Genomic DNA, 144,179 nt, shown 5'->3' with positions numbered 1-144,179 from the left:
TTCAAGGGCATCTTTTCGCTGGGAGCTAAGATGTTGTTCTCTCTCCCCACAGATGCACCAGTTGCAGATTTAGAGAGGGAGCTGACCAAAGAGATCTTGAAATCTCAGTGGAAAAGTGTGACATATCCACCTGGAAGTGTTCTATGCATGCAAGAACATTCTGCTTCTCAGATTGCTCAGATTATGAATGAGCAAACCAAAAGCATTTTTTAGGATGAGCTGCTGACCTCACACACTTGTGATGCTACTGTATAAACAGAGTTTCTCTCTGGAGTCAGCATCTCCAGGGGGATGGCTCCACAGTTCCACTGAGCAGCCTGGAGCATGCAGCAGAGAAGACACACAGCTTGTCAGCTCTCTCTCCAGTTGACCTAGGCTCCAGTGCCTTCCTCAACCCTACTGAATACAGCATCAATCTGATGCTGCTACTGAATACTGCATTTACTGAACCATCCAAAACTGCACTTGCCCGATAAAGCAGTGTACAAATTCTGCTTCAGAAAAGTGATTCAGTGAGGAATGAGGACTTCCCCACTGATGAATTTGTGAAGAGTGTTAGAGACTTTGCTAGACCCCAGGACTGAAAGTATCAGAGAAGATACTTTGTAGTCAGTAAATCACATGTAAGCATCTGGTCCCTGACAGCACTTAAATTATCCTCAGTAATGGATTTAGATCAATGGGGTAAATCCTTTCCACCCTCCTCTTAGGTCAGGATTTGCTTTGTTCCTATAGGGTGCTGATATTTCCCACAGATGGGAAAGGATGCCTTGCAGTGGCTGATGAGCAACAAGAAAGAATGCTCAGACACTACTTTTGCAAACAGCTGAAAATGTTTAACCTACACACACGATCCCAGCTGTTTTCTGGTGCCTCTCTCTCTGATTTCCTTAACTGACTTATATAAGTGCAGCTGCATAGATGCAGTTGTTACAGCTAAGAACTCAGAGAGTAATCAGTCTCCAGGGGTTCCCCTGACTCCCTCCTGGTATTGAGAATGTATCCAACTGCACTGGAGTTGGTCTTTCTAGACTGCCTTAATTGCAATGGTTTCCAGGGCCTGATTCAGCAGCAGGAGATAACTCCTGTCGTCGAGGGCTTCTTCCTCTGCTCTGATTCTGCAGCTGCAGTATCTCTTCAGTGTAGGTCCTGCAGTTGGTGGGAGGATTTCCACCCTCTTACTGATAGCATGAATTAAGGAGTTGCACGTGAGTGGTTCAGACAGATCGCTGCAGGTCACCTCAGGTAACAAGGGATGGAACAGGACTGTGGGATGTAGCATCTCAAGTCAACACAAGCACAGAGAAGAGCCAATATACAGCAGGCAAGGCCTCGGGCAATGTGAGACAGGCTTGGTGCACTGCCAAGGAGCTCACACACTTCTCAGTATATGAAGGGTTATCATTCTGTGCCCTATGTTTTGAAAGGTTCTTTTCAAAGTATCTTCCAACGTGTATTAAACTGTGTGAGACTGAAAAACCAACAGAGAGAGACAGCAAGCTGATTCTTGGGTTCATCCCTGTGGTTGGTACCAAGCTGGCTCAGCAGCTCTATGATCCTCCTTAAAGCCCAGATCAGTAGTGATAAATAGTGCAAAAAGGGCAAATTCCTCTGCCAAATTAATGGCTCTTACCATTGGACACATGACTCTTAAAAAAATTTTCCTTTTTGAGCATTTGGACTAAGGAGAATTTTTTAGCCTTGAATTTCTGTTGCCACAGCCTTCTAGGAAGCCCTAGTTAGTTTATTTTGTACAGTAGGACAGTGCTGACTTGTTGCTGGTTTTGTCAGTGAAAGCATCTTCTGTTTGCAAAGGTAGAAGATGGGGTTTGGAGCCAAGTCTGGTGGCTCATCAGAACCTGGAATAGTTCAACCCTGAGTTACTAGGTTAGGAAAAAGACTCTGTAATCTCTAAATCATTCATGTGATACTCCCGCAGTGATAGAGAACTTTCCTGACACCCAGGGAAGGATGGCTGAGTCAAAGCCAGGGAGACGGTTGTGCCTCTACTTGGCAAGAAATTGTGTATTGAGTGGACAATACGAGCTGCTGACCAGCAGTATGAGTTCTTGATCCTATAGACTCACATAGAGATGTTGCTCACAGAAGAGCCCTGCTGCCTTCTCCAGCACCCATACTTCCATGCTTCTGTGAGATGAGAGCACATCAATGGTTTATAGAAAATTTTTGTCACCCCCAAATATAATTTCTGCATATTGTAACTACACTGGTGGGACAGCAGTGCTGTCCAGGGTACATGGCAAATCCCCATGGTGTTGATAGCATCACCCAACTCAGATCTGTGTATGCTTGAATATCCTCAGTGACCTGAAGCTATGTGTCAGAGTAGTTCATTGGGTTTTTTTAAATGATGTCCTGAAACATAAGTCCATTTCTTGTACCTCTTACTCTGCAGAGAACCAAGGGTGTGATGCACTTTGGACCACTGAGTTGCTTTAGCAATCCAAATAAAAACAAAGGTTGGGACCTCATTCGTATGAAGCGGATCCAGCTCTAGTTACCATGACACCATGACAATCAACTTGTTTACTGCTTCAAGGTACAGTCTAAACATTCTTGGCATGTCATTTGCATAGCAATATCCAGAATGCTTTGTGTCACTCTACTGTATTCGGGCTCTGCAAATGCATTGAAAGGTTTCTTTACACGTATGCTTAACTAAAGTGAAAGAAAGGAAGAAAAAGGAGAAGAGAGCTTCACTTTTGGTAGAATGTTTCACACAAAGTGTAATCTAAACTGTGTGCAAAATTAAACATAAGAGCTGGATACATGACCCCCATATGTTCTGGAGAAACAGGCAGGGGGGTAATTATCAAACACAGGGTGGAAAACCACTGAGAAAATCTAGGGCTCGTTTTGGCAGAGTATTTAAGCATGTGCTTTATCTTAAACAGGTGATTGACTGAAATGCAGAAAAGAAAAATGAAAAGACACAGAGAAGTGAGAAAAAAATAGATTAGTAGAAGAAGAGAGAATAATGACAGGGAGTCAGCTTGGCTATGTGAGCTGGCAGCACTGCAGAAGGGCCAGGAGGGGTGTGTAGGGTGAAGATAGTGTTGGCTAGGAGGAGCTGGTGGGTTGGAAGGGCGTTTGGATTGCTGTGCAGGGACACTGTGTGGAGGGAAGCCCGTGTGGTGGTGAACATGGCACCCAGGTATACACTGGTGTAAACTGATGCAGTAAGTCTGCACTGAATGAAGTTCTGCTTGCTCAACACTGCTGGCAACCTGAGTGTTGGCTTCAACAGTTGTGCAAGAAGGGTGGTAGCCTTGGGAGAAGATAGAAGCTGGAGGAAGAATTGTGAATGATGGTGGAGAATGGCTGAAAGCATGCAAAGCTGGAGCTGGGGTCAGCCAGGGAGATGAAGATTTCACCAGTCAGTGCAGGTGGGGACAAGAGGGGGTAGTGGCGGGGAGGCTGAAAGCCCTGGCGGTGATGCAGGAGCAGAACAGGCTTTTGGGGTGCTGGAGGAGCTGGTATCTGGGTTGTGACACGATTAAGTCAGCTCTGCATGGGCCAAGGGTAGGACACAGACAGGTCACAGACACCATCAGGACCATTTCACTGCAGTCACAGGCATCTAGGTAGGAGGTGTGAGATCCAGTAGGTTTGACAGTGACAAATCTCCAACTGTTTTGTCTTCCCTCTGTGCCCGTAGCACATCTAGGCTGGGGACTGCTTGTGCTCAGAAAGAGCATCTTGATGCCTAGGAACCAAGGACAGGAGTTTCCCACATCATCAACTTTCATTTACCTACCCACTTATACAGTGTGGTGTCCTCACAGCTCAGGCACTTAAGAAAATTTTTATTTGACATGGTGGCATGGAACATAGGTATCTCTTACGGATTCAGTGAACCTCTCAGACTCTGGTTGGAAAGTCTCTAGAGCAAAGAATTTATGGAGAAGCATGTTAACCTGTCTGCTGTAATAAATGATTCTGCAATCCCATGTACTGCTCATAGCTGAGACCACAGGATTAGGCTCAGGAGACAATTGCATCAGATGTGAACAGCCTGGTCAGCAGGATAGCATTTACAGATCAGGCATCTATGTAGTTACCTCCAATAGAACATTAGTAAAGAGACAACTCTGGTCTAAAAGAGGCCTATTTAGTGTGAAGTTCAGAGTGCAGGCTGAATAAGATGGCTCCCAGGTATGTATTTGTGTTACTCTTCAGGTAACACCCTCTGCCCAATTCAGTCCATGTACCTCCTTTGCACCACCTGGCTTGTGGAGACCTTTTCTCCTCAGAGTTACTGATTCCAGTGGAATTCCTCTGAGTTTATATCACACTAAGTGTAAAATGACTATGACTTTAAAGAAAACCTGAACAACATACAAACACACGGTTTACCATTCTATGCCTAATGTTTTACCATACTATGCTTAATCCTTCTGCTCCACCTTGCACGCTACAAAATGCCCGAACACCTGCGTATGTTACAGGTCTATATGGATCATCTGCTGTTCTTCAGTATTTACCTGAGGTTCGACTGGAAAGGGATTTCTTAAAAAACACAACCAACCAACCAACCAACCAACCAAAAAAAAAAATCCGCACAAAACCCCCAAACAAACAACAACAAAAAAACCCAACTGTAATCCAAGACACTGCAGACTTTTGTAGTCTGCCCAGGCCAGGACTAGTCAAGTACAGGCAGTTAGCTTTCCACACGGGATATTTAAATATTTTTAAATCAAATTAAATCCAGATGTGTTTGCAGTCACAGCTACCATGTATTCTTTCCAGCTATCTGTCTGTATCTGTATGGTCTGCTTGTGCTTCAGGTGTAAGTTCGCCTGTCAAGAACCATTTCATGTGCCTGGATGTGTGCCTAGTGATATTTTAGATATACCAGGGTATCTGACATCCTCATCAGACTGGCAGAAAGGACCTGCAGCAGACCTTCTGGAGCAGTGACTGGAGGCCAATCTAAACCAGATACTCCCACCCAAGATCTAACATACTAGTACACACCTATGTTTAAGCACAGGAGTCACTATCCATCTTGCTGCAACGGGCATAAAATGATGTATTCATAGTCTGTGATTGATGCTAATACTTTTAATAATTGAAAAGCTGAGACTGAGAAAGAGAATAGACACATATCTGGCAGGAACAACTGAATCCAAGGCACATATTGAGTCCATCCTGAGCTTCTACTGATATGTTTTTCCAGTTTGATCTCTATAGACTGGTATTATGTATATGATTAAAATATACTCTTTTCCATGTGTCCTTTGTTGGGAACAAGCCTAATATCCAGAAGGAAAGGGAAAATTAGAGAAGGTTCCAGCAGAACGAGAAAGGAAATACAGCAAACTTAAGAATGAAGATTTTTTTTTTCTGCTTATGATAACTGCTAGTTCTTTTTTCAATCAGTTAGTTTGTTTGTTTCTTTTAATTTATATATACCAGAGTATATATGGGTTATATAATATAGAATATACTTAGTACTTCCAGAGTACTTAACTGTCCAGAACTGGACAGCCACTCCTGTATGGTTACAGACATATTAAACATCAGGCCCAGCCATTTGCTGTCATCATCAGTGTCAGTATCCTAGGAGATGTCCTGATCTTGCATAATTACATCCTGATAAATGAGTACTTTGTGTTCATACCAAAAACACTTTCGAAATTAATGTAACTGAGAGATAGCTGCTGTTGATGTACCTGTTTTCAAATCATTAGGAATGTCATACAAAACCATTTTATTTAGGATCTTTTGTTAACACCTACCTATATTTTAGAGTGATCACATTCACAGACAAAATTATATCATCATTAGAGAATCAAATTTCATAGCCACCCTCAGGAACCCAAGAATTAAATATGAAGCCTTGCTATCCCAGTAAATTAATGGGTAAAATTCACTCCAAGTAAACAAGAGTGAAAGAAACACCCACCTACCCCCAATGTAATGCTATTCCAAAGCAGAAAGCCTGTTTACTTCAAACACTATTCCAGAGTCATGGGGCCAGCTCTGAGCTGGCACTGTATAAATACAGATAAACTGAACTACAGAATTCCTGGGTTAATAATATTATTTTGTGGTTAAGAGCAATAGCATTTAAAATACGAATACATGTTTTGAACCACAAACCTATTTGATACAGCCTTTTTGTGGAATGCAATTAAGTCTAGAGATAGAAATAAAAATCACATAAATATAAAACCAAATAATGTAAACTAATATTAAATAGTTGTAAGTACATAGACCATTAGGGTTGAAAAGATTCTTCATTTCAAACTTCTGTTTTTTGCCAAGAATCCATCATTTTTCATGTTCACATTTTGTGCTTGTGAAAGGAGAGTGGCTACGTATGTGATGGGATGGGGCATGGAACACCTGCATTCAGCATTGCCAATGGGTGGAAAAGAGAGCCCTGAACATCATCATCATCCTTTGTCCTCCTTCCTCTGCCAGAATAGCCACTTTTGCTCTGGGACACAGTCTTTAAAGCCTCGATAGCATCCAAAGAGTTTCCTCTCTGCATGCTAGGGCAGAAATAATTCAATTTTAAGATGGAAATATGGTAAAAAAAGTATATGCTGGAAAATATTCAAACTCACTTTGCACATTTTTAAATCTGTTTCCCATTGTAATAAGGTGAGACTGGTCATTTTAGATGCTGAAATGCTTAAGTAACTTTCAGAAACCTGCCACCAAAATGGCTAGAGGTAGAAAGCTGAAAATCGGCATGTTATGACATTCGCTTTAGCAGAGGTGCCCGCGCTCTTCCCACAGCAAAATGACTTTAATTTGCCCAACCTCAGAGTCCTTGAAAATGACACTCTGAGCATTTGCTGTAATGATTTCTCACTAAATTAGAAAAATGCCCAACTAAGGAGGGATTATCTCTGCATGTGGATGTGGCATAATGACTGTCAAGTGCACTGAGAGCCCCACTGGGCTTTGCAAGGTACACAGGGTCTGCAGCAGAGGCCAGTGTGCATCGGAGAATATTAATACTGTCTTGTTGGGGGCATCCATTGTGATACTCTACTGCTGTTCAGACAAAATTATACCATACGAGGGAATTCTCTTTGCTACTTTACATATATGAGGTACATTTTAGAGCTGAGGATTAGTTCCAAATTGTCTGGCTGACAAACTCAGTCCATAAAGGATGCAGTCACATGTGTGCCCACACTCTCTGTAATGTATGCATCCACTGGGACAGCATCACGGCAAGATCCTTCCTCACAGCCCATGGCCGCTATGCCTGCAATGAGGATGTGATACATCTGCACACCTACAAAGTTTCCCAGTTGCACCCTGGGAGTCCAGCAGCTCTGGTTCAAAGCATGTTTTATTCCCCAGGTGCCTGGGTGCTGCTGCCCAGGTTTCAGAGTGAGTGAGGAGCAAGCTGGCTGGGCAATGCCACTGCCTCATCATCTCTCTCACAATGGTGAGGAACTGTCCCTGTCTGCCTCTGCTCAGCCTCAAAACAAGAGTGTGAGGAGGCACACTTTTTTTTATATCAGAGCTTGTACCAGGAAGGACCAGAGAGATGGTGGGAATGTGCTGACAGACAAGGACTTCGAGAGCCTCAACACAACTGCCACAATAACACTTCAATAGCAACACTCAAATGCCCAGTGCTCTTGTTCCTGTTTCTCCCATCTCACTGCCAGCCAACGGGCTCAAACTCATGCTGCTGAACAGGCATGAGGAGCACACACACGTGCCTCTACAGGTGTTCATTGACTTTAGTGCCAGGGCTCTGTTAAAGAGGATGCCAGACCCCTCGGTAAACCCACATTAGGTTGTTTCTGCCTCTATTTTGCAACCGCTTTTCAAAACAAGTCTGGCAAATGTGAACAGAATGGGAAGTGAGTGCGGGAGAGTGTGCAGGGCCCTGCTGTGCCAATTAGGATCCCCTGAGGGGTCTTTTCTTTTGAAACTGGTCCACTGGGGGAGGAAGGGCACCCAGGGAACATTACGGTGCCAGGCACCGAGTGACATTGACTGACTCTTATATCAAGGCCAGATTTTGGTCTCAAACCTGCCAAGTTCATCCCCAACAGCCACTAGAAAAAGAGCCAGGAAGATGATGCCTGTGGGATGTCCAAACTTTGAGATTGCCCTGCCATTCCATCTCGGCTGGGTAATGTGGGAAGCCAGCAGAGGAGGGAATGGGGAGAAAGAAGTCAGATGCCTAAGGGTCCCAGGAGTCAGTGGGTGAAGGAAGACCACCAAGGAGAGAAAGCAGCCTAAACATTTTGTCCATGTGTCCCCATCTTGATAATGCAGTTGCCTAGTGTCACCAAGTTCTTGCAACTTCCAGACAAGGGAATACAAATAGGCCAGACACAGTGGGGTATGGCTACTGCTTTGTGCCTGTCCTGCATTGTCATGTCTACTGGTTCCACTCCACCTCACAATTTTCTGGGTGTCCACAGAGGTCCACAGTGTGCCATGGGCTGCAAGGTCATGGTCTCCACTCCTCCATGGGATGGAGCTACAGGAGCCTGTAGATCTCCCGGACCCACAGCTATACAAAGAGCTTCAGGGAACTGTGAAGGCCAAAAAGTAACACATTCGTTTTACTGACAGGAATTGGGGCTGTCTCAGCAGTGTCGAATTCACCTGCTCTGGCTTCACCCTTGGTGCCCAGGGATCCCAAGCCCACAGCTTCCCACACCAACTTCAGCCCATGCACAGAGCTGTGTTGACCTTCTCCACGGGGATTTCACATGAGGGATGACATCTCCCTTCCTGACTCTTCCCGGTGGCTTCCGTTGTTTCGGACATACTCCTGAAGGAGTCCCGTCCCGGCAGGGACCGACGGTAGCCCAGGGACCCAAGCACATTCCCCGGACACGAAACCCGCCGGGCCTTTCGGCTCCCCGCAGAAAGGGCCTTTCGCTGCACAGACGGAGCCGCGGCGGGAGCGCCGGGTCCTGAGGGTCCCGCACTCGCGGGAGATGCAGGTCCAGCCCTACGGCCGCATGTGTCACCCCCGGGGCTGCGGGACCTGCCGGCTGCTTCCGATGGGGCTCTCCGGGAGCCACCGGGAAGAGCCACTGCGCGTAAAAACGGCAAAGTGCTGCCAGGAGGCTGCGGCGGCCGAGTGAGTGGGGCTGCCGGAGCCCGGTGGTCGTGAGGGAGCCCCAGTACGGCCGGCCCTGGCCTCAGCCCCGACGGCTTAGCGAGAGGCCGGGGCAGTCGTTCGCCGCTGATGGCGGCGGGCAGAGGAGAGAGGTGCCGAGCCCTCTGTCAGCCAGTTGTTTGTTTTCACGTGCGGCCGTCCGTATCTATATGTGTACACACTGTGCATCTCTCTCCGGCAGACTTGCTACTGGGGTGAGAAGGAAAGGTGTTCAGCCCAGCCTTTCCCCAGCCCTACCTGTAGCTTCGCGGGGAGGACGGAAAGAGCCCTCGGGACAGGGGGCAAGGGTCCCCCGAACCCCGTACCTTCAACTCGACCCGGGGAAAGGAAGGATCCCCGGCCTCTGCTCTAGCCGGGGCGGGAGGGTCCCGGTGCCGGGCTACGGCGGAGAGGGTTGGAGAGCGACGGTGCTCCCAGCGCACGCCTGCGGACACCGAGTGGCTGCTTTCTACGCGAAGGGAAGGACATAAACCACCAAAGAGCTTTTATTGTTATCATAATCATTATTATCATCGCCATCATCTGCACATAAATAAATAAATAAATATCTCCCGGGGGGAGGGAGTGGGACGGAACGGTACAACTACAGCTGTGTGCCCGGCAGCGACTAAATCGGAACAAAACGGAGAGCAATTTTTGAAAGAAAAAGAAAAATGAAAAAGAAAAATATAATAATCCAAACAGCCTTCGACCCGCCCCCTCCGCCCGCTTTCAGGCACCGCCGAGTTACCGGAGGAAGCCCGGGACAGTATCCCTCCAGGCGGACGCACCTCCCGACACCGCGCAGCATCCGCGCCTGTCTCGATGCGCGGAGAGGTCTGCGAGGACCTTCTCGGGCTTGGGGCTGTGCCTGCGGGGACACAAGTGAGAGAGCACTACGGGGGGACGCCTGGGGTCCTAGGGAGCAATTTATTTACAACACCGTGCCGGGACAGCCCGTCCTCATGGGCCGGGGGTCTAGGAAGGCGAAAAAGTCCTTCGTAAATTACACAAATTATACAAAACAGTATAAAATCCTTCGGGTGCATGTCAGCACCGGGGCAGGCAGGCCTCCTTCCCCTGCTCTAGCCACAGTTCCTGGGGAGCCGGGGGCTAGGGTGTGACTGCGAGACCTCTGTCGTCCTTCCCCGAGGAAGACGGAGACATGCGCAAGTCCTCGTCGTCTTCCGAGCATTTGGTGGTAGAAAGGGACGAGCATTTGCAGCTGTGGCCGCTGCCCCCGCCCCGGTGTGAACTACTTTTGCCTTCTTTCTTGTGCTTGACCCGTCGGTTCTGGAACCAGATCTTCACCTGCTTCTCGGAGAGGTTCAGGTAGGTGGCGATCTCGATTCGCCGCAGCCGGGAGAGGTACATGTTCGAGGCGAACTCCCTCTCCAGCTCTAGGAGCTGCGTGCTGGTGAAGGCGGTGCGCATCCGCTTGCTGCTGGGCAGCTGGCTGGACGTGCTGTCTGGGAACGGAGCAGAGCGCACGGTCAGGACCTGCCGGACCCGCCGCCACCCACCCCGCAATGCCGGTCCCCCGCCGGTCCCCGCTGAGCCCTCCTCGCCACCCTCTCTGGAGGGCCGCAACCCTTCTCCTCCCCGAGGGGCCTGCAACCAGGCAAGCGGCTGCCAGGCTGGAGTCCGAGCTCACTGGATGCCGCGGCCCCCTCTCCGTGTTCGCCCGGCCTGGATCGGAGGCTTGGCGGGCAGCAGCAGGGCTCCGTCTGCGCGTCGTCCGACGCACCAGCAGAGAGAGGTGCCGGACTCCCCGTCCAACCTCCTCGTGCTGGGCAGGGACTCTCCTCCCCCGGTGCCTTCTGCGGGTTTCCCCGGGATCCCCATCACCTCCCCGCTTCACTGCTGTCATGCAGGCATGCACCACCCCGCTTCCCACCCCTGCCCCCTTACCCACGGAGATGCAGTGGAACTGCCGGGGGTCTGGCAGCGGGTAGGCGCCCTGGTAGAGCGCCGGTGCGTGCCCGACGCTGACGGCGGAGACAGAGTGCTGCTGGCGGGCCAGGGGCGAGTGGCAGTACTGGGAGCCGAAGGGGGGGAAGGAGGCCTTGATGAGGGGGATGGCGGGCGGCGGTGGGTGCAGCTGGGAGGCGGTGACACAGAGCGGACAGACGCAGAGCAGCCCGGCCTTGCGAGCGTGGCAGGCGCCGGCCGGCAGCCCGGGCAGCGGGTGCGAGGGGTGCACGGCGTAGGGGAAGAGCGGCGGCGGTGGGCTGCCCTCCCCTTTCTTCTCGCCCGCCTCCCGCAGCACCAGCGAGTCCACTAGGAAGGAGCGCGGCATGGCCTCACGCAGCGCCCGCGCAGCCCCCGCGCGGCGCCGCTGGCCAGCCCGAGTGGTGCTGAACGGGGCCCGCCGCCCGCTTTAAATAGCGCCCGCGCCATGTGATGGCGGCGCCGGGCGCTCAATGGGCTTTCTGTGGCTCTTCTCTTGGCATTCACGCCGCACGCTCCCTCATTATTTCCCTTGTTAACTAAATGAACTGCATAATGTACTCTATTCTTGTCGACCCCACCCACGCCGTAGCAGGCGGCCTCTCCCCTCCTCTCCCTTTGGCGGGGTTATTTTCTCATTCTCTCGCGATTTAATATTCTTTTCTTTCTCTTTATCGCTCTCCTTCGCTTTCAACCCAGCTTTCAGCCCGCTCCCCCTTGTTTATTTTGCCGGCTGCAGCCGTGGTCTCCGCCGGCGCCAGCTTCCCCTGCCAGCCCCCCGGCGCCTTTCCCACCTGTGGCACCAGGTCGGCCCCCCAGCCCCGGCGGCCTCTCTCTCCCCTCGCCTCCAGGATGCTTCGTCCCCACTACCGCGCCTGCCGCCGTCCCCAGCCCCGCGTCTTTGTTCCCAGCGCGGTGCCGGGATCTACCACTTTTCGCTGTCGCCGCCGTCGGGCGAAACCCCTGGCCACAGAGATGTGCCCGCCGTTGCTCCATCGGCAGGGACATCCCCAGGCCTCTGTGTGGGCGTGGGCGCCCGGGCACAGATAACGGGTATGGAGCGCCACAAGCATCGCGGCTACCCTGGTGCGGGTATAGAAAACCCGACACACAGACACGGCTCCGTGCCGGCGGCACCCGCGGCGGGCGCTTCAGCGGAGGGACGAGAGGCGCTCGGCGCATTCCGCATCCTTTACACCTGGTCCTTCTGCTCGGTCTCAGCACCTGCCACCGATAACACCTGCCATCGCACCATCGCGCTCCACGTGCGACGGCCCCGGTCCCGGCCGCTACCAAGCCGCTAAGGCTCGGCCCCGCATCGCCACGCACAAGTGAGGCGGGAAGCCCCTGGGGCCATGGGGACCGACAGGGAAACGGCTCATTCCTCCCGAACGATGGGATTTAACTTAAACACTGCTGCGGTGCCTGAATGTTTTAGCACAGGGATCTGCAAAGCTCACGGAGGTCTCCGAAGCCGGTGCGCGTCCGTCAGAGCTAAAGCGCACCGGCGCTGCCCCGCGCACCGGCTCCCAGCGTCGCGCTCCGTGGAGCTTGTTGATTTAGTAGGTGAATAAGGAATGCTAACAAATAAGAAAAAAAAAATCGGAATATCTTCCCCGATTTTCCCTTTTAATATGCGGGGAATAAAAAGACAAACGCATCCGCCGACTCCTGTCAAAACGTGGGAAGATTACTCCCTACCTCGTAATCTCCCCGCCTCGAAACTAAATGGACTTTTATAAAAGGGTGTGAAAAAAGAGGGAAGGGAAGTAAAAGCCTTGAAAGCAGTGTACTCCCGTGTCTCCAGCTGCTCAGAGGTTGCTGTGCCTGTGGTCACATTTCTCTCTGAAATCCACGGGAGTTTTGCCGAGATGCGTTGATGCCCTAGCCTAGAACTGTACTGATGTGCACAAATGACAGGCAAAAACTACAGAGCGAACAAAAACGAATGTTACTAAACATTCAGTCCCGCAAAGATATAGAAAGGATTCCCAAGTACCCTTCCCCTGAAAGTGTTAATGGGGTTTGGAATTTTTTTTGTTTGTTTATTTTTAAGGAAAAGGCATTTTAAAACATTTTCCGCTGGAGCTGGCGCCCGGTGAGGGGCATCTTTCCCCGCTGAGAAGTGTCTCGCCACCGGGGGGTGGTGGATTCAGCCTTATGCCGAGGGATTCCCGCTGCCCAGGGGCTGAACCCCGGGGCTCCGAGCCGCAGGGAGGCAAAGGGTTAACAGCTTCTGAATGCACACCAAGCCCAAAGCTACTGGGAAAGAATATCCAAAAAAATAACCAGTTTTTTTTCCAGCCGCTGGACCTTATTGAATGTCATTGAAGAAAGTTTTGAATGCCAGATAAAGAGAGGCGAATTAAAGTGTGTGACAGCAGAGGATAAGCAAACACAAAGAGAACTCTGTCACACTTTGGGCAAAATCCGTGGGCTTTTTACCAAGCCTCTTCGCTATGATTGAATTAAGTAATAGGAAAACATTTTCTTTCAGTTTAGAGCCATTAGACAAAAACTTCAAAGCGAATAACACTTTTTAATGTGCAGCCCAACAATGGAATCTGTTTTGTGCTGAAATGTTTAAATGGTTTGTTGTGCAACTGCGGGCTGAAATAACCTAGACTGCAGCAAAATAGCATCCTTCAGGCCGTTTTATGAGCGTTTGAAACTAGCACAGATCTTTAATCCCAAAAGATTCAAACTAGACCCCCTCCCTGTCTTTTTGCGTCTCCCCACCATATATATATATTTTTTTTTAATAGTGGAAATTCTCTCCATATATTTGCTATCTTGAAGCGATCGCCGCTAAACGAAAACGGCACTGAGAGCGGTGTAAAGAGCTCCGCCAGCGGGGTACGCACAGCAGGCGGCTCGAGGGGCACGGGTGGCCCGGGGGGGTTGTGGGGGGAGCCCTTCCCTGTGCTGCGGGGCGGCCCCCGCCCGGACCTGCCTGTGCTGCGTGGGGCGGGCAGGGTGGCTGCTCCGGCCGTGACGGGGGTCCTGTCGGGACAGGGTCCCCGGTGGCACCGGGAAGTGCCGTCGCTTGAGCTCCAGAGGGAAAGAAACGCCGGGTGGTAGTTGCTGCCCCCGCGCCCTGCGCTCGCTGTCACACCCTCCGGAGAAGGGGATGTGGAGAGAGAGGCATTAGAGTGCTCATCATCTGGGGGAACCTCAGGGAGAGGGGTGTCAGGGGTCATTGCGGGGGATGAACGAGAGAGAAGGCAAAAGGGTTAGCACTGAGTGAGCCGTGTCTTCCTCACCGGGGGTTGGGTGGTCTATGGCACCGCCGCCTGCGAGGGGAGAAGGTGTCATACCGCCACTGCCTAGGGGTGGCTGTGTGGACATCGGTTGAAAAGAGCTCTCTCATCATTTTGAGGGACCAGCCCTCACTGCCTTTTGTAATGAGGGCAGTTGCCGTTACTGTCTGGGGGTGGGAGGCGACACACACCATCAATCCCTAAGATTGCATGGAGAGGTGCATTAGTCTGAGAGAGGAGAGGAGGTGAGGATGCAATCTGGCTGGGGTAGGATGGAATCACAATTTCCGAGAAGACCACCTCCTTGTTAACTGAGGAGGACTAATGATTTGTGAGCGACTGTAATATTCCTCAGTCTAATCCAAGAAGTGGTTTTCTAATGGTAAATACCAAAATGCAAATCAAAGACAATTCTGTACCACAAGCCACACATCATACGATGAATTGTCCCAAGAATATGCCTTTTTACATTGGACAAACACAGACTGGAGCAAGCCTGTGAGGTATCTGTGCACTCCTTTAGCTAGCTTGACCAAATAATGATTCTGAGTTTACTTGATTAACTAGAACTATTTAAAAAAAAAAAAAATCACTGCTTTGATCAGCAAAATTGATTTCTTTGTCTGCTGTACTTGCTTCATTGATCTCTTGCTTCATAGTACAGGACTAACTGTATTAACATATAACTGAAATGCTATTTTTGGCCAGTTACTCAAACCATGTTCTGTACAGAATGAATGTTTCCCGTGGGTTTATCTTGCACTGTGACACAACAGAGCAGTGGCCTCTCTGCAGCAGTGGCTGTGATGGAAACCTAAGGAAGTCTATGGGAAAACAAGAAACATAGTGTGATCCTTCCATGGTTTAGTCCTGGCAGCCAGTGATCAGCAATACGAGGGATTCCAGAAACATAGACAGTGTTTGTGTTTAATTTCAGTTTTTCCAAAATAAGGGCTAAACCATAGGGTTGGGGTTTTTCCCCCATAAAGTTGCCTTATGTTTTCCTTCATCCCTTGTCTTATCTATCAATTCCTTCCAAATGTATAACTTTATAAATTTGATAGCCTACCAGCAATGGTTTTTAAGGGGGCTTAAAAAAAAGATGGAGAGACTATTTACAGGGACAGATAGTGATGGGACAAAGGAGAATGGGTTTAAAATTAAAGAGGAGAGACTTAAATTATACATTAGGAAGAAATTCAGAGGGTAGTAAGGTAGTAAGGTAGTAGAACAGGTTGCACAGAGAAGTTGTGGATACCTCATCCTGGAAGTATTCAAGGCCAGGTTGGATGGGGCTCTGAGCAACCTGGTCTAGTGGGTAGCAGCCTTGCCCAAGGTGGGGGGAGCGGGGCTTGGAAGTAGATGATCTTTAAGGTCCCTTCAAACCTAAACTACGTTTCTATGATCCAGCCTTGCCACATTTCCATCATGGTTCATTAGGTTTCATCTAGTTTCCATCACAAGCTATCAAGGCAATAACTAATCTTGCCAGTAAAGCCTGTGTCACAGGAGGACCAAATCAAAGCTGCTCATTTCCAGGACCTTTACTTTTTTTTCCTTTCAATCAGTTTCCACAGTAGATATCTAGGGTAGAGATTTGCCATTTAAATCTTCTTCAGTCCCACTGCTTGCTAACAGGGTTAGTCTATAAGGGAATCCTGTATTCATCTTCTAAGAAGACATTATCCTGTTCTGTTTATCTTCCTTGATTTGAACCTTTCACTGAGGAGGAGATCTCAAAGAAGTAGTTGTACAGAAATGGTGGAAAACTAACAGGAAAAGTAGGAATATGTAAAATCAAACAATTTAAAATAACCTTTTTGCTTTTATAGAGAGACAACATTTCAGTTGGTAGTAACCTTGTAAGACAAAAGTACACAGAGGATGGAGAAGAGCTTGAGAGTAATGAAGACGAGGAATTGCAAAAAAGGAACTGGATATTAGTTCTGCAGATGTGGTTAAATTATGAAATTAGAGATAAAATCCTTCAACCTCAAAATCCCCCCTATTTCCAAGCTTTTTTAACTACCTCCTTCCCCTTTATCCAAATTTCTCATCTTTAGGTATCTGAGTCCTCTATAAACTGAAAGTTATTGAGGTTGTCAGTCTGCTCTTTAAGAACATCCAAGGGGAAATTCTGTCATCATGTATGATAAGAAACCATATCATATCTGTTATTTATATGAAGCATTTGAACAGTTTTATGTAGCTGATGTACTTTTTTTTCAAGTTTTACTCACATTCATGCGGCAAGTACTCAACAAATCGTATTGATCTGTAGCATGTGTACTTGAACTTATAGGTACACTGGTTTCAGTGTTGGCTTCTTGTCCCTTTCCTGGCAAATTTGGAGGACTTTTCAGTGGTTGTCGTTATTGCTGAATGAAGTAGCTGATTAGTGCATTCTGTGATGTAAGAGAAACAAATAAATGTCTTCCTGTCAGGAAGCTGACAGGAAAAAGCATTTTCCCCCATCATTTAAAAAAGAATACCAGAGAGCAGAAGATGCTGGAGCCAATAAACTCACTCAAAACCAAACTCCCAGGTGGAGTTCCCCAACACACAGAATACATTTCCTAGACGTTTTTGCAACGCTGCTATACAGCCACATGCAGAAACACACCATGAGTGTTGCCAAAAGAGGAATTTGGCAAATCGGGCAGAGTGTTTTGCTTTGGATCAAAGGCTGGTAGGTTGCACATGGTGAGTGGCAAGGGTTCTGAGAAAAGAAGGAGGCTGGCAAATCACAAACACAAAAGCTGAGGACATGGAAGAAATTTGCCCTCAGAGACATATCCAAACAAAGTGCTATCTCTTCACTGTTCCAGTAGAAGCAGCCTAAATGTTGCAAGTTCCCTCTACTGAGAGAAGGTACCAGAGACCCCAAGCAAAAGCAGAATACATACAAACAAGTGTGATTTAATACATGGAACACTGCAAATCTAAAAATTGTTTCATCTATGTGTGTAAGATCATAGAATCCCAGACTGATCTGAGTTGGAAGGGCCTTTAGATACCGTCTTGTTCCAACTCCCTGCCACGGGCAGGGACACCTTCCACTAGACCAGGTTGCTCCAAGCCCCCTGGACACTTGAACACTTCCAGGCCTCAACTGACATTGCAAGTGTGTAGGCTGAGAGATTACTGCCATGCACAACCATATTGGGGCAATTTTATAGAAATATTTTCCTGGAACCTGAAGGCATGGAAATCTTCTAGTTCATGTTGAACATTTTCTAGAGACACGAAACAACCCTTGGTTAACAAAAACAACATCAGGGATATTCAACTCAGTATGTGGCAAACATATGTGATGGCACTGCAGTTTTTGTGTATTTCAAATCTAAATAAAGCCTGTGAACCTCTTTCTTCTGCTTCTTTGTTTTTGTAAGTATGATGACCCAACACATACTAAGTTTGGATTTGTAGTTGTTATAGTCTGTCCTGGATTAGCAGCAGACCTGGGAATTTTCCTACTCAAAATGCGAACATCACAAATAGGACTTCATGCCCTTTTGCTGTTGGATCTTCATCTTCCACGTCTGGAGAGTAGTGTCGAAGGCTCTCCTGTCCTGTGGCTCTCTGTACCTGGTGTGTAGAATCAGAGCTGAGCTACTGCTGGGGATGCACATGAGCAAAGAGGCTCAAGGTATCTCTTGGAAGAGATCACTTCTTGGTTTTAGCCTAGTGCCACAGTCCTGCCCATCATGGGCTCATGTGGCTCCCTACATTGTGCTTCAACCATACTGTCCATCACATGATCCCAAGCAGAGCTGTCTTATGTTTTGGGAACATAGCCCAAAGCTATGTGCTTCAATATGGAAAAGATTATCCCAAAATATAGGCCTTATGCCAGACAAGTTCAATAGGAAGGCAATATACTCCAAAACACGAGTTGGGTACCATGGACTTCTGGAATCCCACAGAACTTGCCAGACCCTTGAACTTCAATTCCTGCAGTTTGTGTGAAATACTTGCCTATGAAAGGATGAATTTATGGCTATATAAGTGCTTATTGGCAACCATTCAAAATACTCTTTAACCTCTGTAAGAAACTAAATAATCTTAGCCAAACTTTATTCCTCCTGTACTTCTACTGTGGATATATAAACTCTTCTCAGTACGTCACCTTCCACTGTGCTTATTACAGGCATATAGAGAATGCACTGTTTTAAGTGGAGGAGTCTACATAAGAGCTGGTCATTGTTGGCTGCCTTTGTACTCAGTGGGAAGAAACATGCAGCTGCACAGAGGGATTCATTTGACTCATTTCAGAAATCCTTAAAGTTACCAAAAAAATCCCACCAGAAATGCCTACCTGGTGCTTTGAAGTATCCCAAAATGCCTAACCCAAATGCATGTGCCCAGCTGAAGCCCGCTTGTGCTCTCTCTCTGCACTGTTCTGCCTCAGCTGTTGCCTTTTGTCATGGATGGAAGCTGCAACTCTTTGGAGCATGGGGTTGAACAGTGTGGGCTATGTGGAACCCCTCTACTCCCACTTTGACTTTTATGTATTAATCATTGCTTCTCTGGCACCTCTTGCAGCTTGTATAGGTGAGGTCAGAGACGTTTAACTCTGCTCCTGTCCCAGGGTATGGAAACTAGTGAGAAACCCTTTGTGGGTTTGGTCTCCCTGTCCTGGGATACCAAACAGCTTTGTTAGATTTTAGTCAGCCATTTCTCTTTGCTCTGTATTTTCTAACTTCTCCCTCCAGTTTTTCAATTTCACTCCTTCTTTGCATGCTTTCCCTACTTCTCCTTCTCTTCTTCAGAGTGTTTGTCATTTTCTCCATCACCATCTTCCCTCTCTGTATCTCTTTTCTTCTCTTTCAGATCACCATTTCAGTAAATGGAACACATCTAATAGCTTTTTATCCAGAAGTGTGTGAGAAAAGGTTTGAGTTTGAAGTCTTCCAATTATTGCCTCCAAAAGATAAAACTAGGAGGGTTGATAATATCTTCTCCAAATTTTTCACATTGTCCCGATGCAGGGATAGGGGAAAAAAAAAAAAGTATACCACAAAAGGACAGTATTTTGTCTGCTGCAGATTAGGAGACTCTACTGTCTTGGTTACAGGCCCATAAAAAGAAACGATAAGCTAATACTGCCTTAAAGAGCAGAAAAGCAGTGTTGCAATCTAGAAAGATGAGAAGATAAATTTCAGAAATTTCTGCAGAGAGACTTAATTGTACCCAGAGGTGAATAAATACTAAGACCCAGTCTTCAGCACCAAATGAAAAAGCTCAGCAATTGCACAAATTGTCCCCTCTTCTTCTAGAGAGGTTTTAACCAAACTTCCACTTGTTCTTTTTTTTCATGGCCAAGCTTAGATCAGACATTGAAATACTTTCCTTCATGGTTAAAAACAGCTGGAAAGGCACAGGAAGAGGAGAAGGTATCAAAATCCTCCAAATTCAAGGTTGCTTTTTGTGTGTTCATTGGTATACTTTATGCACACACAACAGTGCCTAGGACATCTTCTTTGCTAAGTAATATACTGGCCAAGTTGCTCAAGTAAAGGAGACTCTCTGCAGGAGGAACATCATTATTACAGCAATGTTTGAAGGGTAAAACTGTGTCCAATACATGTTCTCCAGCTGTTTGGTCATTAAAACAGCAACAGAGGCTTGACCCAACAGAGAAAGGAAGGTCACACAAAGGGGCTTAAATATCTGCTCACCAGTATTGGTATGACACAGACATCTCTTCCCCAGCCACCTCTGTGTCTGGTAGCAGGCAGGCAGTGCAGAGCCCTCTCTGCAGCCTTTCCACCATCCACAAAGACTCTTCAGCACTGACAAAGGCAGAGCAAGAAAAAACAGCACTAACCCTCACAGCTTGCATTTTCAGTTTTATTCCCTTTGACAGATGAGCTGTCCTATACCAAGAAAAAACAGACTGAAGTGTGCCTGCCATGAGTCTCCACCTCACTTGTCCTATGGACACTATCTTCCTTTCATGCCATCAAATCCCTTCGTTTCCAGCAGTATAATCAACCTCATTACAGGAAAGTTCCTCCTCCCTTCAGAAGGGGTGGGAGTTTTTTATCACCAGTGGTCTCAAAACTACATCTTCCTTTTGGAGCTGAGGTGGTGAAGGAAAGCTCCTGAGCCTAGTTTGCTTTGCCATTCAAGGCAGGATTCTGCAGCACCTCAGAAGCACCTTTCTTTTAAGGAAGGGCAGCAGTACTTCGGAGGAGACAGTGATGAGCCTTCATATTGCTGGGCTTCCCTCTTCAATACTGCAGTCATTTTGGTATCTGTAGCTCACAAGTCCTAGCCTTATTGTCATCCTCTTCATAAAGATTCAATGCCCTCTCTTTGCCCAGGGTATTTACCTGGGCTGATCTCTTTTTAGGTACCACATTTTTCACCACCTGGTCCATCCATGTTTTGGTCAGAATGCTGTCTTTGACTTAGGGAAGCTTGGCTTGTCTCAGCAGAGAGAACAACCAAATCATTTGCAGCACTGAGTGCTTCCACAGAGAGAAAGCCATAAAACAGCTCTGCCTTATTTTATATGTTTTGGGAGAGTTATTTTTAGATTTGATTACTAAACATTTTTTTTTTTGCACACACCTTTTGATTTTACAATGGTACTTAATGTGAAAACTTACTTTAATATACAGGATTAGAAGAACGTCCATGAAGCACAGCTGCTTCACATCCCACGAGGTGCAGTTCACAGCATTTATCATTTTTCATACAGACGCACATATACAGAGGCAGACACTGAGCGCAATTTTGTGTCTCTCCCAGGGCGGCAGAAGTGCAGGACTTACAGACTTTGTGGCTTAGGCTCTGCCCCTGAGGTTGTCAGGATTGCAGAGAACCTGCAGGTGAATCCAGCTGCAACTGCAGGCTGTTACTGTCCCTCTGGCCTGGAGACATAGCCTCCTGAGGCTCTGGACCACTTGTCCCTGCCCCACGGCCACTACACATGCTCCTGCACAGCCCGAGGTTGCTGGATTAGATATTTTTGCAAGCTGATCAAAGTTGTATTTTAAAAGGAAGAGGAAATATCTGACAAGTTTACCCCGTGTTAGCTAAGCTATAGATTCAGCAGAGCAGAGATGTGTTTCTTAGAGGAATTTAAAAAGGGTTAGGAAAGAGGAGGAAAGCATTATCGTAAGGAGGCACAACTGCAGGACTTGTGTTGTTTGTGGCATGCTATTGCATGAGGGAGGGTGTGTGTCTGTGTGCTGGTTGCTCACTTCCCTGGTATGTTGGGTGACCCAGCAGAAGCACATTTTTTGTGGGATTCGGACATCCCACTTTTGGAAACATGAGTTTCCTGTGGGGAATGGTCTGTGTGGAGGGCAATGCACAGCACCGTGGGCCCATACAGGCCCTGCGTGACCAGCCAGGATGCTGTCTGTGAGCATAGTTTCTGGAGAGGCTCTCCAAGACTCCCTGCCATGCTTTCCTAAGACATCCCTAGAGGGAGAAAAGGCTGGGGTCAGTCATTTGTTTCTCCGCAGCAAGTTTGCAGGAACAAGGAGCATGCAGGGTGCTCCCCAGGCCCAGGGGGTGCAGCCCTCAGCCTTTCCTGCTGATCTTTGCTGCTGCCTTTTCTCACATGGGGAATGTTTGTGTGTGGCTGTGAAAGGGGGTCTCTTGTTTGTGCCATGGCCATCACCATGCAGGACACACTGGTACACAAGCTGCCTGGGGACAGCCTCTGAGATGACAGTGGCCTTGTGGTGCTGCTGGCTGGGTTTTGACGTGTCACAGTGCTGGCCATAACCAGGAGTCTTCAAGCTTGGTGTCCGTGGTGGTAACGACTCCACAACTTCTGTGGTGTTGCGTATTTCAGAAAGGGTCCTCTGCTTCTTCCTAGAGTAATATGATTTAGACCAGTGCTAAAATCTCCCTTTGAAGGAAGGAGACCTTCTGAGTGAATTACTGTATTAGTTGCATGGGACAGGGAAAAAGAGTACGAGCTCTTGTGTGTTATTCTCTTCTATTCAGGACTATTCCAAGCTTGTCTGTAGGTGAGTTACTCCTTTGAGACAGATGTTTGCAATCTAACTTTGGTCTAAATCTAAAATACTTTGCAGATACGACAACAAATCCGTGTAAAACTTGCCCAGAAGCAGGCTGAATACCTAGTGAAGGCTGCTAATACAGAGTTAAAATCACAACAAATGTTTCCCACTCTCTGAAAAACAAAGTCAAAGAAATACAAAGGGTGCCAGTAACTAAACATAAGAAAACAAAACAAACAAAACCACACGCACAAAGGTGCAAGTTTGAGTTTGAAAATCACCGTTGTGGCTTCCATGAAGCTTATAAGCATGCAGAATGTAATTCAGCTGCTTGTTAGCTCAGGTTATTTGTCAGGAATCAATCCAACACAGTAATGCTCTTCTGAAACCAGCTCATTCTGTAGACTCCTGATTACTTCAGAAGCTGCTATCCATGGGCTCTTTCCCTGGGAAGCATTGCAGGTCCTGTTCCATCTCTGTCACAGCTTCGTAATTTTTTGGGGGTTTAAAGAATACTACCTTGTTTTCTGTGTTTCTTCTGTGTTTGGATTGTATTTCTCCTGTTTATATGAGCTTGTTCAACCCAGGCAATGTGAGGAAAGCAGTACAAGTTCAACACCCCTTGCACATGTCCCTTTGGTGACCCCTTCAGTTATGCTTGCAAGTGAGAAATAAGGAAGGTTACCACTGCTGCAGTTCTCTTGAGAGGAGGGGAAGGCAGCCAAGATAGGAATGTACGCAAGGGAAGAGCGCTACCACCTCGAGTTTCAACAGATATTATTTTTACTATTTAAAATTTTGTGGTAAAAATGAAGTAATAATCAGGAGAAATTATCCTTTGGCCATGGAAAAATGTAACCAACAGGGTCTCGCAGAATAGCTCAGGAGAGAGAGGCACATATTTCACTGGAATTAAAAACTAACAAAGGACAGAAAAAAAATAACCCATTCGTTTGACATTTTTTAAAAATGGTAAGTTTGGGAAAAAAAAAAGCTTGCCATTAACAATGCATACCCCACTTGGCTTTTATTTCTCAGACCAGCATATCATACCTATTCTGTCACTGGTCCACTCTGCTACTTTGGTCCAAATCTCACTCAGATGTCCCCTCATCTGAAAATGAACGTAGAAGATGGGATCACAGAGGATTCAGACTAGACACCTGCCCCTGCTATGCTGCATTGCTGGTGAGGTGGGTGCAGCCCTGGAAGACAAAGTATAGCCACCCATAGGGACAAGCATATTCTCTCCACAGCTAGGCCATCCAAATTCACCCAAGTCTGTGACTTTGTGTCAGAGTTATTGACTGGATGGAAAGCTGAGCCACAATGGCAAAACAATACATTAGAAAACTGAATACTGTTTATTCCACTCCTTATAAATACCCATGTTTTGACCCCTTTGCTGAAGAGATTACAAGGGTCTGGGTCACTAAACTCAGCTTTCTCTGCTGGGACATCACTGACAACCATGAATGTGACTTGCACAATGCAAGTATCAATCGTGGAATACAGGAAGCCACAATCAATGTATGGTCTGTCCCCATCTACCTGCACAGGTAGTGATTATTTCCTGGAAAGTCACTTTTATGAAGATTCACCTCCAAAAGAAGAGTGTAAAGCAGAGTGCATGCTCACTGCTTGGTTTCTTCTGGAGGATAATTGCCCTGCAAGCTGTGCACAGTGCCTTCCAGCACAGGAGGCTAAATCCCAAAGAGAGAATAATAATGTACCTGAGTCACATTTGCTACTTTGTCATCCGTTACAGAGCTCTGCATCCAGAAGTAGGAAAGCACTGAAGAACAAGAGTATTAGAGCCCAGAAAGAACCAAAGTCCTATTTCTGTGTTAAATGCAGTACAATCCATCCACCTTACTGTATAGACTTGATGAAAACCATGGTATTTTTAACCTTTGATGACACTAGGATTCAGAGAAGACTCTGAATTTACAGGTTTTACATTGGTTGACATTTTTCATTTTTTATTAGTATCATTAGAATAGAATAAACTTGTGAGATATAAGGGCACAAGGTCAATGCAATTAGTTAATATAATTAATAAAAGGAAAGACGCTTGTGCTTTTATTGCAGAAGGTGAAAACCAGACACAAATATATTCTTAAGGGTTTTTTTCTGAGTATGTCTCAAAGGTTCCTTTGTCTACTTTCTAGATTGCTCTTAGAAATGCCTTTTTCAAGCAGTGATTATTCATGGTTTTACAACAGACATGGAGGTCACTATTAGAATCAAAAAATTAAAACGTCCAAATTTTTCTTTTGCCATTAACTTCTAATATGGAACAAAAAAAGTCTTTATTTCCTTCAATAATAAATAAGGGTCAAAGGCTACACATTAAAATCCCCTCCATTAGGCACAGTCAATTGAATTTTGAAGTTGGGTTTTCTATTCTGGAGTCTTGGTTGGGAACTAAATATAAGAAGAAGTCACATTTCCTGGAAAAAAAAAAAAAAGCCTGAGGACAAAGGGACCTGCTCATGAGTGTTCACACGACTCTGGGCTATAGCAGCACTACAGACCAGGTTCTGACTCTTAGCTCTAAGGAGGCAGTGATGGATGATGTCCCAGTGTGAAGGCTGAGCAGTGATAAATGAGGCAGCCATGCTGAGCACACTCAGGGTAGCATGGTAGTTTTACAACACATCATAAAACAACACTGGCTGCTGCTTTGATGGACAAAACTCATGGAGACTAGAGAGGAAATATCAGCTGCCTGTGACAAGGCGTTGGGAAGGTCTGGCTGGCAACTGAATGCAAATAAGAGCACCTTTGCTGGTGCTTCTGCTGGGAGAGCAAGAACAGCCATTTTGTAGGTAAAGATGACCCGTGCCTTTTCTCTGTGGATAGCCATGAGGGACTGTGGGTCGAGAATGCTGAGTAACCCAGGAGACAAAATTTCTGAGGTATTTTGAGCCTTGGAGATTATTATTACCTCAGACATATAGGTATGGTGGGACATTTGGGACCTTGCTCCTGGACTTTGGAAAGAGACAGGTGCCAAAACTGTGTGGTAAAAAATTCAGAGAGATTAACTGGCTGAGTTAATCAGGACTGTTTTCACCAGTCCTTTGAGTGGATTTTCCTTGTTGAAGGTAGGTGCCCTCAAGCCTGAGTGAGAGGAGAGTTGCCAGCTGATACATCTCCAGTGACCCGTTTCTGTGACCTGCAGCTCTGCAAGAGCAACCAGGGACAGCACTGGGTCTGGCTGAGACAGGGAGCTGGTGTGGGTGGCAGGGGGCAGGAGGGAAAGAGGTGTTGAAGAGGATTAAAGTGAAATCAAAGTAACAGCCTTTTGCTAATGCCCATTTCATTGTCTTAGCTACTGGCTCTCGGATGGCACAGAGTGGCGTGGTAAGAAAGTGAGTGGGAGTTCAAGATACCAAAGCATGGGCACGGGCAGAACAACCACTGTCTAGGTTTGTGGTAGAATATAAAGTCAAGCATATGGTCTCTGACACACAGAGGGAGGGGAAGAAGGAGGATGGAGAAGGCTAGCCGGCCCTCACTTCCAAGTTAGAACCAGCAGCAAATAGCCTCTGAAGGTGGTCCCAGCCTTTCCCTGGAAGTACAGGAGTGTTCCTCTTTTCCTGCATTTACCTAAATGTAGCAGGTACTAAACCTCCTTCACAGACCTCCAGAAATACTGGCACAGTCACTGACTATGTAAGAGTGAGAGTCATCACGTTAATCCTTGGTTGCCCAGATGTGGAGTCAAGTGGAAGTAAGTCTGCTGGGCTCTGCTGTAGCTCCTGGAGAGAGGGAGGCATCATCAGCCATTAACTAATGCCCCAGCAGGGCAATCTCATTTGTCTAGAACCCCATCCCAAAACTCAGCGACATATATCACCTGTCAGAGTCACACTCCACCTCTGAGCAATGACTGTAACCACACTGCAGTTACTTTATCCAAGGTTGAAAACTCTCCTGCACGTGACCGACTTTCCACATGTGAGCACACTGTGTTAAGACATTAAGAACATGAAGCAGATCTCAGAGACAAAACTGAAGACAGAGAGCTTTTAAGACAACTTTCAGTTCCTTTTGCCCTCCACAAAGTCAGAGTGTCTTAAAAAAGGGATCATCCTTTATTCAATTGAATGATTCAATTTTTCTTATTTGATAAACTTTATCCTGTGTAATGGGCTAGATAGATGACCTATAACACTGGCCCTTCTTGAAATCCCTAACTTTTTTAATCCTGTAAATGCGTATGTCATTGGGGTCTAGGTCCAGCCAGAAAACAACATATAGCTGAATTGAAAAAAAATAAACCTTCACCAGAAGAAAAATGGAGATGAGGAGCATGGCAGCAGTGATCCAAGAGCACGAAATGAGAGTACTGATCTTAGGAATGAGAAGGTTATCCTCCAGGCTCCAGTGTGCTGCATACATCTCCCCTAACACTGAACTCAGGGTGAAACCCCTACACAGAAGTATCTGACCCTCCTGCCCAGTCTTCCCCAGCCACCAACAGTAATGTGGTCCTTTGAAATGTATGCAAAGATTCAAAGGTGAGACGTCAAAGGGGGAAAAACACAGTGATGCAAAGTATCAGAAACCAAACAAACTAAAACAAGTATCCTGTCCTGTACACAGTCTGCTGGGCCTGCTATCAGGAAAGTTCACTTTCCTGGTTGCAGACACATCCCTATCACAGATTGCTTGGCACCTCTCCTTTGAAAAACCCTTGGTCCCACCTCCTGTCAACCCACTGGCCCGTAATCCTGAAGTTTGGATTACCCAAAGTTGTGTGACATATGACTACAGATGGTCCACTAATAGCAAGTTGGGCATTTCTGAGAAAAATACGTATTTCTAGCCATGCTTCATGCAAAGTTTTTATTCACTGTGGAGTGGTGAAAGGACTAGAAATTCCTTTAAAGGGAATTTCTGCTCCTTCACTGTACCTAAGGCACACATGGATGGGTAAAGATGCCATGAACTCTGAGCTTGGTTTGATACTCTGAGCTCTCATGTACGCACTGCAGAGCACTCTCTGTGCAAAGCAAGAGAGAAGGAAGCACACTTCAGACCCATGAATTGCTGAATTGGAATTCACAACAAATGTTGCCCTATGGCTGCCAAAGTTGAATGAAGAGGAATAAGAAACCTGGATCCAGTCCCAGGCAGGGTATGTTTGGTCTGATGCAAACAAATATGTTTGCATTGATCTGGACCTCAAAACACAGCAGCAAGCAAAAACAGTCCCCAAGCAGGAGGACATTAGTCCTCATGATTCAAGACCAAGATGTAAGAAATATCAATGGGGCATTTATAGTGGCAGCTTTGTGAGGCAATGGGACCTCACAACTACAGCTGTTGGCCATTGCCTGCCCCCTGTTCTGCATCCATCCTGCTGTAGGCTTCTTGACCTGCTCCTCTGTGTAACCCAGCAGTGTCCCCCATCAAGCTGGGCATTTTTACCCAGAATCTCCAAAGACTGGCTTTGCAGTTTCCCTTTCTTTTAAACTTGTATTTGGAGAGACATTAAGATCTCCTGTTGTATGATTCCTTTTGATCAGCGCACTGCAGTGCAGTGTACACCTGCAAATTCCCTTATTTGCATGCTGGGCAGTGAGTTCAGTTTTCCTAACAAGACAATGTCTTTGCTAGTTCAGGATCCTCTTCAGGTTCAGAATGAGGGTAGACATCACTTCTGCATGTCATCTCAATGATAAGCAATAGAGAGAGCTCCAGATCTCCAGTGAGTAATGAGTCCGTCTCCCAGAAATTATGTTTGCAACAATAAATCTGAACTTGTCTTCTTCGTTGGTGGTGTTTTCTAACCAGTAACAGTAACAACCACCTTTTCACACTCTCATCTGCAATTTGGACACCTTGCAACATGTCATGGCTGTTTCTTAGCCCAGGCTGAGAATGTCTTAGAACTGTATAACTGGGACTGAGAAAAATTAGAAATCAAGAGACATTTATCAAGTCTGCCAAACCTGGTAAATGATAAAGCTCTTTTTTTTTTTTTTTTTTTTTTTTTTGCTGCTGCTGCTGCTGCTGTCAGATCAACCTGTTCCATTTGCTGTGCTGCTCTGGTAAAAGGTAACCCAGAGGAGGACTTTCTGTCCCATTGCAGACTCCCCACACAGGGTTCTTTCCCTGACCCTATGTCCCCAAGACATTTTCCTCTCTGCTCCTTTTCATTTGGTCTCTCCTTTCTGTTACCTTGGACACAAGGCTTGTGCTTGTAGCTGCTCTGCTTTTCATCTACAGAACAAGTCCAGCTCCAACCACCATTCAGCCTCTGAATTAGATTTAGCTTTTTCTCCACTTTTTTCTTTACTCTTTACTTTGTCTTTCCTTCTGTGCTCTAAAAAAATTATGTTTTGCTCTTGTTTCATAAGCAAAGAAACTGACACATAAAAATAAAAAGTGCACAATCGTAACTGCTTTTACCTTTCCAAGTGAAACAACATCCAAACTCCCATATTCTATTGAATGGATAACAGTGGTAACTGAACCTGGATGAAAACGCTTGAAGACAATTTTCTATCATAATGACATTTTTGTCAAAATCAAACTGTGTCTAAGGAAGATACCAAGCATGAAAAATTTTCAGTTAGAAGAACTTGCAGTGGTTTATCCTATCTTTATTCTTCCACACTAATGGATATTGTGACATATTTAATTTTGATAAAATCAAAATATAATGGTTTGATATTTTTATTCTAGTACTGGTGCTATTGTAGCACATATCATTACCTAACATTTTATTATAATGTTTTCTCTTTATTGAAGTTAAATGAATTGTAAAATGAAAATGTACTGGATTACCAAAGCAAAATCTTTCAAGTATCCTAAGCCATACTTTTTTTTTTTTTTTTTAATTACTGGAATGTCAGTTCAGCAGGAATTTTTAGATGCTGGCTTTGCTCAATATGGTATGCCAAGGAGTATACAGAGCATTCCTCTCCCTTCTTCCAGCCTCCTCTGAATGGAACAGTTGGCTTCTTGTTGTCTTCTTGTTGCTCTGAGTACACTCCTATGCACCATGGGACTCCTTTTACAGGTAGCAGGTTATCATAATCTGCTATTATTTTGAAACGCAATTCATGAGCTGCCAGTAACACCATTGGTTGGCTTTAAAGTTGGTGTGTCTTACAGCAGAATGCATCAACACAAACCATGATGGGAAGGAAAGTCACCTGCTTGTGTTCAGAAGATATGAAACCAACAAAAAACTATGTTAGTTTAAAGGAAAACACAGAAGTAAATTAAGTTCACATCAGTGTAGAATAGACAAAAATTCAGTTCTCTGGCTTTTGACTTCTGTGAAGCAGAATTTAATTAAAATTTTCTAATAAAATACCAAAATGTTTGAACTCATCTACCTGCACCAAGTCAGGGTGCACTGACTAAATGCTCACTACAGCTTAAGATATTTGGTTTCAATTCCACAGCAGTAATTCTTCATTAAATTTAGTTCAAATGGGATGTGCATTTAAAGCAAACAAGGATGTTCACATGTCCTTTTCACTGGATTGGCTAAAGCTATTCAAACTCTTGATTTCAGGCAAGACTTAGCCATGATCTGTCACTGAAGAGGCTGAACTGATATGTAGAAGTAAGATATCTCCAAGATCCTGCAAAGCTGAAACATGACATGGCTCAATGGGAAGACGTTATTGTACCATGAACTTTTAAAAATTAATTTTCCTGCCCAAGCATTCTGTATTGCTTCTCAGATCAAAATAACTTGTACAAATCTGTCTGTATGGAGCAAAGTGAACTTTGCTGATGAGATGGAAAGTCTAGAGAGGAGCCATGGGTAAATTACTATTGAATTTCTTCTTCATGGGACAATTTAACAGAGATCATGTTCAGTATGATCCATGTGACTTTTGAATGCAGTAGAGATGATGTAAAATTTCTCCTTTTTTTTTTTTTTTCTCGCAGCTGTGATGCCAGTCTGTTTTATGCACCGACTTAACATTTTAGCCCTACACAGGTATAAATCTGACGAAATGCTTACAGACCTGTAACCTGTTCTTGCAACCTCATCCAAAGGGTTGATCCGTAACCGGCTTTCCTACATTTGCTCGCCTATATCTGCCTTGGCACAGTGGAAGCAAAAAAAAGCTGGTTTTAATAACAAAAAACCCCACATTCTCTCCTTCTTACAGAAGTCATTAAATATCTCATGAGAGACTTGGCAGTGAAAATTCCCCGTCCTTGTTCTAGTCCAACTACCATGAGCAGAAACAATTAAAACTGAGGTCTTGACACTAGAAGTGTATTGGTGTCAGGGGTGGACCCTCCCTAATTCCTGTTTGCAGTCTGGGAGCCCTGTACTGTGCATCACCTGTAGACACAAATAATAGGGAAAGCATGAACACTTGGCTGTTCCTTTCCAAAAAGTGTAAGTAGCTTCTATTCCTTTCCATGCCTTCTGGAAACAGCCCATCTACCTTAGTTACCATCCGACCCTCAAACTTGACAGCAGAGAATCATAGAATCATAGACTATGCTGAGTTGGAAGGGATTCATCAGGATCGAGTCCAACTCCTGGCCCTGTGCAGGACACCCCAAGAGTTTACACATTTCCCTGAGAGCATTGTCCAAACACTTCTTGAACTCAGGCAGGTTTGGTGCTATGAACACTTCCCTGAGGAGTCTGTTCCAGCGCTCAACCACCCTGAAAAACTGGTTGAAAAACATTTTCCTGATATCCAGCCTAAACCTTCTCTAACTCAGTTTCATGCCATTTCCTTGAGTCCTGTCACTGGTCATTAGAGTGAAGAGATGACACACTGCCCACCAGACCTGTCCACTCTAGAACTTTAGAAACAGTGTCTTAGTTTTGTGACTGTGGTCATCCAGCTAAGATGCTACTTATGGCACTCAAGAGAAAGGTGAAAGAATCATAATCATTATTATGCTCATTGCCATCAGACTTTGGTTCCACAGTATTCCCCTATCCTCAATGTACAGTTGTGACAAGGCATGAAATACTGGGCAGCTGGAAGGTATATTTCTCTCCATTGTCCAGCTGTGATTCTTAGAGCACTATAAATTGCTGAAGATGCTGCCTTCATGGATCTTACATCCTTCTCCTGGTTGATGGATGTAAGAATATGTATAATACCCCATTGTCTGCAGTCCTACATGATACAGGCACTTGCTCGTTACTGTACTTTGGCTGGATTGTCTCCTCATGTGTACAGTTTAATATACACACTGTCATGGCCACAATGAGTCTTGTTTATACTCTCTCTGTTTTAAACCACAAAGTTGTTAAAATGTTTGGGGCTTCAGTTTGTGGTTTGGTTTGTGGTTTTTTTTTTTTTTTAAATGGAATTTAAACTTGTGAATCTAACATTTTTGGAGAAAGCTCAGATTGTTAAGGAATCAGCAGGACACATCACCAAGCTACAATAGGTTCACTTTCATGTGGATGCTGTAGCAGGCTAGCCTTCATGGAAAAACTCTGAATGTGAATTTAGCTAGTTTTGGATAAAGACGCCTTTCAGCGTCAATAAACACCATGAATGCAGCCACGGTAGAGTTACAACTTAATGAGATGAGGGGAAGTGCACAGGGTCAGGCCTCATCTCCCGGCCTCTGTCATGCTAATCAGCTGGGCAGCCTGCAGCTGAAAAACTGCTGGAATTTTTATTTGCATTTCATTTAGTTGGAAGGAAATTGACCCAGATGGTCCACAAAGGCAATAGAAGGTTGGCAAGCAGTCTAGTGCTGCACACTTTTCCGAGGGGCTGCACTTGTCCGCCCGTCCCTCTTGGAGCCCAAAACATAAAAGATTAAAACAGCGTAAGGGAATTGATTTCATGATTTTTAGATAATTTCCCTAAGATTTCAGAAAAGACCTAAAAAACCTAATTTAATCAGCCAGGAGCTCAATAGTAATTAAAGGGAAGAAAAGCTGAGATAATGAAAGAGGTGGTGGGGATTTTTGCTGTTGCTGGTGGGAACCTTTCTTAATTAGAAAAAGTCTAAAATCTAAATGATGTTAAATGACGACAAGCATGAACATTTATTTCAAAGGCACTGTATCCTTGGTCAGTTTAGATGATTGATGGCCAAATCTGATAAACTTCCTTAGAAAAGCCTAAAATAATTCCCTATGCATTTGTCTAAGCCAAGCATTTCTGTGTGTTTGTTCAAATGAACCATATTGGTGTCACTGTTATTCCTTTGGCCAAAGCTTAGATATTTGCACAAGTGATGTGTGATTCCACACCATCTGCTCATGGCTTCACCTATTTTGCTTTGAAAGCTTAATTAAAACTAGTAAAAATAAGGTCACTTCAGATTCCATCTACTTTTCCACTGTATTCTTAGAGATTACAACATTTTGGAGCAAGTGCAGCAACCTCATGGAGAGCCAGCTGATGGTATATCTACTTGATTGCAAATTATAAAACATAACTGTAATCATATTATATAAAGTATTTTGTAGGGCAAACTTTCAGACAGAAATTGTCATGACACCCCAGAAGTGCATGAAGCTGGAAGAAATGGCTGGGGATCCTTTCTCTTCTAGTTGTCTGGGTGAAGCTCCTACCTTTGTAGATAGTTAGGTGGCCTCACTCAGCAGTGTGCTAACCCTTCTGGTCTGGATAATTATTAAACATGTGCAGACAAGTCTTCCCAATGCCAGTCTAGAGAATCAAACCCAGTAACTTCAGTGGAGTTTCTTCTGATTCCTACTCGTATAGAAGTCCAGTGAATCTGGACTAACCCTTATGGGGTTCTGAGTTCAGACATGGTTTTATTCTCACGACAAGGATTCTATCTTTGGGGAAATGTGACCAAAAACACCTCCATAAAACCACACAATGGGCACACTGACAGCTTGTGTAGGAACAGAAAGGTGTGGGATTTTTCAGCTCCTTCTGGTTTGCTGAGGACTTGCAAGCTGGTCCAATGTGTAGCAGCTCAACTGCCAAGCAGTGACACGAGTACACCACCAAGGTGACCCAAACATACCACCTGATCCCTGCTACAAGTGAGACAGACCTGATCTTTGTCTTCCAAGGCATTAGTGACTCAGCCAGGAGTTATCTCAAGGATTGTTCCTTCCGAAGGTTATGACAATCACACTTGAGCTTTGATTTTACAAAGTTGACACAAAGTACTTGTCCTCTATGCAAAGCAGATTGGGATAATTTTGATTTCCAGCACAGTCAGAAGTCCTAAACTACTCCTGATGTTCCTGCTAATATTTCAGTAGCTAAGAATGAAAGGAAGAATGATAGGAAGCCATTAGCTCCTTTTCTTGATCTGGTAGTGGCCTCTTTAGTAACCATGGGCAATTTATAGGACACATATTTACAAGGGAGACAAGATTTATATGGTTCTGAAGAACAAACACTCAAGATGTAACACCGTAAAGTCATACCTGAGAACTGTAAGGCAGGTATTGAGATGATGCACTAACTACATTAAACCCTGAAGCACATGAGAAAAAAGTTTAAACAGCTCTTCCCTGGCAGGTAGAAGAGGCTTCACTGCAGGATGTTCCCCTGGAAGTAGCAGTGGTCTCAGCAGTGTAGCAGAGTGAAAGATTTAGAAAGGTCAGGTTCGACATTCAACATCATTCAGACAAACTTATTCACAGATACGGGTGCTTCTGCCTCCTCAGGAGCCCTCTCAGTGCAGATATAATCCAGCTTTGTGGTTGAACAGAGACTCATTGCTAGAACTCAATGGGGCAGGCTCTGATACATAAGCTACATTTTGACTGGTACCTGAAATCTGAATGTAGAACCAAAATTATATCTGCTTCATACTGACAAGGCAGAAGAAAAAGTTTGAGATAAACACAGAGCTTTTCAATTACAGCTGTATCACTCCTGCCCCGGAGCTGCCCCTGAAGGATGCACACAAGGCAGATGACGGACCAAGCTTGTTCTCTGGCCCATCATGCTCATGAAGCTCATGCTGATAGAGTTTGGATGAGCAGAGTAGAAATGGAAGCTAAAATATGAAAAATAAAAAAAAAAAAAAAAGAAGAAAACATCTTTGAAAAACAGCAATTTCTTTAGAAATCCTTCAATATGGTTAAAGAAGCTTGCTAATCATCCTGGCACACGTTTCAGCAGCTATGACTAAAAAGGATTATCAAACCAGAAGCCAGAGTTGCTAGAGTAGATGGAAAGATTCAGCTCAAAAAAGCTAAAATAAAACTAAAAGCTCTTAAATAAACTAAACAGTTCTGGGATTGGTTAGTCCGGCAAGCTCTCACTGTAGGACCCTGAACATTGCTGGTTTCTAAGTGTGTTTCGAAACATTTCAGTGTCCTTTACCACATTTTCCTTGAAGACTGCAAAAGCCAAATTTGTTGTTTAAGGTGGAATCTCGACAAGGTCTCTGGCAAAACAGGGAGTGTTTATTCAAACATCTGCTGAGGAGAGCTACAGGCTGAGCTGGATGCTGACTAACTCTCCCTCCCCACTCAGCACTGGGACAGGCACACCTGGCAAGGTGCAGGCAAAACAGAGAGCCCAGAAGAAGACAATAAGAATCACAATTAGTCTGGAATGTGTGATATATAATGAAAGAACTGGAGTTACTCTAGTGTATGCCAGGGATTTTCTGATAATATTTTTCAAACATTACAAGAACTGCTGCAAAGAAGGAGCAAGATGTTCTTCATGCCCATATAGGATAAGAAACAACACATTTAGGTGCAGTGTGTAGGCTGCCATAAGACTCTAGAAACACTTGCTAACAGTATGAACAGTGAAGGAGTGGAGCTGTGCTGGAGAAGTGTGTGCTATCCCAACACCTTGCAGAAACCTCCATCTTACAGGTAAGGGCGACTGTGTTTTGTGGTGTTTTCTGATTCGTACTAAAAGATTGCTTGAAAATCCCTTCAGCCTTAATTTTGTAATCTTTCAGAGTGAATCTACTTTGATGACTTCAGCTCTCTGGGGTACTTTTGGTTTGATTATATAGGGTCACCTTACACCATGTGTAAGGATGTCTGCGAAGATTCATCCCTCTAAAAACAAAATAGTGCCAAATATAAGGTTCTAGTATGTGCATGTAACTCCTACAAATGTAATAGCGTTGCAAATTCTTGTCCTAAGTCTGAATTTGATCTCTGTGAACCTGATAGAAAAAATGTTATAGAATTAGTAAAGGGAAATCATTCCAAAACAGCTAAATGGTTTTAACAGAAGAAAAATCATGCTACAGAGCCCTGCAGTTTTAACTTAAATTCAACAGAAAGTTAATTCATTAGTAAAGTCACTCAAGCTTGACTAATAACAGTCTGAGCCAGAAAATCTAGCGATTTAAAGTAAACCCTTAGTTGTGTGCATAACTTGATGCATATGATGCCAGCTGCCGAAATTGCCATTTCAAACCTCGCTCTGGTTGGCACAATGGGAACAAATAGCTCTCAGCTGCAGGTGAAGCCTACCAGACCTTTCTCCTCAATCTTTGTATAGTGTCAGTTCTTCTTAAAAAACAGCCATTAAATTATCGCCATTGTCTTGGGGGAATGGTGATTGATGCCTCTTCTTTTATGCTAACTCAGCTTGTCTCTCTGCTCTAAATGGCCTTGTCTTTGGCGTGGATGTTGGTAGTACATCATTAGGTTTTGGTACACTTCGTGCTGCCTGCTCGCTCACAGCTTGGCAACCAGGGCTGTCAGATGATGTGGCCGTGCAGCGGATTAATACAACTCTCCCAAACTCCTTAATACAAAAAGCTACGGGCTCCCACCTGCTGGGGCTCAAACAGGGTGCTTTGCAGGGAGTGCCTTCCCTGTATGAGTGTTAAGGTGACAGGTAAAACAACAGGGCTTTGTGCTTCTGCTGTATCTGTTGGGTGTCATCCCAGCTGCTGCAGGTGGCCTGGGAGGATGCACACAAGGGAGCGGGAGCTACAAGAACTCCCATGATGGCAGTGGAGCCCAAACCAACCATTTCAGGTGTTTATGTTGGCATTCAAGTGCTGTTGTTTTGCAGTTGCAATGAAAATGTGAGCTACTCCCTCATATGTTGGTACACTGCAGAGGATGGCCCTTTTTTGTACACAGCTGATTGCTGTTTGTAAAAGTACAGCCACATACCTTCGCAGAGGGATCAAAAAGAGAAGTGAAGCCAAGGAGAAAGAGAAAGTTCTAAGGGTCTGTAAGGAGCAAAAAGCCTGTTCTGCAAACACCAGTACAAGCCCAGAGATACTGGTGGTTATCCCTGTGACCATGACCACTATGGTCCTGAGTGCTTTTTGCCATGCTGGGTTCCCTGGGAAGTGCTGAGTGGTTTCAGAGGTGACCCTCACATTCATGCTGGCAAAGAAGAGGGTCAGCTGCTAGTCAAGAGCCACTTCTCTGCTGCAACACCATGCTGACCTGTGCAGGAATCAGACCCTACAGCACTGTGGTTTTGGGTCAAGGGGCTTGGCAGTTTGAGCTATGGTTCCAGCCTGAGTTGTTTCACTGTGTCTTCCTGCAAAGCAGGAGCAGTGGTGGTATACTCACCAGGTGACTTCTGAGAGTAAATTTCTAAGGAGCTGTGGGATTTTTTGACAAGGAGATTAGGGGGTCAGGGAGGACAAAGATAAGAGTGTTTGAAGATACTTTTCTTGTGTGAAATATCTTCCTTCTAGGACTGTAAATCTTGAAATAAAAGATACAGTCTTTACATCTCTCTGGTCTCCTGTGTAGCATCGCGCTTCACCTTGCTGGTTCTGTTCCCCCTCTTCCTCCCTTGCCCATTTTGATTGCAAGTTCTTTGAGCAGGAAAAGTTCCTTGCAACATGTCTGAATTGGCATAACATGCCTCTAGTGCTGACTGTGGTTTGTCAGAGTAAAATGAGCCTTAAATGCTTTATTTTTTCCTTTCTGGCCCTCAAATAGCCATAGTTTGAATTAGCTGTGGTATTCACGATTTATAGACTTCAAACTTCCAAGTAAAGACAGCAAGTACTAAAATAAATAGACACATCAAAATCGTTATCTTAAGCAGATAAAAAAGCTTAGCCTATCAACTCTACATCACACCTGGGGAGTGTGTGAAACCTGCCCATGCTTCTGCACTTGACAGATGGGTGGCCTTAGCTCAGGGTTTGTTACTCAGGCTCATATTTTTAAGCAATTTCTGACTCAGGAGGCAGCCTCTGTGTGCTGCAGTCAACAGAGCACTCAGCAGATGTCATACAGACAAAATCTCTCCCACTGTGACAGGACACTACTAGTGATGTTACTATGGTGTTCAGAGTATAACATAGCCCTCTATTTAGTGCATAATGTGGTTTACCTTTAACTCATTATGTGTTGTTTTTCATTTTCTTTTTAGGATAAAGAGAGGCTAAGAACCTTACCTCTCCCATACATTAAGTACTGGGTGCAGTTCAAGTCTCTGCATCTCAAGAAGGATGTAGTGAAGTCAGAAGATACAGAAAAGGGCAATGAAAATGACTGTGGGGTGAAGCAGCCACTTCATATGGAGAGACTAAAAAGGCTCCTTAGTTTAGAGGAGAGAAGGCTGAGGGGTTATGTATAAAGTTCACAAAACCATGAAGGTGATGGGTAAAGCAAACTTGGAACTGCTGTTCACTAAATCCTTTAATTCAAGCACCAGAGAGTGCTCTGGGAAACTTGGAGAGATCAGTTTAAAACAAACACAGACCAGTGCATGGCTGGTAACAAATATCTGGGAATCATGTCCCTGGGACAGGCAAAGCTGAATAGTATCAGCAGGTCCTCAATAGGATTAGACACCTCTGTGAACAGCAGGCTCATGAGCTGGTATTCAGGACCCATGAAGGTGCCTCCCACTAGCATCCCATCACCTCTGGGGCTGGGAGCTCCCAGAAGTGTGAATGGATCACAGCAAGTGGTAAAAATCCTGTGCTCTCCCTCATAGTGGTTCCTACTGCCCACAAAGGAGACAGAGTAGGGGGGTAAGGGATCACTGGTCAGACCCACTAGAGTGTTTCTCGAGTTCACCTTCTGCAGTTTTCTTCCCCAGCAGCTTCTTGCTCTCCCCAGAGCCCAAAGAAAGCTCTCATTTGCAAAGGGACCACCATGGACTGGCAGGAAGGGGGTGCATGCCATGGACTAGATGGTTCTCACGTCTCTGACTGTGGTCCTGGAGTTACTTTTATTCTGCTTTGGTGGCCGGGAACAATACTCCTATAATAAAGACTCTCTTTTAGAGTGACTCTGTTTACAGCCAACTCCAAACAACTTTTTGCAAATGTTTTCCCAAATCAAAATAATAAGTCTGCTTTGGTGGCATTCAACTCCTTCATATCATTCCTTTCCAGAGATGTGAGGGGAGTATGGTTTGTTAGGATGTTCGTGGACACAGAGCCTTTGGCAAACATGCTCCTCCATGAAAAATCACAGTAGGAAGGGATCATCTGGTAAATCTTCAAAGCTCCAGGAGTTGCCCAATTGGACATTAGAAATAAAGTGTCTCTAAGTTACAAGTTATGGTCCAATCACAAAACATAAAAAAGAAATATCTTAGGAATGCACAAAGCAAAGGTCAAGGAATCTGCAGACAATCCAGTGATTGCCCAGCTGCTGAGCAGATTGCTACAGGTGAATTATAAAGGCAAACAAAATCCTTTTACAGATAAATTTGCAAACAAGAAAATGTCAGATAAACTAGACTTGGTTAGGAGTCCTGTTTTAGATTGTAAAATCTTGATTTGTACAAAATTGGAATAATAGAAAATAATGGCTCAAAGGCCTGTTTCAGATATGGGTTGGGGTGTTTGGATTTTCTTCCTAAATTTGTAATTGCTTCTTTTGAATGAACACTATGCCCTTGGAAGATGTCTGGGAACTACAGAATTCAATCAAAAGCTAAGGAAACCTTCCTTTATTCCCCCATTTTTTCCAACCAGCCTTTCTGTAAGGTGACATGCTGCCCCTACTCAACACCAAAGACTTTCTATGTGTTGTTTCTGCTGCTTCCTTTCATCTTTGAGGCAGTTAGATATATAAAATCATAATTATGTAAACCTAGAAGTAGAAGCAGAGCCTACTCTTTTATAGCCTGTTGCTAGATGAAGGGGATTTAACCTGTTCCTGGACTTTCTTTGGAACACTTAAACTCATCAGTGATCCCCATATAAGCTGATGTGTTTACTAAGGCCATTCATTTTATGGATTAAAGCACTGGATTCGCCCTGGTTCTGCATCAGGTCAGAGCTGGATGCCTTCTGCTGGAAGCTCCTGAGAAAGCATTTTTACCTCTTCAAAGCTCCTGAGAGCATTGCTGCTCCAAGGGGACCATGAAGAGATAGCTGTGTTCAGGGGGGAAGAGGAGAAAGGGTGGGATGGCCAAACACAGCACTGCCTCACACCTCTCCCCTCTGCTCTTTCCTTTTGCTATCTTCACACCACCATGTCTTCTGGACTTTCAATGCCTTAATATCTCTTAACTTCTTAGTTGCTCATGCCTGTAAACAGCTCTCAAGGTTCCAGCAGGTCAGACGTGAAAAATGAATGGTGAGATCTCTGCAAAAGAAAATCAGTGCCTTCAGATCCTGTGGAGATATACTCTGAGAGACTCCTTCTTCAGGCTCCATGCTATTTCTTCAGTAGTAAGGATCACCCACATTTCTGAAACACATTAATGCCATGTCCGTCTTGCCTGCACGTCATTCCATGTGCAGGGTGACATGGAGCTGGATGCGTAAGCAACTCCAGCTCCTGGGAGTGCAAATGACAGTGAGCACTCCAATGTCTGGAAGGAGGAGATTTGCATCCAGCATTTGGCACAACACTCCAATAGCTAAAAGGCTTTATCCAGGTGCATGACTTGGGTGTCAGGACTGATAGCCCAGGACTACCTGAGAGGATGTTGCAGTTGTCAGCACATGGGCACGAAAGGCTTGCAGTTCTGCTCCAATTGCTGGTGCTCAGGTCCCCACACACAGCCAGGCACAGAGAGCCACCATGCCCAGGAAAGTGGCTAGAAATGGAGCTTAAAGAGAAGATGCAACAGAGTGCGGTGATCAGGCACACAGGCACACCAGCAGCTTCATTACACTCAACAAGCCCTTTTTATTTTCTTTCCCTCCATTCTCCTACATTTGTTTCCCCAAAGCACCTCCACCCCTCCATCCTAGGTTTAGTCCTTCCCTTACGGGACCCGCAGCAAGTTTTGTACTATCCCAAAATGTTCTTCCCACTCTTCTCATATTCATTCCCACACCCCCATAGGCACTAACCTACTCAATCTTTAAGGTGAGCAGGGAGATTCTCGGTTAGGGGTTGTTACCCCCAGACCATGCATCTTGTGTGGTCTGTGATAGCCCTGGAAAGGTCAGGTTTGTCCATCAGGTTATCTTGGTTTTCTCTGATTGGGTTATGTAGGTTCCTGCCCTGACATCAGTGTTCCTCTGTGATTCTTTTTGTTCACAGGGATGAACCTTCAGTCACATAACCTAATGCCTCAGGCAGCTGAATCCCGCTCCTAATGTTGATCAAGAAAATAACAGTTTCTGGAAAATTGTGCCAGATACTTGGATCATGCATGATAATTTTTATTGACATTACAAACTTGCAGATCTTCTCAAGGCAAGTTGTTGTTTTTGAAGATCTGTGTGGCCTGTAATTTGACTAAAGTTTACTTTCATGTTTGTAATTTATTTTTATTTCACTCTATTCTTCCCATTGTAAATAAACCGTGAACTTCTGCCAGACAAGCAAGGTGACCAGTGTCATCCGGCCTTGCACAATGACATCCCAGAGGCAAGCCAGGGTCCTTGGCATCTGCTCTTCTCCCTATCCCCACAGAGCAGGACCTACCTCTCTGTCCGATCTGGACTATCCCTGACAGTTTACAAGCAGTCTTTTCCTTCTCAGACCCACAACATCAGCTGGATCAGACGCATGCACAAACATCTCTGGTTCCATCTTTAACCAGGGATTCTGGTAAAGGATTACCATCTTTACCCTCAGGTTTCAAGCTATTTGATGTGTGAGTCCTAGCTGAAGATTAAACTAAGACTTAAGCCTATATTAATTCTCTAAAAGCCTGGGGGTTTATGCTGTGTTTCCAGGTAGAGTAAACACTAGTTTTAAAATTCGGTCTCCAAACACAGAAGAGGGTTTATTTCTTGATACATAAAAGCTGACCACTTCTATTTCCAATAGTGCAGTTGACCGTGAGCATGTCAAGAGTCTAAGGTAAAGCAACAAATCTCATCCCTGCCCGTCTATGTGTTAAAGAGATTTAAATATTATTTATCTACCCCTGAACTTTGCTATGCCCTGTTGAACAGATAACTTGGAGCAAGAAAAAATGGCCAGTGGGACTGTCTGCAAGCTTCAACTTTTTTGTCCTCATTTAAGAGAGGCAAAGCTCTGATGAATTCCTTCAAAGCTCTTGAAAAAACTGGACAAAACTGCCACTCCAGCTATAGCCCACACTTCAAATGGCCGTGATATGGCCTTTTCTGTATGTTACATAGTTCAAGGAGGCAGTGAAGTGCTCAGTGGAAGATTTTGTATGGGAACTTTAACTTCCCATTCCATTTGACTTTTGGTCTTTAAAATACAGGTCAAATCAATGAATTTAATGAAGGCCGTGGAACACAAAGGCTTTGCCTTGCATTTTGACCTAGATAAAGGAGAGTCAGTCCAGGTCAAAAGGCTTTAGCAGCACTTTAAGTGGTTAGTACACAAATGTGACAGAGTGTTTAGACTCTCAGAGACTTGCAAGACCCAGTGACAAGCCGTTAAAAGTATTTGAAATAGCTGCTTGAATGAACTTTGATAAGGTACCGCTATTGTCTTCCATTGTCTCTTTCTTTTCATACCAAAACACCCCCAGAAGAACAAGAGTCAATGAATGTATAATGCGGTCCCACTTTTACTGGATTTGGGGCTTCTTTTGGCCCTTTGGACTTTTTTTGTGAACAGTTTATGCCATTTTCATTCATTTCCCCACATTAAGCCTTTCTCAGAAGCTAGTGATTAATGTGACTTGTCAGTAAGAGCTTTTAAAGTGCAATAATACTTTCAGAAGCTATAACATGTCAATCGAACCTAAGATTAAGAACAAATTAGGAATAAATTTACCTTTACTGAACCTTCTTGAGAGATGGAGCTACCAAACGTGAAGGTGGTGGTGGCACTTTCCAGCTCCTACATCACAGATCCAGACATTTGAGGCAAAGTTAGCTCAGAGCAGCAGGCCTGCACATTAAATTCTGGATTCATATCACTGGAATTACATGGCCTCATAAGACCATGAGGCACTTAACACAAGTTCACATTCTCTTATGCAGGCATCTAAATTAGGTGTTTGAAATCATCTTGTTGGTAAAGGTAAGTTGCTATTATCAAAAATAAATATATTTTAATGGTGGACAGCATACTGTCAGAAAGTGCAGGATCTGCCAGATCTGCCAGAAAGCAAATTTCCATTTAAATACATAATTATTCTTCATTACCAGAAAGCATTTGTTCAAGGAAAACTGGTAAAATAAACAGGCCATTATGCAAGACCAAATTTGTCTAGGAAGACCAAAATCCTAGTTAATTTGTGCAAGGCAGAAAGGTTCAGTTTTGTTTTGCTTTTCAATTTTATTGTAAAAAGTCTGCTTCTTGAAAGCTTTCCAGGCCAGAGATCAGGTTCCCCCTTTATAATGGGAGCTATTAATGCCTGAAATGGGCCACTCTAAAGAACCACATGTCCGTTTCACATGGTTTGATAGCTCCAAGATTTTGCTCACTGTGCTTTTGGGACTTTTCTCAGTATTCTCTATAGTGAGATTTTTATTGTATTTTACTCTTTTGTCTGGTTTTTGTGTTAGAAATTTTTCCCTTATTCATTGACCAGCAACTTTCTGTCACCCATCTTTGACTTTTCTTCTTACATCTGCATTAAAGCTGTCATTTACTTCTGCTTTTTCCCCTCTCTCCATATTTGACAGCAAAAGCCTTCATCAGCTTTTATCCCTTTTTGTTCACATTATGACATAACCTGCGCAAAGTGGCACAGCTCCCCAATTCTTGTATATAAAATTTGCAACATTTTTTGAGACGGGTCAATGCCCATTTTTGGGATCCTTTTCTTTATCTGAGTACCGTGTTAAAACTTTTTGCAGATGTGAGCTATTCAGGAGCAGCCTGCGGCTGCATGCAGAGATGGGGAAAAGAAGAAAAGGCCTTCCTATTTTGTGATTGCCATAGTAACTCAAACATTGCCAGGGTGTTTGTCGGTTTGGTAGGGCACAGCCAGGGAATTTTATTTCCTGTGCAATCAAGCCCTCTACTGGAGATCATGGCTTGTATGACACAGGGTTACAGAGAGGACAGTGGGCTTGTTAGGCCTGGATTAAGCATTTCACTTTAAAATAATACCCATTTGTATCCATTTTGTTCAACATAACAACAGCTGCTGGCCTTGGGATGACAGGCTTGCCTTTTTAACCAAAGTCTTGTATGACATTTATGAATGAGACAGACTCCATTCATTTTCACTTTGAATTCACATTGGTTATATTTGGTTGTTTGATTCTTTTTTACTTTAAGTTGTTCCTGCACTTACATTCATGGTTTATGAGAGGGCAAACTCCTGATTTATTTGGGCTGTCTGATTGTCACTCATTTCAGGAGAAACAGTTTAAAAAAGAAAGAAGAAAGAAAGAAAGTAAGTATTTTATGTCAGCATAGCGGAAGATTTTTATTAAACCAGTAGATAGAGATGGAGAAATAAACCTTCAGGCATAGGAGCTTTTCTTCAGATCTAAATAGGAGCAGCAGACTTCAGGCAGAGAAGGTTTCTGTCTCTTTTCTGGATCAGCAGAAGACTTGCTGCTCCAAGAACTTCCTATGTTTCCAGGCTGTGACAAGACACCACTACTCCCTGCATACTGTGCTTTGCATGCACCCACCCAGGCCAGTCTTTAGCCACAGCTGCTGCTACTCCAAAGCATCTCAGCTTGCACCTGACCGTGGCTTAATTGAGAGGCAACAGCTCCACTGACCTCATCTCCTGACCACCTTCTGCAATGGGTCCCAACAGAGGACTGGAGATGATGCAGACATGAAAAGAAAAATAACAGCTTTTGGGGAGGCTCCTTCAATGTACTGATTTCAAAGGGAGTTAAATTTTCTGAAATTTTATCATAATTTTCTGCTAACCTCAGGGCTGTACTGAAAGGATTGACCCACCTAAGCGATTGTGATGAGGCTGAGAGTCACCCTTCATCCCTCATTCCTTCATCCCCCCAAAAGAGCTTTTTGTATTGGTTTGCATTTGTAAGCTGAAGCAAGTAAAAACGTGAGGACCCCACTGATCCCAGCAGCAAGTTTTCCACCCAGAGAGTGGAGCTCTGCAGCTGCAGGTCCCATGGCCTTTGGCCCTGGTGAGCTTTCATGTCAGTGTGGGGTAAGTACAGGACACTCCCATTTCAGTCAGGCAGTAATGGCATTCTTGCCTGAGGTAATGCAAAGGAGCAAGACAAGGATGAATCGTGCCTAGACCTGCCATTTGCTACCATACCTCTGATCAGGGAGAGCATTAGCCCTCTTTCATCATCCCCATCCTCATAAAGCCAGTCCCGAGGCCAGGGCTGCCCTGAAGTCTTCAAGGAACTCAGGACACAGACACAAGTTTCATGTTCCCACCAGCTCCTCTCCTGACTCTCCTGCTCTTGCAGGGGGGCTTTAAGAGACTCACAGAATTATCTTGACACATCTCTCCAACTGCATTCACTGAAGAATTCCAGCTCAATTTAAATATCAGCCAAAGTACTTAAAATCTGGCATATTGGGAAAGCTATAAGGGAAGCCTCCCTTCTATAAAGCCAGAGTTGAAATTTGGCTTTTCTTTTCCTTGAAATATTTCCTAGAGGAGACAGTTACCCTGATCTTTTCCCGTACTAAAGCTCCTATTTATGGGCTTCCCTGACTTGGGACAGCAGCATGAAGCAAGTTTGGTGCAGGTCACCTTCGGCAGTGCCTTGAACTGCCTGCAGGAAAAGCAAGATGGGGTGGGAGGACGGAGAGTGCTCTTGGTGACATCAGCACAGCGAGCTTGGTATCAGATCCTGTCTGAAGGACAGAAGCTGCCTTACACAATACCGGATCATTAAAATGCTCCTTCCCTCCTACCCTTCTTCTTTCCCTCCCTCCCCTTTCTCTCTCTCTCCCTCTCCCTCTCTCCCCCACAGTGAGGTCCAAACTTTTCATTCCTGAATCATAAGAAAGGTTCCAAATAAGACATGACCCGAAAGCTTCCTTCATTGTTGGTGACTGAGGGAACAGAGCAAAGAATCACTTTGATTTGACATCAGAAGGGCTACAATCTGACTTAGACACATGAAATACTGGAAAACTTTTAACTCATTGTGCACTCAGCCTTGTGAACCTGACATTTGTGTAAACCACACCTTTCTCAACTCTGTGTCCTAGTATCTTCAGGATCCAAATTCTGGCTTGCTGGTGAGATGCAGGAAAAGCCAATGAAGACTGCCAACTTTGGAAATGAAATAAAATCTCTTGCTTTCACACAGAGACTGAAGCAATGATAAAATACTCAAAAACATCATTAACCAAACATGGTGGTTCAAAGAGGGATTTTTCCTGCAAGTGGCACGTTGTTAATTGATTTGGAATCTGGTCTGTTTTGCTCTTCCATTCCAGAGTGGGTTCACAGCTGTGAGATTGGTGGGCACGTCCCATACTACCACATGAATTCACCTTAACCTGGCTGGAGTGCAACCACAACCATGACTGATTTGAGCTGCTTGACCATGGAAATGCCTTCACTAAGCTGGTGTTGCCCACCAGCTGACAGTCTCTGACATTACTCATCCAGCCAAGCCCCAACAAAGGCAGTACCCTGTGCCATGGGAACCCTCCAGCTCACCTCATGCCTTGACTTTTTCCTTGCGGGCACTTCCAAGTCACACCATTAAGAACGAATGGGGATTAGGATCACTGGCTACTGGGGAAAATCTCTTTGGCCATATTTATTGCTGGGTCTTCTTTCCCCCTCTCAGAAATAAATGAGTTAAGCTGATGTAGAATAAAGAAAAAAGAAAATATTGTACATTAGGGTGGTGGAGTGGCTAATCTTCTTGAGCATCTATTTTCAGTGAACTCCCTGCTTTCAGATTGAATAGTTAAGATTAATATTCAGCTATCTCCCTGAAGCAAACAGGATTGTAGCCCATTGCTACTTCTTCAAATATGTTTATGGACCTGGATCCAGATCACTTGGGCCACAATATCTTAGAAGCCTGAACATGCACATGGCTCATTAACCCATGGAAGATCTTCCTCAAGGCCAGCTTTATTCTGTACTGCCGTTCCCACTCTCTGCATGGAAGTGGAAAAGCTAATGTGGGGACTTCTGAAGAGGCTGACCAACATGTGCACCTCTTCCAACGTGCCACCCCCTTGGTGGGTGGGCTGGATGGGGCTGTAATCAATGACCTGCCTTCTTAGTGCCCACATCTGCACAAAGCAATACTGTAACTTGTTACTAATAACATTACACACAATAAGGTAGAAACATCTGGAAATACCACCACTCCGACTGGGAGCAGGGTCTATCTATCCTAAAACCCCAACTCTGCGCTGAGATAAATCCCGTGATCTCTAAAAGTCTCATGTGCAACCCAGAGGAAAACTTTCTTCATTAACACAAAGCTGTATACATTCTGCATTATTGTAACCTCTCTATTTTGCCAATAAATCAAATTTCCTGTTTCAACCCTCCCTTCCCTTGCCCCAGAGAAACAATCCTACTGGGAGAGCCACCATTAATAAAATAAATCATCATGCTTGCATAGTTGATAATCATAGTATTCTTTAGTATTTCCCCATGTCCACTATCAGGAATTCTTCCTCTCCCGTTACAGCAGGTAGAAAATACTAGGGAGTTGGCAAGCTTTTATTGTGTCCATTATCTACATACAGTGAAACCAGTCCTATTGTTATCAATAGCAGTCGAACTTATAAAAAATCATTGCAATATCATGAAGTAACACTAGGATGCTTGGAGATACTCATAACTCCTTGTAGATATTCAGAAGTCTTCTGGAGATGGTCCTGGGCAACGAGCTCTATGTGGCCTTGTTTGAGCAGGTGGGTTGAACTAGGTGACCTCCAGAGGTCAACTTCAACCCCTTTGTGATGCTAAGTTGAATGCTGGATGTTATAATATATATATCCAGTCCAAGTTCCACAGTTCTGAAAAAAGAAGTTGTCTTAAAGGTCAGTCAAACACAGCGATGCATGAAAAACTATTGTAGAAGCCTTCACTTGCAAGCCATTTCAAACCTTACTTACTTATATTATTTGCAGAAGAATTTATTTTTTGTTTTCCACATGGCACTTGATTTGTAAGTTTTACAAACCCAAGCAATTCAAAATACTGTATCTGTATTCAGCTTGTTTTCATCAGGGTCAGACCTATAAGCACAGCTCTGGTTTGGTGGCACCATGGTCTTTCCTGAGAGTGAGTCGTGATTCACTGAGCAGCAACCTTGCCCTTCTTACAGCATAGAAGCATTTTCGTTGCTGAACAGGGAAAATCAGTAGACTGCTATTGCGTCTCACAAACTGTGAACTAAACAGGGCTTAGAAGGTACTCCCATGATCTTATCTGTAGACACAAGGTTGCAGTGGGACTTAACTAATATTGCCTCACCAGGTACTTTAACGTGACATAAGCAAAGAAGAAAGCCAAACAAAATCTGCAGCCAGCTCCTCCTCAAAAGTTACATAGTGTACAGCTTCGTTGCTGCAGCTGCTGAAGAAAGATGCTCAGACCAGATGCCTAATGGCACACGGAGAGAGGAAAAGAGCCTGTGCTAGCTATGGCATGGCTGTAGTTGGCTCTGGCCCTGGAAGGGTTAAATGCTTTGTGGTGAGGTGGGACAAACTTCACTTAAACTCAGTTCTGTGGCCAGCCTGATTGTTTTGACACCTGCACTATGTGTGGGATGGCATAGTCTCCTTTGTGGTGCATAATGACACATCTTCATTATTGTTCTAATACTCTGAAAAAAAAAAAATCCCTAATCTTTCTGTGGTGCCAGTGACTGTAACAATGCCGGGACGTTTTATTTTCCTCCTTGCTCTCTCTTTCCCTTAACCCACTATTGTTGCCATAGCCACGATGGTGCAGTACTGCTGGTTCAGGGAAGTTTCTGTACTGTACCGCCCTGAGCTTATTGTTTAAATCTGTATTATTCAACTGTTCTGAAGATTTACATTTTTAATGGCTCATTTATGTAATCCCATAAATAAAGTAGCAGAAAAGCATCCCACACAAATGAGTGAATTGGGGTTTGAAAAAAGCTGCTGAAGCAGGTCACTCAGGGTCTCAGCTGCGGGGCCTTGATTGGTATCAGCGATATAACCACTGTGGCAATGGACTTAAGACCACCCAGTCAGCCCCAAAATGGTGCATTACCAGGCAATAGTGGAATGGTGCTATAGTTCAATCTCCCCTATTTAACAGGGAGCAGAGTTCTGCTGCAAAAACCATTTTAGCCTCAGACTCATTTACCTTATTGCTTTGACAGCTGCACCTCTCCTGCCGTAAAGTTTAGACGATTAGCTTTTCCCTCCTTGCAGCTGATGGTGACAGGTTTTTTTTTTTTTCCCTTAACCAGTATATTCCTGAAGCTGATAAATTCCCTCTGAAGAGGCTGTGAATTGAGGCACCTGCCTGAAGAATTTGTTTTACAAACTGAGCACTGAGATGGAGATATGTTCTAACAATTCTAAGCTTCTCCCCACTGCTCTCCTTGCTGGCTCCCTCCCAACACATAAATCCTTCATGAACTATAAATCCTTTGAGAAGCAGAAGTGAATTTGTAGCTGTAATGGTGCTAATGAAAGATGGTGAAGGTATTTTGTTTCCAGTCAGTTCTCACCCTTCAAAACTGATTCTTAGTTGTTAACTCAAAGAGCAGCCACACAGCTGCTGTGCATTTGGGGTACACTGTGTTGGATGCATCTTCTGAAGCACCCTGCTCTCCAGGACAGGTACCAGCAGCCAGCTGCATGGCCCACACCTCACACCTTCACACTACTCGGTGGAGTCAGTGGGAGAAATCCACCTAACCCCAGTCTTGTGACCTTGGCACAGCTTTGGCTCCACCCCAAAGAGTGCCCAGGCTCAGCAGTTTGCCTGGGGCTGCCCTGCTTAAGGTACTGCAGCTAGGCAGGTGTGAGGCAGCAGCCTTGGGGCTGGAGGACCACACTGATGTATCTACAGAGAGCTGGTCCTTAGTACGAGCCCTCATCGCCTGGACAGCCTGATCTCCATGGGAGCTCAGGTCACAGCAAGGTGGGGGAGCAGGGGCAGAGGGACAAGCTGGTATGGCCTGGCAAACAGGCACAGGACTGGCTATTTCTTCTCTTCGTCCCCAGCTCTTCTGGGGATCCCAGTTGGCGCAGCACATTTGGAAAAGAGTTTGCTCTCCTGTACCCTCCAGTGGACACCCTGCAGCTGCACCAGGGAAGCTTGGCCGTGGCATGAGCTGAGATCCCATTGTGGTGGGCACCTATCCCAAGGGCCTGCCGTTTCCCACCTCCCAGACTGTACTGACAGGTAACAATGGGCACCATCCTTTTCCTGCCACAGGACAGCCAAGGCAGGTCCTCACAGCGCTGCTCCCACATACCTTCTCTCCTCCCAGAAAGCTGTGGGAGTGCACAGCTGTGGAGACAGTCCCATCCATCCTCCCTGGCTCTTCCCAAGGCTGTCAGGGCAAGCACCAGCCAAGGCACTGGCTGGAGGACAGACAAGCCCCACACAGTCAGGGCCAAAACGATGTGACCCGTGATACAAGGTCTGCTGCTACTGACACACCAGTGCTGCCCTCCCCATGCACAAACATTCTAGGTGCAAAGGAACGAGGTGTTTCCCCCTAATCCGAAAGCAAAGCAGCTCTTTACACAGGTACGCCTGTAGGAAGCTCTGCTGGCAGATAAACCGCAGTGGTCCGCAGGCGAGGGGGGCAGCCGGACAATAGCCCTTCCTCAGTTTACCTGCTGGATCTCGTTCTGCCTGGCTGCATGGAGCTGAGTCAAAGGAAGCTGCTCCGAGGCAGGGAGCAGGCAGCAAAACAAAGGCAGGGAGAATACCAGCCGGCCCAAAGGAACAGTGGGGAAGCTGGTAATTGGGCCGTGTGCGTTTGGCTTTCGCCAGGCTAGCAGGTTTGTTTTTCTCAGGCTGGAGCCTAGACTGAAAGAGGCATGGAGCTATTAAAGAACTCAACCTAGAAAGGAGAAAAAAAAAAAGAAAAATTGTTGGCAGCAACGGCTGGAGGTGAATCTCAAGTAATGAGAGTGTAGTGGGGGCTGTTTGCTCTTTCCCAAGGGCGGAGATGCCTGGGAAATTATTTTCAACGGGCAAAGAAAAATGAAGTTTACATGAAATTCATTCCAGTGGATTTTTATTGCTAGTTAACTCATTTCTCAGACAGCAGAGAGCTTACTGGGCAGGATGCAATAGGTCCTGCTACAGAAAGGTAGAGCTGTGTCTTCCTGGTCCCTTCCTTGCTGCAAGTTTCCTGCAGGGATCCAAGTCTAAATGGGACCTGCTGGTGAGGCAGACCCAGAGCCACACTCAGGAAGGGATTCCCCCACAGTGGGACTGATCCTCAGTCCCTTTGCCAGCATCTGCTGCAAATGGAAGGAGCTGCACATCCACCTGCAGGTCTGTAGCACTTCTAGCAGGCAGGATGTGTGCAGGAGCTCAGGGCAGACGAAAAGCCATGCTCATGTAGCACTACCCCTTCATCCTGCTCTAGCCCAACAGCTTGCAAATGCCAGGTGTCAGCATGGAGGACTGTGATGCCTTGTATGTATTTGCAAAGCACATTACAGATATAAAATTTTCAATAAGGTAACCAACCACCCTATATCTAAGCCTGGTGGCAGGGAGGGAAAATATATTTGCAAACCCTTTCCCTTTCAGTTCAGGGAGAACCTGCCTTGAGCCTTGAGGTTTTCACCTGTACTTAAAGGTGATGTGAAATTCTGCAGCTGGCAGCCCTGAAGGCTGGGAAAGCAGCACCCAAATCATAAGCCCCAGGGGGAAAAATGGGACCAGTAGGAGCTGATCTTCCGGCTTCCCTTCCCCTTCAACCTACGTGCCAGTGGCCCAATGGAGACAGAGCAAGGTGCTGAGTGTGTGCCAACCAGCTCAGCTCTGCTGAGGGCAGCACAGCTTCACTGATTCACAGCATATGAGGGTTTACCCATTGGCACAGTACCATCCGCTTTCCTAGGAGCCCATGCTTCCTCACAGAGATTCATTCAGCTGGAACGGTCTCAGGTATTTGACATGAAGGAGGTCCTTCCAGCAGCCATGCCCCACACAGCATCTTGCTGGAGTCCTGAGGGAGGGAGGTGGAGGGCCAGACCATGGGAAACTTCACTCGCCTCTCCTTGAGGCATCCCCCAGCTTAGTAAATCGAGACCAGGAGGGAAAGAAGGGGGTAACACTTGGAGTCAAACTCATTTCTAGACGAAACATACTCTGTTCTCCAAGGGCTTTGCAAATGCCTTCTCTGCACGGAAAAGCATCAGAAACCAGCAATGCCATGAAACCACAGCAACACCACGGCTTTAGCAATGACGTGGATTATGCTGAAAAGCGATATTTTAATTTAGGGATCTGCTGCGGCAGAGTTGTCAAATTTTAGTAATCCAGATTGACACCAACTATTTTGCTTACCTTTGTTTTGGCTTTTGCTATTACTCTGGTGTCTGCTAATATGGTAGGGGGAGAAAACAGTATTGGAATATAATATACAGAATTAAGATGAAGTAATAGCTTGCTTAGAGCCTTGGTTTCCTTCACGTTATATTTATTTCTTAATATTCTTATTATTGAACTTAAACAATAGCTTATTTATTACCAGCAACTGTCAGTCGTTGCTGTTGGATTAGCTGCTTGCTGGCATTTTTCTTTCTCTCTTTCTCATGTTTCCCAAAACCAGACTTTGGTTGTGTTTACACAATTGATATTGAGCTGAGTGCAATATCACTGCTGTAGCACTTTCTGCAAGCTTCCACCCTTCCATCTGTGTGTCCCAGGAAGGCATGGACAGCCTGGCTAGGCCATGGGTTTCATGGCGAGTGGGGGACCAGGGACATGCCTGCCTGGAGGCAAATGTGTGTGCTCCTGCTTGGCAGGATGGAGAAATAAGACCACACCAAGAATATTGCGGCTGCTGACTGCCCAAGTAAACAACATGTCATGTCCCTGCATTCTCTCTTCATACCATGGTCCTGTGTTCATGCTTCTCTTTCAGACAGTCCATGACAAAACTGAACACCCTCAAGCCAGAGCCCTGCAGTGGCCAACTGGATGGAGGCACAAACCAAGGGAGGATCTCCACAAAGTAAACTTTACTGAAACTTCTAAATATACAACTAAAAGGATCAATGATTAAGTAGCTGCATCATGTGTTACTTTTTCTGTATTATTTTAATTACCCTATATTTGTGACAAGCATCAGAATCAACTCCCCCAAGTTTCAGGGCTTGCGCTCTCAGCCTTAAAGCTGACAAACGTTATGGATCTTTGTGATCTCAGCACAGAGCCTGAGATGGGTCAGAACTGATGAGAGAGCAGGAAAGACTCTCACTGTGCTGTGTTTGCCACCCAAGGGAACAGGAACTGGGTGCGATGGGGTAGTCACAGTTCCTCCCACACAAAGGCGCACTGGTGCAGGTAGGAGGGTGGCAAAGAGCAGCAGGGTTTCCATTCTGCTTTGTCAGCTCTTTGGGATTGTACTTTTAAGACTTAAGAGTTCAATTAAATCCCCAGTTATGCTGGTTTTCTACAGTGGTCTAGACAGCCTTTTCTCATTCAAAGGTGCCATTAAAGATGCCAATGCCTTCACTTTCTGACAGTTTTGATTTTTGCCTTTGTGACTGTAGTGTCATACCCTTGTAAGGCACCTCCTGTGACTGTGTTCCAGCCTGCATGACATTGAGATGATAGAACACAAGTCTGTTCGTCATGCAATACTCCAGACTGTAATGGTGCTTCATGGGCATACAGAGGGCCTGACATTATCAGCATGAGGCTGTGATATGATTTTCTCAAAGCATCCCCCTGTATCTATGCTGGGTAACCCCATATCTCAAATCCCCACTACAGAGATCAAATTAATCCTGCCCTGCTCACTGCCAGAGCCGTGCTCAGCCACGACGTGTCCACGCCCACAGTCAAGGCTTGTGGCACTGGTACCTAGCAGGTCTGGAGGCCACAGGGCTGCACGAGCCTGTGGGACCTTACCAAACATGGACACATTGGAAAGCTGATGGCCACCTGCAGAGCAGCCCAAGAGAATGGAAAATGGGTGAGGAACACAGCCTACAGTACTTATGGCCATGCAAAACCTATTCTTTATGGTTTAGACATATCCACAGAGAACACCTAAGAGCCTACAAGGAAGTCATAGATGGGGAACTGAACTCTTCTCCAGAAGCCTACAGTAACATTACAGGGCAGAGCACCACACCCAGAGCACCACACCAGTGTTTGTGCAGGTGACCCTACAGGACAGTCTTGGGAGAGCTACGCAGAACTTGCACCATTCCTTAGCCTAAACTCTTTGGCTCAACATTCCACTTGTAACACAAGGCTCATCATTTTGGGTAGCAGTGAATATTGTATGAACAGCAATTTTGCATAAATATAGCATATTCTTTTTATTTTCTCTTACAAACAAAAGTTTATTTTTTGCTGCATGCAGATGGAGAGTCAATGTTTTGAGATTCAATATGGATTTTGCCTTCTAGAAACATTTTGTAAGGTGAGGGGTAATGGCCTGAGAATGATAAAACTGCATTTAATAAATTTACAGTCTAAGCAATACTGAAATGATGTAAAATAAACAAGGAAAATACATCCACAGTCTTCATATGAGACTTTGAGAGGCTGCTAAATATTTGGCATAAAAGTATTTGAGCTTTTTTTGTCTTAAGACTATCATATCTGAAAATAAGTGTGTGAATATATATTGTTTGCAAAATTTTTCAGGCTTTCTTTTAATTGGAGCTATGCAGTCTTTAACACTTACTCTTGATTATTTCCTATTGACAGTCACTAAAACAAAGAATGTATATTAATGCAGACAAGAGTTTCATTCATAGATGGTGAGTTACAACAGGATTATTTGCAAGTGCAAAGATCACTCACATGAATAAAGATTTGGTGGATCAGTGACTCCACTGGTAAATTGGATAGAATCCTTCTCCAAACACAATCCAGATATGTTTTCTTGCTACTTATCCAAGCAGGTCTGCTTTTGTGCTGTTCCAGTTTAATTAACCAAAAGGACATAATTATTAATGAGAGCTCTGATAGGACAGGAAAGGAAACATGCTTCTTGGTGATCAACTTGCAGCCACAACAAAAAAATCCCAGTTCTGTGCAGGAAAAGTAACCCCCTCCTGCTACATTATTCAATTGATCTACAAACATTTACATCTCCTTTGTTAACTAGTTTTCTGTAGAAATTTCATGATCAACAAAGAATGCTCTTACAAGTGGACCTCAAGAAACTTCTGTTTTAGACTGATACAGTCTAAAAAAGAGGGTCTGTTTTTGCCTTTAAGTCGTGTTATAAGTGAAATCTGTTGGGCTTTTTCTGGATGTTTGTGATTCAGTGTAAATAATTCAAACTGCATTTACAAAGTAGAAGAGGTTGTACAATAAACATAAGAACTGCATGATACTATATCTCTGCAAGTCAAAACTAATGGAAGTATTTCATAAAGGCTACACAGAATGTTTTCTTCTCCTCTCCTCATACTGTTTCGTGATCTGCATTCAGTATCTCGTGATCTGCATTCAGTATCAGGTTGATGAAAATGAACATTTGGAAGATTTCTGTCCAACATAATAATAAAGTCTAATAAGCAAGTTATTCTGGCTATGGGAAGAGAACAAACTCCGTCATCCACATTGTGCACTGGAACTAAACAGAGACAACCTTGGTAGCTCATAGGTAAACAAGAAACACCTGTGAAGTGACACTGCAGGAACACTAAAGGTGCATTCCCCTCTCATGAGAGTAACTAGACTGCAATGCACCACTATGGGAAGCTGAGACCAAGAACACACCATTTATTTACGTATTGACACTTAAGGACTAGGCACTTTTACAAGTAACAGGAGTTCTGAGTTACAGCAGTTAGTAACACATTTTGATAAGTCATGTCCAAGTTTTAATTTTAAGGGTTAAATACTATCTTTAAGATACCTTACAAACGTGATCCTGGTGCTGCACAGTGTGAGCAACTGCAGACAAAATACAAACCTGGCCTTATGCACTCAATTTTCTATTAAAAAACTCATCAGCAGATGATCACTGCGATCCCTTCTAAGTTTACCCATTCTGTGATTCTATGAAGAGCTGCCTTAAGAACAGTCAATGAGCAGCACAGGATTTTGTTTTTATTAAGTATGCTTATTAAAGACAGCATTAAAAGATGGAATTAACCAATACAAGATTAATAACTTGTGTATATTCTTTAAGTCAGAAAAATGTGGAATTAGATCTGAACCTGCCGCCACCACCACCACCACCAAAACAGGCTTTCTCCAGTTATCTGTGTTGGTCATGTCAGATCCTTTAGTTGAGCATTTCCAGTATGTAAGCATTATCAACAATCCAGACTAATTTTGAAAGCATACTCTAATCAGCTTCCCTACCTGAAAGCCTGGCATAAATTATTTTAGAATCAACAACAGTCTTTATTCTAAAGAGGTGTTTGAAGGTCTGACTGTTGAAAGCTCTCAGGACAGCATATTATCAGCACAAGCCAGACCAGCAAGAATTCACAAAAATTTGTTCTGCGCAAAATCTCCAGCCCAAATCCTGACCAATGGTGAGAATAATTCTCTGCTGGAGTCACATCCATCCAGCACTGTCACTACAGCAGAGTCCAGCTGGTATTATAGCTGCCGTCCTTCCAGAAAGGATTACTAAGGAGTACACAACCAGCTCCCAGCAAAATAAGGACTGCAAACAACTTCAGTTTATTTAAACCAAATACAGGCCTACATTCTCCAAAGACAGTACTCTTTCACTGATGCCACTTGAATTACTACAAATTTTCTGAAAGGCTGGGACTTCTATTCTAGTGCTATACTTCCTGCAGGGAAATAGAGGAATTGTGCACAGCTCCTCTGTGGAAACATTAAAGTATCCCTCTTCGTTGGTTATGCTGATCCTGGCAGTTGCCGGTGGGCTCAGAGCCAGTTTAACTACCTTCTCATTACTCAGAAGAGTAATTCCCAGCTCATGCACCAAAATTCAGCCACAGCGTATCTCCACTTTGGACTTCTCATCCATCCCCACCTAACAGGAGCTTTCCAAGAGACAGGCAAGTGCGGCAAGGCTAAGTGCAGACACGCCTATAGGTGGCACTCTTGCCCTGGCTCAACATGGAAGGACCACGAGGCCCCGGTTCCCTTGGAGGAGAGAGTCAAGAAACACATTAAAGCATTAATTCCACAAGGCACTTCCAATGAACATTTTCGAATTTTATTGTCACCACACTTAAAAACGTAAACCTATGTTCAAAACAATTATTACTGAGAACAGTGAAATACAAAATATTTCACACAGAAGTTTGTTACTGTAATACAAACAGAAGTGAGACATAGAATATGCCGATGTGTATTATCTGTGCTCCCAGTCACAAGTTTAAGAACTGTACCACTACAGAATTGTTACACAGGCTTGGAAAGTGAGCGTTTGACTGTTTTTGAGCATCACCTCTGCATTTCTAGTATTACACAATTACTTTGAAACTTCCTAGCAGTGGACAGAGAACACGAAAATTTTGTCTTCGGGGTTTGTTTTGAAAGCACCGTGACAACAGACTGTTCAAACTACTTCCTTACAGAGGGAAGTCGAAACAGAGACAATTATTGCAGCTTTTTAGGGGTAATGTTTATGATTACATATGAGAGATTTGTGCATATACAATAACAAGCAAAATCAGAATTTTCCTGGTAGTTCCTCCTGAAAAGCAAAGCTGGTGGTGCCCATTTTAAATCTGTTCTTTTTACACTAAAGAAAGCAGTCTCTTATATTCTGTAAAAAATGCATGTGCTTGGCCAGGCACTAACCAGCTTTCTCTGCCTCTAGATTCTGTAAAACTAAATTAACCCAAATAAGCAAAATTTTTTTATTGGTTAGCAGCAAAGAAATTCTGTAAACTTCACACAATGAATAAATTTCTGCTTAATTTAAATTTATTTCCAAAAGAGTGACATGACTAAATGATTTGTATCGGACAGAGACACACGAATCACACTCCATCACCAAGACCCTAAGCTTAGTCAGAATGGGACAGAGCACTGGAGCAAAGGGAAAGGAATGTCTGCTCTAAAACGACTGGAGGATTTATGCTGCACTTTGCTTTTCTCTTAAAGGTCCCAAAGAAAGTTTTCTAAAGCTACCTCAAGGTTACTTCTCACACAAGCAACTTGGTTCAAAACTCAGGTTTGAACAGCATCTCTTCCTGAAAAACTGAGACATCCCTGCTGTCCTAAACTTAATGACATTCCTGACTTGTAACAACACGTACTTGTCACTCTCTTCTCCTCATCGCTTGCTTGATCGCTTTTCATGCTTGTCCTTTGTGTGCTGGTTCCTGGTTTGATGCCTTGGAGGAGAGTAGCTGACTCTCCTTCTGGACTGAAAGCTGGGTGTATATGGGTGGATTCTGCGTTTCTTTGGTTTTTCTTCTTTCCTGCTTTTGTTTGGCTCAGACTCCTTATTGTCTTCCTTTTGCTCACGTTCTTGGTCTTGTTCTTTTTGAGATGGTAATGTGTTTTTGATGGTATTAATAAGAAATCTTTTATTTGTACCAGCAAGAGGACATTTCAACCTGTAAAGAAATTTAAAAGTGATCAAAAGACAAGATAAAAACATCCTGAAACAAGATTTAAACTTCAGTGATTTTTTAAGACAAGTTTGTGATTTTGGCTTTCCTTGCATGCCACCTAGTGTAAACTCTCAGTACAGAAAAACATGTTCAAGGTTATCTCCATTCTCCTTCTGTCTTACTCTTTATGGGAAGAAATCTACTTTACTTCAACATAGATAAAATCCACATGATTTTCACAAGGTAGCGTGTTCAGGGGGAAACAGAGGTTGATGGTGCTTAACTTAGGTATTCAGGAATCAAATATTTAGTAACATCTTCTAAGTAGAATCAGAATGGTTTATAAAGATGACCATCTTCTAAAGTCAGCATTATCTACTGAACTCTGATATTCAGGAAGTGAGATGCACATGCACAAAGAACACAAATAGCTGAAGCAATATAACATATATGGGAAGCATACCATTTTTAACATATCTTGCAACTACCAAAGAGTATTATTTATTTCTTTTTCTTAAAAGGAAAGGATACTTATCCAACTATTTACCATTTTGTCTGACACTCTCCTCTCACAGCTTAACACTTTTGCACACAATTTATCAGCCAGTTTCAGTAAACAAGTATCATACATTTCCTTCCCAATTCACCACCTTTTAAAGAATGGAATGAGAAAAAAAAAGTTTGAATATATTCCTACAGAAAGCAGAAATCACTCTGAAGACTTTGTTTATAGTTGGAGCCACTGTATTTGTCTTTACAACATTTTTGAGAGAAGTTACAGGATTACTTTAAGAAAATCAGAGCTGTTGGAGATCACAGTGCCACTTACTGAATCAACCACACAGGAATCCTAACACCACAATGTTAAGATATCTATTCTACTTGAATGTTCTGTGTAAGTATAGAAATCATACCCTATTTAAAAACCTTTGACACCTCTAAACAATTAGAGGAATCAGAACAATAAGCAAATTGCAATTAAGATCACATCTGATTATTTAGTATACTTCATGACTTAACTGGACATGGCATTTACCATGTTTTGCTTCAGGTCTGCCTACTAAGCATTCCTGAAAGTGGTTCTTGTCCTAAATCCTCAAGGAACTTAGAAGAGTAATTGTACAAGTATACATTGAACAGCCATGCTGTTTTATTTCCACTAGGTATTTCCTGACACATTTCTATAGCATAGCTAGTTTTAGAATTTTCTAAACTTTCTGCATAGAAATCTACACTGTTTTGCTCAAACCCTGGTTTAAAATAATAATAAAAAGTCTAGATCTTTATCTAGTATAGCTGTTTTGTAAATTAGGGAGACAATATTTATCCATTAATTGTATTACTGAGTAAAAACGCAAGGCTAATAAATGTCAGTAGGGTTTCTACTTCAAGCTACATCACCCATGAACATGGCGCTGAACATGGCACGGCACAGGTTACACTGAAGACATAACACAAACCAGCCAACACTTAAGTTCTCCGTGCATCTCACGCGAGCATTAAACTGTTGTAACTCAACATTTGCTACTCAGGAACGGAGCTTTCTCTAGGCTGCATTCAGGCAAAAACTATTTCACATTTGTTCTCTTTCCCCTTGCTTTTTCTTAAGAGCTAATGCATTGATTTAAGTGCTAATATATATAGCGCCAGAAGGAGACAATCTGCCCTAAATAAATTCATCTGGCTGAAGTATTTATTTCTTTTTGACACTATGAGTGCTGCCTGAGCTATACTAAGAATGAAAACTGATGAGAAATGCAGGACTTGAGAGTCAGTCAAGAGATACCATTAGTTCACCATCATACAGAGATATAAGTGAGCCACCAGGTTTTCATGGAGCAGCAGTAAGTCATGGCACTGAAGGAAAACATTAGCCCTTAGTTTTATTGACCTCAGACTTCAACAAAGCAAATTCTACCTTCAAGTCTTAACGGAAATGAGATGTATGGCACATGCTACTTTACACACAAGCACATGTTTACACATATCCATGGTATATACAGAACTCTAAAAGTGAACTGTATTAATCCACCAACATCTTTGAGAGCATTTCTAATGGTGAGAAAATTGATATCTCCAAATACAAGCCTTTGGCTCACTGTAGGGTCTGATCCTGCAGTGCTCAATTCACTGACAGCTCTGCCCTCAATGTGAGTTCTGAAGGGCTGGGAGGCAAGCTCAGCTTATGCAAGGTGGAACACAATACTGCTGACTAGTAAACAGTGCCACAGAACTGATTTGAGAAGCTTTTCTTTATAACTAATGACAAAAAAAGAAGACATGTTAAAGAACATTAAAGTTCTGAACTGGAGTGTGCCCCAAGCAGGGCTGCAGGCGTGACTGAAGCAAGCACACACCCTGCAATGCTAGAGCAGTCTTGTCTACAAAACAGACTCCAGCTCTGTCGCAGCGTGTTCACTCAGCACTGAGGTTCACTTTTTGCTTTGCATGCTCCAATAAGCTAAACCAACCTATTATTACCAAGAGAATCTTGCCTCCCTCCACAGGTAAGTCTCACACACCCCAAAATCTCTCCACTATGCAATGACCAAGACAGTGCAGTGTATTGTTAAGATACAATGTTAAAGTCAAAATGCAATGGCATTGTATTTTGAGAAAAGAAAAATTAAATCAATTATTGTGAATGTGGGTCAAATCTTAACTAATAACACAATTTCCAAACGACACCTGCCATCCAGTGAAGCAGTGATATTCAGCACAGAAGTATATGTACAAGTTCTTAACAGCAGATACAGTAGAAACATGCCAACAGTATTTAAGACACAAGAGTACAGTGCCATGCGCCACAGTCTTTTCTCTGCTGAGTAACCGGACATATCAAACAGGCTTGGCACAGCAAGGCTCATCTTTTACAGAGTAAAAGCACACCTTTCCAGGAAACAAAGTTTATTATGGATGAACTGACAAGTACATTTCTACCATTTCCAAAATGCCACGAAAAATACTTAATAGAAGAGTGACTGAAGGAAAAAAAGAAAAAGTAGCTAGAAGTTGTTTTGCCAAAGCAATTAATCTATGCTATTACCCTTTCACAGGGGACCTCACAGAAGAGGATGCCTGGGAGGACACTGCAAGCTTTTAAATATGGTCTTGGCAACTAGGTACAGCTGGCAGGGCTTTGTAGAACCACAGAATGGCCTGGGTTGGCAGGGACCTTAACAATCCTCTAGTTCCAACCCTGCTGTCATGAGTTCCTTTCACTAGGCCAGGTTGCTTAGAGCTTCATCCAGCCTGGCCTTGAACACTTCCAGAGAGGAGACATCCACAACTTCTCTGGGCAACCAGTTCCAGTGACAACTTGACTTGGGATAAGAACATGTGCTCTGATTACAAGATTTTAACACAGTTACTTTCGAATCGCTATCCATGCCCTGTTTCTCCTCCTCCTTCTCCTCACATTCAAATGAAAGATGCAGGGGAATCACACTGCAGTGTTTCTGCACATCACACAACACCCATTCAAAGACAAGATGCAATACAGCATCGCACAGTTCCGGTGCCCTCATCATCATTTTGTATTTTGCTGTACTTCTAACAGATTTGGTATTGAACAGAAAGCTATCTATAGGAATGAAAGCCATTTTAGGATTGCTTTACAAGGAATAGAGTTAAAAATAATTTAATGCTTCCAAAATTTATCTTTTTGCAATTTCATCTGCTCTTACAATGCAGACTTGAACAAATCATCCAAAAATATCCTATTTTCCATTTCTTACTTTACATCTCAAGTAAGTTGAGAAGGCTATATTCAGTTTAGCTACCAGCATCTTTGAAGATCAGACCTACACAACAGAGGAAAAAAAAAGCCTCTAGAACTTTTTTCACACAGTAGCTTTTGTAGCATTTTAACTGCCTTTCTTAATTAAATTACAACAACTGCTTAAAATGGGACCCAACTACACTGCTATAGAGAAGCTTATGAATTATGTACATAGCACCAAGAGAAACACTTAAGGAAAGCTGAACTTGTAGCTTTATTTTAATCAGACATACAATGGAAACCCCCAAATATCCTATACCTTTATTTCATCTATATCCAATAGGTTCTGATGAAAAAAGGATAAATTCATCTAACTATTTCAAGTGTTCTCACACTGTTTGTTCACAACTTCTCACTCTGGATCCAGCCGGTCCTTCAAATTTTAGCTTCCAAACAGCTGCTTGGATGTCTTTTCTCATCTCAGGAGTTCCAGCATCACAGCATCATCAGTGAGATTCAGCCACAGTTTCTGCTCTCTTCTGCTCAAGATTTCCAGAATTAAGACACCTTCAGAAGAGGATTCTCCCTTCCCCTTCTCTCAGACATTTCCTTATTTTTGATTAGCTGTACTAATGCTTGAGCCAGATACATCAGCAGCAGGATCTACATCATGTGTTATCATAAGGACGTAGGAGATGCCCCAAAAAGAGTTACCATGGCCATAGAGTACATACAAAAGCAAGATTTCAGGAACTAGAAGGACTGCATTGCTGAGTGAAATCTACAAATACAAATATCCAGCATTTCTTGGATTCATGTACCATGGACGTAGATACTGCCAATCTGAGCAGTCTGGAGAGTATGGAGACTGTGGAGCTGAGACTCTTAAAAAATTAAGAGTTCTGCAGTCCACTGCCAATACTGACACAGTTGTTCCATGTCCAGAGAGTCTCTGATAATTTCCCTTCCTGCACATGCTTTTGCCCAATATCACTGGCAATTTCACTGCTGGTTGCCTTTCTACTACTAGCCTCTAACCTGTACAAGTTGCATCTCCTGCCCATGTCATCCACACTGTACTTGTAAGACAATGTAGCACCAGCAAAAAATTCCAAAACTGGAAAAAATACTTGCAACACTGTCCCATATTTGAAGGTTGAGTTTCTGTATGAAAGACTGAGCTAAAGTTTGACTGCTATGTACACTTTTTATGTACCTGTCAGCTAAGCTAGCTTGAATGCCTGCAATGTAGGCTTCAGCAGCAGCTGACTATCCATCTCAAATGATGAGATAGCAGATAGTTAGGCAGGGGTGCTTGGGGAGCTTTTTCAAACAGTGCACTTGAGCTATGGAGAATGTATCACTCCAGACAGCAAAAGAGCATCAGCCTGAACCTGAAAGCAGTCCCAAAACAATATTCAGAGGCTTGCTGGCTAAGACTTTGCTGCCACCGACACCCATCAGGAGACACTACTGTGTATGAACAATGTAATTCCCCCCCAGGAATGCCACTTCTCCATACACCTCCCTTGAACCAACTCCTGTCAAATGCCACTGACTCCAGAAATGTATTTCCCAGTATTCAACAGCTGCTGGAGAGTAACATATGCTGGAATCAGTGAAGTATGAGCAGCAGTAGCCTCTGCTTCTCCTTACCCAAAGACAGATGGCAGAACATATCTTTTCTTCACAGGCTCGAGTTGCTTCAACTTTCCAGTGGCAATGCAGGACTGATGGCCTTACACTAGATGTCTCCAGGGTTTGTGCATCTCTTCTCCAGGACTCCTCTGACAAAGGGTTGAGGAAATCCCAGAAGTCCTCATGAAACACACCTGTAAGCATTTTGAGTTCAGCAAGGAAAGGAAGGTTTTGCATGTCACCTCCTAACGCTGTGCTTTTAGACAAGTTGGTGATGACCTCGTCTTTGCTCCTATCAGTTATGCTTTCCAGGATCTGGTCTATTAATATACATTTTCGTGAACCAACTTTTCTGCTCATTTCATTTGCTGTCCACAGAGCTCTGAGCAGCAGTTACCTTCCTCTCTGTTCACACCCTGGAAGGTTACATATCAGCCCCAGATGCTATCTCTGAAGCCCTTAAGGATTTACTTTGTTCCAGGATCAGTTACAACTGATGGCATTTTGCTGGAGTGTGATACTCAACTGAGCATAGTTAAGTTTCCTTCCAATACCTTACTGGTTATATATTTCTGATATCTACATGCAATACCTATTTGTCGGGCCAGTTCAGAAGCACCAGAGCAGCACACCAGGGCATGAATAATATTAAAGGGACGAGAGCAGGGGCAGCCTGCAGCTGCTGTTCTGTATGTTGGGCTTGCAGAACTGGACAGCAAAGACTTAACGAGATTCTGCCTATGGGGGCTTTCATACCTTCCTTACAGCTACACATGCCAGCTGTACAGTACCCTATGCCAAACTCTACAGCAGCAGATTTGTGACAAGTGGGATTACTACTAGTCTCTCTAAGGATAAATTCAGAGAGGGCAAAGTCCCCAAAGATGCATTACATACAAAGAAATCATCTCTGAGAGCACGATATCCTGAGCTGCAGACAGCCCGAAGCTCAGATAGTACCTTGAAGAAGGTACTACAGAGTATTCAGAAAGATATTCAGCAAAGCAATTCCTAGGCACTCGGTATCAGCCACTGATGGAGACAGGGCACTGCAGAGATGGATCCTTTGTTTGATCCAGTATAGCTATTCTCATGTACCTCTGGAGCCAAAAGGATTCTTACTTGAACAGTCTCTGTTCAGGATATCACCACAACAATCCCTATGTCAAGAGTCTTCATCTGCCTGAAGTCTTCTTGACAGTCCTCTTCACCTTTAACACAATCCTGGCCTAGCCAGACACTATTTCACTCTAGTGGAATCGTGCAGCTGCTCTGAAGAACAGGTCACCCTTGGCTTCCCATCCCCTGGCAGGACTTGGGCATCAGGCTTTAGCAAACTGCCCAATGCCACAAGCCGATCATAACAGCCAGCTGAACAGGTCCACTGCTCTTTTACAGACTAGGAATAAGAAGTAGCCAGACACAAGAGCAGAAGCTCATACACACTCCTGGCAGGTATTCCAGAGTGCACAAGTTGCAGTGAAGTTGGTGGAGGAAGCCAAACCCTATCTACAAATGAGTTTCATGCACTCAACTGGTGCACTACTTGTGTGAACATCTCTAGATCCAACAGCTTCTTACCAAATAGCTAAACATACACGTTATTTTAAGATGAATGACGCTTCTCAGCATGTTATTACTTTTTTAATTACGCATTACATGCCATTATAATCTAGCTGTAAAATCTGGAATACTGCATTGTATTTCACTTAAGTTTTAAACACTGTGATTCTTTTCCCAGTTGCTATAAAGGTTAGCCCCCGGGTTTTAGGATTTTTTTTAGTATTAAAAAATAGCTGTCTTCCCAAAAGTGGGTTATGCTTAATTTCACTGAGTTTGGTTTTGGCTACAATTTACACATGAATTCTCTATTAAAGGATAGTTTATTACTTTCAATATAAGGCTTTAGGTTTCTTTGTCAGGCTATGGATTCTTTTCACTTAAAACAGAATCTATCCCAGTAATATGTGGATAGTATGTAAGCACATGCACACTTCAGATAGACAGTATTTTAAAGACTCACGAGATTCCAACCCAAACTTTGCAATTCCATGTATTATACGGACATATTATTACAAAAGATATTCCCAATTTCCAATTGCTTTGACTTCAACATATTCAGACAAGCAATTTCAGGCAGACGGAATTTACTTGAATTTCTTACCTAGGCTCAATTTTTTGCCCAAATTATTATGTGGATGAAAACAAATTATTTAAACACGAAGCACATAAAAAGGTAGAGACTTCTGTCATGCATTAAAATACAAAATTTATTTTGGCATCAGTCAAAGGATTCATTTCCTCTTGGCACAACTTACCAACCCATAGCTCCCATTGTTTCAGCCCTGGTTCTCCCACGTTTTGCCTCTTTAAGTAATTCCTCCACAGCCTTCCTAAATATGAGAAGAAGAAACAAGTCACCACTTGCAGAACACAAGAACTTGCCACTTTATGCACATATGTAGGGAAAGTGGATAGCTTCTTCACTGCAGTGAATTAAGCATTAAAGAAGCTACTGAAATCACCCTGACTTTAAGATAATTTGGATTCCTATGCACCAAGATTGAAAGAAACATCTTGAAACATTAAAAGCAATTAAAGTTGTAAATACAACAACAGCCATACTAAATGAAGAACAGAAATAAGGTATGCAAAACTGGTGTATTACGCTGAAACGCACAGTCCCTGTCACTTCACTTTGGGAATGCTCTTCCCTGCTGTCACTTTGCTTAGGTTCTTCCTGAAGTCTTTCAACCACAGCAAACCTATTTTGAGCACAGCTGAACATCACCAGTAAAACAGCAAGCAGTCAGATGACAGTAAAATCACTGTAACTATGAGTTGTCAAACTGTACTAACTTTGTGTAACAGAGGAAGAAAAGAGTTCATCTTTGTGACTGTAATCTACATACATATATATATATATATATATTCCTTTGTTCCAAGGGGAAACCATTCCATATTCACAGGTCATAACTTTTTCTTTGAGAGTTCACATTTGAAGGGCTTTGCATAGGAATGTGGCCAAGATTTCCACAGAAATAAGAGTAGAAAAATGCACCAAAAATTGCAGTATTGCTTCTCTATTAATGCCACACTGGTTTAAGGTTCCTCACAGAAGTCTCTCTTACCTAAGGTTATTAGTATGATCTCAGTAGCAACTGGGCTTAGGATACTTCAAATCCTTTTTAAGCAGGCATCTGACTGCGAGAACATGTTGCATATCCTGTCATACCACAGGCATTCATGAAAACCAAGTGACTACCCAGGTAAGTTGCCATCTGTTAGAGTTGCTGCCCCAAGATGCCAAGTACAGTGTCAGCAACCTCATCAGCTACTGATGCCTTCCCAGGCAGGGGCAGTGGTGTGTGTGGGATGGCTACTTGCAAGAACACTAAAAAAATGGGTGGAAAACACAGGCTCTACCACTGGAACACGAGAGATGTTGCATACACAGTTTTCATGAAATTATAGCAAAATTTCTTTTTTCCCCAGACCCTGAATCTGCTATCTCAGCAGCCTAAGCTGGTTTACAGTGATGACAGCAAGAACATACGACATTTATAAAAGCTTGCCCCAAGCCTTCAAACAGCAATGTCAGACACAGGTGAGGAAAGAGGAAAAAAGTGTCTGAGTTTACTTACCAATTACCAAACTTGGTGATTCTCTTTTGAGAAACCTGACTAGGAGGCAGATTAAAAGCCTGTCAAAATCCTACAAAAAGCCTACAAAATCTGTCACAATTTATAACTAAAATAATAGAGCAAAGTATCTGAGTTACAAAGCACTAATAAAACACATATATTTTAAACAGTTACAATTCAACTTCAGGGAAAACAGCACAGAAAATTAATATGGTGATACTGATTCTATTAACTTAGGTAGGAATTATAGGCCATTAAGTATTTGAGACTTTTTTTTTGTCATATTAAAGATCAGACTGACTTGCCATTCATCTTAGAAGCCTTCTAAGTCCACACCTGCCTTCATTATCAAACACTGTTCCCTAACATTGGTCTTTCAACATCACTCTTATTCACTGCACCTTTACAAAGCCCTTTCAACTTGCACAGGCAAATTAAACACAATGCTCAGATCCTCTTTTGAAATAATGTGTTTCCACTCACTGAACTTATATCCTCTACACAAGTAAGCCAAAAAGCTATGCAAACAAGATTTTAAAATTTGCTTTTAGAGGCCTCGTGGGACACCACATTCCTTCCTATCTTCATTTTTACAGCTTGGTTACAATACAAACAGTCCCGTGGCTGCCAGCTTCAATTCAAAGAGCAGCAGTGTGAGCAAAGGGAATGCAGCATGCAACTTTCACATGAGAACCACCCGAACACTGGGAGAGGGGCACATTTAAGAACCCTGTCATCATTCTGGCATCTTTTATAGCAAGCACCACTTAAAACTTTCTGTGGCAATTTTTTTGAGCAATCAAGCTGCAGAATTACAGTAACATGAAGGTACAAGCAGTGATATTTTTATCTTCAAGAATATGGTCCAAGACCTTTTTACATTTCTGAGGTATTACACATTTTCCTCTCTATATATTACAAGGTTACAGGCGAAGCTCTCGTTGCATAAATCCTAATAACCTGTAAGACAAATGCATGTGCCAAAAGAGTAGGAGAATATTAAAGGCTCCCAAGTCAGGAGAAAGGAGAGTTATTTTCTATTCCCCACTCAGGGGAAGAGCTTCATCTTTTTTTTTCCCAGAAGATCAAATTGACAGACTGAAAAAAATGAGTAATTGTAATAGAGGTATGTCTGATACAGTTACAGGCAATGAAAACACCACATCATTACAGGGACCACCAATGTTTGTAATTATAAACGACTGCTAGGAGCAGATGTATCATGCTGGAACTGACAGCAAAGAGGCCAGGTAGTCACAGTTCCATGGCCAAGCCCAACCAGTAGCAAGGCTGAAAATCTACTTCCAGGAGGCAGATGCACACACCATACACCTACACTGCTGGCCACACCAATCACAGACAGACACACAGAGCGCTCACACCAACAGCTTCATCCTGCTCTTCTCTCCAGCTGGGTGTGGGAGCCTCCTAGTCTTCCACCCAACTCTGCTGCTGGTACAGATCATCCCACAGAGCTGGCTGGGATTCCCTGGTCCCTCAGTACACAACCCCACTTCAGTCTTGCCTGCAGAGACACACAGGCACATATGTGTCTCCACCCTGACCTTACAGTCTCTCCAGCAGGTGTCAGGACTCCCTGGTGCCCCCAACAGCTCCTCCTGTGCTCTTGCTCTTGGAGATACAAGCTCACCCTCCAGCTCCCTCCTTATTCACCCACTCACCAGCTATTCCAGCTTGATCTTCACGAGCAGCCACATGCTCCCTCACACACCCATACTTGCTCCATTACTGCAACACAAATAAATAGGTCCCCAATCCTATTCTAGTGGCCAGCATTTAGATTTACTCCCTCCATGAAGTGTCCTTGGTTGTTGGCACCCAGTCTCCCACCCCAGAGTCCCAGCCTAACTGCTGGCATCCAGACCTTCACTTTTTCCATTTGCTGGCACCACGGACATATGGTCCTTCCTCCCCACAGTTTGACTCCAGTTACTAGCACTGAGATTTACACCCTCTCCTCTCAGAGTCCCTTCTGAGAGAGAGTTAGAAAGGAACTTAACAGGAAGACAGGACACCCTATGATAATCAGACACAGGGCACAGACAGACAAGAGTACCCACCAACAGCCTATTCACACATGACCAGACTTTTATGCCCTTATTCCTCTATTTTCCCATTCTTGCTTCTCCTCAAATGACTTTATTGCTTTCCTTGCCTTTGGTTCCTCCCCTACACATCCCATAATAAGCCATATGCAATCTCAAAATGCTCCTCTTATGCATTCCTTAAGCCATTGCACAATCCTACAGGGCAACACCCTTAAGTCCCAAAGATGCTCCACCATTGACTCGTCTCGATGGGTGCCACCCCTGGAGACCTAGGCTGCCTCCTGGGATCAGCCCCAGGGATGGGTCCAAAGACAACATCCATTCCTCTCTGACCTTTTGATGGGTTACCACCGGCCACTGTCCCCATACTCTTTAGCGCTCATGGAGATGGAACTCTGATGGCTGGTAAATCCTGGGATGGGCCTGGGAGAAGACTGGGTGCTATTTGGGCTTTCTCTTTAGTCCTCTCTGGGCTCTCTGGAAGCTTTCATCACATAACCTAACAAACTTTGTCATCTCCACCCATGCCATCATTTCATTAAAGACCCTGATGAGAACTCTAATGAAAATACATCTACTGCAATGGCTTCACAGCACACAATCAGCTATGGAAGCACACTGACCTGGAGAAGGAGGGCACCATTCATATTCAACACCTCCCAGAGTTGGAGAAGGGATATCATCAAACCCATCTTCATTAAAGCATGAATAACTGTTTGCAATTTATATCTCTACTACCCAAGCTCAAAGGCCAGGCTTCCCAGCCAGTGCAATCCACAAAAACCACACTTAAACCTACCTCCTGAGGCCCTCTAGGTCCTGGCAGCAAGCTGCAAGCCCAGGAAAAAAAAATTACCAATTTTTAAATTCAATTTTCTCCAAGGACTTTAATGCTAACTATACAACTTATTTTTAACTGTGCATGGGACTGGAAATAGAAGTGGATGTTGGTATTCCGATTACATCTGAATAATTAATATCAAGACCTTCAGTCAAGTGAAGGACTGAAGACACTGCCAGTGTTATTTATAATTAATTCCTGCGAGCTGGTCTTATCTGCTCACCCTTATTAAGAAAACTGATGAAAGCAATGTCAAGAATAAAGCCTAAACCACAACATTAAGAGCAAGAATGAAAAAGGCACAGATATGCCACAAACTTCCTAATGTTTTTTCAAAGGCAAATACATTCTATGTTGGGTATGTGAATGCTCTCATTCTTGGTCGATCAGGTTTTGTACTTATAAAAATATTCTATTTGTCAGTCCTATGAGTGCTATTTGCAGTACAGTTCTGTGCTGATATTCTCACCAGCTTGAGTGATATTGAACATAATACTCCATTCCAAATGCTGATTTTAGCTCACAGACCACTTTTTTTTAATACTAGGAATACGGAATGCTGAATCCTGACAGTTTGATTTTAGCTGTTAAAAACAATAGTAAGAACTATCAGTTTCCTCCAAAGTACAAAGACTGCTCTTTAAAAACTGTAATTGTGATGTCTGTACAGCAAAAATACTAGACTATTGATTCTCAACTCAACTACAGGACTCCTGTTAGAGCCCTTGTGATTCAGAGCAGTGTCTCCTTAGGAAACAGTTAATTCCAAGGAAATAATGCTCCAAACAAGCTTGGCAAGCACTTCTAAAGAAGTATGGTATCCAAGATTGTGAAATATTTATAGCTATTGAAAGAGAGAACAGATTATGGAAGGACACAGGATAACAAAGCCACTTCCTCTGTATTTGTAAAGAAATGACATTTTTATGTGCTTCAAACACACAGAAACACCATGAAAATAATTTTGGAAGGAGAGGGGGAAGTAACATTTTTTTTAGACAGAAGTAAATTGGTGACCTCTGTAATATCCCAGTGAATATTTAGTTGAAATAAAGTAGGAAAAGCACTGCTTCCAGAGGAAACAAACTAAACAGCTCCTACTAGCTGATTTGTAACTTTTTCCGTCTCATTCTTGGGTCATAACTTCACAATACCACTAATTATATGTTAACAGAATTTATAATTTTCTTAGAAGAATTACATGGAACCCCAAGACTCTGGGTCTTCCCTGATGCACCAGCAAGTTCATAGGAAAAAAAAAAAATCTCAGTTCATACTTCCATCAAAGGTTACTGGGTGAGATGGAGGAGAGGATGCAATTTTTACTATTTTACACACCTCTGGTATTTACAACTTTTAGAGTTTTAAAATCCAGAGCATGCAACAGCTGCACAGTAACTTGCAAGTCAGCATTCAGCTTTCTGGGAAAACATCACATTCAGTTCATATTAAAGTGAGGAAAACATCAAATGCAAGATCAAGTGAGAATCAGACACAGTAAAACTGAAAAATAGTATCAGGAAATGTGGCAGTAAGGACGAAATAAAAGAAGGAAGATGAAGAGACCTCTCCTTAGAGAGAAAAAAATAGGACGACTGACTTAACAGATCACTTTTTGGAATACTGGGACACAAAATTTGCTTCTGACCTGAAAAAACATGCACAAAAATAGTTACACTTCTTTTTTCCCTCATGGTAAATTAAATAAAACCCACACGTACAAAAACATTAAGTTTTTATTTAAGACTTATTCATTGCAAGCAAGCCTGAATTAAGAGACAGACTACTAAAAATATTCCAGATAAACCTATTTTTAAACACTAAAAATCCACCTAAAATAGTGAAAACTGTGGCCAAAGAACAGAAAGGCCATTATTTGTATGCCAAAGCCACATTATAAAAAGCCTAAAAACTATAAACCTAAACTACCATCGCTGTGCTACTCACGGGAGAAGACAATCAACAGGTCATTGAATAAGAACCTAAGGAATAATGCCTGTAACCCAAAGGATAAAAGTCTGTGTTAGACTAGTAAGGGATCTGTATTGAAGATTGTACAGGGAGGCATACTTAGGGCAAGTAATACTCAAGAATGGCACCTAAATGCACACAGCACAAATTGAATTCAGGGTGCTACTAGCAAAGTGAGCTGTTACAAAAACTGAGGGTGTGAAAAAGTAACTAATGACAGAGGGATCCAGGACAGGAAGTGTTAACTGCCAAGGGCACTATATTGTCGTTATAATGTGTTTGGAGCCAATTAAACACACACAGAGGTGAACAGCAGTGCGGATTGAATACACCAGACAGCTAAACCCTATCTTGTACCACTCAGCAAGTGACACAGAGCTTCATCCTCATTATCTACCGTGATGCCACAGAAAAGGAATAGCAAATCCCAACTCAGACTGAACCTATAAGGAAGGATAAAATTTCGAATACGGTTCCTGTGAAGGAGAGCACCAGGAGGTGAGCAGGGAGCAATCAGCTGTAGCCGGTGAGCAAGCGGCTGTGACCCAAACTGCCCAGAGGACCCCAAGTCCCCAGCACAACAATAGCAACCAGAAGACAGCATGGAAGAACAGTGACATAGAGTCACCTTGCTATGAATAAAAAAGGTTTAAGGTTAGAATGGCACTAGTAAAAATAACATTCACGCATACACGGAAAGAAGCTTTAATTATTAAACTGATGATCTGTGAGCAGAAGTAGCTTACCAAGAATTAAAAGCCTCTTAGAAAGCATTATGCTCTCTAGACTTCCACCACCCCAGTGCTATTGCTTTGGGCCCATTTGAAATATGTGCCAGATATAAGCAGAAAACAGTTATTTTCTGTAAGCACTCAGACATCATTTCTTAAAAGTTAAGGGAGAGAACCATGAGGAGAATAGTTCAGAAGGTTTCTGGTCATCACTTCACTGTAACAGTTGATTTAAACAGCCATCAGGAGAGTGAACAACTCAGAAACAAACCTGCTAAAAAAGTAATGAAAAAATTCCAATCACACAAATGGGACTACTATGACATCAACTTGTGGTATAAACACGTAAAGTCTATTCCTAAAACAAAAGTAAGAGAGGCCTACTTTGAGCATCCAAATATAGAAATCTGCATTTTAATCTTCAATGTTTGCTTGGGAACACTGCAACTCACTAACTACACTGGCAAGAAGAATCCTCTGGTCCCCATGAAATACAAAGTGGAAACCAATTTTATTGTTTCGACAAAATAACTGCCAAGTATTTTGTATTATTCCATACAAGAAGAGTAATTTTAACTGGTCAACTGGTACATCTCCAGCACTGAAAATTGAAATAAAATAAGCGAGAGTTGTTTTAGTTTATTTCACTAAGTACACCAACTCACCAAATTGCAACGGATAAAGGATGAACCACCTAAGACTTTCCAATCTTGTTTCTAAACGGCACCAACACGCAGCACAAGATTTTTTAAAATATTTTATTTATTCTCATTATTCTCAAAAGCTTGTGGGCTTTTAAGTAATGAATTTTCCCCATTCTGTAGGAAGATTTGTTTTCCACTGGAACTCCAAAGTTCTGTCCCGAAGACGCCACGGAAGCGGCTCCAGGCCGCGTTCCCCTCGGGGCGCCCCCTTACCGCACAGCCGGGGGGCTGTCAGGGGAGAGGGGGCAGACCCCAGCGGGGCTCGGAGCCCCTCCTGGGCACCGCGGGCCACCCGCCCCCGAGCGCCCGGTCCGGGACGAGCCGCCCCGGGGCCGCCGCCAGCCCCGAGGGGCCCCAGGCCGGACCTGCCCGGGCCTCGCGGGGCGGGAGGCGCCGCCGGGCCCCGCAGAGGCCGCTCGCTCCCGGGGCCGCTCCGCCGCTGCCCCCGCCGCCGCTCGGCCCTCACCTCTCCAGCTCCGGGTCCTCTTCCATGGCTCCCCCGCTACCCGACGCCGCGGATCCTCAGGCGCAGGCCGCCGCCATCACCCGCCGGCCGGGCCGGGCGGGGCGGGGCGGGGCGGGAGCAGGGGCCGGCGAGGACCCCGGCGGGAGGAGCCGGGGCGGTGCGAGCCGCGTCCCGCCACACCCCTCGGGCACCTGCGGCACCGGCGGCCGCGCCCCCCGTAAAAGGGAGTGCGGGGGCAATGGGCTCCGCTCAAGGGCGGGATCCCCGCGGACCTCCGCCGCGGCGGGGGAAGGGGTGGCGCGGCCGTGACTAAGTGTCGGGAAGGCGGGAACGCCAGGAGGCGGGAGCAGCGCTGGGGCTGTTGGTCACGGAACCCCCCCGGGGTTTAGCCCCCGGGCACAGCCGTAGGGCTCGGGAGAGCGAGGGCAGGTCCGCGGGCAGCGCCGGGCGCCGCCGGAGCAGCGCCCCGCCCGGTCCCTCCTCCGCGCCCGCTCCGCCCGCGCCCCCCGCCGCCCCCGGCGCCGCGCTGCCGATCAGGCGAGCGGCGGGGACACCCCGGCCCCGGGCTCCGCCGCGTCCCGCCCCGGCCCCGCTGCCATAGGCTGCGGGCAGCCCGGCCCCGCGCCCCGGGCCGCGGCCGGACTGGCGGAGCGCCGCTGTCACTTGGGCCGCGCCGCTGCCCGCGGCGGGGGGCGGAGGCGGGAGCATTGGCCCGGCTCGGCCCGGCCCGGCGGAGACACGCTCCGCAAGTGCTGCTGCCCGGAGTTTGCTTCCCGTAAGGCGGGGCTGGCGCGGCTGAGGAGGAGAGCGCGGCGCGGAGCCGGCGGCGGTGAGTAACTTCCCTGCCCCGCCGCGGCGCCGGGCGGCTCAGCCCCGCTCAGCCACCTCCGCGGCGGCGGCGGCGCTGGGGGTCCCCGCGGGGGCGGCGCGGCCGGGCTGAGCCGCTCTGAGGGGGCAACAAGTCCGGGAGAGGGGCTGGGGCCCGGGGCCGGCGTGCGGGGTTGAGGTGGGAGCTCGGGAGCAGCGTCCCCGCCCCGGAGCCCCCGCTTCGGCGGCGGGGCTCAGCCCGGCGGCGCTGCCCCTTTGCGAGGCTGAGCGGGGGGCTCGGGGGCTGGCGACGCGCCCGGGAAGCACCTGGTTCTGGGGACCCCCGATACACCGATGCTGCTCTCTCTCGTGGCTCAGTTAAAGAAGCTGCTGCCTGGAAAGGAGTCAGATTACTGCGTGCGGGGGAGGCAGAGGAACAGCTGCGAGCGAACCCCTGCTGCAGGAGCGGGTTTCAGGTTGTGTGTTTTACAGCTGCGCCAGAGGAACTCGGGGCTGACTGCGAAATGCCGCTGGAGCCCGTGTGGTTGGCAGCTATTTCCAAACGTCGACTCCAGCCCTCGATGCTCTGACCCACACTCCCCGTTTTTCTCCCTCATTTGTTAGCTCCTATTGCTGAAAACGTGGTTAGGAAACTTTAAACCTCGTGTCTTCTATGCTTTAACAGGGCATACTTGAAAATTATCTCTGCTTTTGACGGAACACTAGTACTTGGCCAAGTAATTGAGAAAACAGTTGCTGGAGCTGTGGTAGTGGCGGATCTGGCAGCCCCTGGTGACTTTTGTTACCGTGTTCCTAATGCATAGTGCTGATTGTTTACTTCTGTAGAAATCCACTGTTAAGTACCTCCGAGCTTCCTTTAATTCCTCTTTTAATTACATGATATTGGGGTTTGTTTTTTGTCTGTGACTGCGAAGTTAAAAAAATATGTCTGTTAGGGATTAGCTTTGGGCTACGTTTGATAGTCTCTGGAAGTAAATTTCAAATCATAAATGCTTTCGAGCATCTGTTCAAAAGAGAAACTGTTCTGAGCTAGACTCTCATTAAATAAACACTTTGAATTACTGATTTTTTTATTCCTCTACCCAATTCTGTCTGGCTTCGCAGTGCTTTATTGTAAGCTGCAATCCAGCAGCAGATCAAGGAGGCTTAGGAAGAAGCATCAGATGGTTTTGGTTAGTGTCCCTACCACTTGGAAAATAAACATGTTAATACCATATGCTACCCTGACTTTATTAAAACAAGTTTCCTCAAAATGGAAATAAGTTATATCAATTTACTTGCTAGAACCATTAAGAGAGTCTTTTATAATTACTCTTTTTTTTTTTTTTTTTTGCGTAATGATCAGCTCACTGAGTAAGGAATCCTCTTTTCTGAACACAGTACAACATAAAATTATTTACTCCAAATTCAGCAGGCTGCAAAGAACACCATTGTGCCCAAGTAGATTTCTTTTTTTTTTTTAATAAAGTTTTTAATATTATGTTTTAAAATGCTTGTACTGTTATATTCTAAAATCTGTGGATATTGGAGAAAATAAAAAAAGGCAGCATAATTTTAAAATGAGAGTTTAAGTACTGAATTTCTAACCATATTGACCCTTAACTTCACCTAGTGACTTCAACAAGAGAGAACCCAGGACCTTCGACTCAGGTCTGGGATTTGCAAATACAGTATGACTTTCTAACACTGGACTCAAATTTTCTGTATTAAAAACAAACAAACAAATATTTAGGGGCAGAACTTTGCAAGAGGAATATAAGCTGATGATTAAGTGGAAAAGTACTGTTCTCTTGGGACAGGCTAAAAAATAAGCTTACTAAAAGCTGTCATGCCAAAAATGTTGGCTTTGACATTGCAAGCTTTGGCATTTGCTTGGAGTCTTCTTTCTTGGAAATGCTGACCACCTCAGTGAAACTTTTCTTTTTGTAAGGCTTTACATGTACTGAACAGCCTGTCACTCTCAATTGTGGTATATATTTATGGACCTATATCATTAAAAAACAGCAGAAGTGTGTTAGTTACCAGTTAAAACTATACTTGAAAATACTCCAAAATAACCCCCTTTTCTTTTATCCCATTTTTTTGTACTCTTAAAAAATGTAATAGAGTTGAAAGCAGCTGTGAAGAAGTTGTGTGAACAATATCAAGATGAAATGTGTAAAGATATGATGTGTACTAGACATTGAATTAGTATTAATTATTGCCTCAGATCAGCAAGATGCTGCTTGTTTAAGGAGCTGTTAGACATCAAGAACTGTAACTAATAAGAAAACAGCATTCATTCAGTGTTAAAATGCTCTGTGGTGTAAAAGGCATCAGAGGAAGCTGGTTGCTTAGTTGATGCAGCAGTGGCTTGTCTGTGATATTTGAAAATTCTTTGTTGATTTGCTATGCAGAAGCATTTTAACGTGACCCCATTGAATTGCATGCTGCTTAAGTGCTTTATTAGGTCAGTGGAGTTTGTTGTTTAGAAATTGTAGTGCCTTTTGAGGATGAAAATGCTTTTAAATATCGGTATTAAGTTATGTAATTGTTGGGTCATTCTGTCTACAGAGCAATAAAGAGTAATAATGTTGTGGTTTATGCTTTTTGGTTTTCTTGGTCCCAATTCTGTAGATGTTTGTGTTTACATATGTTTAATTTTAAACATCCAAGTATTTCTTTTGGAATTAGTGAGTCTGTTCTTAGGCTTAATGTTAAGCCAGCATGTAAATGTTTTCAGGGTCAGGATTTATGTTCACAAAGTTCATGGGATAAACCTGTCATGTGTTTTCATACTGATTGCTCTGTATTCTGCATGAGATAATGATGGTAGCTGACTTCTGCTTCTGAACTGGGGACTGGTTTATACGACAGCATGTGTGGAGGTGCCTCCAGCCCTGCCGCTGCATTACGTGGTGTAGCACTGCTGTATCCGAGCTGACTTCATCCTTGCAATGTGCTTTGCAGTGCTACAGGCATCTCTTTCATTTGTGAAGTACTTTGGTGATATCAGAGATGTCAATCCTTTATGTTCTTGTAGATGCTTGTTTCAGCTGGTGTCTGTTGTGGGCTGAAACAGGGGGGAATGTCATGCTGAGCTGTGCATTAGATGGTGAACACAAAATCTGAAGAATGCAGTCATTTGATACAAAGTCAGGTAATTTGTGAAAGTGCAAGATTTCAAGTTGTCTCGCATTTCTGCAATTTTCCCACCCTAATAGTGGGAACTACTTTTATTTTAGAAATGGAAACTTGGGGTAGCATAGCTTAATATTTTCAGTCTCTTTTTTTTCTTTCCAAGTAAGCAAGTAGATGTTGCTCTGGGGTTGTGGAATGTCATTAAGAATGTCTAGAATTTTCTTGCTGTTATCATAATAAACCAGACCAAATTAGGTAAGAAAGTAATTATTAGATTATAAATGAGTCAGATCAATGTTATACAGAAGTCAGTTTTTGCCCAGGAAGAGTTGGTTTACTTTGGGATAGAGTGATAGATGTTGCATTTTGCCTGTTTGTTCTTTCTTAATTCCACAGAGAGGACTCATTGAATCATCATCGAATGGTTTGAGTAGGAAATGATCTTACAGATCATTTAATTCCAACTCCCATGCCCTGGGCAGGGGCACCTTCCCCTAGACCAGGTTGCTCAAAGTCCCATTTTGGAGGAGCTTGGAGGAGGTGATCGTTGAATATTAATAAGGTTTTTTGGGTCCCTCTTCCCTCCAGGGCATTATCCTACAATGCTCAAGCAAGCAGATCCCTGAAGAGACCAGTCTGCTCTCCTGAAGCCAAGGGTAGTGACCCTGCTGTGCCCTTTCCTCATTCCCCTAAAGTTCTCAAACTTTGCTGTTCCAAGGTCACTGCAGTCAAAGTGACTGGGCACAAAGGTCACAAAGTCAAAGCTGCCCTGGAGCTTCACATTCCCCACCACCCCCTCTTTGCTGGTGAGAACAAGGTCCAGCATAGCACCTCATCTGTCACTTGGGGACTGGAAGTGTTTTTATCTTCAATTGGAGAGATGTAACATGCTTAACCCCTGCTTGATGGGCTGTGCAGAACCCCTGTTTGTAGAACAAAATGCAATTTGATGGAGTATGTCCAGTATATGAACTGATCCAGTTTTAAAATGCTGTAAATGGTAGTAAGAAATAGTTCTAGATAATGAAGCAGAAGGAACTATGACTTACTTATCCTTTTTCTAGCAATAGAGCACAATGGAAAGTAGTGCATGTTAATGGAGAACCCACATGTGTCTAGGCAAAAAGGAGGAACCCAGTAGCTGCAGAAAGGCAAAGTGGGATCAGGTTTTGGATCTGGTTGCCTGGAGTGGTGTAAAGCTGTCAGTTATTATTCAACAGAGTAGGGAAAACTGAGCGACAAGCTTCCTTCTTCTGTATTATACATTCCTTGCAGTGGGAGTGATTTTGGAGCGTGATGTAGACTCTGTTCCTGAGCCCCCAACATCGCGCTGCCACTGCATGTTCCCATGACCTTGTCTGAAGAGGTTGCACAAGCCCAGTGGAAGATGTCGGGATGCCAGTGCTGTGCATTCCCAGGGGCTGGCTGGTTAGAAAACAATTTGAAATAAGCACAGTTTATTATTGGGTTCAAGGCAGTGTTCTTTTATGCTGTCACTTTTATGACTCTTGCAGTTGTACTCATTGTGTAGATTTTTATTTTCTTTGCATGCAATTTTTACTTGAATCCAAGTTCTCCACCACAGAGAACCTGTCTTAATGCAGTGCCATTTTCAAAAATTTTGGTCCCGAAAGGCAAAGAATATCAGTGACGCAGGATTTTAAGCTCTTACCTTCCTGTGGCTTTTTTTGTTCTTCAGATTGGTTCTAATCCTTGTTTCTGAGTTCATAGATAGGAAAAAGAAAGCTAATGCAGCAGAGGTTTTTGGCACAACAGAAGCAAATTGAAATTCAAGCAAAGCTAATGGAGGCTGACTTGTGTACTGAAACCAGTTTGTGGGGAGTGATTTTTCATAGTAGCAGTCTTGTGCTTGGACAAGCTGTCGTGTTCTACCACAGGAATGTTGTGTTTGATTTGAAGGGACCAACCCATGCGGTTTGTTTTTTTCTGATAAAAAGCAACGTCTCAGAATCCTGGTGCGATTTTTCTGGCTGTCAAGTTTTGGTTGGTATTCCTGAACAAAGCCTTAATTTAAAAACAAAACCAAAAACAACAACAACTTAGCTGGTATCTGTGAGCCACCTTTGTTGGTGCATTTTACTTTGTCATACTGTGAATGTGCTTTTGTCTGCATACCGCAGTGTCCCCAAATGAAAGGAGCTGTATCATACTCTTAGAACAGAGCCTATAGGGGTATACCCATGTCATCCAAATCATACCTCTAATTGACATCACTACTTGCAAAAACTAAACAGTAAGAAAACCCGTAACCCTTACAAGGCTCTTAAGCTAACCACATTTTTACTTCAACACAGTTGTTTTTTTCCACTACCATCAGTAATGGCCTGTGCAGAACAGCACCATCCAAGTCTATCCTATAGCTGGGTAGCCTATATCTAGAGCAAGTCATATTTCAAGGAGGATACTGGAGGCGTTCATGTCTATATGTGCCTCATGGATAGTGCAATGAATATCAGCAGTAGATTAAATACTTAAATGTGGGCTGTTAGTTTGCCTCTATGCATTTGGAGGTTAAAAGTTACAGAAAAAAAAAAAAAGACACAAACAAAACCACAAACCAGAAAAAACTATCGCCTCGTCATGCAGAAGAGGATTGCTTATTGTTACCTCCAAGTTTTACATTATTTACCAACAGCCCACCCTTCTTTGTCTTCTTACCTCTTCTTATTGGTTCTGTTCCCCTGCCCCATATAATTTTCTCCCCCTCTTTTTTTAAATCAAATTGTTTAGCATTTGTTTATAACCAGAGTGAAATAGCTGTAAGTGAAAGCTGATCGATGCATCACAAGACCGCATAGATCCTAATGTGTTGTGTAATCGTTCTGGTCGTGTTCAGAGAGTTTGCTGTAATCCCCATTCCGATCATAGAGCTCTAACTACCCTCGACACAGTATGTGTGCTCCACAGCTGTCATCCAAACCCACAGTGCTCCCCTGGGCTACCTCAACTATGAATTGTAGTAACTTTGTTTTTTTTTTTTAACTTCTAAGAAACATTTTTCAATGAAGCTTCTGAAGCAGGTTGATGAGGATTTCCTTCTGTCTGGCCTCTTTTTCCTGTTTTTATGTCTTGTTTGCTCAGGAAGGGTTTTCTCATCCATGTATTGTTACTGACAGAAGCTAATGGAGGCTCAGGCAGTGAATTAGTAAAATAATTCTGTCCTGCATTTATGTTAATTAAAAATTAGTACAAGTCAATTCCTGGACTGTTTTTGCAATTAGTGCATTGCCAATCTGTCATTGCTGCTTCTAATGAAGATTGAAGGTGTAAAAATCACAGGGTTTCCAGCCTAATATTAAACCAGTACTGAATGCCTTCAGATTTTAGATTTGCTTCTTAACTATTTTAGTTCCTTTTAAATGTTAAAGCTAATCTCGATTATGATAAAAGTATGGGTATTTTTTTTACTTGTGGATCTGTCATGCATTTAATGCAAATGTCTTAAAAAGGCATGTAAGTTAGATCTGTTCGTATACATTACAAAGCTTCATAAGAATTCAGTGACAACCACCAAATGTATTTCTTTTTGAAATCAGCAGTAAAAAGAGATATCTGTCTACTTATCTGGCAAAATAACCACTCTCCATTCTTGTTACCTGGGGGATAGCTCAGCATGTCTGTTTACTCTAGATACTTTTATATTCTGTAGCTGGAAGTGACACGAGCTGAATTGGGCTTCACTGCATGTACAGCAGCAAATATACCTGTCATCATGTATTTTATACAGTGTTGGAATGATCCTGTATAAATAATACTTATGGGTTTAGTTGTGTGGAGCATTTTTTCCCCCCTTTGAAATCCATTTTGACTGGTAGCTGCTGACTTATCTATTGACTGTGGCTCTCCTGCTTTTTGCAGAGAAAATAACTTTGCAGTGAAGCAAAAGTGAAGGTGATTCAGTGGTGGTGAAAAGGAGAATCAGCAGCACATCTTGTCTGAGCACTTGACCTGAGTTGTCTTGCCATGTAAGCAGAAAAAGAGAATCTATGGGAAAATTAACACTAAAGTGAGTGGTAATGCAGAATTTTGGGTTGCTGGAGTGTGAAATGAAACTGTTATCAGTCCTTTCTTCTACAGTAAGGGATATGTGCTATTGACTAGAGAAATGCTATAGAAATGTAATGCTTTCCTAAGTTATATTTTGAAAAGTTTGAAAAGCTGCGAAGCCAGGAAATGTTCATAACTAAGTGCTGTGCCGCTATGAAGTGGAAGATACTTAATCAAGAACTTTTGGGTACAGCTTTACATGTTACCTCCTACATATGATCAGAACCATATGGATTTCACAAGAGCTATCTTTTAAGTTAAGTCTCAAGTTTAGTGAAGGCAACTTAATTCACACAGTAATGTCAACTTTGTGCTGAGATTTATTTCTTTTTGACTCACAGTGTCAAAGAGGAAAGAGTTCTATTTTAGCTGCAATACTGATTTTGAGGATAAAGAAGATATTTTGTTTTGAGGTGTCAATATAGGTGAGGCCGTGTATACCTGAAAACCTGCTAAGCAAGTTAAGTTGAAATGCAGGAGAGAAGGGACTTCACTTGAATGCACCCACGTGTGTTAGGAGCAGTTGCTATCCTGTATGTTCTATTTTTCAGGTGATGTATCACATGCTGAGTCTTACTTAACCATCCCTATAGCTTGACTGCAGTGGTGACTCCATGGGGTCCTTTGTAGGCATGAGAGTCCTTTTGCAGGCTCCTGCTTCCAGGGAAGTCACTCAATTCACCACAGCTATGATGATGTGGTTATAGTAAAGCATCCCTTGTGGCCTTTCTTTGCTAGGGCTGCTTGTATGGGTCTGGTTAACATTCTACTCGCCATTGAACTTACTTTACAAATATTTGTGTATATATAAAATTAATTTCTCTATATAAAGAAATAAAATGGCATAGAAAGGGGAAAAAAACCACCCCTGTACTTACTATTTTCTTTCAACAATTCTCTCTTTTATTTCTTTTCAGACCTTAACTTAGAACTACTTCCAAATTTATCTCTAACATCTAAGCTTTTTTATGGAAGAATGAAGCAGAAGTACAGTAGTAAAAGACATAGAAATCTGATCCAGTATGTTTTTACCAATCTAATTATTGTTCAGTTCTTTTTAATTGTGAAGTAACTTTATTCCTCTAGTGCTGGAAGCAGTTAACAGCAGTGAGGAGCTTCAGTAATGTGTTGTTTAAATAGAAGATCTGTACAGATATTATGAATTATCAACACTCATTATAGAAAAGTCATGAACAGTTTATGGGTTTCATTGAGGGGATTTTTATCTGAATCGCCACACCAAAAGTTTGGAACACAATAAATGTGTGACGGAAAAGTAGTAACTTTATAAGATAAACAGAGTTATTTTCTTGATTTTCCAGCTGATGAGTAAAATATATAAAAAGACATCAACCAAAGGCATTGAAACATATGATAGCAAAAGCATAGTCCACAGGCTATTCTGTCCTTATTTAATAATAAACTTACTCAACTTTTTGACATAAAATAAACCTGCTTCTCAAATTTGAAATAAAATGGAAGCAATTAAAGAGGTGGAATAACCAGTCATTTAATCAGATATTAAAACTGTATGAAAACATTTAAAAATTTAATTTTAATATATTGATAACAGTCTTTATTGGAAAAAGTGCTTTGATTTTACATGAATTGACAAGGATTAGGATTTAATAGTGAATTAATTACTGTTTTCTGTTTGGGGGGGGGGGAAATATATTCTGCAAAGATTTTGCTTTTAATGCTGCCATCTTTCTTCCCAGATGTTCTCAAATACATTCTGCATTGTTTTAAAACAACTCTAATCTTTAATACGATTATCTGTAAACTTCCTTTGTTTACTAAGGGATTTTTTCAGATTATCAAATCATTTTGTATACAAATCCTCCTTTTCTTGGTGCATGCTGTAACTCTCAGTTGCATGCCTGAGGCAGTGCCCCAAGTGAAACCAACTGACATCAATTATTGATGATTACTTTCTGCCCGCTGGGAGGTGAAATCGAGTCTCCAGTCTCAATTCAGGATTCATTTCAAACGGAGGGTAATGAGAGCAGGTGCAGGGAGACTCCTGAACCTGTGCACTGATTTGCAGCATAAGCATAGGCACGATGCTTATGAGTATGTGGGATTGAGAAGAGGAAATGGTTGGAGCCAAAGTTGTTGTGTAGTTTTAAAGAATTTGTTCGGTAGTTTCCTAGCACCCGCACATCAAAATGAGAGAAACTATCATGTCTCACTGTGGTAGTATTTCATTGCACCAGGGCATGGGATAGCAATTAATGGGAGGGGAGAGCCCCTCTGTCCCAGTTCTTCATCCCACCTGAATATGTCCTGATCTGATTCACTTTGACTCTGTCAGTCTTCATAAACTGAAACTACTCCTTATTTCTCGTGCACCAGTAACTGTCTTTCATTGGGGTTTCCTAAGTGTGAGATCAAGCAACCTAACAGTGGACATGTGCTTACGCATCCCTCATGTACTCCCTTTTGTGTCCGTCCTTTGCATGGGATCGGGCTGCTGGGGTTAAAAAACATCTGCTGAACAGAAACCAGCAACTGTGTTACAACATGGGGTCAAAAGATTTGGGGAAAACTGGAAGGCAGTGGGTAAACTAAAAGGTAGCGTTTCCTAATTTTGTAAATTAGCTTGCAACGTGAGTCATCATGTTTTAACATTGCTACATGTAATTTTTACTCTGTCTTTTTAATGCAACAGTTGTAGCAACTTCATTGTTAATAAAACCCTTATTGCTTATGAGGTTTGAAAGGAACTGGCAATACTGCCTGAGCTATAAGACAGCTTAGAGACAGGGGAAAACTTTATTATCCTTTAGGGGAAAATTAGTCTGCTTGGGGTTTTTTTTTTTTTTTTTTTTTTTTTTTTTTCTGGAGGACAAAATAATGAGTGAGGATCTGGGTCCAGCCAGGTTTTCCCCACTGCAAATTTTTTCTAATGCTGGCTACCTCTCATGAGCCTACCTGCCTGGGTTTCCCAGCAAAACATTCACACTGGGTGTTTTTTTGGTAAGCTGTCTCTAGACTTACTAAAAAACAGAAAAAAGAAGGGGCAGATACATTTTTTTTCAGAATCCAATGTGGAATTTCTTGGGACAGAGCAAGTTGTGCAGGCACATGAGCATTTTTCATGTTTGAAATTGTCAGAATCTGTTGTAAGGAAAAAGGTCAGATGTGAATACAAGAATATGACATTTCCTCATCAGGACTGCCTCTCCATCCTCTGAATTCAGTTCTAACACCAAATGTTGTAGGGAAGAGTGAGAAGTAAGCAAAAGAGGATGCATCTTCAAAGGACAAATCAGTGATGAGAGCTTCCCTGGTTGTCAAAAGCCTGAGTAAGCAGGTGGGGCTGGCAGCATGCCCTGAAGGTTAATGCGTCGGTCACCAAGCTGGAGGGGGAGGCAAAGCCCTCCCTTCTGCTGGGATTCTCAAGAAAGATGGCCTGAGAAGGCTTCTGGCTACTGGCTCTCATGTCACCTTGGGTACCAGGAGAAAGAAATGGTAGCTAGGACTGAAAATATGCAGGACTAAAAAATAACCAGCCAAAAAAACAGTGTATATAGTATCGGTGGCATTTAGAACCACGTTGGTTTCTTTGGTGGGCTCCAAGCAGCAGCAGGGCCAGTGTTTCCTTTCTTTGCAACTGAGCTGCCTCGGCGGGCTCAGAGGCTGCCATCCACCCTCGCAGCCACCCCAGCTGCCTGCCACACTAGCTGGGCTTTTATGGTGCCTCTGAGGCTATTCCTGGATGTCAGGTGTACACTGGAGAAATACTGCCAAATTTTTTTCAGCACTAATGCAGGAGAGGTCTAGCTGAGCACAGAGACAGTGATATTGTTAATTTTCCAGGCTGTTGCTATCTTACTCTCAGCCGTCCCTAGATAGCCTCACCATTTTATGTTTCCTTTCTAAGAGTGTGAGCCAGGATGTCATAATATCCAAAATCAAATGTACCAGAAAATATAATAAATTAGAGTCAGGCTAGCAGAGTAATTGAAGAATAAACTGAATTTTAAACAACACAGGATTGTGTTATGAACTGATTGCTATGCACAAAATGCACCAGAGGAGTGTGACTTCACGTAGATTTACTATTGATGGCAGCATTTCCTAGATTGCAAAGAAATGAAAACGGTGTGAACTTTTGAGTTAGTATCACAACATAATATTGCAGTGGAGAAGTACCATTCTAGTTACACTGCAAAGTAATTCCAGAAGAAAAAATTTCTCAGTGCTTTATTTATTTATGTAAGAAGTTTACATGAATTTAAAAATTCTTGAGCTTATAAAAGTCACAAAGGGAGTGCAGGCCTTAGCATGGAAAGAACTAAATTCTCCCTCGACTCTTAATGTAATCCTTCTGTAAGAAATTACTTAGGAAATGTAACAGTAGAGTGGATTCCTCTCAATTCATAAAATTGAGTTGAAGGACTTTATGTGTCGTTAAGGAATTTTAAGGTTGTTTGCCAGTATGGTTTTATGGGAGATAGACTGCATATTTTTCTTTGAATAAATTTTCCAGGTTTTTTATTTCATTAAAAGCAGATAATATACATACATAAGACATTTTAAAAGTAATGCTCTAGTTGTCATGCTGGTAGAGATGTAGGGACATGGCATAAGAAAGACTGGATTTGTGAGCTACAAGTTACTTCACCTGAGCCCTGGAAGCTGAGCATCCTTGTTCTCTTGGTCTCTTGAAATGTGAAATGAGATAGTGCTAGTGAAAGCCACCCTGGACACGGCTTATACAACTGGAAGCCATGGAAATGCAAGCAATCTGTAGCAACGTATTTGCTAAAAGATAACAAATGTTGTTTGAGCTGCTGGGTTGAAGAATCTGTGTGGATTGTATGAAAGAGGGCCCTGTGCAGAGGCTGACCTGTCTTTGTTAAAGTAATCAAACTGTTTATGTGCAGAGAAACCTGAAAAACACTTTGGGCAATACCTTATTTTTTAATCTCTCTGATTTTGAGAATGCGACGTCAATTTTGTAAGGATGAGATTTTTGGCGGCAGTGATTCAAGCTCAAGGCAAGACTCTGCCACTTCCAAAATTACGTTGTGCGGTGGAAGCAAATGGAAGGGCTGTTCAATGGGAGAAATCAAACATAAGCCTTTGGTGACAGGGAGGGCAGGAACAGAAAAGAACAGTATTACTGCACTGAAAGAATATAATTTTGTAGCAACAAGCAGTATGATTTGTTTAATTGAATGCTTTTAAGTTTAAAGGTTTAAGTTGTATTTAAACGTGAAATGGTATTGTCTATTTTCATTATTCTTGTAAAATTTAAATAAATTTCTCTACCAGGAATGGTAATGAAATACATTTGATTTTTGAACTAATTTTACTGAATAGTGAGAAAAGGTAGTTCTTGTGAGATAAATACTTGAATATAAACAGTAAGCTTTAGCATTATTAAACTAATTCAAAGTGCTGTTAAATCCCTTGATTTAAATTACTTCACTGTGCCATGACCTAGTGGAATTAGAAATTAATCTGGAAGATGCAATTAATAACTACTTATATCCCCCATGTAATACTTAAAATTAATTGTTTTTCTGTATGTATTTTGATGAGTTAATAACTTATCTCCTCGCATTTATCCTGCGCCTCTGTAGAAGTGGACTGAGGGATCACCGAGAGGCAGGAGGGAGGACGACCAGCTACTTTGTGTCCCTCCAGGCTACCAGGGGAGAGAGATAGTGAGCACCAGCTTCATAAGCTGCAAACCGCCTTGGCTCTGACTCTTCAAACTTGTGTAGCAGAGAACTTGGGCGAATGCTGTTATAAAGTAAAAAATAATCTCCCTAGCAGTAGGGGGGGAAATAGGCAGCATTAAACCCACTCAAAAAGAAACAAGCAGTACAGGAATTCATATAGGAAGGTTTTTGAGGAAGGTAATCTTCAAGTTCTGATATTTCTGCTTGCTTCAACAGCAAGTTCTGACATTTTGTAAAAAATTCAGAGCTCTCCTGTGCTATTGCTCCTGTTTCTTTCTCTCTACTCTGCATCCCAGGTGACTTTTGGTGAATTACAAAACGCTATTTTGTCTTTGAGAGCTTTCCCCAGTGGATCACACTTGTAACAAGAATTTTTTTCTAACTGTGGTAAATCTCTTTTCTAGTGCTTCTTACCTAGTTAACTTAGCACGTGAAATCTGTATACTGTGGATCGACTCTCAGTGCAGGTAAGACCACTCGAGAAACTTTGAGTGCAGTTGTTAGGGAGGAATATGATGGGTAAATGGAGTTCTTGCTGAGAGTTGTGCAACCTGATTTTCTTTCAAAGTATGTTTGTGTCATGGAAGAATGTAAGAATTTCTGATAAAGTTTATTGCAATAATAAATGGTAGAAACAAGTCAGTTTGTTTGGGAAGCTGCAGACAATTGAATGATGTGTTACAATTTAAGGAATATATTCTCTATAACATTTAGAAGCAGAAAATCTAAACCATTTTCACAGAGTAAGTGCATCCTGGAAACATGCAGTAGTTATCATGATTAACTATAGGAAAACAACTCCTTGTTCAGTCCTGCAGTAAGGTACCTAAGAGTCCTTTGAGGAAGGTCACCAAAGGGAGCATTAACAAGGAACCCAAAGGTGCTGTAGCTGGGACATGGGGTGCAGGTGGTACTTGGGACCTGCTGGTTTCTGACGTGAATGCACATGCTAACACATGAAAGCTGGAAGGACTTGAGAAAAGCCAAGAAGTTTACAAAAAAATAATTAGCAGCAGGTTTATGGTATTTATTCAAGAGCTCTTCTTTCCTTGTCTAATCGGTAAGTAAACCACAGTGCATAGTGCATAAAAGTAATGGGAGGTTTCATAATTCTATAAAGATGTTTACATATCTGGTGGCATCACTGACAGGCAGCTAATACACCTGGGTATGTCTGGTAATGGTTTGCTACAGACTGAGAAATATCATAAACACCTAATGATGGGGAGCCCTCAGGAGCAGTAAACACGACTAGTTAATACCACTAGGTAGAGATTTCACTGTTGGATGCAGAATTGCAGAAATGTGTATTTAATGTGTGCACGCAAACTAATCACTTCAGCAAGGTACACTGTATAGTGATGCTATTGGGATCAGCACTTGATCATACAATTGCTGTTAAGGAATGCTTTTCTTGTAGTAGGTGGGCAGGGAGCCAGCATTATGTAAAGTTAATAATGTCATTCCCCAGCTGCTAATAGGGGGGACAGGTGGGATGGGAGATCCTGAGGCCAATATGCATCCTTGTATGCCCTGCTGCTGCAGTGTTGCACTGCTGAGGATCATTTTATGGTATGTTGTTGAATCCTGTAAGGAAAGCCTTGCAATCTGACAGTCAGCTTTGTAGTAGAGACTTTAATGCTTGAAGAATCTCTTCAGTGTGTTATTTTAAATTATGTATGCCCCAAAGCAAGTATAAATCATAGAATCGTAGAATACCAGGTTGGGAAGGACCTCAAGGATCATCTAGTCCAACCTTTCTTGACAAAAGTACAACTAGACAAGATGGTCCAACACCCCGTCCAGATGAATCTTAAAAGTGTCTAGCACTGGGGAATCCACCACTTCCATGGGGAGAGTATTCCAGTGGCTGATTATGCCTCTTGTGTCCAGTCGGAATCTCCAAAAGGTGACTTGTACCCCTTGTCTTTTCTGTGTGTCTCCTTGTGAAATAGGAGTCTCCACCATCTTTGTAGCCACTGTTTAAATACTGGAATATGGTGATAAGGTCCTCCCTAAGCCTTCTTTTATCGAGGCTCAACAAACCCAGTTCTCTCAACCTCTCCTAATATGGCAAGCCTTTCGCTTCTTTGATCATCTTTCCCCTCTCTGGACCCTCTCCAGCCTCTTCACATCTTTTTGGGATGCTTCTGGTGTGTCTGTTAGATAGGGAGATGAATAGCTCATAAATTCAGATGTTGCTTTGTTTCATGTGCAGTGACATAGACTTTGATGGTTGTAATGTTGCAACACAAAGGCATTTTGAGTTTTGTGAATGCAAGAAGGAATATTAATTCCCTTCAGCTTTATCCCCAAGAAGTCCAATGAAAAAAAACCAAGAAAGCGCCTTTCACATATTTTGTTACATTGTTTTCCTACTTTGGTAAGAGCTACTTCTCTTCAGCCTTGATAAAGGATGTAGCAGCTAAAAAGAAGCTTTTCTCATGTGAAGAAAAAGGGTGAGAAATTGCAAAATGAGTTTAGAAGATAGTCAAGAGAAATATTTCATAGGGCTTTCAGAGGATCCGTTTTTATGAAAGTGGGAGAACTACAGATACAAAGTCCATACATGAGGCAATAGTTTGTTTGAAGTGGGATACTAGTAAAATTGTGGGGGTTTTTCCTCCCAGCTCTTCCATGTTTCTGAAGAGGGCATGGAAGAAGAGGAGTTCATAATGGTTAAAACCTTTGTGATTGTCAGTGACTTTGAGGTTCTTGGGTAAAGGCATTAAATAAGTGGAGTATACAGTGGCTATATCATGGCCAGTATATTGTTCTGTCACACCTTACAAAGTCAAAATGTCATGAGTTCAAAATATGTTTTCTCATATTTATGCACAACATAGAACAGCACAATTGCTCAGCTAAATAAACAGGACATTTTCCATTATAAGGTGCCATTACCTTTGTGCGTTCTTGTCATTTATGAAATCAGTGGGTGGTTAATTAAATTGCTCCTTTGGACTCTTCTGGAGGCTGTGTATTAATTATATTTTAGTGGTGGTGTGCACATTTCTCAACTTTTTAATGAGGGTAAAAGTTGTTTACCTCTTCCGTTAGAAATAGATTTTTGGGTTTGGTGTTTGGTGTTTTTTTGAGGTTAGTATGATATGGGGTTTTGTGGTAGGTTTTCTTTCCCATAACATATCATTATTCAGCTGCTTATTGCAATCATGGAGCATGTTTACTTGAAATGAAATCTTAAAATGTTAAATTTCCTATTGCAAAGTGCTACTAAAAATGTAGAGTCTGTGTGTTAAACCAAATGTTGTTGAAGGGAATAGGTTGACAAAAGCAGAGCAATTTTGGGATGTAAAAGAGATTTTCTGCAATGAATATGCCTACAGTATTGAGATACTGAATTACAAAACTACACAGATATGGACATTTTTTCAGAAAGTATGTGCAGTTTCGAGAAGAGTTTCAAGATTTCACTTTCATTTTCTTTCTTCAAAAAAACAGGATTTTCTTAAATAGAGGAGTGGAAGAAAGAAAAAGAATATTATATAATCCAATTTGTTGTTTTTCTTGCAAACATTGTGTTCCTTTACGTAATATTTTTAGCATACAGCACATGGAGAGCATGACAGAGACTTGAAACCTTCTGTATGCGTTGTAAAGCCACGATATGCCTGGAGTTACTGTAAGTATTCCTGTGTGTGTGATGCCCACGCACACTTGCCGGGTGTGCTTACAAAACTGTGATGTGCTAGATGTAGTAGCAATGTTTCATTATGCATTCTTGAGGAATTATGGGTGACATTTTAGCCTGCAGTTAATTTTAATATTAGGTTTAGGATTTGAAAAGGACACGGTGTAAGAGAGTGCTTGCAGATCCTTTACCCTGGCTGCTACTCTGGCTAGTGTTTCCTGAGCCACAGCTATTAGGACTTCACTCATATTCGTGTGAGGTTAGGTCATTAATTTACTGCTTTAAGTAAATCAAACCCCAAGAGCTGCTTGGTGATTATGAGAGGAACTGGTTCTGTTTTAATTACCCACTGGTGGATTAATTTGTGTATATCGACATGCCAACAACCTTTTTCCTTGAAGTTCTCTGTTGTGATGTGATGTGATATCCCCTCCTCCAGGAGGCCAACAGTATATTCTTTTCCTTTATGTTGGGCACGTATGCTGTGCTGCCTTCTCACCTCCACTGGGATGGAAGGATAAGAAATATAGACCAAAAAGGTGAGGAAGGGAAGGACCTGTCATGCTCTGTGTTGCAGGTTTTGTAACAGAACATGGGTGCCGGCTGCCAAGGAATTGTACCAGGGTGTTTTTGGGGCTCCGCTCTCGGCATTTTAAGGCTGCTTCTCTTGAGAGTCTGGGTGCTGGATGCTTAACTGCAGGTTAGATCCTGTGATGAGAACTACAAACAGGAAACAAAGGGATTGCTTTTGATTCAGCTTGTTTCAATTGCATAAGCTATTCAAACATGAAGTGTAAAGTGAGTCTCTCTTAAATTAGCTGGTTTGTGCTTTTCAGGTTGGTTTGTGTTTTTTTTTTTTGATTTTGTGTTTGTGGTTTTTTTGTTTGGGATTTTTTTTTTTTTTAGTTTCTCTTTTGGAGGGTTTTTCCTAAATTATATGTTGATTTTAGCAGGCGGATGCTTTTCAAAATGTTGTGGTCAGGAATCTAGATTTCACTTGTCTGAACACAAAGGCTCTTTATGGTGATTTGCATGTACATGTGTGAATGTTTAAAGATTAAAAGAATCATATCTTTGCGTGGTTGTAAAAATTCGAGTTTAAAAACACATTTCATGAATTACATGAGATAACTTACATAGTATCCTTGTAGTCAGAAAGTGAGAAAGAAGTACTGAAATAAGATGCAACATTTATGCAGATACAAGCAGAGGTCAGCATATGTTCTGGCTGAAATTAAACCAGTGTCCTCCTTTCTCGCAGCTATTTGTATTATTTATAATTGCATGAGATGTGTATTGAGAGGGTGGCTGGGAAATAAGCTCTTAAATGTGAAAGCTCTTTGGTCTCCTAGGATACATGTGGAGAAGTGTTTGTACAGTTACCCATAAGGTTTTCCAATGGGCATGCTGAAACCTTGATAAACTTCCAGGTAGCCTTCATAACCACCTTGCAAAAAAACTTGCTCATTTTACTGGGTGCTGTGCAGCACATGCAAAATTTAAGTAATAAAAATTGAAGATTTTTTTTAAAATCAGAAGGGGATGATATACTCCTGAAAAACAGAATGAGAAACTGAAGATCATTCAGACTTTTTTTCCTTCTTTTTTAATTAAATCTGTTTGCTTTCAGGACTTGTTGGTGTGTAGGTATTTTGAAATAACGGCACTTAATATTTTCAGCTGGAAATGTTTAACCCAAAGAATATTTCACATTTTGCTATTTTTCCAGGATTTGAGGAGGGGAAGGAGAGAGAAAGAAAATCAGGAGAGCAAGTGAGGCATCAGGTCTGGCTGTTAGGAGGCTTTTTAGTTAAAGATTTGAAATTGTTGGTGAGGTTCAGTGGTTCTGTTGGTGTATTTTCTTACCTTAAACATACTGTGAATTAATGTTTACAATAATTATTTGGGATGCGGTTTTATAGCTAGTTCATTGCATTCTCTGGCTCCCCTAGTTCATTGCATTCTCTGGCTCCCAGTTTTTTGCTTCTGGAAATCTCTAAGCCAAAGTATCTTCTTGGTTACATTTGCAAGTCTGAAGGGGGTCTGGAGGGCAGTGGAAAACTTGGGTCTCCAACCAGCCATTGCCTCAGCAGATGTGCTGTTCTCCAAATCCAGCATCCAGAAAAAAAACACCCTCAATGGATATGGGAAAGGTACCGTGATTTATTTTCATGTACTCAGTGGAAAAAAACCCCAAGACTCTTTGTAAACCCTTTCTGGTTTATATTCCGTTTAGTAATAAGGATTTGCTAAAGCAACACAATATACTCTAACAGCAAAATAAGTGTCAGTTCAGAATTTAACTTTATTGAAACCTAATGTTCAGTTAAACCGGTCCGTGTGGACAAGCAGTAAATCTGACTTCATATATTTCTAGTCTCAAAGTTTACAAAGGGAAATTATGCAAATTACTCCCTTTAGCCAAAGTATGCTGTATTATTGCAGAAGCCTTCTAGTTTAACTTCTCAGTTCCATGAAAGGTTTTACCTTTTCCGTCTTAAAATTCTTCAACTGTTATGACCTTTTCATGACTCTGTCCTCCCTATGTCTTTTATTTATAGTCACTCAACACAGGGAGGCAGACTAGTTGCCTGGGATATTATTTGTTTCTGTGTTCTCATCCCGTATGGCTGATGTTAAGAGACAGTGTTGCTTGTAGTTGAGTTGCTGCTTTTAAAGTAAGATGTCTCCTTTGAATGAGACTCTCATCATGTTCTTGTCTGCACTTCCGGTTTTCAGATTGCACCTGAAGTACAGGATAAAGGCTTTTAATTACCCTGTCTGTCCCCCTCTTGGTTCATTAAATTGAAATCATTATCTTTTTAGCTCTCTAAATCAGTGAAAACCAATGCTTTTTTTTTTAATTGCAGTACTAAACAGTTCTTTATAGAAGCATACAAAGTTGGTTTTCTGACACAAGTGTCCGTGTCTAGCTGAAAACTGGTAACTATAGAGCAGACTGGTTTTTGTGGGGTTGATACAGAAGGGACCCTTCTCAGGATTAAGTGTGCACTTCTTTTCTGGGTATTCCTTAGCTTTTTAGCAACTTTGCCAAGTGAAGATGACTTGTGGCATTGTCTTTAAACCCACTTAACCTTGTTCCTGTGAGCCACTAGATTGCTCTGAACTTGGTAGTAAGTTTGAGCTGCTTCTTACAGGATCTGGATTTTACAAACAGTGAGTTTGCAGGTGAACTTCTGAGTAATTTCTGGAATCCCTGTTGCTGATAGGAGCAGAGAAACTTGGAAGTATGCTATTTCCAAATACTCCATTGCATGGAGCTACCCTGGCCTTACCAACACAGCTACTACTGCTTCTGTACAAAGGGGTAGGCAGGTGTCTACAGCAGCACTGGTGTTTATGCGGCATTTCTGGCATCTCGTAGTCTTTTTGCACAGCACTGTGCCCTTTTTTTGTGAAAAAGAAAAATATCCCATGGGAATATGAGTCCTTATCTTGGAGCCACCATAATACTTTGGGTTCATTTGCACAGCTCCCAGTGCAACAGGATTGTTGTCTGTGATGGTTTCTGGCTCTTGGACAATATGGCAATTAAAAAAAAAAAAAAGTTTATAAAGTTTGAAAAATGTTTCATCTAAGTATCTGGCATAAAACATGTGAAAGTGTTTAGCATGGGTTGAGAGTAAAAAAAAGAAGTGCAGAAATAAAAGAGAAATTTAATTTTTTATGTTTATGAACCTAACCTAACTTGTTGAGAAGTGCTTTGTTTGGGAAAATGGGTATTGTGGTTAAGGAGTGCAAAGAAGATGGGTGCTCCGGAGGGTGAGTCGTCTGCCTTTTAAAGACCTCTTTCCAAAATCACTGCTAATGAAGTACTATCCTTCAAAGCAAGTCTGTTATTTTAAAAGCTAGCTCTTAGGGGTTGAATGCATAGAATAAATGAGGAAGTGAAAATTGTATCATCCCCCACAGAATCTCAAACGCAAAATTGCAGCATGTTGAAAAGAGATTGGACAGGGAGGAGGAGGAGGAAAAGTTTGGCTCCTTCCCAGTGTAGCATGCCTCTGCTGGCCTCTGTTGCTGCAGCCATTTTGACCAGGGATCCAGAAGAGTGGTGCCTAAAGTTAGAAATCTGAACGGCCTACCTGGTGGGGCTTTTTAGCGCATCGTTCCTTTCCCACTCTCTTCCCAAAATGTGGTGAATCAGAATTGCCTAGTGACGTGAGTAAATGTCTTGTATGTGTTTTGCAAATTTATGATTAAGTATCTAAGAACTGAAAGGCATTTTTCTTTCATAATTCTAGACCTTTTTTTTTTAACAACTCCATTTTTGTTCACTAGAGGAGTGTAGCAGTTAGGAGCCCTGATCCTTCCCCACCCTTGCAAACTTCTGAGCTTTGCCCCTGTTTGCTTGTAGCCTTCTGTGAGGACTTAACTCTCTTTTATTGAACAATTTTATTCTAGTTTATTTCTTGATTTATTGCTCTTTAAATATATTATCTTTTATATATAATTTCTGCATATAGCTACCAGTTTGATGTTTTGCATAGGTGCTGCCACTTACTTGTCCTTAGTGTCATTTTTTTTCTTTGATTTTATTTTAATTTGTACTACTCACTTAGAAGGTTATGGTTTTTGTTTATGATGCCTTCGTTTAGGAATGTTATTTTTTCTTAAACAAAGAGAACAAGACCATCAAGGAAAGTGGCCAGAAATGCTGTAACAGCAGTTCAGCTCTCCCTCCTCCACATTATTCATTCTGGAAGGGGGAGTTAGGAGATTGCTGCTTAATATTTAGCCCCTGTCACTCATGTGAGAATACATACCAGGACCTCTTGGCCTGCTGTGTGTGTGTTGCTGTGCATCTTTGCCAACATTTTCACTTGAATCTTAAGGGACTGTTTTCCAACAGTGTTCCCACTGAAGTAGTTTCTTTCTGAGAGCAGTAACAGGATTCAAAGGACACGCTGTAGCAGCCAAACTTTGCACCTCAGGCAGATAAATAGCTGCACTGTAAAAGCCTCCCTATGTAATAGGTGGCAAAATTCTATTTTTATATATATATGTGTGTCTGTGTGTATTTAACATGCAGTCAGACAAACTTACAGAGAAAGTGTTTGAAATAAACAGTTGGCAAACTTGCTTAAGGGATAGAAAAGTGTTTTAGGAAAAATATTTGTGTTTTTTTTCATTCAACAAATGTTGTTTCCACTGTTTCTTGGTGGCTGTGTGATTAAAAGGGCTGAAGTGGAGAATGTGTGATTCCTATAGTGGGACTAAAACCAAATGCAGTCTTTGCTCCATTTTCTTTGTCTCTGTCAAATATGTATAACCAGACTTGATTTTACATAGTCAACTCAACATCCACTTCCCTCTCTGAATCCTGGGGGCCCCAGATCAAGCACTAGTCTACTGTGTATGTAAATATCTGTTTACATACAAAGTATTTAAATGCTTTTTATTTAAGATAATATTTGTGTATTTTAAGACTACAACTTCTAGATCTAACATGTTCTTGTTATGTAAATTCTGAGGATGTGTGGAGCCATACATTTTCAATATCTGTACAGAATACATCTGTTGAGGTATGACAGGGAACGTAAGCAGAAAGTCTCAATTCGAAGGTTTTATTTTCTGAGAAGTGTCCTACAAAATAATGTGGGGGCATTTTGTACAAATACAAAAGAGCATGAGGACAAGTCATGCTTTGCCTTTTCTGTGTACCCAAAGCTGGGTCAGCTAGCTTTATACACATATCAGAAAGAAAGTTCTCCCTGGAAATTAAGTTATGTACAGCAACAGAGGGAAATTTTTTCAACAGATTGAATAGGGAGAGGCACAGCCATTGCCCTAAAGCATTAAAAATCAAAGAACTTGCCTTTATCCTGGAGTTAATTTAACTGACAGCTAGTGCATGGCATAGGCACTAGCAAGGCACGAATAGGGACTGCTCAGGGGTGGCAGTGCTTTTGGGATGAGACACCTGCTTACCAAGGGATGGCCAGAGCCAGCCCAGCTTTCCCTGATCCCTGGTTGTGCTGTGCTGCGGACCAGGAGGGGTGGTTGTGGAGGTTCAGCGATCACTGCCTGCAGTATCCCTGCTCGTGGGCAAGTCACGTCTCCGGGCTAATTTGACCTGTGTGGAGGTAGTCTGAGTTTGACTGTGGGCTTAAAGAAGGCTCTTATTTTCTTTTTTTTTTTGAGAGAGAGTCCTAATGCAGTGATATTTGTTTCCTTTCATTAGGGAGAAAACAAGCAGTTTAGGGGATTGCCTTAGCTCTTCAAGTGATGCTCCTTAGCTGCTGGGGTTTGGCAGGTTGAGGTTGGAGCCTGAAGCTGCAAGCTTCGGACCAAGTCTAGACCATCCTCTGCACTGCTCTCCTGTACTTTCAAGTTTCTTCCTCTGGCCACGAGTTGTTGTGTGTTCTTTGCAGCCCATGGGCACTCACTCCTGCAGAAGACTCTGCCTCCTTTCCTGCAGGACAAGGACAGCGTGGGGCTATCATTTATCTGAGCTGTCTGTAAACCGTGTCTTCTTGGCTCTGTCTCACACAGATCTTAGAAATGCTTGTTTTGAGAGTTTGTGGGGTTTTTGTTAGCTTAGTAGGAGGTAGCTTTGTTTTTTTTCGTGATGTGGCTAAGCAAAAAAACTGCTTAGTAACAGCATAGTTTACCTTTGAAAATAGCTTTCCACTACCACTCAAGTTGTGGTTGATGGGGGAAACCAGCTGTAACAAGTTACGCAAGGTGGCATATGCCTGAAGGAAGAGATGGGCTGGCATTTCTCCTTGAAAATAGTTAAGTCCTGCAATTTAACTATTCAGAAAGGTCTTTTATCCTTTACAACCCTCCACCCCCAGCTTCTCTCTGTCATCAAAGCAATTTTGTGATTAATCCCAGTGCTGTCTCCCTGAATTTCCTCCATGCACACCCGTAGGGCTGGGGGCTGGTTATACAGAAGAGCAGAAAAAGGGAACATAGCTCTCAGATTCCTTTAGTTTCTTTGAATCTCTGCTGCTCCTTAAAATCTGAATTAATCAAATCAAATTCTCTCTGTGCATATCCAGGAGCAAGCTACATTTAATCTAGTTAAGTGTTTTCTGTTCATCCACGAAAGTCCCCTTTTCAGGGCAAAGTGTGCAGGGGAGGGCTTTCCAGAAGGTTTAGCATCTTGATGGACAGCTTTCCGCTGCCTTCATATCTCCGAACAGAAAGGGTGGCACATATGGCAAGGGCTGGTGGACAGATTGCACGGCAGAAAATATCCGTAGCAGATAAGCAAATGTTTTACTCTTTCTTGCCTTTCTCCTGTGCTTCATCAGTGGGAAGAAAGCTTCACTAATTGTCTCCTTATCATGGATTTTTGACTCTTGGGGTACTCTCTTTGCTTCCACTGGATATAAAAGCCCACCTGTTACAGCAGGTGTAATTAAATTCTCCTTTCCTCATTTTTGCACTAGGACGGAAATTTGTCTTTGGGTCTCCTGGCAGGTAAGAGTGCATTATTTTCATTTCATTTTGCTTCTTTTTAATTTTTTCACTGCTGCAGAAAACTAGAAACAGGTTTAGAAACTTGAAGGAGGTTTCTTGCAGAACTTTTTATATGCTTAGGCCTAAAAGTTACCAACTTGCTCGGTTATTGAGAGACCTGGTGCATCCTGAGTCACCAGGTGCCTGTCCCATGCTTGGGGGTTCCTGCAGTGGGGTGGCTTCTGACACCAAGCAGAGTTAGCCCCCAGAAAGAGGCACTTTTCTTTCCACTGAGCAGAAAATTCAACGTACTTAACAGAAAGTGGATTTTCTCACAAATAGTAAAGGCAGCTCCCGCCTCTCTTGCGAAGTGGGATGGCAGAGAAGGGAAGTACTTGTGAGCAATACTTCGCTTAGGGTGGGCAGCAGCGGCTGTTGTTCGTGCAGAGGAGAGGGTGCAAGTTCAAGTTCATTCTTCTCCGGTGGGGTTCGTACTTCCTGCAGACCAGGAGAGCCAACCGACCATCCAAACCTGGGTGGCTCTCATCTGACTTGGCTTGAGTGTCCTAATTCCTCCTTTCTCAGCACTAATCTTGTTCAGTTGGAATATGCAAAATTTAATCTGTAGATGTATCTTCATTAAAGATTCATACTCTTACCTCCTTTTCCTCTATTCTGAGGTGATTTATTGGATGTAACTCTATATTTGGTGCAAAGAATGGATAGTTCGTTGCAGGGACCTCTGTGCAGTCACAGTGCTCATCTTTCCTACCTCATTCGAGACCAATTTGACTAACGTAAAGCTATTTTAATCTCCTGGTCTCAAAATAGAAGCCATTCCATTTGTGCCATGGAAGATGGCTGCAGGATGATCTTTGCATGTTTGAGCAAAACCTTCTGGCCGCTTGTTTTATCTTCGGGCATCATGTCCCTCTCTTTCCTCTTGTCGAGGATGTCAAGCGTCTCTGGGTTTGAGGCAGTGGTTTTGGGAGGTGGGAATCATCCGTCATCTCTCCTAAGGATGGCCAGTCTTGTGCTTCCCCTCGGTGTCCCTATTCTGTACATCACTTTGTTTCCTGGCGTGATGGTTGCTCGGATCCTCTAAACCTCTGTAGGCAACCGGGGGGCAGAGGAGGCAGAGCAGACATTTCTTTTGCTAGTCTGCCCGCGTGGCAGCGTCTCACACCCTGATGTACAGCGGGGACCCTTAACGTTGTGATGGTAATTAAAGCCTGTAGCCCCCTAGTTACCACGGAAACACAGCACTCTACAAATATCAAACGCAACTTACAGTCCTGTTAATTTTCCCAAAAACACTTATTCCTCAGATTTAAGCAAGGTTTCATTTTGCATCCTTGAAAAATGTTGTACTGTGATAATACTTAGCAAGGGGAGTGCATGTGCATGTTTTTCTAAGGAATTGCATGTAAAACCCCTCACCCTGAGGTGGGGAAGGAAAACTGTCTCCTGTGACCCATGTCCCTTGCAGTGATAATGGCGTCATCACTTGGTGTAGGGCTGACATCTTGTCTGTGAGGGGCATTCCTTTGATAGAACCAAAAAGGGCTATCACGGAGGCAAAAAAATCATCTGTAGAGAGGTGATTTTACTGCAAACCCAGCATTGCCTGAGTTTGGTTCAGTGGAACAAAGTCACCATTCAGGCACAATATTATTTATTTTGAATATAAAACTTACAGTCACTCTGCTGAACACCTAAAAACATGGCACTAAAAATAGGTGTATTGGGTAATGGGCATGTGGTGACAGTGTGGTTGCAGCTTTAGCAGAAAACTGCCTCAGGCTAATTGCTGTGACCTGTCCATATCTGGTAGATTTTTTTTCCCCCTGACTTTGAGCTGACAGGCACCATTTTTTGACAACACTTTCATTTGTTTGCATTTTCAAAAGATGAAGAGTCTTAACAGGATTGCTGTCTCATAAACTTGGACTAGAATAGAATTGGGGTTTGGTGTCTGAAGGCAGTGCAGCCCTCAGATATCAGTATAATTAACATGGCTATTGTAAAGTCAATACATGTTGCGTGTACTACTTCACTTGTTTGCTGTATGGCTTTAATATTAAAGCAGAGATTGTATCTAATGAGCTGGGTCACGCTTATCGGAAGATGGGGAATAACACTTTTCCCTTCTAGTGCTGTTTGCTAGCTATTTGTTCTCATTATGTTTTTTATTAGTTTCTTCTATTTTTTTATTCTTCCATTCAAGCTAGGGTCTACTTTGAGAACAGTTAGGAATCATCAGCCTGATACTGTAATTCCTGTGAAGAATACTGGACTGGGAACTAAGAACTAATGTTTAATTAATGTTATGGTGTGTTTTTAAGCAATGGATTTAACCACTGTCTAGTTTCCCTTTCCTGGGGCTTGTTGTTGATCCAGTCCTGACTGCTCAGAGATCCTGTTCACAGCCCTGGCATTTGAATAAGGTGGGGGAGTTTGGGTGTCATGGGATCCTTCCTAGCTAGCTTAGGTACTCAGGTGCCATTGACCATGGAGAACAGACTTTGGAAATCTTGTGACATTTTAAAATTAAGCCTAAAATCCAGGTTGATGACCGTACTGTTGCTCAGAGTTACTGATGGGTTTGTGTTATGTGTTGCCTTGCAAGGTCAAATCTGGCTGACCAGGAAAGGACTGCCTGAATCAGGGTCACATGAAGCCTTCACCGTAGCTGTCAGAGTTTTTTCCATACCCTCCCTTTCCACACTGCAGAGGGGTAAGGAAGGGATATACTGAGGCATTTCTATGCTGTCAGGAGGCAGCAAAATTTTGAGCCTTCTGGGATGAGAAGCAGCAGCAGCAACCAGTACCTGGTGGCCTTCAGTCGAGTGGAAATACAGGTGGATGGTTTTGCACTCGCAGTTGTTTAAACTACACAGTAGAAATTAACCACTGATTCAGTGGGGGGACAGATCTCAGTGTGAATATGTCCATTTGTTAGGCACAGAACTGAGTTTTACATCCCAACCATTTTGGGACACCAGAGTCCAGCAAAGGAACAGTGATGTCATTCATCTAAGGGTGCACTTTTGACCTTTGCTTTTGGTTGAGAAAATTACATAGGGGGTTGTAAACAAAATAAGAAATTGTGGTATATTAAACTTAATTGTTGAAGAGGTTAGTTGGTAAGACAGTTGTTTTACATAGTTGTTTGCTTCTGGTGAATACTCAGGGTTTTTTGTAAAATTTTGAACAATCAGTTAGTGAGCTCTAAATCTTTAGGATTTTAATGAGATAATTTAGAAATAGATCACTTAAATCTCTGAGAGTATTAATTGCAAAATACATATTTCCATTAACTTCAAACTGGAACTAGTGTTAATGATTTGTAACTTATGTAGAGACAACCATAGTAAAAAGGCTAAGTTATTGCTACAATTCCAGTTTGCTTGTGGTTTGTTTGGGGTTTTTTTAGTAATGCCTATTCAGACAGAAGGAATAAACGTTGTGAAATCTGATGTAGGTATAAAGCCTGACATCTTATGCTTTTGTAAAAATGTGTCAGGCTTCTCCAGAGAATGTTAGTTGAATCAATAAGTCAGAACTAGAGGAGGCCTAAAGATAAGTCTGTCTTTTACAGTCTAAAAATCGCTCTCGTGCACACACCACTTAAAAACTAAAATAAAAATTTGCACAGTCAGATGTCCAGTCTTGCCTGGTTCCCAAGTGGATTGTGATTTAAAACTGAAAGCAGGGCACCACCTGCACTGTTTGACTGGTTTAATGAAGTCCTGGGAGAATTATTTTCTAGGGAATTATATGACTTGAATAACAGGCCTGACTGACTCTTTTACCCACTTCATATTTTTTATAGTTCTGACTATTTTTCCTGTTTGCAACTTTCCTGAGCTGTTATCATCCTGTGAAGCTGGTGATCTGCTGTGATAACAGATACAGCAAATAGTATAAGGGATGCAGAAAGAGTCTTGAAGTAGTGTATTATAAATGGCAATGCTCTGATACTGTGGATTTCAGGAGTATAGTGCTTTACATCAGTGAAATGTAGACCTTGCCTGCCATCCCAACTGTTGCTCAGACTACAAATATTGTGTTTGTGGACTTGGAAAATAAGTTGGTATTTTGCACTGGGAGCAAATAGTAAAATGTCTTTAAATTGATAATTAGACACCACAGTATATGAACAACACAAGTCCTGGTGAGTGATTCCTTAGTCATGGAATGGGCTTGCCCCAACTTCACAGCAGTGAAGAAAGCAGACAGCAATGTGAAAGTACAGAAATCTCAATTTTTTAAATTATTATTATTATTTATTATTTACTGGCAGGGCTCTTATTTATTGATTGATTTTTGTTGATTTTTTTTGGTGGTGGCAGTGGGATTTTTTTTTTTTTCTGTTGAATCTTCATGTTGTAACCACTATCTGTTTCTTCCACAACTCTGCTGGCAGAGTGGTGGTGGAAGGGTGATGATGTCAGCTGCAGAAAATGTGGTGGGGTTAGTTTATTTATTGATGGTTTAAGCCAACAGGGCACTGGCAGCACCAAGGACTGACTAGAGGCAATGTCAGCTGTCAGCAGGAACAGCCTGCTCCTGGCCTGGAGTGGCACCTCTGCACCAAAGCATGGCATTCAGACACTGAGGTGGGTCAGTCGTAGGAACAAGTGTGCCTGCTCACCTCCTGCAGTGGTGGGCCGTAGAGTGACTGCCTGTGTTTCACTGAGGACAAGCTCTTGTGATTTCAGTAAACAGAGCCTGTTTCTGGATATACATTTCCTAGGAGAGAAAGCTTGTCATGGTAATTTTTAACATGGCGGTGAATGCCCAGTTGCTCAATAACTTTTCTGATTTTACCTTTTGTTCAGAATTTATAGTAAGCTATTAAAAAGAATTTTTAACACACAAAAGGATTTAATTACAACCTTCCAAAAGAGGGGCCGCAAGCATCTTTGGCTATAGCAAGTCACACAGGTCAAAGTATCTCATGAATATATTTACTGTATGACATTGACTGGGGTTCTATCACAGACTGCTGTGTGAGTTACGTAGACTTCAAAGGATAGAAGTGCTAGAAGCCTTCAAGAAGGTGAATTCAGGGTGTTCACTGTCAGGGCTCCATAACTGAGGCTCCATAGTAGCAGTACACAGAATGGTCCTTGGGTTTTCTGTAGCCTTGCTGATGTCAGACTTGGTCCTCTCTTGGGACCTGGGTTACTTGGAGAAGGAGGAAGAGTCATGGTCGTAGTAAATTGTAGAAGTGGGTCTATTGTTTGGACAATGCACTCATAAAATGGCCTTTGCTGCCTGTCTGCACGTCCCTTTCCCCTGCCCTGCCTGTTGGTGTTGCAGGTAACCCCAAGTACAATACGGCACGTGCCACATGTTCCTTTCCTGGTGCCCTGAGCAGCAAAATAATTTGGTAAAGTTGCAAATCAGTGCAGTGTTTTTCTAGAGCATTTATCTGGTTTATTTTGCATTACATAAAGAACAGCCATTAGATGGGTCTCATCCCTTTTGCATTAATCCAGCAGCACAAATGCAGAGCTGCGGTTTGAGCACGAGGACCCCGTGTGCTGCTCTCCTTATCTGCTCTCCAATCTTTGAGCTCTTACATAATACGTTTAAGACTGTTTTTTGACTAATCTCTTTTGGGGTCTCATTTTGCATTCTTCATCTCCAGCAAGAAAAAACTGCTGTGCTCTTCTCTCGTGAAATCCTTTCCAGAAGGTGCACATTATCTACTACGAGACAGGGCAACGATGAGCATCAATTTCCATGGCAGAATAGAAGCCCAGATTACAAATTACTATTTAATCCTTTTTGCGTCAAAGGATATAATAATCCTTGTAAAATGTGCTCTAAGTCTTGTGCTTGGCTGTGTGAGGTTAAGGGACAAAAACCAAAACAGGGAATCTCTTAAACAGTAAGACATAGTGAAAGCATTTGTTTCACATGAATTTCAGAGTATATATATTTAGTACTACATTTCAGCAGCTAAAAATAAAGGTGATGGGCTGATACCTAGACTACAAGTTTTCGTTTCTCCGTATGCTTGCTGCTGCTCTGCTAGAACACAGTAAGCTTCTGTCATGAGTGTTGCATGCTGAGTTGCAATTAAGAATTTAGTCACAAAGTAAGCATTGCTCAAATTTGATTCCCCCACCACCACTGAGAACATTTACCAAAACTAACAAATATGAAGGTCTCTTAAGTCTGTGAGAAAATTTGTTTTATGTTCTAAATCATCATGTTTTGAGTGCCAAGCATTATGATTCCATAAGGGAAAGAAGGGTAAATAAAGTTGAGAGGGATAAGGATTTAGTGTTGGAAATTGCAGACTGATGGCTGCACAATTTCCCAACCAGGCAGCTATTTTAAGAGGGGTGAAGTTTAGTAACATAAAAAGTTTAGAAAATAAGTCCCACAGTGACAGGCCTACAGTCCTTTATTGTCACATTGAGTCTGCTGTAACTTTGTTAGATAAAAACAGGATTAAGTTGTTTGAAACCAATAGCTTCATATGATTAGTTTATTCCATATTTTTGTTACTGGCCTCTCTACTAAATGAGATGAGGCATATTGGATAGAATATGTCCTCAGTGCGTAGCAACTCACAGAGAGAACATGAAAGTAAGTGGTGACATATATGCAATATTACTAATGGAAGTAACAGGGTAAGCCGTTTGTTGTTATTTTTAATGCACTCTTACTTAGAACTTTACTAATAATGTAATATTCTGTATGGTCAAAATCCTAAAAAGAGAGTAGAACCAGATTAAAATAATAATCTCATATTAAGGAACACATTTAATTACTTGGTCATATAACCATTATTCCACAATAGGGTGTTTTTGTGCCAGATGCTAATTGTATGCTTCTAGTGTGACATTGCATAATGCGGTGTCCTTGCTGTCACAAACTGGTCATCTTGCAGGTGAAAACTGTGCAGTGCTGCAGCTGTTACAGAGACATAAAATGTATGTGTTGTAAAAGGAATCATACTTGTAGATTTTTTGGCTGCTCTCTTCTATGATAAACTTAGAGTAAAGAGGAATATTTCCCTAATCTGTCTAGCTGTTGTGTTATAATAAACCCAGAGTCAAATGTTTTGAAAAGAATTTTCATATTTCATGCAAAATGAATAATTAATTTTTTTGTTTGTTGCAGAAAATGACGCTTGATTGAAGACCATAAGTAATGCTGGAAGAAGTTGCTTCCCTGTGAGCTTTACATGAGCAACCACATCCTATGAGGAGGAAGAGGAGGAAGATCCATCAGCCTTCATAGCTGTAAAATGGGGACTACCGGTGACGACATGGCAGCAGTGGAGCAGAATGCCTCCTTGAACCCTCTGTGCTTTGAGTGTGGCCAGCAACACTGGACAAGGGAGAACCATCTCTACAACTACCAAAACGAAGTGGATGATGACTTGGTCTGTCACATTTGCCTTCAGCCCTTGTTGCAGCCATTGGACACTCCCTGTGGACACACTTTCTGCTACAAGTGCCTAAGGAACTTTCTGCAGGAGAAGGATTTCTGCCCGCTGGATCGAAAAAGACTCCATTTTAAACTCTGCAAAAAATCCAGCATCCTTGTTCATAAACTGTTAGACAAGCTGTTTGTTTTGTGCCCCTTCTCCTCTGTGTGTCAGGAAGTCATGCAGCGATGTGACCTGGCGGCACATCTTAAAAACAGGTGAGTGGTGTATGTGCTTGGATCGCATGTTTCTTACACCCTACTGTGCCAGTTTGTGTAGCAGTAGAAATTGGCAGCAGGAGGGAGGAGAGAGTTAGTGATGGCTTTTAAATTCACAGGAGAAGACCCTAGGAAATGGTCAGTCTGTGACTATGCAGGGCTAGAGCACTGGGTTGTCCTGTTTAGTACATCACACCAGAAAATAGTGAAGACTGCTTGGATACAGCCATAGGGGGAATGACATAATTCATTAGAGGTCTGAAAAAACTTATTTGTCAAAAAAAAAAAAAAAAAAAAAAAAGGATTGATTATGGTAGGGGACAAATTAGAGGTGTGCAAAGTCTCTCTGCAGAGAGGACAGAAATAATGCAATAGGAACAAAGAAGATTTAGTTCAGGTTTTAGGGGAAAAAGCTTTACAGTGGTCCAGCACTGGCATAAATTGCTTTGGTGGTGATTGTGCATTTCCTGCTTTCAGAATGTTTATGAACATGCTAAACTAACCTTTATCAGGAATCGTTATCTCAGAATTCTGCTTTGAGATAGGCAGGTGGACAGAGGACCTGTCAAGACTGATGAGCCTGCTCTGCTTGCCCTCAGTCTGGTCCAGCAACACTGGTGACCACCCAGGCAGAAGGGTTCATCTGGGAGGTGCATGGGCTTACCCCATGAACTTCTTTCCAAATCTTGGTCTTTGTCCATTTGGAGACTTTTGGAGACCATCTTTAGGTGAAGGGTGACATTGCAGAGGGAGATCAAGAGTCAGGCGTGGTGTGGGTGTGCATGCAGGCAAGTGCTCCACAGAGAAAGCAAAGAGGAAAGCTGCCTTGGAAACAGTTTGCTCACATTCGTATTTCCAGAATGCCCTCTTCCTGCTTCCCCAGATCCTGAAGGCTTCTGGGGATTCAGAACCTGGGAGGACCTTGGGCATACAGAACATAGAGCAGCCCTAGACTGTGATGAGCCTTGGAGCTGCCTGGGTTTTGTTGGCTGGGGTAGTGCAGTGTCCATGTCAGGGAGATGCAGGGGCTAATGAGGAACCTTTCCCTCTGTTTTTTTTTTAATTTGTCCCTGTAGTTACCATGTGAGTATAGGCTACTGCTTGTTTCCTTCTGGCAAGTAATTTCTGATCTGTATGATGACTTGGGGGTGCTGAAAAGGCCTAATTGTTTATTTCATTTTTAATCCTACTATTAAACCGATTTGATTTTAATAAAAGGCAAAATGCTAGCAAAACTACTGCTAAATATTTGATTCATCTTCTGGTTTCCCAGTGTCGTATCCTCACCGCTTCAGTCCTTTTTCATTGGTTGACATCTCTTTGAATGATATTAGGGCTGTTTACAACAGGGTCACGTAATTTATTTGTACATGGAACAGTGTGTGTGCCCTCTTTAGGTATACATGAAATATTCATTTACTTAATGCACAAGGTTATTATGAAATTCGAGTGAGCTGAGTCACTGGCTTTTCCTGTTTGTCAGCTGGAAAAAAGCTTTCAGTTGCAGGAGGCTGCTCATTTTCAATTCCTTCCGTTGTCTTGGGATACCGATACGCATTTTGAGTATATGGTGATTTACAGTTTTCAATTAAGTTTATTTGCAAACATCTGAACACCTGTAAATTATCATTGCTGACATAAACGATGGCAGCAACTGTGTAGTTTGAATTTAATTCTGTATGGATTAGTGAATCCAGTAAAATTCTACTACTGATCATAACGTTTAGGAAAGAAATATAAAATGGAGTATTACTGTCATTATCAGCATAGATTAATATAAACCAGTCTGGACAAGCCTTTACATGAGCTGATTTGTTTTTCTAAGAAATGTAGTATAGTTTGTTAGTTTTCACTGTCTAAAAACTTTCACACTCAGGTTTTTCAGAGTTGTTTTAATTGGCTCCATTTGAGCATAAAAACTGGAAGAAAATGTCATCCACCAGGTGACTTGGACTGTAAGGTTACTGCAAGATGCTCACTAAGGAGATGAGAGGCATGAGACACAACTTCATGGTCACTAATTGCACTCCATGATACCTCGTTGCATTAAGAAAATATTCTTGATTTCTCAAACTCAGAGTTTCATTACATTCACTTACAAACTGTGGTTTTCAAAGTTAAACACAATACACATAATCTGATTTTGAAGAAGAAAACCCAGAAGTAATATTGAACGTTTTTTCACAGTCACTTGGTACAGAAAATTTGTTAGTGTTTAGAAAAGTAGGTGGCAGTTTGATTTCCCAAATATCAAAGGTCGGTTGTGGTTATTGTCTGCTCTGAAGCCACTTAACTCCATGTAAGCTTCTCATGTCCTTGGGTGGGAGAGAAAAGTATGCAACAAAACCACTCTTTTTTAATTTTCCTGAGTCTTCTCTGGTTTACAAACCTAGATAATTCCTAGTGCCTTGTTTTCTTGGGTTTTCCCCCTTTTTTTTTTTTTTTTTACCTTTTCTTGGGGTTTTTTTTTGTTTGTTTCCCTCTGGCAAAAGACAAACCAAGACCCAGACACTTAACTTTCCAGAGCAGCACCAGGTTTTACTTTGAATTGCAGCTGTAAATCTTGCCAGAATTACTGCTTAAGGTCACTTTGCTGGCTAAGTTTTATGAGCAACACCAAAAGCGTTTGTGTTGCTTCTCTGCAGTCTTTGCTTAAATACACATCCTGCTTGGAAAATGATTTAGTGCAACTGGTTTGAGGTTATTTAGTGTGTTTGCTTTTATCAAACCTCTAGACTGGGCAGAAGGTGATGGCGTAAGTTACAATGAATTCTTTCTTTATAGTAGTCAGCGAGCAAATGTGTTGTTCAAGCTCCTACTGTTATTTCACAGAAATACCTCTGTAAACTACATCTCAATTTTGTATGAAAGCTCTTTTTATCAGCAAAGAGGGATTGCTGCTAGTGTTCCAAGAAGTCAGCTTTTAAATGAGAAGCACAGCAGACTTGGCTAAAAAAAAACCAAAAAAACCCCCCACAAAACCCCCAAACGAACAAACAAAAAAACACAAACAAAAACCCCACCCAAAACAAAACCAAAAAAACCCAACAACAAAAAAAACCACACACCAGAAAAAAAAAAAAAATCAACAAAACAAAACTAACCAAACAAAAAACCAAACACACAAAAACACAAAACCCACAAACAAACAAACCAAAAAAGACCATTTTTGTTCTCTGTCTGATATGAATTAAGAGAAACTGAAGGTAAAAGCTATGCTTTATCACCATCCAGACTGATGCTGAAGAGGGAAGAGGAAGAAGGCGATGAATATAAGCAGAAGCTTGTTTTACCTACCGAGAACTGCCATTCAGCTTTAGCTGGTTGTTTTAGTATCATAGAATAGTTTGAGCTGGAATGTTACACTCCATCATCTTGATTCATGAAAGAAATAATTTTTACAAGTTTTAGAAAACATTCCCACCTTTCTTGCTCCTAGGTAGATATGAAATTCAGTTCCTGTAAGACATGTTTCAGTCTCAATTCAGCCCTTACTTACGCAATTTGTTTTATGAAAATGGATTCCTGTACCCATACAAAACAATCTTCAGAGCTTGTTTTGATCACAAGATGCCCATCTGTGTACATAACTTGTTACAAGATTTAGTCCAAAATGCTCTTTATCCCAGATATTTGACAGTAGCAGTGTTAGTGACGGTGTGCACCTTTAGAGATTTATTGGTGCTTGTTAACTGTTACAACTGTTGTATGGTTTTGCTGTTTGTGAATAGTACATTCCTACTACCAATAAAAATCCTTTCAAGTTGCAAATGGAAATCAAAAATCTCCTTATAGATGTGCTTGAATACCAATGCTGGGCTTTGCAACTTGGTAGGAGGCGTACGGTGTTGAAAGACCGAAGAACTGGCATCCTGTGAATTAATGTCTCCACTGGACAGCTACTTTCCTGGCAATGCAGTTGCACTATACTAGGTTGAAAGTCATAGTTTGTTACAATTAGTGGTTAATTTGGGGAAGAATCTGGGGGGTTTTCCCCTTTTTTTCCCCATACAGTACTGCACAGAAGGGATTCCACTGAACTGAGTAGGTGTGCTGAGAAGGCTCTTTACATTTCTTGATATTAGCCTTTGAAATTACAATTAAACATTGTTGGCAAAAATAAACCTCAAGTCTATTTATATTTCATGTGACGACTTTCATCATCTGCCAGGTAAAGATGGGAGAATGTGTTCTGTGAAGGCGGGTGGAGGAGGACCTGGCTGTGGTTTTAGAAAGCTTTGACAGAAATAGGACACTTCCAGGGCTGAGTTTTTGTGCTGTCCTGGTTTGATACAGTTTAAAAAAATAAAATTATGAGGTGTGCTTTGCCACCTCCACCAGGCCCTTTGGGTTCCTCAGGCCTTGTGAGCGGGCTCAATCAGAGCCTGCAGCACAGTGGTTTGGTAGAAGATACCTAAGGGAGTGTGTGGCTCACTGAAGTAGTCTGTAAGGCTGGACACTGCTGTGTAGGCTCAGCAGGATTGAAACATGGTCCTCTGACAGCATCAGTTTTGAATAGTTCGTTCCCCTCTTTGCTGAAAAATCACTACTCTTATAGCAGAGCAGTTTAGGGACAGCAAGGATGTGCATCTTGGGGGTGGCTTTGTGCTAAATTCTTATGGATCAGTGTGGGAGAGCACATCTGTCAGTGTTCCCAATAGACAAGAGGTTTCCTCTGCAGGAGCATTTACCTCTTGCTGTGTTGCAGCAGAAGTGAGTGATGGTGGAGATTGTTTTCTTTTTTTCTTTTTTTTTTTTTTTTGTCCTATTGCCAGAGTTAAAATTTGAGGGAGCATGAGGCTAAGCCATTAAGTTGAAGTATTCTAGAAATCTTGAGGGAAGCATTTGCATCTCTCTTTTTCTTTTTTTGGGGGGGATTCTGGTTTTGAGGTTTGCATTGTAAAATGGTCAATGAGAGAAATTTCCTGCTGAGTTTTATGTGGCTTGGGCAAAATCAAGAAATAGGATTGTGTTTAATCATTAAAATCAGGGAAATTTTTTCACAAAGCATAACCTTTCAATTAATTTTCATCTTTTATGCTTGCATTTTTCTTCACTTTGAAGAACAAGATGACCAGCAGTTGCTTTGGGTAAAGCCCTAAGAAATTTTTTTCTGTAATGCATCATGGAATTATGCGAACTGTCTCTAATGTATGTTTTAATGCGTATTTCAGAGCATATTGGTGTTACCTTATGCTCTTTTTCTAAACATGGGGAAGAGAAAGCTCTGGGAAAACCTTATAGCACCTTCCAACACCTACAAGAGCTAAAAGAAAGCTGGAGAGGGATTTTTGTGATGGCATGTAGTGATAAGTCAAGGAGGAATAACTTTAAACTGAAAGAGAGTAGATTATTTGGACCTAAAAACTTTGTTATTAGGTTATCTTCAAAATCCCTCATGTTGAAACCTTCTAACCATATGATTATCAAATCCTCTTCACAGAATGTCAGAACAGAACTGTGATTCTTAAAATATTCTTGTTTAAGAAGTTAGGATATCATTAAACTTCTGCTGTCTTTTACTCTGTTAACTCATTTCTTCTCCCCTTGCAAAAATAAATAATTTCTTCCTTTGTTATAACAATCTGTCAAGTTCCCAAACGGTAAGTCCTTTCAAGAACATGGTTCCATTTTTTTCTGACACTGCTACAGTGTGAGTGTTTCTAGGTGGTCAGCAACTTCAGAAGCAGGAGCTTTAAGGACATCAGATACTGTAAGAAGTGATATATCAGACACTGACAAAACTGTCATAGAGACCCATGCAAGATTGGTGTCCACATCTAATTATCTACACATAAACACAAGACTATTCCATAAATGAAGGCTTTCCATGAATTTGCAACATTGTAGCCCTTCTTTGCAATAAACTATTATAGGCTTTTAAACATAAGCAAAAATAAATATTGCATTAAGAAGAATGGAAATTCACAAAAGTGAGTTTACAGTGAAAAGCATCAAATGCTGAGGGAAGATTGTTACATAAGGAAAAACAAAAAACCTCCTCTGTGAAGTTGGAGAAAACAGGAGATAGAAGGGGGATGAAACAGCTTCTGCTGGTCCAAGAGATGATGAGAAGAGCTGTTAAGTTTGTTGAACTTTTCATACAAACTCCTAGAAAAGCAAAATTTTTTTTTAATATTTTAACAATTAGTGCAATATGGGTAAAATTTTCATCACTTTCCTCCCTCAACCCCAGGAAAATATGATGCTTACTAAGGTGGGTCTCCAAATCTGTCTTTGAAAGGGGCTTCTCTTATGTGGGTTTTTTTGCCAGCCCTGTTTAGTTTTTTCAGCAAGGTTATCTTCCAGAAACTGAAATGTACAGAATCCACCTTCTAGTGCAAGGTATCCCTCCCCATTGCAGAGGGGTTGGAACTAGATGATCTTGAAGGCCCTTTCCAACCCAAACCATTCAATGATAACAGAGGAAGTCCACATTCAGAAGGTGTTACAGCACATTTAGTGCATGGCCAAAAAACTACATATTAGACATTTGAGGGAAAAGGCAGTATTATCTTGGGGTTCTGTCCACTAAAACGTATTTTGACCTTAACATTCAATGTGTTTAATATTTATTTTGATGATGAGTTTAAAGCTGTGGCTTTGAAGAAGATTAATTCCATTCAGTGGAGTACTCAGCAATTTTGTGCTACAAACATGGCTGCAGGCCTGAAGTATGGTATAAACCTTGTCTTCACAGGTGTCCTGGGGCTTCTCATCGAAGGGTTGCTCTGGAGAGAAGGAAAACAAGCAAGGTGCAAGCAGAAGCAGAGGGTGAGAGTGGTGTCGGTGGGATGGAGCAGCCCAGCAGTTTATCTCCAGACGTAGATCAGGGAATAGTGCCAGCTGAGCAGAGCTTTACCTCGCCCGCCCTTCCCACGTGGACAGATGAGTCCGGCATCGACAATCCGCCTTTTGAGGAGAACACAGTAGCAGACAGTATGTCATCACTTATCTTCTCGAGTCTCTTTTATCAGATGTGGAAACATTTGTGGTGTCAGAGCTTGTCTCTTACCAACTGTGATTGTGCATCTTATTCTTCATCTCTTTTCTTTTGCAATTTCTGGAAAAATATTACTGCGTTTTGGTTATGTGTAAGTTTACAATTGGGATAAAGTCACAGGAAGGAAAGAAATATCTCAGTGTGCATGCCAGATACCATGGTGCTATATCATCATTTATCATGTCATGGTGCAGTAGTTCACGTTAATCTACTAGTAGGACTGGCCTAACAGTGAGATTGAGTGTAATTTCTGTAAAATTACAGAAGTTGTTTGCTAAGATCAGGTTTGTGTTTCCCTCTTTTGCCTTGTCCCCCAACTGGATCAGCAACCTTCCTGCACATGGAGTGCTGTCCTACTCGAGCAAAAAGGCAGCTGAGTTACTCCTGCATCCATCTGTACGGAATGAGCAGTAACGCCTCTAGCAGCTGGGATTTTAGAGAGGAATTGCTGAGCCTTACCACAGAGGAAGGTGGTCCTGTCCCAGTCCTTCTCCTCTATGCTTGCCATCCTTTAGCATTCTGCTTTTCCTTCTTTAGTTGTCTCCATGCTTACTTCAGAAATGGGCTTTTTCCCTTGACCTGGTAACTCAATAGCAGTTCCTACTGCAGTTGTGAGACCAGCTGACAAAGAGGGTTCTGTGGAGTAACCCCTAAAATACATTTTTATTATCATCATCACCAAATGCAAATCTGCAAGCAACCAAATGTATAAAATTTATCATAAAGGACAGGATCTAAAGGGTTCAAGGTATCCTTTTACAATCCAAGTGACTCTATTTCAGGAAGCATGGATGCTACTAAGTCATTAGAGAGCAGTTTCTAATAAGCTGGGAGTTTCAACATGTAGTGGAACTAATCTATTTGTGCTTTAGTTTGTTGTTAAACGGCTGCTTTGTGGCCTGTCTTACATTATCCTTTGGTGATTTGTTTTATTGAAAATGAATGAAGTAGAAAGGATATTAATCATCTTTCTTTTTTAAAATAATTGGCAGCAAATCAACAGCCACCTGCCTTGCCTGAAGGAGAGATCACCACTATTGAAATTCATCGGTCCAATCCTTATATCGAATTAGGAATTAGCATAGTGGGTGGCAATGAAACACCTTTGATCAACATTGTCATTCAAGAGGTTTATCGAGATGGGATCATTGCCAGAGATGGAAGACTTCTTGCTGGAGACCAAATACTTCAAGTATGGAACCTAATTATGTATTCTGTCTGCTTACTTTCCATTCACTCTTTGCAGAACTGCTGTTAAAATGAAATGGGAGATTTTCCTTGTCAGACTGTGTTGTGTCAGTGTTAGCATTGCAATTATCAGTTGGAAGGCAAATTAATATTCAGAGCAAAGTATGTTGTTTTAGTACTTTTGGCTATCATGTTTTATGTTGTTTCTCGGGCCAGTCCCTGGAATCCTTTACTCTTTAGCATCTCTTATCCATGCTTAAAATACAAGTTTATTTTTCTGTTTTTAAATGCTGTGGGACTTGGTCCTTATCTCAACTTTATGCATGCATTTTGAAGGAACCTAAAGTTATTTCTGGCTAACAAGTTGGCGTATCTTGTCATATGTAAAAAGCAATTTGTGGATTGTAAGGCTGGCTTCATCTAAACTGCTATTTTAATCTAACTTCACTGTTACCTTCCAAAAGCCTAGGCAGTTGACCTGCATCTTTCAGTATGTATAGAAGAGTCAATGATAGTCTTCAATGGCATGATTTGAAGCAAGGTTCTCTAAGCATTTTCAAAAAAAGTAAACAAAATTAAAATGTAAGTTGATTTTGATTGTGTATTTTTGTTACAGTTTTAGACAGTATAAAAAAATCAAATTCTATTAATTTTGAAGTTTTAATTTTTATGTTAGGGGAAGGGGTTGTTTATAGGACACTTAAGAATATCAGTAACGAAGTGCTACATAAACAGGACAGTCCTCCAGCTTCTTTCTATTTTTAATCATTCCATCTTAAACAAATATATTACTGTCAATTCACAAGTACGTCAGAGAAAATGATTGCTTTTGATCTGGCAGCCTAAGATCAGTACAAAAGTAGTATCAGCCTTCTTTATTTCACTATTTTGAAATCAAGCCGGTAGAAGTAGCTTAAATACAGTAGTTATGCTTGGAATGAAATCAGTTTGCACTTCAGAAAATAAAGTCCCTTTTGAGAAACATGCCTTTTTCCTCTAATGGAGTGTTAGCATAGTGTCTGGCCAAGAAAACAACCCAAGAGGTTTCCAGAATGTTGTCTTTTCAACAAGTAATTGCAGGCACTGATTGAATGCTGCCTCATTTACTTTGATACTAAGGGCTCTCCTTGGCTGACAGAATAGAGAGCCTGAGCTCCTGTGAAGCTTTGGAAATTCCTGCTATTTGGGCAGGTGTCAGTTACAGCTTCCAAGACCATAAATGGCAATACATTGACTGTAAATAGGAATTTACAAACTGCAGTGAGTCTTCCCTATCAACATACCGGCAGTGGGGCTGTCAGATGCTAGGGGGGTGTCCATGAGAGTCTTCCTGTCACACCAAGGGAGAGGTACAGAGGTTAAAAGCCAAACTTTTTGGAAGTTACAATACCTTTATTTCTTTGAATTTACCTGTACATGTGCTGAACTGTTGTACTAAAATGACCAGACTCATTCTCTGCTGTCTGTAGTTGGGTGCAGTTAGATGCAGCCCAGCATGCACACTTTGGTTGGATATGAAAATGTCTTCAGGGGCTTTTATGAGCAATAAAGGTCTAAAAGAAAGCCAGAAAGGACTATGAGGTGAAACTCAGCATTTTCTTGTCCAGTCAAATGAGAACTATTACCCTGTTAAGATCTGTGGGAACAGCATTTTGTAACAACTACATAAAAGCTTACATCGTCTGCAAGGTACAGATAGGTGCCTAACATTTTTAAAGTGGTCTACAAATTGTCTCTTTTTTATGCTGGACTGTGACTGTAATTCATGTAAAGCATGGCCTAATGAGAATCTCTTTCCCCAAGAAATGCTAAGGCTGTTTTATTCTGAAATTGTGAACTGCCTTGTAGAAAGAAGAATTACATTTTATTGCATATATTCTTTGTGCCCTTTGAATGCTTCCATATTTTATGTATTTACTTTAGCTAGAGACAGCTAAAAATAAAACTAGACTTAATTTAAGGGCTATGATGGATGAGCTATAGTGGTTGGGGGGGGGCAGCTCTAAATGTTATTTCTCCTAGCTATGCTCCTCTTCCTTCTGCCCAAGGTTATGTACAGCCCCTCTCAGGGCAGTAGCAGAGCAGGACATGACCATAGTTTGGTGTCTGAACTCACAGTTCCGCTAGCACCAGTGGCTTTGTGATGGGCACTGGGCTGGGGGTGACTCTGTGAGGGTACAGTGCCCCTTCACCATTCTGAAACCATCATGGCTAAATGGTTTGGCACAGACATCTGGGCTTGGCTCAGATGTGTGATGTAAATGTGTCAGCTGTTGTACATAGATTTCTAGGTCCTTTCTCTTCATTCATTTTTTAAGCTTTAATATTGCTACTAGATGGTGAGAAGCTGCAAGTTTATATTTTTACTTAGGTTGCAATGGGGAGCATTAGAAGGCTTAGTTAAGGCAGATCAGTATAGGTCATTTGATGTTAGTTTCTGTGTGCTGATATTGTGGGGCAGGGATTCCTTCACTAAGGCACAATTGTATGTTCTAAGGGTGAAGCTTCAGTGTTGACTTTGAACTCCTTTTTACAGAACAAGGCAAGCACAGCTCTTGTGCTGATTTTTTTGTGGTGCTCCTGTTTTCTGCCAAATCTCAGTGCACTGTCAGTTCTTATCTTATACTGCAAGAAATGACTGAAGATTGCTGATCTCTGTATCAGTGGGCCACATAACAAACACAATTCTTAGTTGTAGGGTGGGAAAGTTTAATTCATTTTTCATTTACAACTGAATTTTGAAGGATACAGGTTAGAAGTCTTAAACTCTGACCTAGTTGAAGTCTATGGGACATCTCCTCAGTTCATGCTAAGATTTGAGAATTAGTACAACCACCTTTTTCCACAGTCCTAATAAACAAATTTCATTATTCTAGATTCTGAGTGTTTTGAATTTTTGTTCATGTCGTGGAAGTACTGCTTGCTTCAGAGATTTTTATGTATTCTTTTTTTATTTTGTATTTTTAAGTGTTGCTGGGCTTGACAGTGAAAGCCCACGCAAAGTTCTTGACCTGGAGAACAAACGGTGTCAAAATCTAAGGAAGAGAAGTATAGGAAACAAGGAGAACAAACCCCTTGGCCTGTGATGGCATAAGGTGTTCTCTGTTAGAAAGATGTTGTCACCTTTGTGGGAAAAAGCCTAAAGTTCTACCAAGTTTAGATTGGATAGGAAAAATTTTTCACAAAAGGGTTGTTAAGCACTGGAACAGGCTGCCCAGTGAGGTGATGGAGTCACCATCCCTGGAGGTGTTCAAAAGACTTGTAGATACAGCACTTAGGAACATGGCTTAGTGGTGGACTTGTCAGTGCTGGGTTAGTGGTTGGACTTGATGACATTAAGGGTCTTTTCCAACCTAAAAATAAATTCGTAAATTGAGCAGCCAGTATGAGTTTGCAGGAGATGATGGAAGGACAGGAGAGGAAGCCTAGTAGGGTCACATGTATAGGTTGCTCTAAGGCTGGTTTTGCAGTGACTGAATTTACTTTGGAAAGGAAAGGGCAACCAGAAACAATATAATTCTGATTTTGTTGTTGTTGTTGTTTTGCAGGTCAACAGCTTTGACATCAGCAACGTGTCTCACAACCACGCTCGAGCTGTGCTTTCCCAGCCTTGCTCAGTGCTGCACCTCACGGTGCTGAGGGAGAGGCGCTTCGGCAGCCGCACGCACAACCACGGGGACACCCCCAGCTCCATGCGGGAGGACAGCTTCCAAGTGACGCTGCACAAGCGTGACTCCAGCGAGCAGCTCGGCATCAAGCTTGTGCGCAGAACGGACGAGCCAGGAGTTTTTATTCTCGACCTTTTGGAAGGGGGGTTGGCTGCTCAGGATGGCAGGCTCTGCAGCAACGACCGCGTACTTGCAATTAATGGACATGACTTGAAGCATGGGACACCAGAGCTTGCTGCTCAGGTCATACAGGTAATTTGCATTCCCTACCTGAGCTCAGCTTCATTTCTTGGGCGAAGCCTGGGGTAGAGTAGAGTCTGTCCCAGACAGAATGGGTCGTGTAATGCCTGAAAGCCTGTGGCAGTACAAACTGCAGTGATCTATTATTATGTTCTGGAAATAATAGTGCAGAACAGGGTCTGCTTTCGCAACTAACAGATGAACTTCACCTCCTCAGAAGTGAAAAGTGCCATAGTCTTCCCTGGCACACAGCCTGAAGGTTAGAACATGGCTCATGTGAGCAAGCAGAGCAGCCTATTGTAGCCTATTGCTTAGAAGAAAAAAAAAAGAGGATTATTTTTATTCTATTCATGTATGTATTGTATTTTAATCTGCCAGTAAGCTCTGTAAAAGTGGGCTTTATTTTGTATTGATTTGCCTGTTTTGGAATTGAGTTGAAACAAGAAAGTAATTTATCAAACTTCTTGATGTCAACAGGTAGCAGCTGGGAAGTCTAATATAGGTCTTCCGCAAGTTCTGCATGGTAAAACTCAGTTTCTGAGTGTTCAAAACAGGTTTATTCCCAATGTCTGGCTCTGCTTTGGACATGACTGTTACCCAGAGCTTGATACAGTGTGACATATGACCCTTCCCGGTTCCCACAGGAAAACCTTTACTCCATGCCTTTCTCCCAGTCTGTAAGGAAACAGCTGCAGCACTTTGCTACTTCCTGCTGATGGGATGTTGGTGAAAATTGCTCTGTTTTTAGGAAAGTTGGAACATACCAGTAGTAGGTTCTTGCAGTCTAGTGCAGTTATCCTTGCCTAACCCAGCACCACATAGAGAACTCTGATACAAATAAGTAGTAAATATTTGCTTCAGGAATAATTCTAAGAACTTTCCTTGCAGTGAAAGGAAAATAACAGTGATCTTGGGAATCGCAGTTTCAATTTCTGAAATTTTATATAGAGTGATTGAAATTTAACATTGGATGACTTTTATCTATTAAGGTGTGGTTTTGCAACAATAGAAAGAGTTGGTACATCTGGTAACTGAGTCTCCTGATTATTCTCCAAACTCCAGAATTTGATGGTCTGCTCATGTATAATGTCTTTCTTGGAAGTGTCTTTGGGAAGTACCAGAGGTGTTCATAGCTTTTGACCAAAATCTGCAGATCTTGGAGCCATCACACAGGCACTTCTTCCATTTATTGCTATGTGTTGCTGAAGTTCCCAAAGAATGCAAATGGAGTGGGATGAATTTTAATTTTTGAAGCTTTGTTACACAAAGTGAGAAATGGTCCTTTAGACAAAGGATTTCCATTTGATGTAAATGTAACATCAGAGGTGAAGGAGGAGTGTTAATATCCCCTCCATTTTGGGGGAGGGGGATTGCAAAAAGAAGAGAGTTCTGCTGTTGTCTTGTTTCACATTTTGTTGTGTTTTCCTCCCTCTCTAATAATCAGTATCCTATCAAACTTGATGACTTTGTCTTATGTGTTCAACAGGCTAGTGGGGAGAGAGTGAATTTGATCATCTCTAGACCCCTGAAGTCGCAGACAGTCAGTATTGTCCGAGACACCGGGACTCACAACAGCAGCTCACACCAACACCAGTCCCAGCAGCTGTTTCACAGCAGACCTAACTCACATAAGGTTGGTGTTCCTCCTTCTGGGAGGTATAAATACCATTTTACTTATGTGATGGTCCAAGTGCTTAGCAAGGCAAAACTAGAAGAAAGGATTATATCTTCCTTTTTACCTAATGAAAAAAAATGGTGATGACTTCCAAGTATTCAGATCCTGCATTGTGTCTGGATTGGGAACAAAAGACACTCAACAGCTTTTCAGTATGTTTTTGGATTTGCGGACTGCAGTGAAAGAAGCAAACTCTATGAGCTCATACAGCTGTACTTGTTAGACCTTCCTTGTCTAAGACAGCGGCTCATGTGTTATTCCTGCATGTCATTCAAGAATGTTATGGTTTTGTTGCCACTGTGCTGGCTTCAACCAGGAAGAGCAGGAGGTGTGATGTCCACGATCCAGCTTATAAAGAGCATGTTGGAGGGATGTGTCATCTCCTCTGTGAGTCAACAGTCCTGGCTGCCAGACTGCTGAGTTCTGCATTGTCTCAAGCAGGGAGAGAAAGGCAAAATGAGGAGATTGTCATGAAGCTAATGTCAGATTATCTAGAAGACCTGCAGGAATAAAGCCTCTGCTTGAGATGTTCTTGTAGATAGAAAAATACAATTTCTCACTTTTAAAAAGTTGATTAGCGTCAATTGGCCTTAGTTTGTGCTCTGGAGAGTCTACATACCAGCTGCAAAAGAAAACATGATGTATAAGGACTTTAAAGGGTCTCTTATTGTCATGATGGAAACACGTGTTTTCGTTTCTTAGGAGCTTCTTTGTAGTTCTGGGACATATTCCTCTGACAAATTAAGTAGTGCTGATGTTCACCAAGACATGAAAAGATTTGTTTCTGGTTTGTCTGCAGTCTTTTGACCATATGGATTTGTAGTGTAGTCCTAAAATTGAGCCTGTTCCAGTGTAGGATGTTAATTAAAACTAGACCAAGATTTTCAAGATAGGCCTTTATAAACCTTCTATCTATATTAAAGTATCTACATGCATGGGAGTTTTGTTGGGTTTTATTTTAGTTTGGGTTTTTTTTAGGGAGAGGTAGTCTGATCTGGAGGAAATTCAACCAAAGCTGATTTCCACTATTTAGTCCTTCTAAACTGTTCTGTTAAAGTGCCAAAGTGTAGCTTTGGGGTGTATTTAGTTGCGTTTTGTTCTGAAGTTCGGGTTTTGTTTGGTTGGGTTTTTTCCTTCATTTTAACAATGTTATTTATCCTTGTCAAACAGGATCTCTCCCAGTGTGTTACGTGCCAAGAAAAGCACATTACTGTGAAAAAAGAGCCACATGAATCTCTGGGAATGACAGTGGCAGGAGGCAGAGGCAGCAAAAGTGGCGAACTGCCCATCTTTGTGACAAGTGTGCAGCCTCACGGGTGTTTGGCAAGAGACGGCAGGATTAAACGAGGTGGGGTTTGGCTTCCCCGGTGGCATGGATGGCTTCTCATTGCTTTCTGATGACTGCATTCTCTGGAGTCAGGGAGTGTCAAAAAGTCTTTCCACAGATGTAGGGAAATGCTTATGGATGCTTTTCTTCATGAGTCATTAATGGAAATACAGTATTTAGTATCGCACTTCCACCTTTTCTAGGAAGGGGATGTTTAGAGCATGATAGCAGGGGAAGCAGATAAGACCAGGAAATGTCTGGTTAAATTCTTTAAAGCTGACAGTAATCCCCTGATTACTGGTCTGGTGTGATGCTTTGCTCTGTAGCACACACATCCTGGTTTTGTGTTTAATATAGTGGGCGGGACCACACCTCTGCCCAAGAAATCTCTGCTCCCCAGTATAATATCTGAACAGCAGAGGTGCTCTGATGACAGTCCACAGCTTACCCATGCTAAGTTTACCTCAGAAGCCGCATCAGTGTTGATCCTAGTTCCCAAATGCTTTCTTATTCTTTGAGACAGCTTGGGTTTGCTGGTCTTCAGGGGTGCTGCAGCACCTGCACTTGTTCCTTGGCTTTGCAGAAGGGAACAAGGAGGGGGAGGTTAGACTCGGCATAGGTGGAGGCAGTCCTGTGTGACTGATAGCAAAACATTTGATGATTAAAACGTATTATATGTGAAACAAAGACTGCCTATACTATATCTGCAATTCACAGAATTACAGAATGTTTTAGGAAAGAAATTTAGGAAAAAAAACTTCACAGATTGTACATTTAAAGAGAACAGTGTGGGAGCATCCTTATATGCTCCTGAGAGAGGGAGATTTACACCCACACACCAGCAGGTATGCTTTCTTTTTCTGTACTATGATGAGAAACACACTTGATAGAAGAACCACTATTGTTCTTTCATTGTGTAACATTAAAGTAGCCACAGCAGCTACTGGGAGGAAAAACCTTTTAAAAACTGAGTCTCATTCCAAATGTGACCCAGGTGTTTGCACTTTTGCTTTGTTTTTTCTGGCTTTCATTGGTGAGACAGTGTGTAAAAAAGGAGACCATTGCTGCTTCAATAGTTAGTAACATTCTTATCTTCATCCTGAGGCTTTTAAAAAATATTAAGTAAAATTTAAATTGTGGCAGTTTTTTTTCAGTGGCTTTGACTCTTTCCATATTATCTTTGTAGAGATGCTCAGTTTCTTTCTTTGAATTAACAGAGTTTTGTGCCAAACTTTCCAGTAGATTTTGAATTCCATTTGCTTCTCCCAAATAACAAGTTAGAACAAAACAGATGACTTAAAACACTATGTGGAACTCTGCTTATCTACAAAAATTGGTTACTTTGAGGTGCCTGTATTGTTCCTTCCATCATTCTTCCTTCACTTTTAAGGCTAGGGTGAACGTAAGATCGACCACTGGAAACAATTGTCACAGTATCTGCAGTAGCAGTTACAGCTGAGCTGATGAAATGCTTAGGTAATTTCTATGTCAAATTTTCAGGGCAATATACAATAAAAGCCACAGTATTTGATGTGTTATGGGGAAATAAATTATACTGATCCAGCTTAATAGTTCAATACATTAACGTGCCAAACTGACAATGGAAGGCTTCAGAGCTATTCACATTCCCACTCTGTTAGTTTAGACTGTCTCGGGACCAAAAAATACAGTATGAAATGAAACTGTGGCATGGGAGGTGCTGTCAGTGGGAAGGACTGTCGGACTCATGTGGTCTCACTTGTGCCTTTGAACAGGTGATGTGCTGCTGAACATCAACGGCATTGATCTGACTAACCTGAGTCACAGCGAGGCCGTGGCCATGCTGAAAGCTAGTGCTGCCTCTTCCGTAGTTGCCCTGAAAGCCCTGGAAGTCCAGATTGTAGAAGAACAGCCCCAGGCTAATGAAGAACAATTGAGTACCATCAGTGAAAATGAATATGATGCTAGCTGGTCACCATCGTGGGTCATGTGGCTGGGGCTGCCAAGGTATGGAATGAATCCGTACAGTAATTAGTTAGCTGTTTTAAGCTAAGTCCGAGAGAGATAAAGAAGCAGAGACCTTAATAGTTGCAACACATCTGCCATTATTTCTGCCTACCTGACTATATTTGATTGGCAATGTGCTTACGAAGCAGACTGTGAACAGGAGCAGTGTTTCCTTGGGAAACTCAAAGGTGAATAGACTGGGTTTATCCTTTCACAAACCATAGTGGCTACCCATGTGGAATCTCCTTGTTGAACACAAGTCATCTTTTATATTGTTTAATCGTATCATAACTTTCTGTAAAATACCTAAAACCAGAGTAATCATTAATAAAAACACGAAGTATATACCCATGTGTCTCTTTGCTAATCTGCTACCTGAATTTATGAGGCCAAATATTTAACTTGGATCAGGCTTTGGCTGCTCTTGACATCCCTTGTCAAGACTGTAGCCATGTAACTATAGGCACACAGATGAACCTAAGAGTTACAAATCCCCATCATTTTTTTTTTTTAAGAATCCACTACCATCTCTTCCAAACATGAAAACTCTTCAAGGTTTGCAGTGAGCTCCCTTCCCTTGAGTAATCTGCAATCTGCTGGACATCACCATGTTTTGTTTGTACTCTTTGTTTTTCACTCTCATGTGGCTGCAGCTAAGCTCATTCTGGCATTGTTTGCTATCAAGAAGAGCATCTGCTACAGCAAATAGTGTTATTAACTTCAGTTAGGACATACAGGTTAATTCCTTTCTCTGTGATAGAGTTACCAGGTCTGTACTTTAAGCATAAAACCGCAACAACAACCAGACAGATTGGTAGCAGAATGCAGTCAAAGATACCAGAACTAACTATGCTTTGGCCCTCCAGAAATTTCACTTTTTCTTAGTTTAACTGTCGATTAATATCTCTTTTGTTCATGTATAAATGAGTTACCTAATCTCACTAAATGGCTCTTGGTTTTGGTAAATGTACTCCTTTCCATGCCTCAGCAGTGGATTATTTCTTCTATACCACAGATGCCCATGTGTGGCTCCTAAAGTTATGGTATGCATTGTGCTGCTGTTCTTAAAAAGAGTAAAGAACTTGGCCTCTTTTTACTCAAAAGTTAATTTCTATGTTTTGAGGGGATTTTTTGTTTTTTTGTTTGTTTGTTTTAATTACAGTCATTGTCAACTTCATTGGCAAGAATTAATTTTCACTAGAGAAGATAACATGTAGCAGGACAGTTAGTAAGGTGTGAGCTGAATTATTTACGTTCTGTGTAATGAAATGGCTAGTCAGTTATATTTTTATTACTGGTGATGCATCAGTTCAGAGGTAAAAAAGATTGTGTATGGAATTTTAATTTTTACTTAAAGTAGAAAAAGCCTAAACTGACTGGGGGTGGAAGAAAAACACTCTGCGTTTTTTGACTCTCAAGCTAAACACATCAGGTATCGATTTTCCACCCACATTGTTGCCACCTGCGAAAGCTCTAAAATGCTGTTCTATTACTGTCAGTTTACAGAGTTAACTGTGTTTAAGTAATTGTTCTAGCACTGCATTATTTCTTTTAAAACACTTTTTTGTCTCAAGGTTATGGAGTTTTTTTGGTAATTGGCTTGAATATTGCAAAATTACTCTGGGAACAGAAGTCTAATCACCATCCCTCCCCTTCTCTTGCACACTTAGCGCAGTGGTAATGGTGAGACAGCAGATGTTGTGCCTACTGTAAAACTGTACATGGCTGTTTCTCTTGCTATCCTGTGCTTCCATTCCACAGCTGCCTACATAGCTGCCATGACGTAGTACTGCGGCGGAGCAATTTAGGGAGCTGGGGCTTCAGCATCGTCGGTGGCTATGAGGAGAACCACACAAACCAGCCTTTCTTCATTAAAACCATTGTTCTTGGGACTCCTGCATACTTTGATGGAAGATTAAAGTAAGCTAATATAATAGTGGTAGAAATACTATTGGTAATAACAGCAACAGTAATAAACCACTTTTAAATAGTTACAGGCTGGTGCAACTAATTGTTTGAGGAAATACACTGTGGGATCTTGTGCTGGGGGATCATGCAGCCCTGTAGTGCTTTGCCTCCATGATGAGTGTGATGCAGGGAGTTAACAGGGAAGGGGTATCTGTCAGAGAGGATGGTTGTGCTGGCACCTCTGCCATCTCCTCTGCTCCTCCCCAGCTGTGGTGCTGATGTCACCTGCTGTCTCCATCTCCCTGTAGATTTCTTCTTTAGGCCAAGAGAAATGCAATGTATATGTGCAGAACTAGCTAGCTTTTGTCTTCCTAGAGAACAGCTGGAAATTAGAACTTTTTCCTGTAAAGTGGGGAAAAATGCTTTATCCTTTCATATAACTTTCTGAAGACACTGCTGGAAACCCTGATACTGAAGATGGGTGCTGCTGCTTTAATGGACGGGCAAGAAAGTAGATGAAAAATATCTCTGAGAAGATTGTTAAGGAATCAAGTCCCCATGGCAGTGCCACTGAGAGTCATTAGTTGGCAGGAAAGTCACTGATAAATGAAGCAAGTTCAGCAGAGGCCCCTGAGGTGGTGGGAGCTGGAGCACTTGCCCTGCGAGGAGAGGGCTTCAGTGGCAGCCAACAGCCTCTTCCAGTACGTACAGGGAGATTACCAAGGAGACAGAGGCCAGGCTTTTCAGTGATGCAGGGCAAGAGGATGAGAGGCAAGAGGCACAAATTGAACAAACAAGCTTGAGGCTGTTTGTAAAGAGAAACTATTTCCCTGTGAGGATAGTCAGGGAGTGGCATAAGTTGTGTGGTCTCTGCCCTTAGAGGTTTCTGAGACTTAGCTGGGTAAAGCTTTGAGATCTAAAAGCTGACCTTGCTTGCAGCAGAAGGTGGTCTGTAGACCTCCTGAGGTCCCTTCTGACCTTAAAGATGATATGATTTTAGTTACACATTATGTTTGGATGCAGCCCCTAGGTCTAGTATCCAGATACAGATCTTAGCCTCGTATAGGATTAGTTCAGAACTAGGACTTAAAATTCCTATTGAAGTTTCTCTTGTTCATAAACTTGGATTTTGTGAAGGTGGTAGTCAAGAATATGCAACTTGAAGTTTCATGGCATGATTTTTACATGTAGATTTGCTTACAAAGTAACTTAGGAAAAAAATGTGCTTACGCTCAGAGCCTTGACAGTAATTGATTTTTCAGTTCAGTGACTAAATAAATAAATGAAAAAATAACTTGGCTGAACACAAAATTGCGCTTTTTTTTTTTTTTTCCCAACTGTGGAACAGTTTGAATTAAAGATCTCAGTTCAACTCAAATAATTTCATGTTGGGGACTTAATAACTAGAAGTCTTCACACAAATGGAAATTCAAGCATCATTCCTAAGAAGAGGGGAAGAGTAGTCATGGTCACATTTAACCCCTTGTAAAAAATGGAAAAGATGCTTTTGTGATACTTTGATATAGTACCCTCAATTCAAATGTACTGTCTCACTGTCAACATGGACTTAAAAATGGGCCATCAGCAAGGGAGAGCTCCTTAGAATCTGCATCTTGAGTTATTGTGGGGCAGGTCTCTTTAAAGCTGTTCTGTTTTGTTTAAGTTATCTAAATGTTTTGTTAGTTTAGAAAGGAAGGGAGTAAATAACTTCACAGCTGAATAGTTTAGACAGTTTTCTGCTTACATGATCTGTCTGGTGTGATTTTATAGAAGGTGAAATTACTTCAGTGGAAAGGCTGGGTGAGTGACATGCCACTCAGTGAACTGTAGCATTGTGGTTTGGGTGATGTGATTCCTTGGTTCTGGCAGAGAAGGACTTCTGAACGCACAGTTGTCACACTGCATGCTCTTCCTCTGCTCTGCCCTGGTGCAGGGCACTGGGAGAGCTCAGGAGAGCATCTTTTTGCCACCTATTTTGGTGCCTCCAATAGTTTGGATGATCAGTTTCAGGAAAAGTCCTCTTTGATCTCCCAAGTCACCTTCAACTGCTCTGGGGAATCCCAAACACACACTCAAGTCGCAAAGAAGAGATGTCTGGAGATGGAACAAGCTAAACGTAGGAAGAACTTCGGTGTCTTTTTGAAATTTCTCTTGAGTGTCTGAAAAAACCAAAACTTAACCCTTCGAGGTCAATTTTCTCAGGGCCAGCAAGCAGCACCCTCCAAAATTTCTCTTCCCTGCTTCAAATACAGAGATGCTACAACTTCTCAGTTGAACCATCTGCTGAGGGAGATTTCAAGCCAAACAGTTATATTTGACAAAATCATAAGCCACTGAAAACAAGGTTCTCGGTTGGAATGTGGTTGGTTGGTAACCATAAGTATCTTTACTTACACCTCCTACAGTAAAGGCATGTTTGGTGTAAATGTGTTATAATCCACACAAACAAACAGAAATGCTTCTGTCATGCATGTGCTACCTCATTATCTTCTCCTGACTCCATTAGGTCTTTCCAACTCGCTCTTTTCATGTTTCCCTCTAGGTCAGTTCTTAATGCAGAACTATTTTTGTATTAGAATTGAATTTTAGTGATTAGGGAATTTCCCAGATGAGTTTCATAGAATCCTAGAACATTTTCAAAGTTGGAAGGGACCTTTTAAAGGTAGATACATCTTTCAGTAGTAGGACAGACTTAAAATTGAACCCCTTTGGTTTTCTTTAGCTACACTCACTTTCAGCCTGATGCAAACCCCAGCAGAGAAATGCTGTTTGTTGATATGTGCTAATTACAGCAGAGCAGGACTCATAATGTGTTGTTTTTTTTTTTCTTCTTGTGTTTTTTAGGTGTGGTGATATGATTGTTGCTGTAAATGGACTATCCACGGTTGGAATGAGCCATTCTGCACTCGTTCCCATGCTGAAGGAGCAGAGGAACAAAGTGACTTTAACTGTGATTTGCTGGCCTGGAAGCCTCATATAGATGTGTGAATCACTTCAGTCCAAGCAGCGTCTTTTTCTAGATAGCTGGCACAAAAATTTCCTCTATCTTTTTTTCCCTATTGATACAGCTGGTTATAAGCAGGGCCAAAACTGCTGTATTTTCCTTTTTTATGGGCCTCTCAGACTTATTCTATATATTTTTCCATCCTTAAATGGCTATTTCTGTTAGCTGTGTCTATTGCTGACACAAATGCAAATGTACACAAGCTCACAGAGAAACTCCTACTCCAGTATGGTTGTCATTGAGTTTTTCTCATCAGGCTTGTAGAGTCAGCAGAAGAACTTAGCAGTTCTTTGGGTTTCTCTGCACAGTCCTCAAGCTATATATGATATATAAACGTAATATTCATGTGCCCACTCTTCCCTACAAAGAGAACGTGTGTCAATTCCAGAATGACACATTTATCTGCTGCTATGAATCAAAACCTGTTTCCAAAGGTACATCTCTTCATTTCCTAAGCCTTTCCAATATTGATTCCATATTTCAGACTGATTCAAATATTCCATCTCACTCATCAGAAATTACTTGGTCCCCCAAATTTTTCTTGCAGGGCATCAGTGTTCATAGAAAAGTAGGACAAAAGCCTGATATTACTGGAATTTTTATAAAGTGCAATAATTGGACTCTTTGTTAGGAAACTTTAATATATTACAGAGTTTGTACCCTATAATGACAAGAAATATGGAAGTAATTACCATTGCAATGCTGGCAAGAATACCCGTGCCCAAGGTCGCCTTTGAGTAAATGGCTTGCAGTATTAGACTTTACTTTACAAAGGAATGTTTTGCTATGTCAGAGAATTTTGATGAACATTTTTATGAAGATCATTTTTACCGTTTCTATTGTAGTTGTCAGCTATTTTGTCTTTATTCAAGTGTGGAAACAATACTTTGGCTTGTACTTTCTAAATGAGAGAATTATTTCCAGGGAAAAAAGCAAGCTATTAAGAAACCGTATGTTATGGTTTACAGGTGGGCAGGCTAAAAGGAAGGCTCTTTGATTCCAAGTCCAACTGCAAAGTTCACTCTTGCTCTGTCACCTCCTGACAAATGTGCAAATGCCTTGATATCAAATGCTGAAACATCTTTTTTGCATTTCAGGATATTTTTTTTTTCCTTTAGAGAGCACCTGCTATTAAGTTGTCAGTAACACTATTTGTCTTGGATTGTATTTAGTATTTTTACAAACCAACCTGTAACTTCTAGGCTTTGCCTTTCCATGATACTTGCAGGCTAAGCACACATTTGTGTAAGAAAAGACAGGTGGAGCACAGGAAAGTGTGCTGACCTGGAGCTAACCCTGTGTGTTGTCAGTGTTCTCAATATTTGCAAAAGAGCTTCATTTATAAATCAGGTTCCCAACCGGAACTGATTTTCTGAATGACCTCTGTATTGTATTATTAATTACCAGAGAATGTATTTGAGAGTCACAGCATATTTCAATTGTGAAGCATGAACTTCATTTTCAGACTTAGCTGGTATAATATTGGGGCATATTATCGCATGTCATTAATTCCAGTAGCTTTTTTTCAAAAGAAATGAAGTTACTCTTTTGCAAAAAAAAAAAAGAAAAAGAAAAAAAAAAAAAAAAAAAAGGTAACAATCTCATATAAGTGAAGTGGGTTTATTCCTCTCTGTAATGTATACTATCGGTTTCATTAAAATACAAAAGAATGTCCTCTCCAGTATATTACTGTAGTAAGAATCCTTGTTTCTGAAACAAACACCAAATTTATTTGATACTGTAACTGATTTGAGAACAAGCTTTTCTCCCATCCCCAGATGGTGTTTGGCTGTATGCTTTGCCCTTAATGCAGACTTTTTTGTAAAATACATCTTAGTGTAGACTTTAGGGAAGTTTTTGACATATGTACTAGATTTAATATTTTTTATTTTAAAAATTACACTTTTCATTCAAAATCCTGCAAAAATATTTTTAGATTTTTTTTTCCTTTTATATGTTATATGTAACTAAAGCATGGGTTAGCTTATACTGTGCAGTTTTGTTTCTGTGTGCTGTAGCTTTTGATCAGAATATTTAGCGATAAAACGTTTCAGAATAAATTTACTTCCTGAAACATTTTTCCCCTTTCTCTTGTAGCTGCATAGTTTGGTTTGGTTTTCTGTGCCTTCTGTTTTAAATTATTTCAAGTTTATTTTTTTTCCAGATACTTCTATCTAATTGTATGGTATTAATGAAGGATGAATGAAAATAAAAGTTCATTCTACACATTGTAATAACTCAAAGTATTGTCTCACTCTTTGCAAAAGATACGGGTAGCTCAATGCAGACTCAGTTTAAAGATAATTTTTTTTTCTGCCATGATTTATCGTAAATTACAGTTAGTGAATGTACCAAAAGGGTCTGAGGTCATGCTCATCCTGCCAGGGCAATATACCACTTGTTTAACCAGTACTCAGTGCTGAGAAGTGTTTCTAAAGTGGAGGTAAGATCTGTGCCTTATGGTAGTTTGCCACAAGTAGCATTCCCTCTTTCCCCCTCAGTGCCAGCTGGTACTGATCAGCTGGAGGATGTTTTCACAGCAGAGATTTGATACAAGGAGACAGTCCTGCTGGAAACATCAGTTTTACAGCTGAAACTTGAGCCTCCTGGTTATCAGTTCCCATCTCCATCTCCTGCAGGAAAGTATGCTCTATCTTTAGATGTCTGCAATGCTAGAATAAGTCTAAAAGCAATTTCTTAATGAATTGCAGTAAAGTTGCCTAGAGTCTGTATTCATACTTCTTACAGTAGTTAGTGGGTTATGAATAGTTGAGTTGCTCTAAGACAAAACCATGCCTGTGTACAGAAATGCAGAAGAAACCAGCCATGTCTGCCAGTAGGCTATGAGGTCTTGTACTTCTGTAAGGTAAGAGCCAGACCATCAGAGGTTTGGTTTACAGACAAATGAATGAGTTCATTGTTGCAGATGGAGGTGCACAGAGCTTTGTGTAAGGTGGTGGACTTAGTCATCTGTGTGCTGGATCTTCATGGGAGGAATAACTCTCCCAAATGACACTAGGGATCTCAGTTAGGAATGTAAAATGATTTATTCTTCTTCACAGCATACCAGTGAAGTGAAATTTGAAGGTACTTGATTTGCCACTCTAAACTTTCTGTTTAGAGTCAGGATCCAACTGAGGGGAAAAATCAACATTACAGAAGAATTAAGAATTCATGTATTTGCAAATTCCCTAATAGATTTGGGGTGGGTATAATCAAAATCTGACCCTGGTTCTCAGATAGTATGACAGAAGCAAGGCAAGTTCCTTTTAGTTAAGCAACTTGACCATTTACTTCTGAGGCAATTTTAATGGATCATAAAAAATTATTAACAAGCTAGGGTAGGATCATGCTGAGTTAAAAGTATGTGTGCACCAAGCAGGGCAACAGTGGTGGCAGCAGACATGGAGTTAGGGCTATGTATGTCTGATGCCACATGGCCCAAGAAGATGTTATAACACGAAGGGAGATCAGTGAACATCATTATTGCAGTTGTCTCAGAGAACTTATAGGTGAGCTTACTCACCTAAAAAGTGATTCTCTCCTGACACATAGAAAAAAGAGAGACAGAAGTGACCTTGTCATACCTGACATAAATCTGTCCAGCTAGTGAAGAACAATTCTAGATTTCTTGTTGCCTAGAGGATGGAGAAGGCTTTAGACTTCAATACTTTTGGGACAATTCAAATAACATTATGAGCAATAAAACCTAATCTTGACTAAATGTTGATGTTGTCCTTCTGTATGTTGCCGTATCACATAGATAGGTCTCATGAATGTTAACAGTGCAGTATGGATGCAACACCTATGTCAGCGATGCATTGCAGTTGACACAATGGTGGTGAACTCCCTTCTGCAGAGTCCTGCAGAAAACTTCAGACAGCTCAGGAATCAAATTGGCCCAAGAATCCAGTTAAAGGCAGCCTGCTCTGCACTGGCCGTGGCATTCACTGTGCCTGAAGCTGTTTTAGAAGGCGAAGGAATGTGTTTGGGTTTGGGGATTGTTTTTATTGTTAAGCTATGCTGGTAAAGGCTGGCTGGAGGAGTCTGTGGGTTCCGAGTACAGCCAAGCAGAAACAGCATGCTTCTCAGTAGGGAATGCCAAGTTTGTTTTGCCAAAGGATGGATGAGAGCCAACTACTCCCATCACAGGACATGGAGGAAATGGGCAAAGCCACATGGAAGACATGGAAGGCCACAAGTCTCTTCTGTGACTCTTAGGGACAAATACCATATCTAAGAGGGGCTGCCCCTCTTCACTCTCCTTCCTGAGTAGTAGTGGCCTCGATTCCCCTCATAGACCTTTCCTACCATGCCTTAGCTGTAGCAAGCAGCTATAGAGACCCTTTAGAGACCATGGCTCAGGTTTAGAGAGAAGAGATAGTGGCACTGAGGCCTCTTTGCATCCCACAGCAGCCTCCCACAGTGGGGAAGAGTAGCTTCAGCTACGTGGGAATCAGTGGTCCCAGTGGTGACTCAGTCTTGGGGGTCTTACAGGGACGTGGTCTGTAGAACAACCACCCCTTTCTTTTTAAGATGCAGATGCAAGTGTTGATGTAAACACATCAGGAACTCTCTAACTCTGGTCTTGGAGCTAGGCTTGCTAACAGTATGGATCCATAGCACACAGAATAACCTCTGCTGTGTAGGAGGTTCCTCTAGCAGCTCTGTTTTAATCCCATAGTGTATGATGGTGCAAAACCACCAGGCAGCAAGACCCAAAATGCTTTTATTCTGCCCCTGAACAGGCAGGCATTGAACCTTAAGCAGCCTTAGGAAGGCCCAGCCATCTGACTGGTGCCACAAGCTCTTTCTCAATGAGCAGCTCCGCTAAAGCCAAATGAGCTGGGTTTGCAGTTTGGACACAGCTTTGTGTGGTAAGGAATGAAGTACTCAGTTAAGGAACCCATTTGATATTTCATTCAGTCTGGGACAAACCAGTGTGCTGGTGGCTTTGCTCCCAGGTCTTGCTATAAAGTGATTGTGGAAAGCTACTGAAGAGAAACCTTTTAATCAGATTAGAATAGATAAAGAGTATAACCCCTTGGTTATACAATTGAGCTTTCTAATCATATTAAACTTTAATACCGGCATCAGTGCCATATTGGAACAACAATTGCAAAAAGCTGTAAGCATAAAATATTACAGATCCTTAAACATATTATAAAATGTCATCCACTAAAGTTAAGAAATGTTATCATGTTTGGGGAAATGTGCCAGCTAAAAAAAAACAACACCCGGGAGGCTGAAGTCCTATGTACATGTGCAGATTAAATGCAGCACAGCAGAGGCAAGGCTTGACCTTTTTGTTTCTTACGTTTTTATTAATTAAATTGCTTCCCAAGCAGCTACTTCTGCCACCACTATTACCCACCTTAGCCCTCATCTACCGGGGTGCTAAGAGTACACTTAACTCTTTTTGCAATCAGTTAGAGTGTCCCTTGTTGTGGGATGCAGCAGGAGGTGGCTCCTCTTTGCTGGTGAAACAGCCCTGGAAAGAAACAGCATCAGCTCTCTTGCCCCTCCACTGCTGCAGCCACAGCTCAGCATCCATCAGTGCTTAAAGCCAAAGAGAACTAAAGCAAAGAGTCGAAAGAAAGGGTATGTTAATGCATTTCAAATGCTAGATTTAAGTAGGTTGATTTTCTGGTGTCTATGTGTTTCTACAGCTCTGAGTTTCCTCTGTGAGTCAAGTTGTGGACTCTGCTTGGAATCAGTGGTCTTGCACTGCAGCTGCAAGTCCTGTGAGGGTGCCTCCAGGCTGCTGTGGCCTTGGATCATAGTAAGTGATCATGGCTGTCCCTCCTTGAGTGGAACAGCCAAGCAGTAATTCAGAACTGAAGGTTTTCCTTTCTTCTTTCCTCCAGCTGGAGTTGCCTCTTCCCACAGACATGCTGGAGATGCTGTGTGGTTTGTTTTGATTGAGTAGAGTCAAGGTAGCAAAGACCTCAAATTTAAACCACACAATCCCCTCTGGCTGCAGTGTGAGTGTGGCTGGCAGCTTGGCTTGGGATGATATCTCTGAGGGCAGTCAGGACAGGCCAGGAGCCACCACACTGCTGCAGCCCTCATCCCATCCTGGGGAGCTGGTCCAAGGATCCTGGGTCAGCTGTCCAGTTGCAGTAGTTTCATCCTGTTTTCATCCCAGGATGAAAACCACACCAACCTCTGTATTGTTTTCACTCTTGGGAGTGAAGGTTTTTTCAGCTAAATATTTTGCATCTCATGGAGCCTTTCTCATCCTTAAACTAAACAGCGTTTATCCTCAGATTTTTCTTCCCAAACTTTCTATCATTTTTTCGACCTTTTTGCATGTTTCCTGTCCACTGTCCTGCTGCAGTGATGCTTGGTGCTCCCCTGCAATCATCTAAGTGCTGTTTATTCCAATGCATTTTCCAGCCCACTAATGCCTCCTCCAGGCTCAAGGTCTCTCTGCATTGTACTCTGACAGGTAGTGCATGGGGAGGCATAAGGGGTATTTTGGGCTTTCCATCACTGCTGGCAGTGATGGCTCTGTAGGTGCAGCATGGCACTGGGACAGCTGCTGGCTTTTCTGCTCCCCACTGCAGGGGTAACACTGTGGCTGGGTCTTGGAAAGCTCCCCCACCTCTGGTGCCCAGCCCAGCACCCCCCACACTCGTGACCCCAGGTTGGTGGGAGGGGACCTCGCTCTAACAGCCCGGGAAGTTTGGCTCTTTGTGTTTCTTTGTGATTGGTGCCCTGGTAATTATGCACCTTATGAAGATATGCGATGTAATCATACCCTTCTAAAAATGCCTTGGATTAAAAGCTTTTCCTGGGTCTTTAGGTGATGGGCCTGCAATTACAGAAAATGAACTGCATTTTAGCTTTCCATTCAAATTAATAACAGTGGTTCTCCAGTTGACTCTGTGAGTAGTTAATGGAACAAACTGGATGCTCCACTACAATAAGGGTTTTAAAGCTATTTGAGAGAGATTCTGTGTTTCAAATAGGAAAATAATTCACACAATGCAAAATCATTTTGTATTCGCATCTTTGTGAAATAATGGCCCTGTGTAGTTTCGAGATGTAACTGTTTATCAATAATTATTTCAATGTGTTCTTCCATCCCTTGATGTGCTGGGAAGGAATGGCCTACAGAGAACTCTGGAAAAAGAAAAACTAGTCAAAGAATTAATAATGCAGAAAGGAGCACCAGCATGGCCTGAGCTGCTGGTTGGTTTAGGGGGGTTTACCATAAACCTTGAAAAATAGATTTGTGTGAGTTCATGCAGGGCAGAACATGAGATATTCTGAGACTTGTTGAATTTTAGGTACTCCATCTTGGCTCAGTTAGGCTCTGATAGCAAATTTCGAAATGCTGCTGATGTGTTGCAACTGATCTCGGGGAGAGAGGAGCCAGCCTCACACTATATCCTATTTAACCTGCCCCAATAGGTGGGGCAAAATAGCTCACACGTCTTCTGCTGCATCAGCTTCCTTTCATAGCTCCTTGCCTGCAGAGTAGAGGTGCATCTAGTGTATATCACTTTCCATGTGGGTGAAAAACAAGTGGTCCCTTTTTCCCAGGTGCCTTTTGCATATGAAGTGCACAGAAGATGGCTCAGGATCCAACTCTGCACCTCTCCCGGAGAAACCAGTCCCATTGCTCCTCTGCACTGGGGATACTGGAGGTCCAGAGCAGATTCAGACCGCTTTTCCCATGGAGCAGATGTACCATAAGACCACCCTGTCTCCTCTGCTATCATCACCCACATGCCACTAGCCCTACCCACTCCTTCAGTGCCACGGTTCACCCAAGAAACGTTTCAACATCTTTTGCCCCCAGTCAGCACATCACTGGCCATTGCAGGGCTGGACAGTGAAGGGGTGATCACCAGAGCTCCTTGTGCAGCCACTGCTTTCCAGCACTGGCCATGGTGGTTTTTGAAACATGTGACCCTGCCTCTTACTCCTCTGCAGACAGCATTTTAGTGTCTCCATTTCTATCTCCCATCCATTTATCTCCCATCACCTTGGTGCCATGATGCTGCAGCAGAAAGGGTATTGAGTGTCACGAGCAATTTCCTGCGATTGACACTGGGGCTGGCTCCCTGATCCTGGCTCCTTTAGCAAAGCAAGAAGAGCCCTGAGCATTCCCTCATCATGCTCAAGATGTCCTTCCTTCGGGCTTGTCCCCACTCCCCCACACTGCGTCCTGCTGAGGGCTGCTCATCTGTCAGTATTGCCAGTTTTACTGCCTTTCCCCTGGATTATAGCATCATCTATGTGAGTTTTATTACCTTCCCTGACATCAAAAATAGTTGCATTTTCAGGGCAAATCTCTCAGCTGTCCAGAGCAACCTGAACTGCAATCTAAAAAACCTGTATTTTGCAAGGAGCTTCTTGAATGAAACATTTGTGCCTTTTTTTTTTTTTCTCTCTCTCTCTGCAAAAGTATTTGCCAGAAATCCACTGAGACATCAATCACAGAGAAATATTTTTCATCAGCTGAGTCTCTTGGGACTCACACAATCACAGGAAAATATTCCCTCAGTCAGTGGCCTTGTACACAAACCTGTACTGAGCTGCCCCCTCAGGTACCCTCCGGGGGTAGGAGAGGCACCGATTTCCAGCAACAACCCAAAACCCGTGGCCTGGGCCCAGAGCTACTTGTAACAGCAGTGCTTACACAAAGACAGGTTTTGGCAACATCCTGCTTCCCTGCCAGGTTGGATGTGGTCAGGAATGAGGGTATGTAATCAATCAACCTCAGGGCATTAAACTTCAGGTAGTTTTCTAGCATGTTTTATAGAGATATAATTTTATGACCTATATATTATGCATTACCCATATATTATAACTGCACATATAACTAACTAAAACTACCTATATGTTATAGGTAACAAATTACATATAATTACCTAAAACTTTGCAGCTTTTGGGTGGCCCATTGGGCAAGACTGAATTTCAGTTGTTTGTTCTCCTTCCAGACTTACAGCTCCTCAGGGAAGCTCTGCTTCCTTATACAGCCATAAATCAGCCTTAGCTAGGTTAAAAAAAACACCCACACTCATCCTGTTCTCCCTTCTCTCCTGATTCTTCACTATTTGTATAGTCTGCCTTTCCCAGAAGACCAAGACCCAGGAAGGTCTGACCCCGCTGCTCTGGACCAGAACTGCTGCTGCAAGTACAGCCAGGACAGGTGCTTCAACACCAGGGCAGGCTTTGAAGGCATCCAGCAGCGGTGCTTCTGTCTACATTGACTTGATTTTATGTCTGTGTCGCACTGTTTCTGTTGGTATGGAAGGCAGGAGGAAGGATTTTTCACCAGGAGTGGAGTCAATCAAGAGGCGCTGAAGAAGCACCTTTTGGCAGCTGGCTGCTGCTGCTGCAATCCTGTCTTCCATGAGGCAGAAAAAATTTGCCCCAGTCTAATGAAGTCTGATGTATTTGTCTGCTTTTAGAAAATCCTTCTTTTATGGCTGTGATTGATTAATTCTATTACCGAATAGATCAACTACATCCAGTTCTTCGTGTGTGTGTGTGTGTGTTATGGTCTCATGGGCCACACGACTATGCTGCACGTGGATTATCAACGAGAGGTCTCTGTAATGGCTGTGCCTTAAGTCGTGCTCTGCTGGCACAAGAAGCCACAGCTTCTCAGTTGTTTCTGGTGATCATGGCTGGAGCACTCAAGTGCCTGTTCTTTGAGATATAATTACCAAAAAAAAGGACACTCCCTAAAAAAACTCATCTGTGCAGAACTACAAAGCAAATCAACCTTTATATACATGTGCTAGAAAGAGGAGGGTTTAGTGTCAATGGTGCCAGTCCCCCTCTCAGAGCCACTCTGACAACTGGACTCATCGTTGTGACACTGCCCAATGTTGGTGGCTTTGTGGGGACCATCGTCTGCCCCAGGCTGGCAGGCTCTTCTCAGGCACCGACCACAGCTTCCCCTCAGGGATTCCAGGTAAAGTCATAGTAGAGTGAATAAGATCCGAGGTTCACAGCTCATCCTTCAGTTGTTATTTTACACATGAACAGCCAGATGGATATCTTCCTTGGTTCATGGTAAATGTCCCCTGACCTTCAGTAGCTCTGATGTTCTCCCACTGTCTCCCATTCATAGCAAAGAGTAAGGAGGTGCTCACCTGTGCTTGACAGTGTTTGTTTACCAATCGAAATGGAAAACCTACCAACTTTATCTCGAGGGTGGAAGGCTGAGCACAGAGATGCAAATTTTCCCTTTGTTTAGCGTGATTCTTCATTGTCAAACAGATAAAAGCTAAGCAGGGAGCAAGGAGGAAACCTGGCATGTTGTGACAGGCACTTGCAAACAACAGATAAAATGTGCCGATTCCAGCTTCAGCCAGGTGTGTCTGACTGTCACTCCGTGAGTCTTTGGAAGATTTGAGTATCAGGTATTTTAATTAAAAATGCTCAGCCAAGTCAATACATTTTCTCAGTACAGAAGCAGCAACAGATAAAAAGGATTTACTTAAAATTCTACATGCACAGCAACATCCCCAAAACTTAAAAATAAGACAAGAACATCTTTAAAAATAAAATAAAAAAAAATTAGAACCCAGATATACAAAACAGGAAGAGCAAAATAGACCTCTGGGGAGACTGCAGGCAAGCTTCAGCCCAAACTTGGAAAGAAACAAAAGCTTTGGAAGTCTGGAAAGACTCGTTATTGCGTAGTTATGTTGCACTTTCATACCTTGAAGTAAAGCATGGCTGCAGCTCTGCAATCTTTAGGCTAAACAGGACCTTCATGATGGAGAAGAATTTCACCAGGCAGGTGCCTCTCCCACCAATGGTCTGGGAGTGAGGCACAAGGATAGAGATGCTCTGCCCAGGCACAGGTATCTGTCATGTTGATACCTAATGTTTATATCATGGAGCTTCAGCTTCCTTTCTCCTTAATGGAGAGAAACTGGCGCTGTTCATCTCATCCTAATGTAGTTGTCTAAAATAAATCAGATGACTCACACTGTGGGCATAGCTTTTCTTTTCCTCTGTCTTGAAAGGGAGTGGGGATGAGCAGCTGATGTACCGACTTTTGCTCAGTCGTGTCTAAAAGTCGGTGAGATAAATCCTACCATAGACAGGAGGAGGGGTTTTCCAAATCAGCCCCTGACAGAGGCTGCTTTGAGAGCAGTCAACAAAATTTAAGCCACAAAGAACATTTAATTTCCCCTCATGGGTTGCAGGGAACCTCAGACAATGCTAAGCACACATGGTAAAATGAAAATGCCCAAGGGGTAGGGTACTCAGAGAGGTCCACGCTGGGGGCAGTGATTACCTTAAGCCACTTCCTGTATGGTGTTCCTGGGCTGGAAATCGTGCATATCAAACAAAACCCAGGTCAAAGCTTGTGGTTTGGGCGCTGTCAGGGAGACCTGAGCTCTTTCAGGGTGACATCAGGTATCTCAAGAATGAGCCACCCCCTACAAATGCCTGCGCCCTTGCTGGCTGCTGTTGTCGGCTGCAGGGAGCCATGCAGTGATGCCAACTGGTGTTTGGGCACCCTGCTTCGGGGTCCTCAGTTTCATGGAGGGAAAATGCACAGCCAGCTCATTGGCAGTTGTGGGGAAGGCACATCTCAGCCAACTTCACCCATCCAGGGGCTGATCATCCCCTCTAATCATGTCTCCATGAGCAGCAGGGAGGCTGGGAAGGTGATCCCTCCGCATTCTTAGGTGTTTGCCCAAACAAAAGCTCAACAGGAGCTCCAGGCCAAAGCCTGGAGGCTTTCATGGCCTCTGACTGATGAGGTGGTTACCTGAGCCCTAGACCTGGCTGAGGGAGTCCCATCATCACACCATCACAATCAAGCAGCAGTACTGGGATATAGACTTAAAGAGTAGACAGTTATACCAGGCATAAGCAGTGGCTGATTTTAAAGTTTAAAATAATGCATTGGTTTGATCGCCATGATAATTCACTGTTTCTCAGAACCACATGTTGCCTGATACACCTAAACTGAAGAAATATCAACTCCCACCTTGAAAATATTCAAAAGCTGGGCATGGTTCTAGAGCACAGGCTTGAGGTGGCTCTGCTGAATTAAATGACCTCCAGAGATCCCTTCACACCTCAAACTCTCTGTGATTCAGTGAAATCTAGAAGTAATGTAAAAAAAATACAGAAATTAAGACTGCTCTCAATCAAGCTTTTCCTGAAGGACAACTGAGATTTTCAGAAATAATTTCATCACTCAGGAGCCCTTTGTGTTTGAATTTTCATCAAAACAATATGCTTTTGTGGAAGCCTGCCAAGATCTACAGCTCACCAAGTGCTTTCCAGCAGAAAGAGTCATCCCCTTCCCACCTGGCTGGACAGGGCATCATCACCACCACCATTCAGCAGCAAGGCACCACCAGGGCATCATCCTCTCCCAAAACAAAGACTCTCCTCCTGGCCTGCCCCTGCTCCTCTGCCACATGATGGGGACGTGGCCATGGTGCCAGGCATCCCTCCATAGTCACCCCATGTCAGCCAGCCTCATGTCTCACTCCTTCTGTTTGGATTTTCATATACAACTGTGTAGATACTGGTGAGATATGAACAGTGAAACCTCATCCCCTTCCTCCCCTTCCATGGTTCTGCACCTGGAGGGGAAGAGTACACTGATGTTGTTTAGATACAAAGGTAAAAGGAAAGAAAAGGAGCAGAGGCAAAATAATTCTTCCCTGATGGAAAGCTCTCCTGTTTGTTCAGATCATTACCATATCAGCAAACCCACATGAAAGTACCGTTAATACTTTCGCAAGACTAATTAGGTTTAAATTGGGGAGAAAATATTGTGCAAATAACTAGCCATGCATAAAATCCTCGGTGAAGTTTAATCAGGAGTGGTAGAAAACAGGGAAAATAGTTTTTATTAATGCATTTACACCATCTTAGAATTTCTCTGAATTGTGTTTTACCTTGGCTATAAAAATGAAAACATTTAAATTTCTTTAAAATTACATTTGACTTAATTACAGCCAATCCCTAATACCAGCAAACAACCCATTTTGCCTACTTTGCAGCATAAATAGCCACCAGCCTCATCATTTCATAAAGAGTTGTTTTTCTACATGATGTTCTCTATGTGCAGAATGTTAATAGCTACTATAGCTGAATATGAATAGGCTTTGTAGCTCCACTTGAAATATAGAAAAATGGCCCAGACATTAAAAAAGATAAAAGGGAAAAGGGCAGTAATGAATTTAGAGGAAAATGAACATTAATGGTACTAGCATTACCTCATGTTCCACATAACAAATTATTGGAAATCTGTCAAGCACACCAAATTATCTACTCATCTGCTGTTGTGGGGCCCTTTGGAGCCATCCAAAACCAGCAAAAGCAAGACAATTTAAGCTAATTTTACTATTTATAACAATAGAACAGACCATTAAGATAAATTAATGTCATTATCAAGTTTCTATGAAAATGACAAATACCGCTATTTCAAGCAGCTTTAGAAGCTGTTGACTATAATGAAATGTGCTGTACAGGTACTAAAAAGAAACACTCCAAGTAATTATTTTCTAGTAGCTTGTTTGTTTCCTTCACATTCATTTACTTTCACCACAATTAGTTCTGTACACAATATATGGTAACTAAACAGTCAACACTACGCAGCATTAGGACTAATTGGACAATTATGATGCAGTTTTCAGCCTTTTAGGTCCTAAAGAGAGCCAGGAGTAAACATTTTAGAGGCAACAATAGTGGCACTGCATCGATTTGCGGGGTTGGAGTTTGAAGGAATACAAAGCAATGCGAGAAATAAAACCAGGTAAAATGCTTTACACAAAACAGCCCAAATTCAGATGGTTATTAAATGATCTAATTGCTGAGGCTCCAAGCATGAGGCTGGATGTGGCCAACAGAAGCCTGCCTGCTGGGGTTAGGATGTTGGAGCTGGGCAGCTCCCGGTCGGCTGAGGAGCTCGGGGAAGAGCAATGCCAGGTCAGTGCTGGCAGCCTCCGGGCTTGGATCGGTGCATCCAGCTAACCAACAGGCAGTGTGACACCAGGCACAGCTAGAAAAAATACACATCTTGGGAAGATTTATGTGTATTCTTTCAAAATTTCCTCGACGTTGTATCTCCTGGTGCTTCACATGTACTCTCCCATCCCTCTAGACCTCCAGCACCACCGTGCTAGACAAAAAAATTATGCAAAAAGAATATATTTTCTTACTGCTAGTCTTGCCTTTTGGTTTTGGAGGATAAAAAAACCAGAAGCTCACTGTGCCTCCTTCTCTCTACAACTCACAGTTAACTAGAAGAGGCTGGGAAGAATGCACAGGTACTGCAAACACAGCACAGATGCTGCTTGATAGGCGAATACATTCCAGCCAAAGCACCGATGTTCAGCTGCATTAACCAAGCACAATGGAGGTAGTCGTGGAATGCTAGGTGGAGGTGTCATACTTTTCCTGGCCAGCCTTGAGGCTTTTTCACCCCCACAGCTTGCTCACACAGAGGGAAAGAAGAGTACGAGGGAACTTAGCATCCCTCTTTGAACTCCTTTTCACTTTCCCCATTTCTGTAGCTGCCAAGCTTTTATCTGCTCTGTGTGTACCATTTCATGCCAGCAACATAATGAAATAATTTGCATATTTGCACATAATTTCCAGGGAATCATCTCCAACTTTAAAGCCCCCATATGGCTGAGGTGTGTGGCCAATGTGAGATGCAGGGAGAGCTCATCTGTGTGGTGCCCGGGGAACAGCAAAGATAAGCTCTGCCTGCATACCTGCTTGGGGAGATGCAGGTTGGCCCAGCAGCCTCCTCCATACTTCAATCCTCAGCAAGGGGTTGAGCTGGAGTCTCCCCAAATTGCTGTGTTGGAAGCTACAATCCTTGTACTCAGCTCCCTGCTGCAAGGGAACACTCTGCAGCGCAGACTGTGCATGGGGACAAGCTGTGTGAGTGAACTCCCAAGAGTGTGAGGACAGGGTTCCCTGTTCCCGGGGCCACAAGGTCATCTCCAGCCCAGGAATGGGTGAGGGAGGCACCAAACTCAGCTGCTGTCCCAGCTCCTCTTCCTCCTGGCCATTCCCTGTCCTGCATCCAGCAACACCACCATGAGACAGCGATATCTCAGTTTGGCTGCTTATCAGTTCTGTACTGATGATAATGAAAGTCAATTAGTCTATAAAAGCATTATCACAACATTCATTGCATTTACGACATTATATTAGTATTATCCATTAGGGATTTTTTTTAAGCAGAGGTTTTCTTTTTCATTAATTAGGCATTTATGAGAGAATATCAAATCTGACAATCCATTTTGGAATTTATTACAGAATAAAGAGACTCCAGTGGAAATCCAGCTTTGGTTTATATGACCGGTTTTGCACTGAATTTAACAGGAGCTGCATCTATCTGCATCAGTGCAAATTTGACTCAATGTCCCTGTGATGGACTAGGGTGCATCCACCAGTTTAGGGAAGGCTAAACCACCCACCCTGCTCACAGCTGCTTCTGAAGGCTGGAGATGCTCAGGTTATGTGGGCACGCAAAGTCAAAGGTTCTGTGAGCTCTCACACTAGGATGTTTTTTAGTTCTTTTTTTACAGTAACTTCCTTGGTGAGTGTTTAAAAAAAGTGCTTAAAAATTGCCTAAACCTCTCCCAGAAGCAGCCAGCACACAGCAGGGGATCAGTGAGCTCAGTCACTCAGACAGATGCCTGAACCCTCAAGACCTTCACTTTGGTTTCTGTCTTGTTACCGTCTTTGGCCCTTGTGCTTTGCCCTGTATTTTACATTACC

General features: G+C 42.6%; 3 protein-coding genes across 6 annotated transcripts; 1 reads left to right on the top strand and 2 right to left on the bottom strand.

Moving 5' to 3' along the window:
- Nucleotides 1-9,987: 9,987 nt before the first annotated feature.
- Nucleotides 9,988-11,420, bottom strand: GSX1 (GS homeobox 1). Its single transcript, XM_050333264.1, has 2 exons — nt 11,033-11,420; nt 9,988-10,590 (listed from the first exon to the last, which is right to left on the bottom strand). Exons 1-2 carry the CDS (start codon nt 11,418-11,420, stop codon nt 10,235-10,237), a joined length of 744 nt encoding a protein of 247 aa, XP_050189221.1. The 3' UTR covers nt 9,988-10,234.
- A 45,389-nt stretch (nt 11,421-56,809) lies between these two features.
- On the bottom strand, nt 56,810-74,114 carry POLR1D (RNA polymerase I and III subunit D). The gene is made up of 3 exons (XM_050333341.1): nt 73,968-74,114; nt 65,860-65,934; nt 56,810-58,185 (listed from the first exon to the last, which is right to left on the bottom strand). The coding sequence occupies exons 1-3, from the start codon at nt 73,991-73,993 to the stop codon at nt 57,900-57,902; spliced, it is 387 nt and encodes a 128-aa protein (XP_050189298.1). The 5' UTR covers nt 73,994-74,114; the 3' UTR covers nt 56,810-57,899.
- Nucleotides 74,115-74,636: 522 nt separating this feature from the next.
- Nucleotides 74,637-130,670, top strand: LNX2 (ligand of numb-protein X 2). Of its 4 annotated transcripts, none has more exons than XM_050333277.1 (10): nt 74,637-74,796; nt 105,909-106,436; nt 113,137-113,375; nt 114,432-114,631; nt 118,176-118,547; nt 120,022-120,168; nt 121,381-121,558; nt 123,292-123,523; nt 125,285-125,443; nt 128,276-130,670. In XM_050333277.1, exons 2-10 carry the CDS (start codon nt 106,036-106,038, stop codon nt 128,409-128,411), a joined length of 2,064 nt encoding a protein of 687 aa, XP_050189234.1. In that variant the 5' UTR covers nt 74,637-74,796; nt 105,909-106,035; the 3' UTR covers nt 128,412-130,670. The 4 variants fall into 4 exon arrangements, with proteins under 4 accessions (XP_050189234.1, XP_050189237.1, XP_050189238.1 ...); XM_050333280.1 differs by lacking the exon at nt 74,637-74,796 and adding an exon at nt 81,842-81,901; XM_050333281.1 differs by lacking the exon at nt 74,637-74,796 and adding an exon at nt 95,496-95,513.
- The last annotated feature ends 13,509 nt before the right edge of the window (nt 130,671-144,179 follow it).

The sequence above is a fragment of the Myiozetetes cayanensis genome, unplaced genomic scaffold (genome assembly GCF_022539395.1).
Source record: "Myiozetetes cayanensis isolate MyiCay16 unplaced genomic scaffold, myiCay2020 scf5-8, whole genome shotgun sequence".
In the NCBI taxonomy this organism is placed as follows: Eukaryota; Metazoa; Chordata; class Aves; order Passeriformes; family Tyrannidae; genus Myiozetetes; species Myiozetetes cayanensis.
Note: the sequence above shows the minus strand (reverse complement) of the source record. Positions and strands in the feature narration are given on the sequence as shown.

Bases quoted from the DNA above. Each gene is read 5' to 3' on its own strand.
- POLR1D (XM_050333341.1), bottom strand. From the start codon at position 73,993: ATGGAAGAGGACCCGGAGCTGGAGAG. The intron at 65,935-73,967 runs GTGAGGGCCGAG...TCTCATATTTAG, and splicing joins GAGGACCCGGAGCTGGAGAG to GAAGGCTGTGGAGGAATTAC. The intron at 58,186-65,859 runs GTAAGTTGTGCC...ATTTCTTTACAG, and splicing joins ACAATGGGAGCTATGGGTTG to GTTGAAATGTCCTCTTGCTG.
- LNX2 (XM_050333277.1), top strand. From the start codon at position 106,036: ATGGGGACTACCGGTGACGACATGGCAGCAGTGGAGCAGAATGCCTCC. The intron at 118,548-120,021 runs GTAATTTGCATT...TGTGTTCAACAG, and splicing joins TTGCTGCTCAGGTCATACAG to GCTAGTGGGGAGAGAGTGAA. The intron at 121,559-123,291 runs GTGGGGTTTGGC...GCCTTTGAACAG, and splicing joins AGACGGCAGGATTAAACGAG to GTGATGTGCTGCTGAACATC.
- GSX1 (XM_050333264.1), bottom strand. From the start codon at position 11,420: ATGCCGCGCTCCTTCCTAGTGGACTCGCTGGTGCTGCGGGAGGCGGGC. The intron at 10,591-11,032 runs GTAAGGGGGCAG...CTCCGTTCCCAG, and splicing joins GTTCCACTGCATCTCCGTGG to ACAGCACGTCCAGCCAGCTG.